Here is a 144,179-nt window from a genome sequence, read left to right as displayed (position 1 = left end):
CCAGCATCTTGCCACATGAGAAGATTGTACTAAAGGAAACATCAGGGTTCCTGGTAAAGGTGGCCTCGTGTGTCTCCACGTTTGCAGTATGCACTTCAGGACTCCCATCATTGTGAACCAGTGTACTGTGGCACACATTTCAAAATTAGAAGCCAAAGTGGCAGAGGGTTCTAGCCCATTATGAACACACCTCCATGCAGAATTGCTAATGATTTGGGGTGCTCAACTTAAGACAGACAATCCGAGTCTGATTTTCAGTTCAGCCAAGCACCCACAGGTCCCATTGACCAGCTGAAGCTGTCCATGCTCAGCCCTTCTGAACATCAGTGTTTCAAGTTGAGCACCGAAAGACTGAGGCATGAGTGGTCACTTTTGTCTGCATGTTATTCAAGTGCATAAGAAAAACATAAGAATGGCCATACTGGGTCAGACCAAAGGTCCATCCAGCCCAGTATCCTGTCTACCGACAGTGGCTAATGCCAGGTGTCCCAGAGGGAGTGAACCTAACAGGTAATCATCAAGTGATCTCTCTCCTGCCATCCATCTCCACCCTCTGACAAACAGAAGCTAGGGACGAAGATCTCATGAAGAAGATCTCTCTTTAAGAGAGATATAGAGAAGGTGGGGAGGACTGCATTGTATCTGGGTTATTGTTGGTAGGCAGATACGCAATTAATCACTCCACATCAGGAAATGTCTAGAATTGGATGTAGTGGGTTTGGGCATGCTCAATAGGGCAAGTAGTCAGGGCAGTTGCTTTACAAAAGGCCATGCCACCTGTGTGGGTTGGGGAAGCTGAGTTGCAGGAGTAGAAATCAGTCTGTTTCCCCCTAATTCTGAAGCATTTTTCAGCAGGTTAGTGATATTGTTAGCCTTCCAATAGGGGAGCCCTGACAGTATTAATTATAGAAAGGAGAAAGTGGGAGGGAGAGCGAATTTATTTCATTTTAGTTGTATAGTTTGGGTGTTATTTAATTTAGCCAAACTGTGTTAGTTCACTAGCTTTTCTCTTATTGAAATGTGATGATGGGGGAAAGAGGCATTAATATTTTGCTATTCTCAGTTTTGTATTTTTCCTCATAACAGGGTGGGGGGTTTTTTGGTATACTTAATCTGAGTGGTTGGTTAATTAGTTAGCTGACCAGCTAACTGAGTGACTTCAGCAGAGAAAGAGCCTGCATGAATTCTAGTTGGAGATTTCTGCAAGCAGGAAGAGGGAAGATGTTGTTGCAGTGCTTTTGACTCAAAACTGTATAGATCTGGTGATCAAAGACACTGAGACTCAGGTTAACTCAGCTGAAATTTTTGGGAACTCTGAATTACTTCTCATTTTGTTTCTATGGGGACTGACCTGTTTAGATTTAATTAGTTTTCTTTCATTTGTGTTTAACTGTAAAGATAATGTGTGTGGATTATAAAGTAGCCTTGTTATGTTGTAGAAATTAAGTTATTTTTCTTTATCATTATAAGATTTTATCAAGTTTGTGCTTAAGAATTAAGTTCATTCTCTCTGTTCTTTTTGGACTTGATTGTAGAGAGGTTATCCCTGTGCAATCCTTGCTGAAAACACTCAATGACTAGATTCTGAGTCTCCATGTGATTTCTATGGGAGTTGTTTTTAGGCACTAGGAGAAGGGCAGCAAAGTAAACTCTGGCCCACCCAAAGGTTACATGTACATTACCCAGGCTGTGCTGAAGCAGAAGGCTATGAATCAGAGAAAAAGATATATACTGTCACATCCCTGGAATGTGAAAGTTGCTTGTTGTCAGACATGCAAAATTAGAACAAAATCCCAGTTATTTATTTGATCACTGTCTTGAAGATCATAGTATCTACTGCTAGGAATATATTGTAGAGGTAAGCTTACATAAGTAGTAATGTCATAGCAGTGAAACAGTTTTATCTCAGGTATGTATTCTCAAAATTCCCTTTAATTTCCATGTATTTCCCTATGCACCTTTCTAATGCATATTTCAGATGCAAACAGTCAAGGTGATACAGAAGAAATATAGGTAGGTCAACAACATTTCCTGACAAAAATGAGAATTAAAAGGGCACATGCACAAGCTTGTCTGTATCACTCTGAAATACAGAAATGAGAAATCATAGAATTATAGAGTAAGAGATTATCACGTCTAGCCCCCTGCATTGAGGCAGGACCATGTACACTAGACCATTCTTGACAGATGTTTGTCCAACCTGTTCTTAAAAAAACAAAAACGTGAGTGATGGGGATTCCACAGCCTTCCTTTGAAGCCTATTTCATTAACTATCCTTATAGTTAGAAAGTTTTTCCTACTAGTTAACCTAAATCTCCCTTGCTGCAGATTAAGCCCATTACCTCTTGTCCTACCTTCAGTGGACATGGAGAACAACTGATCACCTCTTTATAACAACCCTTAACTCATCTGAAGACTTATCAGCCCCCCCGCTCCAGTCTTTCTCCTCCCAAGACTAAACATCCCCCCCCCCCGGCTTTTTTTCCTCCAGCATTTCTTCACAAGTAAGATTTTTTTAAACCTTTTATCGTTTTTGTTATTCTCTGGACTCTCTCCAATTTTGTCCACGTTTCCTAAGTGTGGCACACACAACTGGATACTGTACTCCTATGTCTTACATATGATACACCTGTTAATACACCCCAGAATGATATAAGCCTCTTTAACAAATGAATCACATCGTTGGCTCATATTCATTTTGTAATCCACTATAACCCCCAAATTCTTTTCAGCAGCACTACCACCCTAGCCAATTGTCACGGTTCCTTCCCCACTCTGAACTCTAGGGTACAGATGTGGGGACCTGCATGAAAACCTCCTAAGCTTACTTTCACCAGCTTAGGTTAAAACTTACCCAAGGTACAAATTAATTTTATCCTTTGCCCCTGGATTTCCACTGCCACCACCAAACTTTAACTGGGTTTACTGGGAAACGTAGTTTGGACACGTCTTTCCCCTCAAAATCCTCCCAACCCTTGCACCCCACTTCCTGGACAAGGTTTGGTAAAAATCCTCACCAATTTGCATAGGTGACCACAGACCCAAACCCTTGGATCTTAGAACAATGAAAAAGCATTCAGTTTTCTTACAAGAAGACTTTTAATAGAAGTAAAGGAATCACCTCTGTAAAATCAGGATGGTAGATACCTTACAGGGTAATTAGATTCAAAACATAGAGAATCCCTCTAGGCAAAACCTTAAGTTACAAAAGAGACACACAGACAGGAATAGTCATTCTATTCAGCACAGTTCTTTTCTCAGCCATTTAAAGAAATCATAATCTAAACCATACTTAGCTAGATTAGATTACTTACTAAAAGTTCTAAGACTCCATTCCTGTTCTGTCCCCGGCAAAAACAGCATACAGACAGACACAGACCCTTTGTTTTTCTCCCTCCTCTCAGCTTTTGAAAGTATCTTGTCTCCTCATTGGTCATTTTGGTCAGGTGCCAGTGAGGTTACCTTTAGCTTCTTAACCCTTTGCAGGTGAGAGGATTTTTCCTCTGGCCAGGAGGGATTTTAAAGGGGTTTACCCTTCCCTTTATATTTATGACACCAGTTATTCCCCATTTTGTAGTGGTGCATTTGATTTTTCCTTCCTAATCGTAGTACTTTCATAGAATATCAGGGTTGGAAGGGACCTCAGGAGGTCATCTAGTCCAACCCCCTGCTCAAAGCAGGACCAATCCCCAACGAAATCTTGTCTTCATTGAATTTCATCTTGTTGATTTCAGACCAATTCTCCAATTTGTCAAGGCCATTTTTAATTCTATTTCTGTCCTCCAAAGTACTTGCAACCCCTCCCACTTTGGTGTCATCCACAAATTCTATAAGCATACTCTCCACTCCATTATCCAAGTCATTATCCAAATATTGACTAGTACTGGATCCAGGCCAGACCCCTGTGGGACCCCACCAGATATCTCCTCCCAGTTTGACAGTGAACAATGGTTGAGTATAATCTTTCAAACTGTTTTGCACCCATCTTATACTAATTGCATCTAGACCACATCTAGATCACCTGTGAGACTCTCTGGTTCCACTCCCCAACCTCCAAAATGGGGATAACACAGAGGATGAGGAAGGCATTGCACCAATCACCTAGAGGAGAAGGGCATCTTCCCAAAAATCACCTCTCTTTCAAGGACCAGTGAGATAGGGACTTAAGCTCTTTGAACTGCAGCTGTCAGAAGCACCTCATTAGGCAGAATTGTCAACCGGAAACCTTTACCCAAGCACATGATTCACATGGCAGAGTGCTCTGTACTAAGTCACCCACACTGCTCCCTGCAGCACAATGATCTTTAGCACAGTGATCTTCAGCACATTCCCAGATGACACTAAGCTGGGGGGAGAGGTAGATCCACTGGAGGGTAGGGTAGGGTCCAGAGTGACCTAGACAAATTGGAGAATTGGGCCAAAAGAAATCTGATGAGGTTAAACAAGGACAAGTCCAGAGTCCTGCACTTAGGACAGAAAAATCCCATGCACTGCTACAGGCTGGGGACCGACTGGCTAAGCAGCAGTTCTGCAGAAAAGGACCTGGGGATTACAGTGGACGAGAAGCTGGATCTGAGTCAGCAGTGTGCCTTTGTTGCCAAGAAGGCCAATGGCATATTGGGGTGCATTAATAGGAGCATTGCCAGCAGATCAAGGGAAGTGGTTATTCCCCTCTATTCGGCACTAGTGAGGCCACATCTGGAGTATTGCGTCCAGTTTTGGGCCCCCCCACTACAGAAAGGATGTGGACAAATTGGAGGGAGTCCAGCGAAGGGCAACGAAAATGATCAGGGGCTTGGGCACATGACTTATGAAGAGAAGCTGAGGGAACTGGGCTTGTTTAGTCTGCAGAAGAGAAGAGTGAGGGGGGATCTGATAACTGCTTTCAACTACCTGAAAGGAGGTTCCAAAGAGGATGGGTCTAGACTGTTCTCAGTGGTAGCAGATGACAGAAAGAGGAGTAATGGTCTCAAGTTGCAGTGGGGGAGGTTTAGGTTGGATATTAGGAAAAACTTTTTCACTAGGAGGGTGGTGAAGCACTGGAATGTGTTACCTAGGGAGGGGGTGGAATCTCCTTCCTTTGAAATTTTTAAGATCAGGCTTGACAAAGCCCTGGCTGGGATGATTTAGTTGGTGTTGGTCCTGCTTTGAGCAGGGGGTTGGATTAGATGACCTCCTGAGGTCTCTTCTAACCCTAATCTTCTATGATTGGGGTCAGCGCTGGCTGAGAGGGACAGCACTCCTGCTGAATCATTTAGGCTGTTGCTGCAACACAGGCTGATTGCTCTGTGCGCTCACCTCTTTGTGGGCCATTTTCAATGGGGATAGCATTCTTCATATGATGCTTCTTGATGTCGCTCCACTTGATCTGGTATTGGTCATGGGGTTGACAAGCTGGGTGTAGTTGTCATGTACCATGTTGCCATGGTAACTCAGGATGCTTCACCTGGCCAGGTCACTGTTCCACCCACCTGGCCCTGTGCCCACTATCTTGCAGTCTGTCCTTTGCTTTTATGTCAGATAAATAGCAAATAAGTTGTTGAAAAATGTAAAGAGGTTCTCAGAATAGCGTAGAAATGGTTACATTTTAGTTAGTTTTCCTCAAAGTGCCATCAGGATATGAGACAGAATATTTGTATAATCAAACTTTCTAATAATCTTCCATCTACAAAAGTATGAGAGAAAATTGCTTGTGCCTTACTTTTTGGGAAAGCCTAGTATATTCAGGTGTTTGTGTTTTTTATTACTGCTTGAGTAGGAGCTAGTTATGTAGCTGATCTGGTTATTGATAAGGAGACCCCAAACTGATCGTTACTGGTAAGGACAGCATTCAAAGACTGATCCAAAGTCCAAGCAAATAATGATGTTATTGTTGCAAAGACTCAGTGTACATTTTTACTTTGTCGGCAATGGGCTGATGCAGGCTGAACCTTAAAATTGAGACAGATTTTTTTGTTTTTTAATTCTGCTGAATAATGGTCTCAAGCTGGCAACTCTTTGAGCTATTACAGACACATTTATTGTGGGGAAGAGGAAACAAATCTGGGAATTTCTAGCAGGGTTACTGCTTTAAAGGCCAATGTTTCCAATTCAGCTTTTCTCCTTCTAGTGTAAAGTAAACAACATTAGAGAAACAGGAGGCGTAGCTCAGAATTCCCTTGAGCAGTAGCTTGAAGTCAAACTTTTGCAATAGCAATTATGGCTCATTATGACTTACAACCTCCCTTTTCTGTAGCAATCATGCTGTGATTGGCTGTAGGTTTGTAATATCCCGCCAACAATCAATATTCTGCATACTCCTAGTTATGTGCTGTTACCAGGAAAATCCATTTATTCTTAGTGGAAGGGGGTGGGGAAGAGGAGGAGAAACACTGCCTGCACTCTGTCTAGTAAATTTTAAAAGAAAAGCTGCCAGCATTCACAGTTGTTAATCCCCTCTACTCAAGAAGTATGAGGGGAAAAGTAATACAGACTGTAAATTGTGCATCCAGCCTGGGAAGCTCAGTTCAGCCACACTACGTCACTTGTGAGGATGTGGTGTGATTTGTTAACGGTCTTTATGGGTTTCTTGGAAAAAGAGTTCTCCGGGCAATTCACATGTCACAGATGTATCTGGCAGCTTCTCGTTCCCTGTATTAGATATTTTTATAAGCATGCAGCCTGCATCAGACGATTTCTTCTCTCAAGTTGCCAAGTGTTTGATAAGGGTTGTTCCTTGTTCAGGCTCTCACTCCCCCCACCGCCCCACCCCCCCGCCTGGCTGCCACAGTCTCAATCACTTACATAGACATTACACAGAAATAAAACATACAGTCAGGGCCATTCACAGCAGGCAAGAAACTCCATCCTGGAATTTACCCAGAACTGTCATGGTCAACGAGTGCTCACCACAGAACAGAATCCATATCAGCAGTGCTCCAGTACTCTACAGCTACCTACTAGTAGAGAGGGCTCCCTGGGGCTGCTCCTTTCTTTGGGATAATTTACTAGTGAATACACATTACAATCCCAAGAAGTCTCAGCCAGACCTCTCCTTGCCTTGTTGAAATGGACTCTGCGCTATTATTCTGCTCTGACAAACTGAACTTCACTAATCCATATTTCAGGAAGACACAAATCTGTGCTAATAAAGGATTTTCAGGTTTGCAGTTTGTTCAAGCACAGACCCGAGAAGTTCGGCTGCGGTGATGGGATGGGGCTAGTATAGGCCTTAGTCTTAAGGGTCCGATCCAAAGCTCTATTATGGCTCTATTACCCAAGAAGCCCCAATCAAGCGTTGAACTTGTATTTTTACTGTCCAGGCACATAGGAGTTAAAGAAGCAGGGCTAGGTAGTCCACTTTAATCCTTTGTGCTGTGAAATAAACAATAGTAGATGTGCAATATTGCTCTCCCCATTGTATTTTTAGGGAGTGTAAATAGATCAGGAAAATCCACTCTGCGTGGCTGGGGAAGCCTATAAAAAATTCAGAACTATTTAATAATTTACATAGTTGGATCACTGCCCTTAAAAATCTTGTGTTAAAAAATTAAGAACTTCATAGCAAGGTTATTCCATATGTTCAGAATCTGTCCTTAAAAATAGATTATAATATCCCCCAAAATATTAAATATTCCTTTCTTAATTAGGAAGGGATGGCATATTTGTGTGTGCCTCTCTTGGGCAGTGAAGTCACCACATCTCAAAATTATGCAGTATCAAGCCGGGTTGCTGTTTAGACGTGGGCTTTCCTGGAAGGTGTCCCCTGTGGCAGGAGGGACTGTGTAATCTGTACTTTGCTGATGCCCCAGCATAGTACCAGGGACATTTGCTCTGCTGGAGGTGCTGCCTGCTTCCTTTGCAAAATATTTTTTTGCGAAACTATTTGATTTTAGGTTTTGCTGTAAAATAGAAATGTATCACTTGTTTTATCGGGTTGTGTCTTTGAAATGGTCTACTGCTCTAAACCATCACCTTCTTTCCTTCAGCATCATATTATCTACAATCTATTACCCACTCTGGCCAAACTGAAAGGCGAGTTAAATGTTGGAGTAAGTTATAGGGGTGTTATCTAGCCAGACCACATCTCTAAGTGGTAAAGTAAGGTAACTTTCACCAATTTAGCATTCAGTAGGCAGTGGAGTAAGAGTGTTAACCCTGCTGTCCCAACCAAATTCCAGATTACATTGTTCCAGCCTAAAATTTGATATGTAGTTAAAAATGGAGAAGGTTTTCTGCACATCTTGTCCTAAAAAACTATTACACAGTGTTAGTAGTATAGAATGGCGACCACACATTCCACTCTGAAAATAGGTGTGCTTGATTGGTGGGTAAGTAATCCCTAGCTATACAACATGTAAGGAACTTTGTGATCCTCCAGGATGAAAGATGCTCTATAAAATTATTTTACTGTACACACTGCAAAGATAACAAGCCCTCCAACTGAGACAGACACCTTTACAAGATTTCAGCAAACAGGAAAAGGGAAGTTAACCTGCATGTCTGAGAAGTGCATGTTTAATAGTCAAGTGCTGAAATATCTTACTCAAATTGGCTTGACCCAGGAATTGATCTCAAAAGTGTTGAAACTCTAAGAAACGGTCATTGTCTTATGAGCCTGAACAAAAGAGACAGCTCTTTAAAATAATTAGCAGGGAAGATTCTTATGCACTGCCCTGATAAAGATTCCATCAATGCCCAGGGTAGCTCTTTACTTTTATTTTGATTTAAACAGGGAAACATTGTAGCATCAATTAACAAAGCCACTTATTTACTAAGCATACAGTCTCTACAGCAAAGAGGATTAACTGTCTTTATATATATAAAATTTCAGCATAACCGATTAAACTGACCTACCTTCTCGTCCCCATTTTTTTTTTTTTTTGTTAATAAAACCAGGCAGTGGTCCCGATTTGGAGCCTGATTCTGCAATGAATTCCACGTGGTTGGATGCCTGTGCAGAGCCCATTGGGATTAGAAATCCTGTGGAGGGAGTTTTCTTTTAAACCAAGCTGAACTGTTTCTGGAATAAACTATAAGGCAGCCACTCAGCAGGTTTACTATACCAGGCCGAGATCCTCATAGCCACCTTGGGGAATTTTAATGGCAATGGCAATACAAAGCCGTCTTGAAAATCCCAGTCGTAATCTGGAATTTGTCTGCATTAGATGCGTAGGTTGTTTCTTCAATGTGCTAAGAAATAACCCTAATTCTATATGATGTATCTTGACTCTGTGAAGTAGGTACGCTATGTAATTTGCTGAAGTGATTTACAGAGCTTGCACTTAAACCAAAGCTATTAATTTTCTAATTGTTAATCTTTCATAATTAAATTAATGACATCTAGAGCCTCGTTCTTCAATGAGCTCCACAGGGCCAGACTGCTGAATATGTGAAGAGCTCCACTGAAGTCAAGGATTCTCACAGATGCAGGGCTCTGACTGCAAAAAGCCTACTGCAGGAGCAGGGTCTATTTGTTACACACTTGTTAAGATCCGTTTTGGGATTTAAACCCAGGTTTAAAGCTTTTTAGCTAGGCCTTGTCTACCATAGAATTTTTCTTCAAGTTTCCCTCTGTTGCTCTATCAGCAGAAGCAGCAACAGGGGATGTACTAGCATAGACAGACTGCTGCAAGCCTCCAGGTTTTTAACTATCACATCAGCTTACTCAGTCTGAGCAGGGTTAGACAACACAATGGTTAAAATGTTGGCAAGCATTCTGTGTTACAATTCCCATCATCCCTAGCCCCCATAAAGCAGCACCAATCACAATGCAGAAGTGGGAGGCTGAAGAAAAACTCTAGTGTAAACAAGACATTACAGTGCCCATTCCACTGAACTAAAGAGCAGTTTTACTAACTGATTCTTGGAAAGAGATTACTGTATAACTTCATATCTTCCACCCTTTGAGGTAGAATTTGCCTTCAAACAACCCCACAAAGTGTCACAATCCAAGTCCCACATTCAGCAGATGTGATGATTTTTCAAAAGTGCGTGCTATTGATAGCGGTTATGTGCCTTCCCAATGAACAGCAGGCCAATAACATGGCAATTAGGTAACAAAAGAGAGTCAGAAACTAAGACTAACCCTAATATTTCTAGCTTTCCTGCCAAACAGTCTCCTAGAAATGTTTTTGAAAAATTTCAGCCATAACCTGTGTAGCTTCACTCTGAAAAGTGCATGTATAAAAAAATTACCTTCTTACTCAACTGACCTTTGACTATTAGCGGTAAGTATGCCCAATGGCCTGTGATGGGATGTTAGATGGGGTGGGATCTGAGTTACTACAGATAATTCTTTCCTGGGTGTCTGGCTGGTGAGTCTTGCCCACATGCTCAGGGTTTAGCTGATTGCCATATTTGGGGTCAGGAAGGAATTTTCGCCTTCCTCCGCAGAGTGGTGCACGGGTCATTTGCTGGAGGATTCTCTGCACCTTGAAGGCTTTAAACCACTGACTTCAATAGCTCAGACATAGATTAGGGGTTTGTTACAGGAGTGGGTGGGTGAGATTCTGTGGCCTGCGTTGTGCAGGAGGTCAGACTAGATTATCATAATGGTCCCTTCTGACCTTAAAGTCTATGATTCTATGATCTGCTCCGTGTGTGTATTCTGAGTAATTTCTGCTAACATTAGGGACAAAAAAGTTTTTACTGCTTTTTACTTCTGTTAGCTCTGCAGAGACAATTAACCGAGCAAAGCGACCATGAGCTGCAGATTCTCATCCTTCCTCTGAATCATCAGTAAAATTGTTTACAAAGTTTAGTAATTTTTACTCAGTTACACCTATATAAACCTGTTGGGGTAAGCCATTGGCTAGGTGTAAGTGATAGTAGAATATGGCCTGGTGAGTCTTGCCTACCAGTAAGGCACAAGAAAAGAAAAAGTAGAGTTTGCATAGCTGCCAATCTGAAAAAGAAGAAGTTGTTATTGTTACAGGGTAAGCTGCACATTTGACTCCTCAGTGGCCTCTTTGAAGTGCATCCCCTCAGGTAGCATGCCTCTGCCTTCTCCAGTCCTCGGGTGGAATCCCATGATTCTAACATTCAGACCAAGTTCCAGGTTACAGCGCCATATTTACCACCGATGGTTCCTCAGAAGGTCCAACTGGGTTAGACACCTGCAATAGACTTCTCTTCTGGAGCTGTGACCAGTAGGTAAATGCAATGACTCAGAAAAAACTTCTCCAAAGCGAAGTATTATTTGCTTCTCCAGAAGCACATAGTAATCTGAGAGAACAAGGGTTGAAACAACAAACAAGCGTACACCTTATTTACATTGACCTCATTAACACTACAGAAGTGACTTCCACTCCTTCTTGTCAACTGTTGAGAATTGCCTGCTTCCAACTTAAATTGAATTGGCTCATTAGCACTGACACCCCCCCCATTTGGTAAGGCAACTCCCATCTTTTCATATGCTGTGTATTTATACCTCCCTACTGTATGTTCCACTCCATGCATCTGATGAAGTGGATTTTAGCCCATGAAAGCTTATGCCCAAATAAATTTGTTAGTCTCTACAGTGCCACAAGGACTCTTCGTTGTTTTTGTCCAAAGCTGACTGCAAAGAGTTACAAACGGGTCTCACAAAACTGGATGACGATTGGGCAATAAAACGACAGATGAAATTCAGTGTTGATAAATGCAAAGTAATGCACATTAGAAATCATAATCCCAACTATACATATAAAATGATGGGGTCTAAACTAGCTGTTACCACTCAAAAAAGATCATGGAGTCACAGTGGACAGTTCTCCGAAAACATCTGTTTGGTGTGCAGTGGCAGTCAAAAAAGCTATCAATGATAAGACAGAAAATATCATAAATATGCCACTATATAAATCCATGGCACACCCATACCTTGAATATTGAATGCAGTTCTAGTCACCCCATCTCAAAATGTATTAGGATTAGAAAAAGTACAGAGAAGGGAAACAATAATGATTAGGGGCATGGAACTGTTCAGCCTGGCAAAGAGATGACTAAAGGGAGATATGATAGAAGTCTATAAAATCATAAATGGTGTGGAGAAAGTGTTATTTACCCCTTCACATAAGAACCAGGGTCACCCAATGAAATTAATAGGCAGCCGGTGTAAAACAAACCAAACCAAAGGAAGTACTTCTTCACACAATGCACATTCAACCTGTGGAACTCATTACCAGAGGATGCTGTGCAGGCCAAAAGTACAAGTTCAAAAATGAATTTGATAAAGTCATAGAGGGTAGGTCATCTATGGCTATTACTCAAGATGGTCAAGGGCATAACCCCATGCTCTGGGGATCCCTAAACCTCTGACTGCTAGAAGCTGGGATTAGACCACAGGGGATGGATCACTCAATAAATTGCCCTGTTCTGTTCACTCCCTCTGGCACTGGCCACTGTCAGAAGACAGGATACTGGGTTAGACAAACCATTGGTCTGACCAAGCATGGCCATTCTTATGTTCTTACCTAAAGCTTAACATTTCCCTCCAAGCTTAGGTAGGTCCAACTTATCCCAGGTATCCCCACTTCTGGGCACCTGCTTCCCTTCAGACACTGGCTCCCTCTTTTGAAGCTCAGGTCTTATGTACTCTAGAGTTCTTTGTTTCATGTTTCCCTCATGAAGGCACCTCCCCTGTCCCAAGCTAGGAGTGTGGGGCCATCTTGGTCAGAGCAAAACTTCAAAGGCTTCAAACTGTATTGTCAGTTAAGTACCAGTGACTGTTATGCAAAGTGAGAGCTCTCCCATGCAGCAAACAGCATAAAAGAGTCTAATAAACAGAGGTATACATAATATTTGTAAAAGTAATACAGGTATCTCCCACATTCTTCACACTTGTCAACTGAGCATATTTGGTATGGAAATCATTACCAGACAATAAATATGGAATGCCCATAATGCCTTTTTACTAGTCTTTTTTTCAGAGCAGAACTCCTTAATCTTTGTGGAGACTTTTTTTACACTCTACCCAAAATGTTTCACAAAGAGTGCATCAGCTCACCAAGAACTGAAAGAAAATGTAAGCACTTCCAAAGATACAGTTATACAGGCAAAACACATTCAAAAGTTCATTCATCAACTACTTCCCATAGGAGCATGTGAAGAAGAGCTCTATGTAAGTGTTGGTCCAATAAAAGATATTACCTCAGCCACCTTGTCTCTCTAATATCCTGGGAGCAGCTCAGCTACAAACAACAATGCATATCTCATAGGACTATGTATTTAAACTAAGGAGGTTGAAGGTGATCTTTATAAATGGGATACAGAAGGGTCAGGTATCAGGGAAAATGAGGACAGGCAAACTTGGAAGCTGAGGGAGTAGGATTTAATTGCTTTATTACAGAACCAGAGACCAAGGAGAAGAAATGAGGTTGAATTACAATCTGAAAAGATTCAGGAGGCCAAATCATACCTGGATAAGTGGGTGCAACTCCACTGAAGACAGTGGAGTTATACCAGTTTATCGCAGATCTGCATTTGTCTTAGGGAGTCCATTTGACACCTATTGATCTTAGATACTTATCTGACCCCCATCATCACAGTATCTGCATGCCTCACAATCTTACATGGATTTATCCTCACAACACCCCCCACAAGGTAGGGCAGTGCTATTATCCCCTTTTTGCAGATGGGGAACTGAGGCCCAGAGGTCCAAGGCCACATGGGAAGCTTGTGGCAGAGCAGACAATCGAGCCCGCCTCCCAAGTCCCAGTCTAGCGCCCTATTCACATTTTTCTCTGGAGTACCACAAGTGAGAAGTTATAGCTGTGGGTATGACTTCAGAATGACTCTATGCTAAAACCTATTGGACAGTCCCACCCTGCCTGTCAGCTGAAATACTGGAGGGCTCTAGACCCTGAAATCTAATGTGATTTCCCTGAGTTGATGGGAATCAGAACTCAGGAAGACCACACAACCCACTGCCTAACATGGAGCTCTGTAGCGTGGTGGGCAGAATTACCATCCAGGGAAAGGAAATAAGCATTTGGGCTTGTCTATGCAGGGAAATTGACCGGCATAGCTGCAGCAGAATAACTTCCCATGCGAATACACTATTTCAAAATAAAAATCCTCTTATTCTGGAATAATTCTGAAGTGGAATGATTATTCTAAAGGCACTTGTATTCTTCAACAGATCATCCGCACAAGGAGCTATTCCAGAATAGTTAATGCAAAACAGCTGATCAAAATACAATTTCCCTGTGGAGACAAGCCCTTAGTCTTTCAAGACCCTTTCCTCAGGACTTATTTTATTGTCCACCAGACAGACAAAAGAAAAATTCAAATCAACTGAACTAGGCTTCTTAGTTTCAGCTTCCCCTTCCTTTTATATTCTGTCCTGGGCAGCCATGTTTTGCTCAAGATTCTGTTAACCCTGTACAGACTGCAGCACTCTTGTGACAGTCTTCACATGCCCAGACACACAGGGGTGTGGGAAGATGGATTTGTAAGCCACTCTCATTCACAGAGGAGGAACACAGCAACTGCAGGGCCTACTGTAGCCTGAAGGCTATGGAGCAGCTCGAGCAGGTTGAATGCTTCTTTCTAGCCCCCTATATGTGCCCAGTAACAATCTGTGGTTTCATGACTGTTCACTGCCCAAACATCTTGCACTGTGTACAGTATTTGTCTCTATGTGAAGACTCTTGCAGGAGTAGTCAAAGTCCAGAGAAAGAGTGGAAGCTATTTATTATGGGCCAGATCCTGACATCCCCGTGCATGTTGAATGGTACCCTTATTCCACAGAAAGTCTCACTGAAACAAATGAGTCTACTCAAGGCGTAAGATGCTATTGAAAGCAAAGTGATTCGATCTATATGGTAGAAGTCCAGAAGTATTCAGAAATGGAAATCTGGTATGTTTGGAAACTTCTTATTCCACATGTGGAAGAGAAATGTACTGGATAAACCGAGCTTTAGTAACAACGGATGCACAAGAAACACAGAGGGCATCTCTAGAGAATATTGTTATCTAGAGAGGAAAGCCCATGCTGATAAATCAACAAGTGGCATCTAAATAAAGTGGGCTTTATTATTTTACATATAGCATTATACATTTGCTAGACAAAGGGAAGCATTTTAATCTCAAAGCCCTTGTACCTAATCTTACTTCATTTCTTGTTCATCCTTTGTTTCTATCTTACATCTTATGTGTAGACAGCTGGTTATATAAAGATTTGTACAGAAATAAGAATCATCAAGATATCCTTCTTGGAAAACAAGTCCCTGCATACAGGATTAGTCTGTTGAAAAATGATGTTTTTTAAGGCTATAGGAAACTTAGCAACTAGCCATGTGTACAATCAAGGTCAGTTACTGCATCCATGCAAAAAAGAAAATATGTTTTGTGTCAAAGAGACAATGACTAGTTTCTCAGTCTCAGAAAGTCACTTCATAAAATCTTTTATACTCTTATTAAATGATGTCTCAATGATCTCTCATTTTTTTAAATAAGTTCTAAATAACAGCCTGGTAAAAAAAAGAAATAAGAAAGCTACAATTTGGTAAAGAGAAAGAAACCTCTTTGAAAGAAAAAGAAGAAATGGTAGATTTAGGAGTACTTACAAAAATAAAAAGATGCTCTACACGTTTCATCTAGACCTAGGCAAATACCGTGCTCTTGCAATACTCCAAAGATCCCAAACATGTCAGTTTTTCTTTCTAATAATTTGCCAGTTTGAAATTATCATTATAACCTCAGATTCAACTGCATATGCATCACATAATATGACAAAATATGTAGAACACAGATATAGTATAGTATGGATATCCAAATATCAGTTATCCAAAACTTCCTTATTTTAGGTAGCAGGTTGTGTGTTGTGACATCTAATAATTAAGGGAACTTTTAATGTGATTAACTGAACAACTGATCATCTGAATTTATGTCCCGCATGATATTGTGATAATTAAGGCTGTACTATATTTAAGGTTACCATAATTAAGAGGGACAAGGGAACCATTTCTAAGATCTTACAATTATTTTAAGAAATGTCACCACCCATAAGTTGGCTTGGTGCTTTTCTGGACATAAAAAGATAGGATCCCTGCCTGGAAGAATTTACAACATAATTTTAGATACAACACAACAGAGGTAATAATAAGTGGGAAAGGCATGAGATGAGAAGAGACAAGGGTTACTGTAATATGATTACATGGTTACACAGTTAAGGAACATAAACACTGTGATGGTTCAATTGTAAGTCCGGTGGTCATTTTTGTGTGTGTAATTATTATTGATTTACTTCTTGAGGGAATTGCAGAAGAAGCACTTCTGGAAGAGGGATTTAAACAAGGAGATCTGGATCTAAATGTGGCTATTTTACTTGCAATAATCATTGTTCAATTGCATTTTTCATTCTCTATTTTGCTATGTATTTTTCTGTAAGCATCAGGTTAGCACATATACTGGTTTAGCAAAATAAAGCAATTGAATATGGTATGAACATTGAAGGCCAAAGGCTCAATAAAAGAGCAGCATGCTTTCCAATCTGGCCTTTTAGAACATCCACTATCAAAGGGCTTTGGGGGCTTAAGGGGATTAGATACCATGACACATCTGTCAGATCATTATGTAAGAATACTCTCCTGCTGTTTTCCACAGGTTCAGCCCCTACTGTAGAATATTTTAAAAAAAAATTTAAACAAGAATACTAAAATAAAACAATCTGCACTGCTGTAGGCAAGTTGTTATACAAAATATGGCTAGATTAAAATTTCTCTACCCCTGGCAACAAGTTATGTTCAGTGTCATGACTAGAAAGGACCAATGATATGAGTATGGATTATAGAACAGATATCCTCTTACTGTTCAACAAACAGATTGTATGCAAGGGTTGGAGCGATGCAGCTGTAATTTAGACCTGCAGATCACCAACAGAGTACAAAGAGCTAAGGTAAAATATGAAATGGTAATTCACATTGTATTTCAATAATATGCATAAAACATTTTGCCTTCTTGTTAATCCTGAGAAAGCTTTCAGTATAAAGCAAAAGACCAATTGATGTCAAGAACAGTATGTAACATGCTTGTCCATTCATGCTAAACATCTGTACGTTTACCATAAAGGGCAGCTGTTTTGTCAGGAGTATTTAGTATTCAAGTTCTGTTGCTGAGGGCATGCCAGAGTGAAGACATGTCATGGAACCCATCTCCAGCATGGCTGAAAAGCTGCAGCTTTTTTTAAAATGTTAATGAGGAGTCAAATTCTGTCCTAACCTATCACTTATAGCCAGTAGTTAGTGTGAATTATGCAGATTTAAATACCGAGCCATTGGCTCCAAGTTCTACAGTGTCATTCTGATCCTCAGGGTCCATTCATTTTCATGCCTATATTGTCTTCAGTTAGTCATCTAACCCTTATAGCAGGAGACTAGATGCTTGTGAGGCTGTTCTAGATGGTAGGGTACACTATTTTACGCAAGTGCACATATCTCTCTCCCCACCCTTAACTAGTATGATTCCACTTTCTAATCCAGAACTTGGGTCAGAAGCTTCCTCAGTCCAACTCCTTTCAGTGTCTTAACACCAGTAACTCCCCATTGCCAGAATTTCCTCCATCAGCTGCACATTGGAGCAAGGGTACTGGACCCTGCGTCCATCATCCCCCCAGGTGAATGCTCTACCCACCAACTTAGATAGTCATTCTCTGTCTCTGGCCAAATGACCAGGGCCACAGCGCTCGCCCCACCCCACATTACCTGGAGGTGGGGGGAGAGAAGGGAGGCTCTGTCCTTCTCTCCCTACGCCTTCTCCCTACACATCTGGCCGCTCTACCTGGCAGCTGGTTTGGGAGGGGGACGGAGCCACTTCTGAGAGAGCCTGGCTGGAACGCTCGCTCTCACGCACAAACCTCCCAGCAGAATTCCAATCATCAGATTCCAAGATGGGGTCCCTCTCCAATAGTCCCTTTCCTAGCTATTCCTTGGCTCCAGAGAGACTTTAAATCAAGGATTTTAATTTTTAAAAACGTACAGTAATTAGCATTGCCTCTAGACACATTTTTCACCTGTCCCAGTCATTACAATAGATGGCCCTCATTTTAGATTTATCCTGCACAAAACCTGCTCTTTTACTTCTATTGCAGTGAATAATTTACATCAGAAATGGTGAATCATAACCCTGAGGTCCACAAGGTAATTCATCCCATGCTCTTTAATAAACTCTGTTGTTGTTGTTCCTTCATTCTATCCCTCAATGTGGTATGGCCCACAAAGATTGAGAGCTGAGCATCTCATATGTATATTCTTCTACTCTGTCCTTTAAAACACTTGTAATTCATCTAATGCTTTAACATAGAATCCAGATTCCCCTGGGTGAAGTCCTTGTAAAATCATTTAGCCCATGGAAATTTTTTAGGAGTTGGGAGGGGATAGACTCCTCTCCCCCACAGGTACCTGTGCAGCTGGGTCAGAGCCACTAGCATAGCCACTAGAAGAGTTTCAGAGTAACAGCCGTGTTAGTCTGTATTCGCAAAAAGAAAAGGAGGACTTGTGGCACCTTAGAGACTAACCAATTTATTTGAGCATGAGCTTTCGTGAGCTTGCTCACGAAAGCTCATGCTCAAATAAATTGGTTAGTCTCTAAGGTGCCACAAGTCCTCCTTTTCTTTCCACTAGAAGAGGTGACCCACAGCACAGCATCGCCTCTTCAAACACAGATCCTACTGTGGTATAACCAGTGTACTGCTTGGGGTTATGCTCCCACTGCTGTATAGAAGAAATACATATTTAAAAGGGACACAATTTAGAAGTCACGGACTAGACATTCTCCTGCACCCAGTTTCCAGTGGGTTCAACAGAAGGGGTGGGAGGGGGAGCTGCAAAGGAGCGGTGACCACACCAGCCCTGGTCCTGGCATAGTTTAGAGCAGCCCAAGAGTTAAGGTAAGAAGAAGGTGGTGAAAACAGCTCCTCATCTTAAAAGGAGAGAAACACAGCTCTCCTCCTCGGGGCTGGGGAAGTGGTGTTCCCACAGGTCCCCCTTCTATTTGCCTGATTTGGTGAGAGCTCCCTGCTGTTTCAGTCTACTTTAACCACTAGATCAGCCTAAAGGGATGCTCTAAACTATGCCAAGTGGCTTGGGGGCCGTGTCAGCTGACAACTGTGGGATACAATAACAAGCTGGTCAAACCCCTTAATATGTCCCCTATGCTGGCCTGCAGGAGAGTAGTCATGGAGGAGCCCCATATGTGCTGGACAAAGATATTTCTTCACCGATGTCACTAACAACACCTTAGAATATATATTTTTTTTAATCCAAGTTAGTTGTACAGCAAAGACCAGTAAAGTCAGTTTCACTTCTTTATAATCAATTCCACTTTCAGGTTCTCATAAGTGAAATGTTAGGTCTCAGACACTGCAGAGGAATTTGTCTTGTTTAGAAACAACCCTTTGCACTGGAATTTACTTTTACATTTTGGAAATCTTTCTGGTGATCTTAGCTTTTATAAAAGCTGTGTTTACAAATTTAATTGTTAGGCCAAATTAAACACATTTTAAACTATTTTACTTCAGAAGAGAGCTGGAGAAAGCAGCCCATTCTTAACTAAATAAATGCCCTTGTACGATATGAGTGTATGTATTATCTTTGGATCTAACACAGCTGCTTAACAGGATAATGTCTAATGTCAAATGAAACATGGTCTCTAGATTTTCAGTTCTTACTGGGTTCTGGTCATTCTATTTAACACTAGCAAAACTCCCCAAACACATTCCTAGACTTACAGGACCATTTGTTTAATTCAAGTGAATGAAATGTAGCTGGTTTCATTCCAAAAAAGTTAAGAAACTTGAAATTCTTCAGTATTGGTTTAATTACATTAGATGAAGAAAATCCATCAATACAAAGTCTCCTGCTGAAAGAAGTTTTTGACAGGAAGAACAGCAGAGTGTTTCAGCAAACACAAACATTTTTCCAAAATGAAATCATTATGAACGAGGAAACATATTGTACATTAAAAAAAAACATCTGAAAGACAACAAAATGATCCATAACACATACATCATCAACAGCCATAACCCTAACTAATAATTGCATCACATCCATCAAATTCAGAGGCAGGTAAAATAATAGACGGACAATATGTTCCTGCCTACAATGTAAAATGGCTACTTGCTACTAAGTTTATATAATGTGCTTATGTTGCTCTCTCTTGGTGAAAATGCAGTACTGATCCAATTATTTTTTAATTCATGCAGTGTGAGAGGACAAAATATGGCAAATAATCAATTCCAAACCTAAAATTTGTTTCAAATAATTCTTATCTTTCTAAATGTAAATACTTTTAAAGACTGGCTATTTATTTAAGGACTTGCACAATATTTTACTCCAAAAATATCCAGTTATATCAAAAAGTTAGCTGCTTTGATCACTGGATCCTTGGTTAGCCAGTACCTGATGTATCGTACATGATTTTCTTAAAGTGATCAATATTTCATTAACTGTGTGTGATTACTTCCCCCCCCCCCATTATAAATGTCCTTTATAAGGGAGGGGGGATTAAAAAAAACAATGCAGTACATACTGTAAATAAAAGATTTTTTTAATGGCAGCATACACAGGATGCTCCAAGCATCACACAAACTGCTCCAAGCACCATGCATCACAGAGGACTCCTCAGCACTAACACACTCCATACTGACGTGATCCATTGTAACCCTTCTTCGCATAGCCAAATACATTTGATACAACCTCTCACTTCTTGACTAAGGTCTTTGTCCTCCAAAGCAAGTTTTTTCATAAATCCTTCCCTCACTGATATTCTCAGCAGCCATCTCTCTCCATCCTTGTTATCCTGAATTGCTGTCCTGTGTTTTGTCTGCTCTTTAGACTGCTTGCATGTACCTCTGCTGTGCTAGAATAATGTTTAATAATAATCCCTGTCCTTTCCTCCTAGGCTGTGCAGTATTTTCAGACCTGCGCTCCAGTCACGTTTATAACCAATTCCATGTGGTATTTAAATAGGGTGAAATCGCCTCCAGGCTATTTTTCACTCAGGGCAAACAACCTAAATGAATGATTAATTCTTAGTGAGCAAATGGGCTCTTTTGTATTTAAACAAGGTGGAGACGTTTCCCCTACATTTTCTGTACATGTTAAAAAGACTTATACTCTGAAGCCAAAATTTGGAGATGTAGGTGCCTAAAGTAAAGCATCCAAACCGATATTTAGGCAGCCAAATAAATGTGGCATTCTTTTTATCTGTGCTGAGCACCTGCAGCTCTCATGGACTTCAATGGGAATTACAGGTGCTCAACCCTTCTGAAAAATCAGGCCTCTTTTACTTAGGTGCTTAAATGTGGATTGGGTGCCTAATGTGGTCTGAATTTGAACATTGTATCCTGAAAGTTCTCTGGAACAACATAAACAATGACAGAGTTTCTTCATGCGAATTTGAAAAGGTTGCTACTGACTCAGCATTACAAGATCCACTGACATAGACATTTAAGCCACTAGGATAGGTGAAAATCTTGATTAACATCTTTCTCTAACCATTAAAGCCCCATTTACGGTTTACAATCTGGGAGTATTTGCCTGCTCATTAGCTCAGTCTGAATCATCCCAGGGAAACAGTAAAAGCCGCTAAGACTTTTTTGGAAACCTTTGGAACTTGTACTCGTGCACGTGTAATGTTAAGGGTGTAGTTGCTGCACCTTGTATTATACACAGCACATTGCATTAGGAGAATTATTGTACAACTGTGTGATTGATTAGTATTCCAGCTATGGCTGCTGCCACCAGGACTCACGTGGATTTGTTATACCTCAGTGTGACTACCCTAGTGAGTGAAATTTTTAAAATGAATGAACTAATTATAATGTATAAAAACGGAGAAAGATTAATTGAGCCATATTTCAGTCAAATGATTCTGCCAAAGTCATGAACAGAGACAGCATAAGCTGAGAAATTTATAAACAGTACCAGACCTCTGGGACAGAAATATAGATACTTTAATTAATTGTTCTATGTATTTCTTTATAGTCTACAATTAGAAGAAATAAAGCAATAGTGTATTTGAGCAAAAGAATATTAGATAAACTATAATAACAGAAACAGATGGAGCTGTTTGTTTATCATTACAGCACCAGAATAAAAATCTGGTCATGGAAGAAGATTAAGGTTAGAATGTTATTGACAGAAAAGGAGAAAGATGATCATATCAGTAACACACAAAGGGGAAATTATCACACAGCAAAGAACAATCAATGGGAATATAATCTTCTCTATATGCTAAATATAAGTAATCAGCGCAGAAGATGTATATGAGAAACATGTAAATACAGTGTAAAATCTGATTTAAAAATGCAAGATGGCAAAATAGTTTAAAAAATGCACCAGACAAAATCAGTAACTGCAGTCGCTACTGATAAAATCAAATACAAATCGGATGTCAGAAGTACCCACTAAGCTAAGAGTTAGCCCAAAAAGCAGAATTCTTACAAAGAGTATTGAGCTACTTTGAGAATATTTTTAATACTGCCCATTTTAGGCGCTCCCCACTTCTTCCAGCTGAATCCCTATAACTTTCAGGGGACCTCATACAGGTGCAAAGGTCTGTCCACAAAGAGGCAGTTGCGAGATCAGGTTCCTTAGTGGCAAAACTTGGGCCACCTCTTATGCATACACAAGAAGGTAGCCAAGTGAGGTTTTACTTTTGTACCCACTTCCTGCTACTTCCAAAACCCAGCAGTTCACATTCTATAAGCCCTCACGGGCAAAAGCCATGGAGGGACACTACAGGATACAGCTCAATGGAAACATTATGGAGCATAATCCATGCATTTGAATGTATACTCACAACCCTCTATGCTACTGCCCTGCACTTTGATTATTTGTGCTTCTGGCATGAATGTTCTCTGTAGACAGCTGGCTGTGGTTATGCAATCACTTTTGATCTAACCAGAACACAGGTGCCAAAATAGGGGGGAAAATATATAAATTCCTCACAAACTGATGGGAGAATAGACCTTCACCTACACTCAAGTCTGTGGGCATTATATCATTGTGTCACTTGTAAAATCAACCCCAATGCAGGCAAGTTGAGCTGCAGTACCTAAGGGCCTAATCTTGCAAACATTTACCATATTACTAAGAATAATACTTACTACCATGTGAGTAGTGCTAGTGGAGAAAGCTCTTTTCTCAAAGTCAGTAGCAAATGTTTGCTGGATCAGGCTTCAAGATTGAAAATGCAAAGCTGCTCTCCAGTGTGCAACCCCACCTTACTGATGTATGTGTGTATGTAGATGGAGTTGCAAATTACAAGACATGGATTGATAACACCTGACACATCAGAAACCATTAGGATTTTATTAAAGGTCAGGACTAGTTTAGTCTTCTAAGACATAGCACATTGCTTTAATGCAAGGTTAAATACAAATCCTACTAACCTATAGTAGGTAGAAAAAAATATTGAAATGTACAGCTTAAAATTGTAATTAAATAAATATGTAGCCTCTCTCTTTTTCATAACTATTTTAACTTTGATTTTTAAAAGCTCCAAGGTGACCTATACTACATTGCTGTGTAACTCCAATATTTCTGTGGTTGATAAATATTACAGTTTACCAGTTAATTAAAAAAAATTTGGATTTTTGGAGCTTTTATATTAGTAGAAAAAAGTGGGTGCATTTTATTATTATTTTACTTGATGTTTTTGATTGCAATCGCTAGTTTACAATAAGTAACCCTTGGGTGTGGGGGCCCTTGAGAAGTGTTTTTTCCCCTAACTGATTGCTAATTAGAAAAAAACATTCAACTTTTGTATAGATCTGATAATCTGTCTCTTTTCCTTCTAATAATTACAAATTTCACAAAGCTTTTTAAGATTACCTGTATGATGCATGCACATGTGCAGTAATCAGAACATTATCTCTTGTGCCATATGTAGTTCATACGATCTTCTTCCAGCATTACAGACACCTCAGACTTTTCTGTGACACTGGTAGGCCATGTTGTTTTACAAGATGTAAAGAGATGTAACTGCATGTGAGGCCACAAAACTCAGAAAATTTAAATCAGCGATCTTCTATTTACTTATGCTTTTCCTATAAATTTTCACTGAGTCTTTCTAAAGTTTATGGAAATGTGACAAAAGCTGTATGAAAACTTTCAACCTTTTTTTTTTTTTCCCAGCAGAAATGCAGATTCGGACAGACCAACACATTTTGTGAATTTGTTTTGAATTCGTCAAGTTGTTTCAATAAAACTATTCTGAAAAAAATCCAAACATTCCATTTTTAAATTTTCTACACAGAACATTTTTATTTGATTCACATCCATTTTGTGTTTCAAAATTTTCTTCACTCGGATTAAAAAATTAATAAAGCAAAATCTAAATGAAACATTTTGTTTTGGGTCAAATGAAACATTTTGGGGTTGATCCAAAACCATTTATTTTATTTTTTAGAACTGCCAGTGAACTGAAAAATTAGTTATTCACAGAGCTGTAAACAAGTCAATTCATGGGCCAGACCCTGCAAATACTTTCTACTAAATGTAGTGTCTTGTAGTCGAAGGGGCTACTCATGAAAGTAAGCACTACACCTAGTGAGTGTGTTGCAAGATCAAGCCCTATTTATGTAATAGAGTTCTTCATACAAATATGTCCTATTTTCAGAAATGCTGAAATCAATGAGATTTGTGGGTATGTACCCCTCTGAAAGTCAGGCTTCACAATGCCTCAGTGTGTGGAAAAAGCCATAATTTTATAAAAGTCTCAGTACAAAAGGGGATGGGAGAACAGAAAACTTGATGTTAGTGAGGTGTGAGCTAATGGTTACCAGCCAAAAGCAAGAAAGATGCTTTTTGCTTTTAGAGCTTGATTGTACGCTAACACGGGATACTAATCCCTTCTGCTGCTGTGTGGGGTACCGCAGTCCTTTTCCTGCTCCTGGTGCCCCCCACAGCGGGTCTTCAGTGACTCAGCCCTCCAGCTGGATCACACAATCAAAATGAACCCTTCTGAGGTAACAAAAGTCCAACAAAACTATCTCCCTCCCCCTCCCCCTCCCCCCCAGGGTCCTCAGCCCCATCTCTTGGCCCTTTAAAGTCAGTCCTTTGCTTGTCCCCTTCTCAGGGTTCACACCACTTTACCAGAGTGGTGACTAGGGTTGCCAACTTTCTAATAGCACAAAACCGAACACCCCTACCCCACCCCCTGCCTGAGGCCTCATCCTATCCTGTCCCTTCAAGGCCCCCGCCTCCCACTTGCTTCATCCCCCCTCCCTCCATCGCTCACTCTCCCCACCCTCATTCACTTTGACCGGACTGGGGCAGGGGGTTGGGGTGCGGGAGGGGAGTGAGGGCTCCGGCTAGGGCTGCAGGCTCTGGGATGTGGCTGGGGATGAGGGGTTTGGGGTGCGGGAGAGGGCTCCAGGCTGGGGCAGGAAGTTGGGTGCGGGAGGAGTATGGGCTCTGGGCTGGGTGTGTGGGCTCTAAGTGAGGCCAAAAATGAGGGCTTCAGGGTGTGGGAGAGGGCTTCAGGCTAGGGCAGGGGGTTGGGGTGCAGGGGGGGGAGGGCTCCGGCTCGGGGTGCAGGCCCTGGGGTGGGGCCAAGTATGAGAGGTTTGGGGTGCAGGAGGGGGCTCAGTGCTGGGGCAGGGGGTTGGGGTATGCCGGAAGGTGTGGGCTCCGGGAGGGAGTTTGGGCACAGGAGGCGCTGTGGGGTCCCCACAGTGCTTGCCGCAGCTCCCAGGAAGCAGCCACCAGATCCCTGTGGCCCCTAGGCGCACCCTGTGCTGTGCCCTCATGCCTGCAGGTGCCACCCCCACAGTTCTCATTGATTGTGGTTCCCAGCCAATGGGAGCTGCGGAGCCAGCACTCGAGACAGAGGCAGCACACGGAGCCTCCCTGGCCACCTAGGGGCCACAGTGACCTGGCAGCCGCTTCTGGGAGCTGCAGAGAGCCAGGGCAGGCAGGGAGCCTGCCTTAGCACCAGATCCCCCCTGTGCCGCCGACCAGACTTTTAGCGGTGATGACCAGACCCACCAGGGTCCCTTTATCACCAGGTATTCTGGTAAAAAACCAGACACCTGGCAACCCTAGGGGTAACCTGGGTCCGCCCACTGGTCTGGGTTCCAACCCAGGGATCCTATAAAAACAGCAGCCACATATCACTCACATTTGCTGCTGCTATTTCCCTGAGTCTCTTCCCACGTTGCCCCTTTATCTTCACCCCTTAACTCAGGGTTCAAATTCTCAGGTCCTCTCTCCCCCAGTTTAAGCAAATGCAACCAGAACAAATCTCTATTTATCCCTCAAGCTTCTTTGGCCAGAGAGGAGGACCTTTCCTTGCCCCTTTGGTCCCACCTAGGAACTGACCTGCTAAGGCCCTACAGCTCCTTTTTTCTGAGTCTGCTGGGCTATGATTGCCTGTGTCAGTAAGGCTTCTCTAGGCAGGCCTGGAGGATCCACCTTCACTGCTCCTTTCCTGGGGTAGGTGTAGTAGGATGGCAGGGCCTCCTCTAGAGAGCCGCAAAGGCCAGGTACACCCAATCACATACACTCATGGGAACTTTGCCATTGGCTTCAATATTAATGGTACAGAATCAGGGCCTTTGACAGGATTAGAAAAAGTCAAAACAGTCACTGAGAAACAGTTCAGGTGGAAGCTTGCTTGGTAGGGTGGGGGTAACATCAGCAAAGTGCCTGGACAGTGAGAGCTGAGAGTGGTCCAGAGCAAGATGACTGGAAAAGGAACACAGATGAGAAGAGGCAGGACAATCACAATTAAGGCAAGGTGAAGTGGTACAAGTACGTTGATGTGAAACTGTATTCACTTGTGAAATAAAGGTTGAGGTGACAGTCAAGCATACATATTTTGATGGGCTACTTAGCTGGGAGGCAGTTGGGAGAAAAGGCAAGGGGAAGTTGCTCTAATGCATATGAAAGATAATGGATGCATATGTGAGCCTGGCAGCAGATGGAGAGTAACGATAAGTGTAGATCTGGACAGTATTGCAAAAATGGAAACAGGAGGCCTGTTGAGAAGAGAAAATATAGCAGATTCATGGAAAACACAGAGGCTTCTTAGGCACGTGACCAGTGAAAGATGGAAGTTCAAGGATTCAGAGAGAAGATGTGTTGGAGAATAACCTACTCATCTAGGAAATAGGCCCTACACTTGGGAATACACTGAGCTGGAGATTTTGTGAATAAAGTAAGGCTCTGAGGAGAGAGATACAGAGGACAGTGGTGGTACTCTCATCAGTATCACAGCCCACAGTGCCCGCTGGAAGCTCCCAAAGCTTCTGCAACCTGTGCTACACATCCTTTGAAAGAATGCAGGATGTGCCATCCCTGTGCCAGGCCAGTGCAAATTGGGGGAAGGCAAATGTTTTGGTATCTTTTGGGGGGAAGTCCTAGTGCTGGCACTAGAAACAATCAGTCCTTGTGTTGCAATTGTACCCAGACAGGGAGCCTACATGTGCTCTTTCCCTTCCCTTGTGCGCTCTCATAGGACCAGACAGGAGCTGACTTGATAGCTTTCATGCTTCTGATCTCTCTCAAAGCTTGGCATACAACCAAAGCTAGAGAAGCAAGATTAGCATTTTCACGGCCACCAATCTATTGCACATGAAATGCATTTTGTTTCAGCCCTTGGCCCTTTTAAAGTCATCTTATCCTAATATTAGCAACTGCTCAGCCTCAGCAATATTACAACCCAGTGGAGCCTGACTAAACTTGATTCAAGACATATGGCTTTTTCCAGAATCCATCATGACAGCTTTCATCACAACCTGCCAGCTTAATATTGAAGCCTTAAACCCATTCGCACCTGCTGCTGAAACCAGCCTTTTCAGCAGCTTAACTACCTATAGCTTTCACAGACTCACAAAGCGTTTCAGAAAGTGATATCACAACAGGGGGTTGTTCATTTATTTTTTAGGATGAGGGCAAGAGCCCCCCAGCACTAAGGAGTGCTGAATCGTTCTTTGTTTGAGGACTCCTCTACACCAAACTGATCCGCGGAGGTTTGGCTGGTCAGACGGTGCTGGCTATTTTTTCTCCCCCCTTCCCACATACTAAACTGCATTAAAAGATTGCTACAAATAGATTAAATACTTTCCCAATATTAATTTTCTATTAAGTGACAGATGTAGTTGCCACAAGGACGTTACTCAGCTATCAGTTGGAAACTAGGTGGCCTGCACGATTGTGAACAAGAGGGGAAGTGTTCACGAGCAAATCTCTGTTAAGCGGCAAGCCACACTCTGAAAAGCTTTTCAAGACCCCATTTCTGGACTGTGCCCTCTGACTTGGCCTCCATGGTTTGAGATGGGCGCCCCCCCATACCCTATACCCTTTCATTTTGTTTTGCTGGAGGCACTGAGGCTGATAGTAAATTTAACATCCCGATGGGTGATGATTTTTCTGAGTTAGCTCTCAGTTTTATGGCCACCATGATCACCATAGAACCATCTAGCTCAATGTATGCAATTAAGTCTATCGGTTATGTACTGCAAGCACATTACACCCAGGCTTTTTGACCTGGACTAGTTGCTTTCGGGTTCTCAGGTAAAGTTTAGAAGGATGTGACCTGAAATCGCTAAGTGGCCTGGGACCTGTCTACCGTCGCTACCTTTATAGGTTACCGCATAGTTGTGATCAGCGTAATTGCCATGTTTTACAATATCTAGGTACAAGAGAGCAGATTAATGAACAACACTGTCAGATCTCAAATATCTGAATGTTCCACATTGTCCATTTAAGCCCAAACTTCAGCAATATTTTAAGAGATTTGTTTGTGCCTAATTTATCTTTAATCATTAAAAAGGATGGCAAAATGAAAAAACAAGTCTGAAGGAAGGGTTGACAAGACAGACAGAAACCATATTTCTATCCATAGTGGCCACCAAGGAGCTATTCCTGTTTGCCATATAAAAATGCATCACGAAGATTCCTTACAAAAAGCAGTTGTACAGTAGCCAGTTTTCAAAATTAAAATGTCCCTCATGTAAAATCCCACTCACACACAGGAATAAAACTGTGGATTGAAGTTAATGGGAGGATAGCTGCATGAAGACAGCAAGACTAGACCGGTCAATGCCTGGACTATGTTAAAAAACAAGTCCTTCGCCAATTAATATACAAAGAAATCAAAGTTGCTTTTGAATGACACTCACACAACATTTCAAACAGTTTTGTTTTGTTTCTTTAAAGAAGGAAAACCACAGTGGCATAACTTAAAAATTGCCAAATTTATTGTTGTTTAAATGACCATAGTAAAGGTATTGTACTTCCAGCTGAGATTTTGTGTGCTAAATTGCAATCCAAGTAAAGTATAAACTCGTATGTCACAGAAATGCTGACACAACCTTAGCTATTTTAGCACTACGGGGTGTTGCTATAATGCTTGATCCAAAAAAAAGAAGATATACAACTGCCCTTCTAGAATTTTAGAACAGGTTATATTACAGCCAACTAAAACAAAAATGTATACAGATTTTATTTACTTGACTTGACTTTAATAGCTGGTAAAGTCATCCCTGTAGTGCTGTTGAAGTCAGTGCAGAAGACGACAATTACTATGAAATATATCCCATCATTCCGAAAGCTTAATTGGGAGCTAAGCTTTTTCCACTGCTAAAACAATGTGAGTGTTTGTAAAGCAAAAGTAGCCATTTGATTACATACTACAGCCTTCTTATGTTAGACAGTTTTTTTATTATTATACATATTTGAGTAACTGAAATAAGCTTCATATATACAGGGCCATGACAAAACTATGTAAATTGCATATTATGTTGACATTTCAAGCATTTTCTTTGTAACAACATTTGCATTCAAAGACAGATAGGAAAGCACATGAGAATAGTTTGAATCATGTTAGCAAATTCATTATTATTAACCTTATCCTCAAATCCCAAATTTGTATCAATCCAGTTAATATTTGGAGGTTACAGCATATGCAATATTTACTGTTTGCATGCGTTGACTGGGCTGAAAAATGAGGTCTGAAAATATTTGCACTTCCAAAAGAAAGTTCAGTGGTATCTTTGCCTTCCTGTATCATGCCAGACAGCCACAGTACTCTGAAAGTTGTAACAACTTGAGCAAATAAGATGTCAGTAGCTTGTAAGCTAGTAAGTATAAAGAATATTAGTTCTTACATTGTTTTTTCAGAAATACATAGTTATAATTGGGGCTAGCTTCTATGGAACAAAGAAAAGACATCTGGTGCACGGCCGGACTCTAATGACCCTCAGAAGCATATCTGTGGAGCGAAGGAGGAATAGTTGCTTGTCATTAGCAGGCCTGGGGCATTGGTGTTAAAAGGGAGGAGGAGATAGGAAGTCAACAGCTGCCAACAGATTTGAGTCAGCGTGTTTGACTTTACGGGGTTCTGCTTTCAAGATGAAAGGAGGATATGGGGGTGACAACAGCAAGACACTAGAGTGTGCTGGAAGGGCTGCTGACCATGTGTGGGTTTCTATGCTACTCCACACTTGGCACATGCCAAATGCAGGCTTTGGTTCATGTTGAATGTTACCCAAATACATTGTTTTGATGATATCACCATGGCTGACCTTACCACTAATGAACCAAGTCAACAAAAAAAGACCAGGAGGATGTGCAAACAGGCTTAGAATACCATCACTGGTACAAAACAATTGTTACAAATATCAGATCATCTTAGTCTTCAGATCCGCTCCCAAACTGGCCTATGTTTTCTGGGGTGTCTTTGGTTGTGTACTGCGTTAAAAACAGCAGCAACTGGTAACAATCTGGCTGACTTTAAACCATGGGATGGTTGTCCCACTTCCCTATATTCTGTTGTTTCAGTCAGGCTGGAGGTACTCTGACACTCTGAGTGAGTAGAATAGAAAGCAAGAGGCCCACCCTACAGTAGTGTGGGGCAAGAATTTACTCCAGTGCCCAGGGAAAGCCCTGCATGAGGAAGTAGTCATCCTGCTCTGCAGCATGCCAGTCTGAAGCAAGAATCAGAGCTAAGAGAGCGGGCAGTTGGGGGTGGAAGAAAATCATACTCCCCTGACTATTACTAGGTGGTCTTAGTTTTATTGGTTGTATTCCCGCTCCTTGTTTGCATTATGTGGGGAAGCAGGGCTTTAAGAAATACAGTGTCTTCCATGCCCTACTGAGGGACTTTCACCTGGACAATACATGTGGCCAGAACAAGAATAGACCTAAGTGAAAATGCTATACGCAGATCCATGAAGATGCGCCTGGCACATCAGACAGCTCTTGTCCACTTAGGACCTGATCCTGGGAGGTGCTAAACGCCCTCAATTTTCATTGAAGTCAGTGCCTCATAGCAACATCACTGCACTTACTACTATTACATCAGTGCATATGCTGCTATAACACAAATCTGCAGCTGTGAGTTGTACAAAACCATGCTCGGCAACATGCTCCATGTCTAGCAGTCCCCATGATCCTGTGTTGTTTCTACTGCAACAACAATGCTCAGCTGTTTGACTAATGCACTGGAAAGGAGAAGGCAAGTGTGTGTCACTCAATTACAGGCCTCTACTTCTTCATAACAGTGGCTGTTAGTCTAGCTCTTGGCTGGGTAAGTTTTCTGGGTGACTAAGACTGCTATGCAGCCATTTGAGCCACTATAAAATATTAAATAATGGCTCTGGGAGCTGCCAGAGCCCATTTCACTCAACACTATGTTCTCTTTTTTGCTCCACACAGCTGTAAATACATTAGAAATAATCAGGGGTGTTTAAGGAGCTATACAAACTAGTTTCAACTGTTATTTATCATTTGTACTGTGAGAACCACTTACAGACCTCAAACAGGGTGAGGCCCTATTGTGTCACTTAACAAAAATAGAAAATCACAGTCCCTTCCAAAGAGCTTACGGTCTAAAAGGTGGAGTTGACTTTTGCTCAGTGCAAGAGAGCCTATGAGAGTATGAGCTGCATCCAGGAATCCATAGAATCATAGAAATGTACAGCTGGAAGGGATCTCAAGTGGTCATCCAGTGTAGCCTTCTACGCTGAGGCAGGACCAAGTAAACATAAACTATCCCTGACAGGTTTGCCCAGCCTGTTCTTAAAAACCTCCAATGATGGGGATTCCATAACCTCACTGGGAAGCCTATTCCAGAGCTTAACTACATTTACAGTTAGAAAGTTTTTCCTAATATCTAACCTAAATCTCCTTGCTTCTTTATCTATTACTTCTCATCCTTCTTTCACTGGACATGGAGAACAATTGATCACCATCCTCTTTATAGCATCCCTTAACACATCTGAAGACTTATCAGGTCCCCCCCTCAATCTTCTTTTCTCAAGACTAAACATACCACAGAATATTACCCTTTTCTGCACCTGCATCACATTGTTAACTCATATTCAATTTGTGATCCACTGTAAGCACCAGATCCTTTTCAGCTGTACTTCCACCTAGCCAGTTATTCCCTATTTTGGAGTTGTGCATTTGAATTTTCTTTCCCTAAGTGAAGGACTTTGCACTTGTCTTTACTGAATTTCATCTTGTTGATTTCAGAACAATTCTCTAATTTGGCGAGGTAGTTTTGAATTCTAATCCTGTCTTCCAGAATGCTAGCATCCCTTCCCAGCTTGGTGCCATCTGCAGATTTTATAAGCACACTCTATGTTCCATTATCCAAATCATTAATCAGAATATTGTCTAGTATCCACAGTGCTTATACCCATGTAACACGATACTAAGCAGGACCCTGACACCATTCTCAGTATGTCCTATCAGAAAATTTTAATAAATATAAATACAAACGTTAGCAGCATGGACTAAAATATTTCTACGTTGCTCTTCAACACAGAATGTTGTCTTTTTTTCTGAAAGTAGGAACAGTGGACGAAAAAAAAAAAGAGTTCCAGCCACGCAGCCTCAAAATTAAAGCCTACTCCTGCTCCCACTGACATAAGTGGCAAAATTACCACTGAATTCAATAAACTACCTCCGTGGAGGTGCTGAGTACTTGTAACTTCCACTGGCATCAATTAGCGTTTTAGGAACTCAGCACCCTTTAGGATATGCCTACAGGAGAAAAGGATCAGACTGTTTACCTTTGAGGGAACACTCTCCTTTAACAGCCCCTTTCACTTGAATTACATTGAAACTCACGCCTGAGCTGAGGATTAGCATAAGCTCATGGTCCATTAAGTCCCACTAAAGGCACTATTTGAGGGCTTATAAGGAATTTAGATGGTGCAGAGACTTTGTATTGGCCTTCTGCCTAGGGGTGACCTCCTACAGAGCAAAGAACTTAGATGAAGAACAACAATTAATGCAGGAAAACTTTCTTACAGAAAAAATGCAACAAAAATAGTAGCAAGTCAGAAAAGTGACAAATATTCAAGTTAACAGAGCTCTTAAAAATGAACTTTATCTGAAAACAGGAATAAATCAAAGAGCTCCAAGTTAGCTCTTTTTGAGTATTTCATATGATATACCTAAATTAGATGTTATGAAACTCCAATACAGTTCCGTCTTTACATTTAGAAGATATGGAAAGAGAGATAAAATGTAAACTCAATCTGTACCTTATTATTCAAAACAAAAACTTTCCTAGAAGTCCTTGTCATGACTAAGAAATCATAGACTATCAGGGTTGGAAGGGATCTCAGGAGATCATCTAGTCCAACCCCCTGCTCAAAACAGGACCAATCCCCAATTTTTGCCCCAGATCCCTAAATGACCCCTTCAAAGATTGAACTCACAACCCTGGGTTTAGCAAGCTAATGCTCAAACCACTGACCTATCCCTCCCCCTACTCAATCTGACTTACTCGTCAGATTTTAGCTGTACATTTTCCTACACAGTAAAATAACTGCCATAGTGTAGACTGACTTTTCTATAATGAAGACAAGAAATTCATTTTCAGACAGAACTTTACCCTGAAGGCATGACTTATGAGGAGAGGCTGAGGGAACTGGGATTGTTTAGTCTGCAGAAGACAAGAATGAGGGGGGATTTGATAGCTGCTTTCAACTACCTGAGAGGTGGCTCCAGAGAGGATGGTTCTAGACTATTCTCAGTGGTAGAAGATGACAGAACAAGGAGTAATGGTCTCAAGTTGCAGTGGGGGAGGTTTAGGTTGGATATTAGGAAAAACTTTTTCACTAGGAGGGTGGTCAAACACTGGAATGCGTTACCTAGGGAGGTGGTAGAATCTCCTTCCTTAGAAGTTTTTAAGGTCAGGCTTGACAAAGCCCTGGCTGGGATGATTTAATTGGGGATTGGTCCTGCTTTGAGCAGGGGGTTGGACTAGATGACCTCCTGAGGTCCCTTCCAACCCTGATATTCTATGATTCTATGATTCTAAGACCAAAGTCCACCAAGTGGGCTATTAGGTTCTTTTCTTACATTACCTTGGAAAAGTAATGCTTAACGTATAGTGCCTTCTATGCTGTTCTGCCTTTATATTTGGACTCCTGAGTTTGTTACCAAGAACTGCAAAAGCAGTTTTATATTGCACTTTTTTTAGGGTGGGAAATTACTGGGCCTAGTGCTTTATTTAAAACACTCAAACTATTAACATATTTGCACCACTAGCTTTTCCATTAAGGAAAATGGCACCCATTTTGCTCGCTCCTAGAAGCCAATTCTGCAGTCCATACAGACAAAACACCTACAGATTTCAATAGGAATTTTCTCCCAGTAAAGGCGGTAAGAGCAAGTATCATCATCATAAATGTTCATAAGGTAAGAATTGCTTGTCATCACAAATAAAGTGTGAAGTCTTCTTAAGTTTTTGTAATTGGTATTTCTCAGTGTGGTCCTAGAAGTGTCAATCCTGCCTTAAAGTATAGTCATTTTTACACTAGCACACAGTATAAGAGACAGCAAACCAGTTTCTAAATTAGTTTCAATATTTAGAAGCTATTTCTAGGAACAATTCTCCAAAGAAGCCGGAAGCACATGTAACTGTGATGGTCTAGAATGGGAGCTAAACACACGTGCAGAGTCAGCCCCCAGGTATATGACAGCTATAAACGTCCAGATACCTGAGGATTGTGTCTGCTTTCTGTTAAACTAAGGGTGAGTGGGAGGAGAAACAGGGGGGAGAGAGAGAGAGAGAGAGAGAATAAGCAGACAGTTTCAGACTTTTAAAAAATCTGCTCTCCTATCAATGCACAAAATCCACATAATGGGCTAGGTTTTGGCGGGGTGGGTGGGGGACTATGATTATAAGTTATGTTTTCAAATGGATGGCAGGACACTGGGTCACTGAGCATCTGCTATAACACTGAATGGGAAAATCCTACATTTGCTGCCCCACACACTGTAAAAATGTATAATTTGTCTAAATATCGACAATTTTTCAAGATTGTAAAGTTACTAAAGCAGAAGGCTTAGTCTGTCCCTCAAAAGGGATTTATTGTTTTAGCAAGGTGGCTGTCTCCAGGACTTTCAAAAAATGAAATCTGCAGTTTATTTGTAGTAATTAGCGTATCTTATCCTGTGAACTCTCTTACACAGTGGGCTGAGCAAAATGAGTACTTTTATTTAGAAGAAGGAGAATCTGGGCTTCTACTGTTCATTATCCTTTCAGAGTTGCAATGCTGATTAGAATAGATCCAGGCTAATGCAGTTTTCCCTGCCTCCCGTGGGTCTCTTCTCAAGCCTCCCTAAGGGCTATAGTGGAGGTCTATCCTACAGGTTTGGAAACATCATATTAATCTAAAATATATAGAATTCATATGCTAAAGCTATGCAAAAATCTTATTTCTATATCATTTGGCATTTTCTTTGTGATAATTTATTATAAGTTATATACAACTAGTTTTATTTTAGTCATTTGTTGTACATATAGTGCAATTACAACCACATCCCCCCTCTTTTGGTTAAAACATGTCTAAGACTCTAATACAATTTGGAAATATAGTTGTGGACCTGCTCACAGGTTGGGCTGGCCCTTTAAGGGGGATAGGCTTAGCTCCACCTATGATTAATTAGCTGCCTATCAGGTGACGGGTTTGAGGTCAGGAATCAGGTGACAGCCTGCAGATTACCTCCTCATCAGATAAAAGAACAGCAAGCAGCCCAGTTACAGAGAGATCTGCAGGAGGCCCTGGGTGAAGGGAAAGGACTTTGAAATGGGCTAACCAGCAGGATGTGGTTTACTTGTTTGATTTAAGTTAGACTGTCTTGGTTTTGACTCATAAACCTATCCTTGAAGAAAGGTCATCCTACAGGTATGGAACTTGGATAGGCAAAAGCATAGATGTCAAAATTCCCTATTTGGTAGGCTCTAGCCAAGGTTTCAAAAATCAATCCCAGAGAAATTTTCATGTCCCCAGTCAGTGAGTAGGAAAAAGCATGCAATGCTCTGGCAGAAAGTACATTGTCTCTGGAAAATAACTATAAAAATATTTTTGTAAGACCACTTTCACTAGTGAGTGAACAGGCATTTGACACCAAACAGGAACAAGGCAGTTAATTGGTTACAAACGGGATTCATTTTTAAAAATTACTTATTAGGATGTACATGTTTAGCAGTAGTCCCCAAACTTTTGAGGATTCTGCACCCCCCTGGAACCATGGCCAGGAGTGGGGTCATGGTTAGGGGAAGGGGACACTGACGGGGTAAGGGTCTGAGGCTGGAGCTGCAGCTGGGGGTGGGTCTGGGCCTGGGGATGGAGCCATGGCCAGGGTCCGAGGCTGGGGTGGAACTGGGAGCGGGGCCACAGCTGGGCCATGGTGCGGGCTGGAAGCCAAGCCCTCAGCCAAATGCAGAGCAGGGCCAAGGCTGTGACGGGATCAGGCACGGAGCTGGGGCCATGGCTGGAGCAAAGCTATGAATGGGGCTCAGTGACCCTTCCTCCCTGCCCCCTGTGGGAGCTGACCCAGCCCACCACACCCCCCTGCAAATGTTCCTTGGTGCCCCACCCTAGGGGAGCATGCCCCACAGTTTGTGGACCTCTGATGTATAGGGATTAATGGGACAAGTGTGGATATTGAGAGACTCTTAAAATTATGTTTTGTAGATCACATTTCAAATCGCCTCTGCTTTCAGGATCTGGCTCATGAACATATCAAGTTCTTATTGTGTCACTCAGCCAGGTCTGCAAAGCTGAATTTGAGTAACAAATCTAATTAATTGTACCTTCAACCATTTTGTTAGGATTTCAGCAAGTCTAGAAAATACTGTCCATTAGCGTATACATTCTACAATATATAATGCACCCTACAGTGAAAACCAAACCAAATCATACTATTTTAAGGTTTAGAGAGGATACTGTTGCACTGCAGTAATTCTGAAAAATGTCTGCTTCATCACTTGTGCAGCAGAATGGAAGAAAATATGCATGGCTCTTTTATGAGTTGTAGGTTACTACTTGATCCCAAATGAAACTGAAAGGCACAAGACACAAGAAGGTTGAAGGAAGATCTGACAATAACCATTGCCTTCTGTTTTATTACAAGGATCCAACTAGAAGCTATTTGCCAGAACTGGCATATTTGAATATTTACCCTCTGGATTGTCTTCATGTAGACTAAAAGATACTTTATGTCCTTACTAAAAAACAATATTACACATACCTTGTAATTTCATAGGAGAAATACAAATGTCTGTATATTAGATCTTGCTTTTACAATATTTTAAAATGTGCTATAGAAATGATCAGACGACTTATATTTAATTACCATTACTGTTCTACAACAGGCTTATCTAGGAGAGAATGAACAGTATGATTTACAATAAATATATTTCAAGTTAAAAGATATTGTACCTAATTTAACACTGTAATAGGATCTTCAAGATTAACTCAATTTTATATATTGCAGCAAAAATAACATTTCTAGTAGGAAGGAATTACTTATAAACCTAGCAAGATCTGGACATTCACATATTTGTGTAAACAACTTAACAATGTTTATTACATTTCCAGAAAGGTTATGCTTTTACAGTAGGATTTCAGCTAAATTTTATGTACTGTAGCAAATATATAACAGTGCTTATATTCAGCTCCCTCACAAATTTAAAGTGGAAAAATGGAATGCCATTATTTATCAAGCATGGCACTCTTCTCTTTGTTTCACAAGTGGCTATACCTGGGTGCAAACAATATGTTAGAGCGAGGCATTCCAGATGAAGTGCAGATAAAGTTGGAGGATGTTTTCATGATTAACTGTGAAGGTCCTGGCAGTAAATACCTAAAAATGATTTTAAAAAAGTGGAATTTAACTGCAAAGATAATATTCAAAGGCATTAGTCATGCATGTGCCTCACATTATAATCCTGGTACGTCAGACTTTATGTACATTCACACATGGAGTACCGTGTGGCAGGCCTTTGTCTCAGACAACAAAGGAAAAGGTTTAATAAATAAATATTATTATTATTTATTACAACCTATAGACAGCCATAGCAAAACTGCAGCCTACTTTGGGTCATACATTTTGCCACTGATTTCTTAATGGTAAAGATGTTAAATGCTTGCAATAGCCAGCCCTTTATAGGAAAAAAAACAAAAAACGAGAAAACAGTCACTTATGCAAAGCTATTTCTAATCTGTCTCCTAAGGATCTCAATTAGAATAGTATTATTTTTCCCAGATTAAAAATGGGTTAAAAACTGAGACACAGAGATTAACTGACCTGTAAAAAGTGAAACAGCAATTCAGTGGCAAAGCCAGGCAATAAAAAAACATGTAGTTTTGAATCCCAGTTTTCTTCTTTAATCATTGGACTATCCCTAGTTGTTTTAAATATCGGCATGCCACCACGACCATCCAAGTAATGCAAACACCCCAGATTTCTGCAATCTACTAATTCATCATTCATTAATCAGTGACTCAGTTATCTTTTTTTTAAATCAGACTAGCTATAGGATATGTTTTAGACAACATTACAAACATTCATCATCTGTTGCTTAATATTAATTTTTAAATCTGTTTATTACCAGTTCTTATAATTAATTGCAGGAGTCATTAGATGAGCACAAAAAACTATACAAAACATCCACATTAAATCAAAATTTCATGAGTGATGGGCAATGCTAGAACAGATTACATACACCACAGATTATATAATGTATTGTTTAAGAAGTGTAGCAGCATTCTAGGGAATCATATTGATTGATGCTGAGCGAGTGCATTGAAAGAGTTCTGAGGATTAATCCTACTAATCACAGGGAAAGGGGCAAAGTCATGACTGTTAATGGGAAACATCTGCTCTGTAAGAAAGTGTAAATGTTTGGTTTGTTTAAGCCCTAAGGAAGGCCATTATTGCCAAAGGCTAATCAATTTGCTACAAACAAAGGGCCTGATCTCATGGGAGGCAAGCACCTTTTGTGCAGAGGTGCTCAGTATCTCACAAGATTTGGGAGCAAGAACATCTGAGCAGTGCTGATGAGGTGTGAGATGTGACATCTATGCTTGTTTGAGGATCTAACCAGCAGGGGGAATTGGGGTTGGGGATGACCACTTTCCCTCAAGTTTCTTTTAGAAGTGAATTTTGTTAGGATTCAAAAGGTCAGAGGCTGTTTTTTAAAAAAGCATGTGTTATGAGATTTGAGTATCCTGACTGGAAAAGAAGTCTGGCTGTGTTTTCACAGCATTTACTCTTATTTTTATTTTGTGAAGAAAACATAATTGATCATTTACCTTGGTATTCCCACTAATGTCTGATAACAAGAGCTCTGGGACCACTGAACTGTACAGTGAAAATTATTTTTGAAATATGTTTAACAATTTGAGCTTGTCCTATGCAATAAAGTTAAAATAATGACTGGTTTTCCATCAGGAACAGTATCACTGGGAATTAGACATACAGTAAGGTGTAAAGTGCCAAAAATGTACAAATAGCCAGTTGAAACTGGAGATGCATCTGACAAAGCTGCCAAAAAAGTGCACATAAACGTAGCCTGAAAATCGTTTCCCTCTCAAGAAAGCCCAACAGAGCTATACAAATGAAACTTTATAGTTATGAAAAAAAATAGCTTTAAATCACTCTCTGCCCATATGCTGCAGTTTACAGGGTCTTACTTATAGTATATCACAATAATAGTGAACAAAATTATTATCAGTGAAAATCCTTTAATATAATTTCCTTGATAGCTTAAAAATATAAACCCAGGTGCAACGTGAAACTGTGTAGTGGTTACTCAAGGGAAATAACGTCACTGTTACCTTGTACATATTAGGGCTGGCTGGACAAATACAAGCAAACTCAGCTGATATAAAAGTTTCTTTCCCATAAAGAAAATAGGAAGCCCCTTTTTTAGCCAGAACATAATGGTTAGTTGTAGCCATAATATATTGTAATGTTTTTTGAGATAAATGCAGACTGGTTGTAGCTTTTAATCAAAGTTATCCTGACAACTATGGTACTACAGATATAGAAGTAAGTTACTGTTTTGTAACTGCTATGCACTTATCTAAAACAGAGGGCCTGATTCTGCTCACATTTGAAATCCATGATTACACTTCCATTAGACTTCAATAGAGTCACAGAAAATGGCCAAAGCAGGCCTGTTAGCTAGGCAATACACTACAGTGATTTGATCGGTCTGAACAGTTATGGCTGGTTTTTAATTGGAAAAAAATGACCATGTATTAATGGTGGAAGTAAGAATTACTTTGTTTCATCTTTTTTTATTTTACCACTCTACTATTATAAGCTCATTTGTATATGAATATTGCATATGGTTCATTTTGTGGCTAAATTACCTCTACTTTTGCTGTGAACAATCAGCTTCTGTTTCCAGCTGGTATTAAATTATGTTAGAGCCCCTGAAACATTCATATGACAATAGCAGAAAGTTTAATATATCAAATAACTAGTTAAAGACACATTGCTTAAGCAATTAAGTCATACAGTAGGTTTAACTGATAATATATATTGCGTTTATTTTCTATAGGACATTCTAAATGTATTTGCTATTTTAAGGAATAAACGCTGCCCTTGCACAGAACTGCATGACTTTTAAAATGAACAACCCATTTGTAGGTTTATGTACTGAATGATCCAAATTACTAGGATAAGAGAAGCATTCAGAACATAAATCTGAAACTTACCTTTAATTCTGCAATTCAGGACCATTGCGTCACAGATCACTGGCTCTCCACTCCTAGTGATGTTTCAGTAAGAGTCAGCATGCTGACAATATTATAACTCTGCTGAAGAACTGACCCTGCGCATGGAGAGTCAGGTAAGTGCCAATTTTTTTACTATATTGTGCTGTTTTGCAAGGTTTTAACAATGTTTATACACTTTGGGAAATACAATAAGAAAAACTTATGTCTGCAGTTTTTAGAAGTAAACTTTGCAAAACTGTACAACACAGTAAGTCAGATGGCACTTACCTGACCATGGCCTGGAACTATGCTCTTGTGGGATCCCACAGTGGTTGTGAAGCCAGCTGAGTAATACATGTTAGGGCACTCCTAGGAATGCAAACCAGGAATCAATTACTCTGAGGAATCTGAGGAAAAGGAAGAAAGGCAAGTTTCAATTCAGTTAAGTACAGAATGCCTTTCTTACTCTGGCTATTTGGGCATTAAGCAAACAACTTTTAATAAGTTAGTTTCAAATAAAAGGAGTATGGTAAGTCTCCTCTTAACCCAGCAAGGATAATTTCTGTTGCATTCACTACCACACTATAGAAATCATAATGACAGGAAATAGGGCTGGAAGGAAATGCTCATCCTTTATGTTGCAGACAGTGAACTAGTTCTTGTTGCTTTTTCCTAGGCCTAGAGCAGTGGTTCTCTACCTGTTTACCATTGTGGGCTGCATATACAGCTCTCTCTGTGTTATGTGGGCCACATCCACACAATATATATACACTTGTATGGCCCCGAAGATGTCACATGGGCCGTAGCTGTGTGCTGGTTGGGCCACAAGCAGCTCATGAGCCGCAGGGTGACACCACTAGCCTAGAGGAAAGTATACACATATAATTTAAAATCTGATCATACATTCCAATATGTTTCATAATTAGAAATATGAAAGTATATACCTTGTATCATCCCAGTCAGGGCTAATTCCAGTAACAGATCCTCTTGAATCTGCTGAATATTTGTAAGCCACTAGCAGGCAGTGTTTACAAAGTTGTACTAGTCGTTGACAACACTGGAGTTGTTCAGGAGTCACCACCTCTGTCCTTTTACTGAATATGGTCTCCCAAGAACTTCTGTTGGCATGGAAACAGACATGACCTCATGTTTTCTGTTACAAATGGCAATCTAAAAGCTTTACTACTGCACATCAGATTTAGCAGTGGAGGAGTAAGAGAAATAAAGTGTGACCTTGCCTGTTTACAGGAAAGGCCTATGCTATTTAACCCATATACTGACAGATGGTGGGAATATAAAATACAAATTAAGAAGTTAATCTTCATATTTCAAAATGATCACAACCCATTTTTCATTCAGTATGTCCCCTAAAGCATTTATAGGACCATTGTTTAGGTTTAGCACATAAAGATTTACTGCCATGCAATTTTAAATGGTGTTCTACATCATGAGATGCACAAAATACGGATTTATTTTTAACAAGCTACTATCTGAATAGTAATTATATAGCACGCTAATACTTTCATTAGTCAGTCATATTCAGGAGTCCATGATATTAAGCATGAAGAGAATAACAAATGATACATATGACAGTCGAATATAAATGTTTAAAATACTGTGCTCTGTTTCACATTTCCAAAAAATAGATAAATGGAAGCATTTCATTTCTCTATCAGAACTATTCAAAAAGTCATGGGAAGGGAGTTTCTCCATCTAGACAATTTGAACATTAGCACATTGCTCTAACTGGGCGGGGGGAGACTGCTCTTTATCAAGTCAGAGAAGTATAATTAAAATTTTCAGTTTGTGTGTGGTAAATTTTTCCCTCTGAAATAACCATACACAAGGTACTTTTGTTTCCATTAACCTTTTATTTCCAAAAAAGGTTTAGTCCCTTCAGCTTTTCAGTGCACAGAATTTTAAGGCTACCCACGCTAGTCTAACCTGGTGCGTTTCACCACAGCAAGGGGGAATTAGTCCTGTGCACAGGGCTCACTCAGCATTTGTGTTTATTCACAACTTACTATAGGTCCAATATTCAGATATGAATACAGAGAACTATGTGGGTGTCCAAAGGCAAAATTCATACCCCTTTCCCTCATTAAAAAAAAATGAAAGCCCTCTATGATAGCTTAGATGGGTGGCAAGCTTGGGTTTGTGTTTGTTTTATTAAAAAAACAAATCAGTATATGTGTGGGAGAGGTGTGGGGGGAGGGTTCCTTGTATCCCTCTTCCAGGTTCTAAGCATCCAGAATGAAGTCTTGGGCTCACTGATGTCAATAGTAGTTTTTTTCCCAAAAACTTCAATGGAGCCAGGATTTTATCCTCCACATAGGGGTTTTGAATAAGAGTCATAAAATAGGATGTCTGTTAGGGCTTAGTGAGAATTCAGGGCTGATGCTATAACAGTGCATGAACAGGAAATGTGACAAGTAAAATCTGAGGTAATTTTGGGTATATCTCATTTGCTTTTGGCATGGCACACCACCGTGAAAAGGGGATACAGGAATACAACAAGGGAAGGCCATGATGGAGTATGCTATATTCTAAATCATGTGTGAGCCTTTATTTGAACCTTGATTTTTAATCAAAGTGGTACGATCACTTTTCGAGTACTCCTTTTGATTTTGTGCAGGCGATTAAAGCAAATTTATCATTAATTAGCTACATCTAGATTATGCCATACAGATACCATATATTAATACACAAGTGTTTTTTATGCATCTGTTAGTCATTCTACACCTAATATAACACAACCTAAACAGCAAGGGAATAACGAGTTAAAACTACTAACAATAAATATCCTCTATTCCTCCCCCAGAGACACATACCTTACCACTAGCCCAACCACCCTACACCACAGAGAATGCACCACAACTTTAACTCTGCCTTAGGAGGGAAACCAGCATAATCCTCCCCGAATTCCACCTCTACCACAAACACACCAAACTTCACTCCCCCAGTGTCCCTACTATTTACTGCTGTAAAATTGCACACACCCTCCAGGGCAGAGTTAAGGCTCCAGCATGTTCTCTTGGGGGTATGGTGATTGGGCTAGTGGTAAAGTATGTCTCTGGCTGGAGAAACAGGATATGTACTGCTGACAGCCATAACTTTCTATGTCCTTGCTTTGTAGGTTTTGTATTAAGTATATTGCATGTAGGGCAAGCTCAACACCCCACAGTGTTTGTATATATTAGTTTCTTAGGTTTTTTTAAAAAAGATGTTTGACAAAGCAATAACTCCTTTAACAAGGAACAGGAATTTTGTCAGAGTTCATCTTGACTCCTGAGGCATAGGGTTACCAACTTTGGTTGGAAGAATTTCTGGAGATTTTATCACATGACAATCTTTAATTTCGGGAGACTCCTGGATGGTTTACAACCCTACTGAGCCAGCTGGGCTCCCTGACAAAGGCACTGTTCTGCGTGAAAGGAGCTTTTGCTATATCAAAGATCCTGCTCTTCACTGATTTATTCAGCAGGCTCAAGAGTGGCATTCCTGAATCAGTTGAACAGGAGAGCTGATCAACTTTTGAACAAAAAACATTTTTGTAGAAAAATGTTTGATTTCTGAAAATAAGAATAATTACAAATTGAGGCTTCCAAAACAATATTAAATATTAAAAAATTCAATATTAAAAGCAAGAGGTTCACATATGTTGTGTAAAGCGATGCTAACTGTAATACTAAAATTAAGGGATTATTGAAAATTCTGAAATAAAATATTTTAAAAACAATGAAGTGGAAAAAGGTACCACTAGGTACAATGCTAAGATTTTGATCATACCCATACAGTGTAATGGACATATGCAAGCACTTATAGAAGAAGCAATCATATTATGGGTCAGATCCTCAGCTGGTATAAATTGACATCAAACCATTAAAGTCAATTGAAATCAATGGAGCTATGCCAATTTATGCCAGCAGAGGATCTCTCACTCTCAGACTGTTGCTTTTAATATCCTATTTTTTTCCCACCTCCCTTTTCTTGTCATTGTGTTGAATACAGGTAAGGTTTATTACATTTGTAAATGTAGTGCAAGCATTCCCTACAAGTGACAAATGAGTTATTTCTTTTTGTACATATGAAACCCATCATCATCATGTGTATATTTGCTGAAGCTCATTTTCAATAAATCTTTTTTCAATCCTCTTTTGCAAGCTACTCAAAAACATCCCATTAGTCACCTCATGCTATATACTTATGAAGAAACTTACATGCTCTCCAGATATGGTACATATTCATACATATAGTCTTCCTTATGGGGAAAAAACTGTAAAAGATCTTTGACCTATTTTGCTCTGTTATATACATAGGATCTGATCCTGCAGACCTTTCCTCACATGAATAGTCCTTTGACTTCAACTGCATGAGCATCAGGGGCTGGGGAATGGGCTAATTTAATTTTAAAAACATGGCATCTTTTCCAGTAACCATCCTTAATTTTCAAGCAAAAAAACATTTCTTTACCTATCAGTGTCACAATTTCCTACTTTCACATGCTTACATTCTCATAATTGTTTCAGATATGTAATGAAGAGCAAATACAGTCCAACTCAGAAATTCTGCTGTATTTCTAAACCACACAACAGAAGCTGAATACTTGGGGTATAAAATGTCAGCAGGACTCTTTACTTGACTCTTCTTTTCTTTATTCTAGGAATCAGACAGATAGGGCCAGGATTTTTGTCAGAGGCCAACTAAAGTTAAGATTAAGTCACTGTGACTCTCTGTACCTCAAAGTGGCACCCTGGAACCTCATTCACCATGGTGATATAATTGATATGTTTTGTACAAAGTATACCTTGTGAGGAGGTATTTTAAAAGTCTTGATCTGTTGAACATGACTATCCTACTGGATTGTATGTGCTATCATTGTATGTGAAGTTATGAAGCATTGCTAGCTGTGTTCCTGAAATATGTTGTGAGGCTGGGAACACCCACAACCAGCCTTTCAGTTACAACAAAATAGTAGCTACCAATAGCCAGACAGCATTAACGGCTCATCAACAGAATCCACTATCCCAGAGATTCCTTAGAGAAGGTATGTTTGCAATGGAGTGCTTTTACCAATGGGGACTGCCTGATCCCCTCCTCACAGCAAGGATCTTTCCAGCAAACTGGAAGAAAGTATAAAAGGGGGGAAGTGACATCATGACTTGGCCTCTCCCCCCCACCTCTCAACACCTGGAAGCATGTCTGCAAGACACAGAATTTGAACTGGGGAGTTTGGTCACAGGCTAGAAAATGGTCCAGTCTATGTACTGAGGAACTGTAACCTCCTGTACCATCTGTCAGGGTGAGAAAAGCTATTTGATTCAATGCTTGTTTAGATTAAAAGTTTAGGATTTAGAATGTGTTTCTATTTTTATTTCTTAAGGTAACTATATCTGACCTTTATGCCTACCACTTATAATCACTTAAAATCCATCTTTCTGTAATTAATAAATCTGTTTTATATTTTACCTAAAACAGTATGTTTTAGTTGAAGAGCCCAGGCAATCTCAACTCAGGTTATCAAGCGCTGTTGCTCATCCACTACCCATTTGTCAGAGTGGCCAACTAGGTCAGGAGCTTACACTGGCCAGGCTTCTGACCAGTGCCACAGAGTACAGTCCTGGGGTGCAAGGCTGCAGCTTCATGAGTGGGTGGGAGAAGCATTCATGTAACTCAGTTGGGTGTGTCCCTGCCTGGGGATGTCTGTGTAAGTGCAGTAGCTTTGTAGAGTGAGGGAAACCCCAGGCTGGTGGGTTTTGGAGGCTCAGTGGTCCCACAATCCAGATAGCACCCCAGAGACCCCGTCAGAGTCACTTAAATAGTTGGCCTGATTTTCAAAAGTGCTGAGCCAGAAGGGTCTCTCAATGAGAGAAATCAATGGGAGCTGCAGGATGCTCAGCATTCCTGAAAAACCAATCATTTACTTTAGATACCTTCAGATGGATCTAAGATCCTAACTGTACTAGCCTATTATTGAAATGCTTGGTCTATGTTAATAGGTAATTACAAGGTACGTTTTTGATTAATGGTTTTTAAAACAGTTCTATTTATTATAATAATTTCTTGAATGAAAGTAAACATTAAACTAGGCCAGCTGTGAAATTATTAAAAGGATTGCAATAATAAATTTATTAGGCCTACCCTGAATTACAGAAACAGTTCCACAGGCCTTGGCCATGGCTCCAGAGTAAGCGATTAAACACACGGTTAAAAATACGGTACAAATGTAAACATTCAGCGTCAGAAACCCTCCAGACACGTTGCAGAACAGCACGAACACTTGTCCTCACTATGTCCAAAACCTAGAAAAGAATATTTCAAGCAAATCAAAGCATTAAAAAAATAGGCATATATAACAAAATCTCAAAATCAAACATCTGTCCTTTCATTACACAGAAAAAATGGTAACAGAGAATCATCATATAGCATCATCACTTCTAAATTTCAACAAGCTGTTTCATTTACTAACTTTGTTATGGCATCATTTTCCATCACACCCATTTTGCAAAAACAAAACAAGTTTTCATATTTATTGCATTAGTATCTCTCCCCCCACCTTTTCCAGTATAAGCAAGTAAAAAAGATTGTTAAAACAAGTAAAAACAAAAAAGGAGACACACACACACACACAGAGCTGATAAGGAGCCTTATTATTAATACCATCTTAAGCAATACTGAATACTTTTAAAATGGGTTACTGTGTTTAGAATACCATCTACTTTATAAAAGAATGATCCTGAGAGGAGCTGAGCTCCCACAGTCTACACTGACTTCAGTGTGTGTTGCAGGTGCTTAGCCCTACTCAGAATCAAACCATAAGACACTATTTTAGCAAGACTGGCTTTTATGCAGGAAATAGTATGTCATAGCATTGAAGAAAAATCAGCATTAAGAGACGTTTGAAAAGGAAATGCTTTTTAAAAATGTAATGGACATATATTGTTTGTGGGGAGAAAGAAGAAAACTGGACATTTTTGCACAGTGTATAAGTTGGTCCTCTGTCTAGTATACATCTTAGCTCAATGTCTCATGTGGTTTTTCTTCCATGCATACATACACCAGTAGACTATGGAGTAGGAAGTACCTCATTAGAACATGACCACTTCTGCTCTCCGATACACTTGAATTAAATGGGAGTTGTGTGTGGATATATTGGTGCAGAATTGCAGCACAGAATCTGGACTAAATCATGGCTATTTAAATACTGCCTGTAACATGTTTTCTGAGAACGTAATTTAAGTACCATATAGGCCAGTGGTGGGCAACCTGCTGCCTGCGGGCCTCATGTGGCCCATCAGGGTAATCTGATTGCGGACTGCAAGACATGTTGCTGACGTTGACCGTCCGCAGGCACGGCCCCCGCAGCTCCCAGTAGCCGTGGTTCACTGTTCCTGGCCAATGGGAGCTGCGGGAAATGGCAGTCAGCATGTCCCTGCGGCCCGCCACTTCCTGCAGCTCCCATTGGCTGGGAATGGCAAACCACGGCCACTGGGAGCTGCAGGAGGGGGCGTGCCTGTGGATGGTCAACGTCAGCAAAATGTCTCACAGCTCGCAATCAGATTACCCTGAAGGGCCACAGGTGGCCCACCACTTATATAGGCTTTGTGCTGAACAGAGGCAAATTTCACCCCAAAAAGCATATTGCAGTTCATCAGACCCCAAAATGCCTACAGCATCACACAGAATAAAGCCTGTTAAAGTGATTTTCTGAAAGGAGATGCCCCTACTGCTCAACAAGTAAGATGGTATCCAAACCCTAAGATACCTGACAAGGGAGTGACCAAGCAGAGAATTTAGCCATGGTAAGATGAGCATTGTCTTTTTACTACACCAATGAATATTGCTATTGAAGAGTCTTCTGGTTTCGGGCACATGGAGTGCATGTAGACCCACAGAGAATACTTCTACGGATCAGCACCCAAAAAAGAACTAAAGAACTTTCAGGCATTGCACAAGGGCACAGCCATTTAGCTCCAACCAAATTAATTTCCCTGTGCAGAATGAGAATGTCCTTTTCTTTCTTTTCTTTTGCACTAACACAACAAATCATCTAGATATACCAGAACAAGGTGGTGAATAAACTGAGCCGTCAAAGACAGAGTGTGCCAGCCATGGATACAGCAGAAATTGTGCAAGCTGAGGTAATACAGTTGCTAAACGGTCCTTGCAACGCATCACTGTTTGATGTTAGAGATTATGGCTATGTACAGGTGTTTGTATTTATCCAGAGCAAGGGTGGAAAAATCATTAAGAAGATATACCTGTTGGGGATAGACATTCTGAAAACCTAGCATATTTGACAGATATTTCCTTCCCGTATTCTGGAATTTCCTAGTAACCCCAGAGCATGTGCCAGAGAGTCCAAGTTTCTGTTTTAAAACGTCATACAATTGCAGAGCTGCTTTTGAACTACATACTTATACTTTCAGAAATATTCTCTAACACTCATTCTTTTTCTGCTTTTCCCTCCCATCCCCACCCTGCTAGAATATAAAACACTCTGCTCTCAGCTCCACTAAAGCTTTGTGCTCATGTGTCACATTTGGAAATCCTTAGCTGCAATGTCAATCTCCAAGGGAAGCCATTTGTATAACTACTTCCCTAAGAATAACTATCTGATTGCTCGAAGGGGTTGAGGTTAAAAAGGTACAAAAACGTAGAGCAAATCATTTCCCCTGCTGCCAAAATATCAAGAGCACATCAATGCTTCAGGTAGTATTATTCTCCTGAGTCATCAAAGGTGTCTTCACATGAAGAAAGAAATCCACATTTTCAGTACTGCATTTTATATTAATAATGACCTAGTGTCTTATCCTGACATACTGTACACGCCCTGGGTGCCACAGAAGCGTCAGTCAAAGAAAGCACAGGACCCACTAGCATGCTTTTTAAAACACCGGTTACAGGGGAAACACCAGCTGGAGTGATAAAGCCACAGCTAAAATTAAACAGGATGGCTGAAACTCTTGCAGTAGAAGAAGAAAAAAAAAACACCAGGGGCAATTGAAAACTGTGTGGTCAATGAAATAGTATTCCCAAGCTGAGATACCTGTTAACATATTGGAGTGGTGACACCATATCAGGTCTAAGTACCCCCTTCAGCCCACAAGAGGGGGTTGTGCCCTCTGCCAGTGTTTCTCTTCATGGAGATTCCTTCCCCCCCCCCGCCCTTTTTTTTTTTTTTTTTTTTAAAAGGGATAACCTTGTTGGAATAGATGAAAGACTCCCCAAGGTTCCATACAGGGGACCCACATCTCTGCTGCAGCTTTGACCCCCAGCAGATTTCCCCTCCCCCTACTCCTAGCAGCCTAGGTGCAAAAGATCTGTGCTATCAAGGACTCCTCCTAGCTACCGTTGCCCCGGGGACCCTGACCTTTTCCCCCCAAAGGGATCTCCACTTCAGAGAAGACTGCAAAGTTTGGGGTCTGCGTTCCATTATCTTTTTCTTGTACACTCCACTGAAGGGGGGATAATGTGCAATCTTGTTACGGCCAGGTCATACGCAGCCATACCTAGTAGTCAGAGCCAGAGTCTGCACTCATGAGACAGGAGTCAAGAGTCAGCTGGGTTGGGATAGAGGGAGATCAGAAGCAAGAGACAAACTGAAGATCAGAACCACGAGTCAGAAACCAGAGTCAGGGCAGGTGAGGATATCAGGGAGTCACGGGCAGGAAACAAATGAAGTCAGGAACCACAAGTCAAGCCAGGTTGGAATGCCAGAAAAATCAAGCAGGAGCAGGGTTAGGGTTGCCAACTTTCTGATTGCGGAAAACCAAACACCTTTGCCCCGCTTGCTGTCCCACCCCCACCCCTTCTCCAAGGCCCTACCCCCCACTCACTCGATCCCCCCCCTCCCTCTGTCACTCACTCTCCCCCACCCTTGCTCACTTTCACCGGGTTGGGGCAGGGGGTTGGAGTGCGGGAGGGGGTGAGGGCTCTGGGGTGGGGCCAGAAATGAAGAGTTCATAGTGCGGAAGGAGGCTCAGGGCTGGGGATTGGGATGCGAGGAGGAGTGAGGGCTCTGGCTGGAGGTGCGAGCTCCGGTACGGGGCTGGGAATGAGTGGGTTTGGGATACAGGAGGGGGCTCCGGGCTGGGGTCAAGGGGTTCAGAGTGTGGGAGAGGGTGCAGTCTCTGGGAGGAACTTTGAGTGCGGGATAGGGCTCAGGACTGGGACACAGGTTTGGGGTGTGGGAGGGGGTGCAGGCTTCGGGCAGCACTTACTTCAGGCGGTTCCCGGAAGTGGCTGACATGTCCGGCTCCTAGCGAGAGGGGCCAGGGACCTCCATGCACTGCCCCGTCTGCAGGCGCTGCCCCCGCAGCTCCCATTGTCCAGGAAACACAGCCAATGGGAGCTGCGGAGCTGTCACTTGGGGTGGGGGCAGCATGCAAGAGCCCCTTGGCCACCTTTGCACCTAGGAGCCAGAGGCAGGACATGCCAGCCACACCTGGGAGCCGCATAGAGCCGGACAGTGTCCTTAGACTTATCCCTGCTGTGCTGCTAAACGGACTCTTAATGGCCCAGTCAGCGGTGCTGATCGGAGCCACCAGTGTCCCTTTTTGACCAGGTGTTCCAGTCGAAAACCGGATGACTAGCAACCCTAAGCAGGTGCAGGAAGCACAAGCCCCACAGTTCAGAGCAGGGTAGAGCCCAGTTGTTTGGACAGCTTTGTGTTCCTGCTGCTGGCTTACAGACCAATCAGCCAGTCGGGGACTCCACAAACTGGACCTCATGGGTGGAGCCTCACGCAGGGGCTGGGCTTTGTAAGTCTCAGGTAAGCTATTACTAGCAGGCTGCAAGGTGGAGGGTTGGAGCGTGGCTGCTCCCATAAATCTGGCAGGCCCAGGTTTGAGACCTGTGGGTCAAGACAAATCTTCCTGCTCTTCCTATAACCCACCACTCCACCTGTGTAGATCTGCACACCAGCAGAGAGGCCTATGCGGGTTTGGTGAAAGATGGAGAAGAGAGTGTTGCTGAGGCAGCCGAGCTCCCCTGCTGCGAAGGATGGAACAGGTCTATGCACTGGATCTTGGGGTAACGACCCTTCCCAGTGCATTACAAACATGTAAGAGATCATCATTGGCAAAGGGCACTCACCAGAGGGACCAGTGGCTGTCAGATAATAAAATAATTCAGTCTCAATCAATGACTGCTACTACTACAATACATTCACTCTATGCTTTTTTAAAAAAATCTCTGCAGAAGTGTGGATTTATGCTGCCACTTTATATAATTCCAAAAGACCTGTAATTAAATTCACAGCTAACCTGCATCATCAAGTTCTCATCATGTCTTTGTCTCTATACAGCTACGCCAGTTTTATAAAACCGTATGCATAAATCTTCCATCTAACGTATGAACTTGAGGTCAAATGGTCAATTACATCACATCACAACGGACAAGTTTTCTTTATAGCAGCTCGTCTGTACCCAGTTCCAAACACAGAGCAGGTAGTTTAATGCAGTATTCAGAACTACAGAGATTAAAACAATTGAACATGAGACTGCAGATTTTGTAGGGGCAATTTGAAACGGGGTTACGACATATTTTTTCTGTTCCTTTATAATGATGTTTCACCCTTCCTAACAACAATACATATTATATATTAAGCATTTTACGCAAAGTGCTTTCCACTGTTTTCTTTTTAAAAAAAATAGATTGGGAAACTGAGGCACATAGCAGGTTAAGTGACTTGCCCAAAGTCAGACAGCAAGTTCTTTTCGAGGGCAGAAAGAGAATCCAAATCTCCTGACTCCCAGTCCAGTGATATATTGACACCATCTCACCTATTCCCAAATCAAATTTCAGCTATTTTAAAGGAAAAGGGACACTGGATTACAAAGCCGAGACTGACTAAAATACGTTCATTTTTTAAAAATGGAGATTAAGAATGAAGCCATTAGCACACTATAAACAATAGCAGCATGTATGTACTACTTCTGTGAACTGGAGAAAGCATGACAAGCAATACTAATCTTTCCTGGGAATAAACTATTTGGCAAAAGAAGAGGAATAACTACCATGCACCTTGTAAATTCAATTGAAGATTACAACATTGTTAACAATCTTTGTAGCTCTACCTCCAATTCACTGCCATGTCATTAACAAGCCATCTGCTAAGATACTACACTCAAAGGGACAAATTCAGACTCAGACAACTCAGACACCTGATAGCTATATTTACTTCTTTTCTTTTGGTGGGTGGGAGAAGGAGTTTGCTGCACACGCGTCTTTGTACTAGAAGTGATAATTCTCCACTGTTTACTGTTTAACAATCATTTTTTCCACAAGCTCACATTATTGACCCTCCAGTTGCAAGACCTCTCTCTCCCCCACATGTTGACTTGCAACCACACATGAGCTTCCAAGGTATACTCCAAACAACACCTGGCACTATGCATACAATTCTACACTAAGATACTCCAAAATGGGTACCCAAAATTAGGCACCGCAATCCATATGTAGGCTCCTAAATGCATGTTTACTACTTAATAGTATTTTCAAAGGTTGACATGTGCATCACTCACCTTTCGTTGCTTTACAGAGTCCAGTTTTATCAGCCAATATGAAGCCACATTTGTCTTATGGTATTTCCAATTATCCATAATCTGAATTAGTTGAAAAACAAAAGATAAAAACAAACATCTATAAAGAGTGGAATCTGACATTTCTAGCAAAAATATTACACTGGTAAAATACTTAATTGTTTAAAAACAATCCCAGCATTTTGTGCAAAAAATAATTAAATTCTCTGTTCTACCTGATCATGCCATTCTAGCACTGCAAGCAAAAGCACGGGGATGGGCACAGAGTTCAATATTATATAACCATTGTTTGAGTAAATATGAAGTTTTGTGCTTCATACAGGTCATTAGAGGTAACTTTAAAATACTCTTCCTAATAATCATACAAAATGTATTTTTATTTTTCCTTGGTTACATCTAAATATTAATGAACTATTAACATATCTTTTTAATTTCTTGCTATTCTGCTCCTTTGGCTGTATTCCAGATCAGTATCTATTAACAATTTTGCCTCAAAGTCATCTAACACACCATCACTTTGTGATCTGACTTCTTCCAACCCCGAGATTCTTATTTTCCTATAGAAGTTTGCCAAGTGGCTTTACAGGGGACTTTGTAATACGGAAGCATATTGTCATGCTTAATGTTATATCAGGACATGCCACTAGATGGAGTACATTTTGAAAAAAATATTGAAGAAGCATTTTACTTTAGTTCAAAGTCTAGAAAACGAACAGCCTAGGGGGAGAAACCTATGAGTTCATTCAAATGCCTCAGTTCCTATCCAGGCAAAACTCCCTTAGAAGGGCCAGATTCTGTGGTCAGCTAGAACAGACCCAAAGCTGGTGGATTTGGCTACCAGAGGATTCAGTGATGCAGAGCCACTGTTGCAGCCCTTATGTCACCCTCTTCTGAACCTGCATTATAAGGGTGCTCACAGGGGAAGGGAGGCAGTTACGTGGCACTCCTTTACCTTGGTAATCACTGACCGCTGGAAAAGGCCTTGGGAACAACTGAAAGCCAGTGTGGCTCAAAGCTGGTTTAGGCATTATAGGTAAAATTTTCAAAAACGTAGGAGCCTGAGACCCATTTTCAAAAGCATCTAAGTCACTTGGGAGCCTAAGTCCCATTGACTTTCAATAGGACTCAGGTTCCGAAATCACTGAAGTGCTTTTGAAAAATTTTCCCAGTATCATCACCCAAGTCAATCAATTTCCCAGGAACAAAGCCAGAGATTCTGCCCAGCCTATTTGACACCAGGCTCATGGCAACCATGTTATAGGGATTCACTTAAAGTGAAAGGCAGGTGCTTCGCTAGCTATGCTGTACAGTCAATGACGGTGTTTTAAAGGAACCGTGTGGCTCAAAAAGTCTCTCAGGCTCACAGCCCTATTCCACAGCTTATCCAGGGAGGAAAAAAAGAGGAGCCTATTAAGCTGAATATTTGCATTCTTACTCACACACACCACGAACAGCAATTAGGAGCAAAGGGAGCTCCCAAATTAGACTATAAAGGGAGCAATTGGCATAACAGACCTTGCACTCCTCTTCAGTGATCAAGAATTAGGCCAGGTCCCACACATACCAGGGAATTTGGTTTTTCAGATGGCCCGTAGATAGGGCACTACCAAATTCATGGTCCATTTTGGTCAATTTTATGGTCATAGCATTTTTTAAATAGTAAATTTCATGATTTCACCTATTTAAATCTGAAATTTCACAGTGTTGTAATTGTAGGGGTCCTGGCCCAAAAAGAAGTCGTGGAGGGGTCGCAAGGTTATTGTAGGAGGGTTGCGGTGCTGCTACCCTTACTTCTGGGCTGCTGCTGGTGGCAGTGCTGCCTTCAGAGCTAGGCAGCTGGAGAGCGGCGGCGACTGTTGACCAGGAGCCCAGCTCTGAAAGCAGAGCCACTGCCAGCAGCAGCGCAGAAGTCAGGATGGCATGGTATGGTATTGCCACCCTGACTTCTGCTCTGCTGCCTGCAGAGCTGGGCCCTCAGTCAGCAGCCACCACTCTCTGGCTGCCCAGCTCTGAAGGCAGCAGCACAGAAGTAAGGGTGGCATGGTGTGGTATTGCCACCCTGACTTCTGCGTTGCTGCTGGTGGGGCGCTGCCTTCAGAGTTGGGCACCCAGCCATTAGCTGCTGCTCTCTAGCAGCCCAGCTCTGAAGGCAGTGCAGAAGTACGGGTGGCAATAACACAACCCTCCCACCCACCCCAAATAACCTTGCAACTCCCTTTTGGGTCAGGATCCCCAGTTTGAGAAACATTGGTCTCCCCATGAAATCTGTATAATACAGGGTAAAAGCACACAAAAGACTAGATTTCACGGGGAGAGGCCAGATTTCACGGTCCATGACACGTTTTTCATGGCCGCGAATTTGGTAGGACCCTACCCATAGACTGACCAAGGATTGTCTCATGCCTGTGCTTCTGGGTCACACACAGGAATTAAGTCCTAGAGCTATAGTCAGTAGAGCTGGTTCAAACTCAGAATTTCCATTCTGTTTGAAATTCAGAAATTTTGAAAAAGTTTTTGTTTTCAGCAGGAAAACTGGAAATTTTGAAATTTCCCACCAAAAAAAAGTTTTAAAAAAATTGTTTCAGAAATATCTCTCTGGTATGCACATTTGTGGGGTATCTTTGCCCTCTCAGAGAGGCTGGATTACTATGGCCTGGTCTACACTGGGGGGTGGGGATCCATCTAAGATACGCAACTTCAGCTACGAGACTAGTTTAGATCGACTTAGAATCACTTAGTTCGCATCCTCGCGGCACGGGATCGATGGCCACTGCTCCCCTGGCGACTCCGCTTCCGCCTCTTGCAGTGGAGGAGTTCCGGAGTCGACGGCAGAGCGATCAGGGATCGATTTATCGCGTCTACACTAGACAAGATAAATCGATCCCCAATAGATCGATCACTACACGCTGATCCGGCGGGTAGTGTAGACGTGGACTATATGAAGCCAGTATCAATGGCCATTCAGGATTTGCATGGCCCAGAAGGCAGTGGACATTTCCACATGGATAGCATCTGGAGTCAGGAAGAGCTTTGCATACATCTTCATCATAACAAAGAAAACAGCCTCGGCAGCCCCTACCAATAACAATGAAAGCTGCTCAGTTCCCCTGCAAGTGGACCCCTGACTGAGCCAGGATACACTTGGTTTAACCTGCGACACGTTAACATGCGTATGTTACACCTCTGCCAGACAAAGAGCATAACACAACGTCGCTATTTACTTTTTTCTTTCTTAAACTGATGTTTATTTCTTTGCTCTTCGGCATTTTCAATGTTTTTCCCATCTGCACTTTGTCTCTCCCAGCATCTCTTCATATTCGGTATTATTTTCTTTTAAGATTCCCCTTTACTGTTTAGCATCAAGCACAATATTCATCTCTTATTCTTTCACCTCCTTTCATATCCTTCTTTGTTTCACGCCAACCACTAAGGCTCAGAAGAATGTTAGATAAAAGGAAAAGCCAAGCTGGCAAACTGAAGGAGCCAGCAAGAATGCAAATGGTATTCCTGGAACTGGTACTCAGGCTTCTACTTCACCTTATTGCATACCTTTCTGAGTTCGTTAGCATGCCTATTCAGGGGTAGTGATAAACATGTCATAATCCATAGTCACATTCTGTGAAACATAACTATTAATTAATTGTAACATTCTTTTTTGCTTACTTAAAAGTTTGAACTTTAACAGGACAAACCTCCACAATTATAAACTTAAGTTACTTAATCTTCCTAATTATAAATGTTTGTCACATTTTAGAAAGTCCTAAGAATGATTTCAGTGTTGTTCTTTTAAGGTCAGGTAGAATGTAGAAATCTGAGCTTTTGGAATCCTTTGATTTATGAATTCCAGGAGCTGAAGGCCATAGGAGCTCATGAATCATTAGATGTACTTTTTATTTTCCCAAGTTCATAGGGACTGAATATAAAACAATAAGTGTCCTGTGATGCATCTTTCTCATTGATAGATACTTACATTTTCTATGATTAATTCTGCCTCTTCATCTGTTTTTCCTGGGAACTTGATCCTCATATCATTGAAAATGAACAGTGTCTCTCTTGTCAATGCCTCTTCTTGCTCTTTTGTTCTCTATTGAAGCAAAGACTCATTCAAAAATGGATATGGATTTGATTTAGTAAAGAATTAGTGATTTCATGTGTATCTTTTATGTGAAAGATATTTCCATGGTAAAAAAATATTTATTCCCAAACAGAGGAAAATAAATAGATTTTTAAAAAATAATTTAAAAACAGCATATGTACATAATACATACACTGTATGTGTACATTAACATATAAGTACTGACTAGAACTTGTAAAACACTGCAAGAGAAGTGAAGTCTGAAGGTACATTTGTTTCAGACAGATGAGAAAAATCTGCTATAGATTTATGATATACCCCATTTAAAATATGCAGTTGAAACACAACAAACTTAAATTTAATGACTATTTTATGAGCAAAGAGGATTCTCTATGCAGCCACTAACAAACAACTCACAGAACTCTACCACTGCACCTCCAACGTAAACTGAGACATCCATTGCTATCCAGTCCTGCATCTCAATTTAGCACAAGTTGCCAATCATATGAAATCATACCAAACTTCCATGCACAGGTTCAGTAAATGAAAGGGTGAAATCCTGCTAAAGTCATAGAATCATAGAATATCAGGGTTGGAAGGGACCTCAGGAGGTCATCTAGTCCAACCCCCTGCTCAAAGCAGGGCCAATCCCCAACTAAATCAACCCAGCCAGGGCTTTGTCAAGCCTGACCTTAAAAACTTCTAAGGAAGGAGATTCTACCACCTCCCTAGGTAACGCATTCCAGTGTTTCACCACCCTCCTAGTGAAAAAGTTTTTCCTAATATCCAACCTAAACCTCCCCCACTGCAACTTGAGACCATTACTCCTTGTCCTGTCATCTTCTACCACTGAGAATAGTTTAGAACCATCCTCTTTGGAACCACCTCTCAGGTAGTTGAAAGCAGCTATCAAATCCCCCCTCATTCTTCTCTTCTGCAGACTAAACAATCCCAGTTCCCTCAGCCTCTCCTCATAAGTCATGTATTCCAGACCCCTAATCATTTTTGTTGCCCTTCGCTGGACTCTCTCCAATTTATCCACGTCCTTCTTGTAGTGTGGGGCCCAAAACTGGACACAGTACTCCAGATGAGGCCTCACCAATGTCGAATAGAGGGGAACGATCACGTCCCTCAATCTGCTGGCTATGCCCCTACTTATACATCCCAAAATGCCATTGGCCTTCTTGGCAACAAGGGCACACTGTTGACCCATATCCAGCTTCTCGTCCACTGTCACCCCTAGGTCCTTTTCCGCAGAACTGCTGCCTAGTCATTCGGTCCCTAGTCTGTAGCGGTGCATTGGATTCTTCCGTCCTATGTGCAGGACCCTGCACTTATCCTTGTCAATAAAAGTGTTGCCATTGACTTCATGGGGCCAGGATTTCAATCTCAAGTTATGAATGTTTTTGATCAATATTGAGATGAGCTTGTGTGACAGATGGTTAAGATTGTCTATGATGTTCTAGTTCCCTCAGGATGGTGCTATGGGGGCAGAATTAAGGTTGTTTGTGATGACAGATTAGATTAGATTATAACTCCACTTTTGCATACTTCAGAATGTCTGGAGGCTTGGGATGGGGCTTGATTTTATATTTGTTAAAAGTTGAACATTAACTTAGCATTTACAGCCTTTCTAACATCTGTGGATTTTGGGAGAAGTACAGCCCTTAGTCTCTTGAGGGCTTGTTTTGGCCGAATTAAGTCATAGCTACTTTAAATCTTAACAAAATAATGTTGCCACATAATATATAATAATTTGGCTCTTAAATAAAGAGGCATCTAATGCCTCTTGTTTATTTCTATTTATAATTCTGAGTTTGTAGCTCAAGTATAGGTTGTTTTTTCCATATTTAGGTTCCATATCTTTATGTATTTGGTTTTTAAATCAATCTAATTAATGGTAATACAAGACACTAAAAACATACTTTCTTCTCACTACTCAGAGGGCTGATAAACATACACTTTCCAAATAATTTATTTTGAGCATGCTAAAAAGTTATGGATTATCCATTTTAATTTTTACTCTATCAGCAATATACAGTATATTATGCTTGGTTGCAAAAACAATCATACAGTACTGTGCATGGAACTCAGTCCATAAACTTATCATTAAATCTTTCCCACTGCTATTCTATAAGTAACTTTATTTGCATTATTTTAAGGAATACGACCCCAGTTTTGTCACAGAAACAAGGATATTCTGTAATACAAGATCTCTGCCAGTAGTTGAAGCTTTCTCAATGAAAAAGTAAATCTGGTTTCTTACTTATGTTTATTTAAGTGAGTAGCTCATTTTCAGTGGCACACTGTGACAGACTCATTTTAATGTCTCAGTAATTTGTATTTGATATAGATCAGAATTAATGTGAAGAGAGAAGTCCATACTAGCCCTGTATCAATAAATTCTCAGGGTATGTCTTCATGATAAAAAGGAGCTTTTTTAACCTTGAGTTAGCTAACGTGAAGGGAAACATCCTTAACACTGTCTGTAGACACAGGTTAATATCTTCATAATCCTGTTGGCGGAATTTAAAGTTGTTAAACTGTATGTACAAAAGATGGTCAGGGATGTTTTACATCACATCAACTAACTCAGTTTAAAAAAGAACCTTTTTTCATCTTCAAGACAGAGCCTCAGAGGCAGCAGATAATGAGCTTTTTGCCACATTAAAAATTTTGGTTAGGGTGAGTAAAAGTTAGAAAGGTTAATAAGCATCCCAAAATAATTTCTCACAACAGATATTCCTCTGATGGGGAGAGGGATTGCATATGTGGACTGAAAGTGCCCATTTTAATTGACCTATCTCCAAAGGATTATTTGAGGGTGATAAGATATAAAGGGGACTGGCAAACAGGAATTGAAATGGTTTAGCTACAGCATTTAACATATTCCTGAATTAATTTTGGGACAGATCCCAGGGAACACCACTTTGGCATAAGTGGGGCATGAGGAACATCACAGAAACCTGTAAAGGATAATGGAACTATGAAAGGGGAAACCAAAGAGGATGATCTCAGATAGGCTGGACAGAGAGGGGAGAAATCCAACTCTAGAACTGTAAGGCAGTTACTACACTGCAGCTAACCACAAAAAAACCAATGAACCTACCTATCTTAATTCTTGTCACGTGTAAAACTAGATATGTGGTGAAAACTCTTTTAATCTGATCTTCCGTTTATTCTTAAATACATCTTGTTTTTAATTAGGCCACTTGGGCTTTAAGGCTTGTCTACCTTAGGGATGCATTTCAAATGGGAGAAAAGCTTTGTCTTCATTTGGGGGAAAATGTGTGTTTTTACTCTGAGACAGCTAATTGAAATTAGTTATCTCAATGTAAAATCCTAACAGAGACAAGGTCCTGTAGTTTTTAACTTTATATAGCTGGCTGAGCTAAATCCCAGGAGTGGATGGTATAGATTTTACCTCAGCTAGCTACATCGAGTTCAAAACTAGCTTTACCTTGTCAACTAGGTTTCTACACGAAAATAGGTTTCTCAATGTATACACATACCTCTTGTTGCAGGGAAGATATAGCCTAAGTCTTACTAATGCAAGCCCTGCTTTACTCTAATGCAACATATCTATACAGGGGATTTATATTGATGTTGAAACACCAGCATAGTTCTGCCAGTGTAAAAATCCTTAGGCAGATAAGCCTTTATATTGTTTGGGAAATCAATAATTCCCAAATCATTCACACAGACTGTCCTGGAGAAGAGAAAAACCTTCCATCTTTTAGACATGGTGCAGGAAGGGTGTTTGAAACTCAAGATTCTCAGTCACAAGGGCACAGACTAAGAAGTCCTTTCCCATAAGTTGTGGTGTTTGCAGGGCTGCAATCTAATGGATGCACTGGAAACATGAAAGAATCACTGCAAGAGCTAATTTTAAGGAGGATAAAGGTGTAGCAGTCCAATACTCCTGAGATTCTATTAAAACATAAGCTATTTCAGTACCTCAGGATCTCTGACATTATATCAAGAAAACAAGTAATGTAGAAGGAAAACTACTATTAGACACCAAGATGACAGCGGTACTGTGTTGAAAGAAATTCAAAATCTTATTGAAGCAGTAGTACACAAAGCAATACTGCAATACATGTTTTAGATAAATAAAACACATGGTGATGTTTTTAACAACTTACCCCTGAAGAATGTACTGTGCCCAGACTAGCAGCATTACACATTCTGACTGAAGATGAATTACGAGTTAAAGAATGGGACCTATTCATTGACGACGGACGTGGCATTTGCACTGCAGGTTTGGCTGAAAAGGGACGCTGCTCAGCTGCTTGTGACTGTATAGCGAAGATTGATATTGAACGGGGACAGCTTACAGAACGCCTTATAGGACCTGTGGATGATGTGGAGGGTGAATATGATGGAGTTTTTATATTTTTAATTAAAGGTTTCCAGTGTAATCTGCCTGAAGACAAAGACAATGCAGGATATAATTACTTTCCATCCATTTACTCTACGTTCCTCTGTCATTACTGACTAGAGAATAGGTCTATTGGAAATCATACGGCTCTCCAGTAATAAATGCTTTATGCAACCCATAAAAGTACCCATTCCTGTCCCCAAATCAGCCTTCCTCAGTTAGGCTCAAATCCTCTCCCATGTACAAATAAATTTGTCGAAGGGTGCATGCATCTTGTGGTTCAGTAAGATGGAATGTGGACTTCCTCTATGTGGGCAGAGAATTAGGGGGGAAGGGAGTAGGGACTTTGGCTTTTCTGGACAGCAGAACTACACTGATCCTCTACATTTTAGGCCTTCTGCAGCCTATAATAAAAATGAGATTCTGTTACAAAACAATTTTTGGCAGCAGTACCATATGCAAACATAACTACATAGCTCTATGATGACAACTTCAATGCAATACTTCTAAACTGCAAACTACAAAAACACAAATAATATATTGTACAAACCATGTCAGCACTTTAATATTCAATCTTACACTGTTTAGTTATTGTTCTACTTATTTACCTGGAGAGTGACCCAGTGATCTGTAAATCTTACCTTCTGCACTTCCCTAGATCGTTTTTTTTATTTCCCAACAAAATCATGTTCAACAGAAATTAAAAACAACAACAACAAAGAATAAATTTGATTGGCAACTTTGCCAGAAGTAATGAAAACAAAGAGAAGCATACACAACACATCCAATGGTAGCTAATGTTCATCCTTTTCTTTAATAAGTAGTAACCTGGCAGCAAGTCCTGCGTAGGTTATTTTGATACAGCTCTTCTATCAAGCGGGAACTGAGTTTTAAAGAAGAAGAATCAAACAAGCTAATTTGTGACTCCAGGTGGTCTAGTGTCAAGGTACAGTCGGTCAATTTTCAGGAATAAAACTTTGTCACTGTTAAGTTCTGCAGCACAGAAGTATCCTATATGATTTTTTGTGCACATTAGATTTAAACAAAATTATGATCATTCACTTACTGGATCGCTCTAATAATTTATACTTGTTTTCTTCAAGCTCATATGACTCTTTCATCTCTTTTTTCTCATTGTGGTCTTCCATTTCAGTTTCCTCCTCCCATTCTGATGTGTTGCTGCTGCTGTCACAGCTACTCTCACTACTGTAGTTCCTCTGTTTTTTTAAGGTCTGTGAACTTTCTGGCATAGAAGACAGGGGCTAATATAAAAAAATAAAATGTATAGTAAATTCCTCCGTTGCCCAAAAGGAGCATACTTAGGCCTTTATTTAGGAAAGCACATAAGCAAATGCTTTAGGTTTTACTGAAGTAAACTTGAAGTATGTGCTTTCCGGAACTGGGGACTTAATGCTCTTTCTCTCTCTCACTCACTGATGGCAGGGATGTGTGTTATGGTAATTGCTTTATTATTTCCCACAATACCACAGTATGTTATGAAAGGATTTTTAATTGTACAGTTCACACATCTAATTTCTATAAGGTGATATAAGTCAATGATGTAATACCATTTTTTATAGATTTTAGTCACTACATATGTTTATAATAGCTGGAGCTAAACCTTACCAAGGACAGTAACATGCAGACAATAAGCACAGCAGACAACTCTGGTCAATACAGTTTTGAAAGAGAAAATAAAAATAAATGGTGCAGAAGACAGAAGCAGAGAGAAGAGAGCATGCTCTGCTAGGTATCACTCTGGTGCTCCATATGCACATGGGATCATATACCATTAGATAATTAATCTTGCACCATCATAAAAAAAACTGGGAGATAAGAAAAAAACAGCAGGAGACTGAGAAACAGCTGTAGAAACAGTAAGCACAGGCTGAGAATTCGCCTTCTTCCACCAACCATGAAGCAGACAGAAAGCAGGAAAATCAGTGCTAATAATCCCCTCTGTTATATTTGTCGCCACAAGAAGTCTCGTATTGTTATTTTTTTTCTGGTAATTAACCATTTTCCCAGTTGAACAGCCATATGATGTCTATACGTCTGCTTTCCAATGACTACTAACTGTAAGGCAGATGCTTATACCATATTGTCACCATCTCATCTTCCTATTTGAATATTTGATAGCAAATTAAGTTTATAAAGCAAAAGTTAACATGGTAACAATTTGTTTTGGGGAAGGTCAGAGTCATGCTGGAAAATATTTCAGCATGAATTTAAAATGTTATATGCCTCACTGTGCTCAGATATTATGGTGATGGGCAGCAGTACAAACCTCCTTAGATAGTACTTAGGCAGCATGAACTTTAAAAATAGACACCTCTTTTCAAAGACTTTTCTCCGTAAAGGTAAGGCGAAAAAATTTTAATAGCAACCTGTCAGGCACAGTATGCTTATCTTAATCCAAACCAGCTAAGAGACTGTGGAAGAAGTGTATTGCCATTGTATGGTCTTGGTAATTATTCAAGTTAAATGAAGTATGTTTTGAGGGTAACACTCCCTTGCCACAAGGACCAATTTAGGTGCATTATTGGGTTGGTACTTTTTCAAAAACAGAAAGTACCTTCCCTGGATCAATTAACTAAGAAGAATTTTCAGCAATACAAATAAAAGTTGAAGACAAAAATGTAAAAACAAAAAGGATTTCAAATAAATTGAGAAAAAACACAGATGACAGAAACGCATTTGCACGGAAAGTGATCTCTTATGGATCATTTGGACCTTTTCTGTGCATTGTGGCAAGATTGATTCCAACACCTCTAAATCATCTATGATAAGTGAACAACAGATCTAGTTTTAAAGGCTGCAGTAAATGGGATTTACCGACCTTCCTTGACAACTTATTCCATTGCTTAGTAATTCTATTTATTAGAAAATGTTTCCTAATTGTTAAATCTAAATTGTCCCAATGTAAATCCATTCTGTTTTGTTCCACAGGAAAATGACAATTACTATTCTCCTCTAAAAACCTGTTATTTTGCAGGTTAAAATTTTTTTATTCTTGTGAACACACTGTACAAAGAACAGTACAACATAATGAACATGAGGAAGTAAACCTTCCAGTGTTTGTGAGGCACCTTCTGGAGGCTTTAAAATTATCCACCCCCAGTTAGAAAAAGGAATTGAAATCTTGGGGCTAGAGAGTGTTCTTTGGTGCATGGAACAGAGAGTTAAACCATTGGCTTACAGACTCCCTTTAAGTTTAATGATTTCTTGCAGAAATCCCTTTAATATCAATTGGGTATACACAAATCCTTTTTTAGGTCCCAATCCTGCATACAGATACACCCATATGGACTCTTACTCTTGTATAAGGTTCCACTACAAGATCAGGTCTATAGTTAGCATTGGTTTTGGTCAGGAAGTGCAGTCCCAGATTTGTACATGTTTTGAGCAACAGAAAATGCTGTGAAACTTTTCTATTCCTTTACACGCACACAAATTCAGGTGAATTCAAACACCTAAAATGTGAGCTTTTCTAAACTGAGTTAGAAGGATTGAAGAATCTAGGCAAATAAATAATTTAGGCTTGATAATACAGTAATTAATCTTTGCTGATGGGTGAGAAGATGAATTTAATGCAATGGGCTTCATATGAACTATGTGCACTATCCACAGGAACTACTCTAAAACTAATACACATTTCACTTAAAATCTGATTCTGGATATGAAACATCCTCTGTAGCAGGATGACACTTTTAGCAGTACATCAAGTCACACACACATATCATAATCATAATTAATACTTTGAACTTCCAGAGTGCCTTTCATCCCATGACCTCAAAGTTCTTTAAAGACATTAATAAATTAAGGCTCACAACACCCCTTTGAGATAGGCGAAGGATATAAAGCAGTGATGGGCAACCTGTGGCCTGAACACGGCCCATCACGGTAATCCACTGGTGGGCCGCCAGACGGTTTGTTTACACTTGCACGGCCACCCGCAGCTCCCAGTGGCCACGGTTCGCCGTTCCCGGCGGCCACGGTTTGCCGTTCCCGGCCAATGGGAGCTGCAGGAAGTGGTGGCCAGCACGTCCCTGGGAATTTAGTTGGGCAGATGGCAATTTTCTGGGCCCAGATCTTCGCCCCTGCTGCAACCCAAAAAAACCTATACAAGGGAGCTCTGAGGAAGAAAATTCCTGCAAGAACCCCCACGCATAGCTCCTCCTTTATAATTCTATTTAAAGTCATGGTTTGCCCCCTCACAGATGGGCCAAGGAACTCACCTCCAAATCTCCAAATCAGCTTAAGCTCCACAAGGCTGTAGGGGAAGAATATGCATGTACCTTGTAACCAACCCATCCATTGTTGCCTGCAGCTTGACTAGCCTAATCATCTTTGGCACAAATTAATTAAAAATCAGTCACACACCTTGGGTCCTGGTTGCCTAGTGGATTTTCCCATCAGTTTTTCATCATCTAGTTCACATTGCTCCAGAAGATCCAAAATGTCTTCCTCCTGAAAATGTGAATTAATTAATGCAAAGCGATGTAAATAAAAACGACAACTCAAAACACATCCCACCTTTCCTCCAAGAGTAAAGTGGCAGTTTGGGTTGAGATTTAAAAGTGGTTTTCTGATCAAATAATCACTAAACACTTGTGTGTGCACATACGTGTATTCACATGCTTCCAAAGACTATTTTGATAAAATAATAAAATCTTGATATTAAATTCTTTCCTCTGATGTATGCCACTCCAGTGGAAATCAATGATTTGAACAATGACTTCTAAATCATGATAATTTGGCCATTTCAAATATATCCATTCTTCAAGTGGCTATCTCTAGGAATTTCCCCTGAGGGCCATAAAGATAGTGGAGCTGGCATTATGACAGCTGTTGTCCCATCCAGCTATAGTGGGCATCCCGGAGTAGCCTGGGACCATTACTGGGGGAGAAAGAAGGCAATTATCAGTAGACAGAGTTGTCTTTATGGGGGTTTATGCTAGGGTTTTGTTTGGCCACAGGCCAGGCTGAGGATCAAGAAAATGGAAAAGTGGCTTAAAGCCACTTGTCCTATCTCCACCCTGGGTCTTATGTCCAGTGCAGTTCATCCAGACTCAGGAATTTGGCCAATAAGCTACACGAAGAACAAGAATAAAACTACAGAAAAATTATAAGGTGTTGTTATTAATGACACATGAGCAAAGATGATTCAAACCTGATTCAAAACTTCATGCTGGGTCATGGAATTCCAAGATACATAACTTTAAAGCCAATACTTCTGCACACTAGTACCTTCATTCTTTTCAAAGGGTTATTCAACTCCCGCTGAAGTGAAGCTGCTCTCCCAGCAAGGAACGTCTGGAAAGCAATGGCTAACAAACTCTCATATTTTTCAAGTAACAGCTTATCATCAGGAGGGTAAATTCGCCTACAATTAGAAAAAATGAAATGCAGACAAGTAGAACATAGAGTTGAGCTACTGACCACACAAGGAATACAACTAAAGTAACTAATTCACAAAACTCATGTAGGAGATTTAGTCAGTCTGTAATTACTATTAAATGCATACTGTGAATAAGACTCTCTCACCTAACTTTAGCTCAGTGGACACACACATGCTTTAGCCAGCAATTGGCTGATTTAAAAAAAGAAAGAAAGAAAGAGAGAGAGAGAGAGAGAGAGACAGTGCAGGTTCTTCTACAGAAATATCATGACTGAGTCTTGGAATACTCACTGAAATTTCAACTTCAGATGTGAATGAGGCATGAAACATTAACAAAATGCTGTATTCAGAGGCATGAAATATTTTGTTTTGGAACAAAGCAATACAAAAGGATTGAAAATCTTACTGATTAACTACTACGCTTTTATGGGCATGCTATATATTAAAGCTTAAAGACATACTGCACTAACCCAGTAACCCTTTTAACATAATGGACAGGAACATTCACTATTAGAAAAACATTATCTAACAAAGATGGAGAGTGGCTCCAATCTTCCATTACAGCAGCTATGACCATTATTCTTTACAACTGTGGGTAGGGAGATTATGACAATGCAAAAATAGGACTGAGTGATTTATGTACATTTACAAAGAAACAATTGGCTCTGAAGAGAATCATCCCTAATCTACTTTTCAGGAAAAACTGAAGCATAGCCAGAGACTGTAAAACCTGGTGACTGATTTCTAATCTACATTAAGTGGGCAAATAGATTATAATCAGTCAGCATCATTAACTGGTATATTTCAGTGGGTTTCTAAGGGTATGTCTACACTTCATTGTAAACCCAGGCTCAGATTCAGGTTTGAGCCCAACCCCCTATACTGTCCACACACAAGCCTTTCTGACTTGGGTAAGCAAGTCTAACCATGTGCCTAATAGAGAGATAACTCTTTGAGAGACCCATTTTGGGGGAGGTAGGACTGAGCTGTGTCTGGGTCATTGTTGCTAGGAAGATTAAGCACTCCACATCCAGAAGCTTCTGGAATTGGGTGTGATAGTTTTGGGTCTGCTCCAATAGGTTCCCTGTTGCTGGGGTCAGACTCCAGGAGGGCGAGCAGTCAGGGCAGCTGCTTTGCAGAAGGCCATATGTCCTGTGTGAGTTGGGAAAAGCTGAGCCCAGGAGCAGGAAGCAGGCTGTTGTCCCTAACTCTGAAGCATGTTGCAGCAGGTTAGTGATATTGTTAACCCTCTAACAGGGAAGCCTGGGCAATGCTAATTATAGCAAGGGGAAATTGGGAGGGACAAATAATTTCTTCTATTTTAATTGTATGCTTTGAATGTGGTTTTGATTTAGCCAAACTGTTCTAGTTAAATTGTCTCAACTAGTCTGAGTCACCAACTTTTCTTTAAGTGTAGTAACAGGGAAAGAGACATTTCTATTTTGCTATTCTCAGTTTTGTATTTTCTGGTAATGTGTTTTTTTTTCTTCAAATCTATACACTTAACTGAGTGGTTGGTTAATCAGTTAGCTGACTGGCTAGCAGTGATTTCAGCAGAGGAAGAGTCTGCATGGATTCCAACTGAAGATTCCCACAAGCAAGTGGAGTAAGATGTTTCAGACTCAGCAGATTGTATACATTTGGTGATCAAAGACACTAACTGAGACTTAGGTGAACAAAACCTAAGCTTTTGGGAACTTTCAGGTTCTTCTCACTGTATTTCTGTGGGGACTGAACTGCTCAGATTTTAATTTGTTTTCTTTATTCACATTTAATGTATAAATGTGAAGGTAATGTCTGTGGATTATAAAATAGCCATGTCATGCTGTAAAAATTAGATTATTATTTGTTTTTTTATCATAAGATTTTATAAAGTTTTTTATTTAAATTCATTTCTTATTTCCTTTTGAGACTTAAATGGGGGGAGGAGGCTGACCCTGTGCAATCCTTGCTGAAAATCCTTAGAGACTGAACTCTGGGTCTCCAGCTACTCTTCTAAGGGAGCTGGAAGGTTTTTTTTAGGCACTGGAGAAAGATAACGAAGTGAACTCTAGCCCACCCAAAGGTTACACAAGCACACAGGAGCAGGGTGTAGGTCCAAGGCCCAGTCCCACTGTGGCTCTGGTCCAAACCCTGTCATTTTGAAGTGTGGACGCAGCTCAAGCCATAGACCCAGGTCAGAAGATTTGCATAGTGCAGTGTAGATGCGTTAGCATAGCTGAGAGATTCAGTTCCAGCAACTGTAAACATGGGTTTACAATGCAGTGTGCATGCTCAACCGTAGACTTGGAAACCCCAAGTCCACAAGTGCAGGTTCCACAGTGCAGTGTAGACATACACTAAGTCTTGTGAATTTTGAAAAAGAATCGCTCCCCTTTTGCCTGCTCACAATGTTTGGCTCTTTGAAAAGCTACCTCTTGCAGTGACCTTCACTCAGATGGAGAAGAGTGGTCATGTTCTCGCTAGACTTAATATAATCCAGGTATCTGCCAGAGAAGATTGCTGGAGAGCGACATGTAGCACTCCCTTATCCAGTGGTTGGACAAACGGTCTTTTTTCCCAACTGTATGTGAAAAAAACTTTTGGTTTTCAGTTTTCATAGAATTGCATTAGTCTAGATTCACACACATTGGTTTAAAATAAACATAGTAGCTTTGGTTCAGATATACTTTTGTACATGTAAGCAGGGTCCGAATGAGTTCTCCCCTGATATCTAGTGGTGAACTGTGGAAAAAGACTTCAGAAGGTGATCTCGTTTGCATGGACACACCCACACTGCCTAGGTGCTCAGCATGATCGGATTGCTTGCCCAAATGATCACTTGTGGCTGGTGTCAGAGCCCCAGTCTCCTTGTTATTGGGGCAGGAGTACTAAAGGGTTGTTATCCTTGTTGTGTGAACCGAGGGCAGCAGAACTGTACCTGGCATACCCCAATGGAGGGACTCACACTCAACTGAACAGCACTCGCTAGGCAGGGGACTTGGGTTCCAAAATCCAATGAGTTGATACAGGGTGTGGGCCCTATTTAAGGGTCCTAGACACCATTCGATCCTTCCTCTCTCCATGGTATAATAAAAGAAGTAATTTAGATTCAAGTGAGAGTCTTGTTACACGCTGCAGAGCTGAAATCACCGATACCTAAGTCTACATATTATACCTACTTTCGGACTGTCTCTATTGCAAGACACTGCCCAGTGTGCACCAGCAGTGAGGCTCCACCACTAACAGCTGAAATCACTGAGAGCTGTGTTATAAGGGGGGGGGCAAAAGATGTCTTGGTGAGTGGCCAGTAGCGTGGCTGGCGGAGAGCCAGGGCCAGAGCAGAGCCACGCAGAGGAGCAGCAGTCGGCCGTTGGGGTGATGAGCGAGTGCCCAAGCAGTGGAGCATGTAAGGTGCCTCCTTACCCCCGCCTCCACACTGGGTGGAAAGTGAACTCTGCAGATGAACCTCTGAACTTTGGGGCTGCACTGGCCAAGGACAGCAGCTGTGAGTGGGGTACAGAGAAGGGGTGGACACATTAAAGGGACTTTTGGGTTGCTGGACTTAAGAACCTGAGGGGAAAAGGACACTGCCGAACTTTCTTGGGGGTGGGTCCTTTGCTCATGGTTTGTGTTTATGAACCCTAGTTGCGGTGTTTTCCCAAATTAATGCTGAGTTACTTCCCTCCTTTTATTAAAAGCTTTTGCTACACTCAGACTCTGTGCTTGCGAGAGGGGAAGTATTGCCTCTTAGAGGCACGCAGGGGGTGGTGTGTAATTGTCCCAGGTCACTGGGTGGGGGCTTGAGCCAGTTTTGTGTTGTATTGTTGAAAAGGAACCCCTAGATACTGAACCTGGCCCTTGTTGCTGCTGGCTCCACCTGGCAGAAGGGTTACATACAGTTTTCTATTGCATGCTATGGTGAATATTCAGTGATCTCAAGCCAATGGAAAATTCTCCACTGGTCTAAAACAAATTAAAACCTAGCATAATTCATAACCATTCAGCAGCTATGCTTTGTGCGCGTTACAGACAAGGCTGTGCCAATGGAGAAATTAGGAGCAACCATAGAAGTTCCACAGAGAGCAAGGGAGAATTAGAGAGGGCCAGGGTGCCCTTAGTAGGAACCAGAAGTGCATCAGAGAAGGCAAGGGAAATAGCTAGTAGAAGCGTCCCCACTCTGTCACAAACATTAATTTCACTTTTCTTGAGGGATCTCCAAAGTTTTAAGAGGACTGTAAGGGAGAGTGAGTGAATATAAGGTGTGGAGTCTCATTTTATGAAAAAGGCATCCTGAGCCAGTATGAATCTGTTGGCAAATTTTCTCTCATAAAAAAAAAGAAAGCATTGAGACTATATTCTACTGCCCAGATACTGTCATGCACAAAACCTCAGAAAATTGATTTCTGGAAAATCACTTCTATAATAAATTTGAATTTCACATCAATATCCTCTTCAGTAAAAATTATGGAGTTGGTCCTAAAATCAATGGGAATTATAGTTGCCTAATAGATCCTCTGTACTTCTCAGGATACTGCCATATATTTATACACTGAGAAGATAATAGGCCACATTCTGCTCTCAATTATACAGGTATTATATGACGCCAATAGTGTTACTGTGCATTTGGATCAGTGAAAATGAGGGAAGACTCTGATCCAAAGTGTTTTCTATTTCAGTGCAAGACAAAGGCAGAAGAAAATATGCCTTTCTGACTAATATAAGAGACCATTTGTTCACAAAACAATTACACTCAAAGGTCTAAAACAGGTCTGTCAACTTGCAGACATACAAGTTTCTTGCGGTTCTCATTTAAAACACTCATGTCATCCCATGCAACAATAGTAATGGATTGTTCATCTTTCCATATTGTAAGGCAGCTTTTTTTTTTTAATCTAGATTTTTTCATTAACATTTTAAAACAATAATTTACTTGTATCTTAAAAGTACAGAGTCAGATCCTGGTATCCGACCGAATTATACAGAGTGCACGGTAGCATAATGCTCACCTATGTACTCCCTCAGTCCTGGAGTTGATGTTAAAAACACCCTTTATTTCTTAGGGTGTTACTTACTCATTGTTGTGTACTTAAATTTGTCTTTTCAAATATTAAATCAATACAGTGTGCTTTGTCTAGAACATAACAAAATCAACATACTATTAAGTAATGTGATCTTTGTTTCATTAAAATTGTTGTTTGTTATTTTCAAGGGAAAGATACCTAAAGACATACCGTAGATACGCATCATCATTATCACCCCCTTTCTGCCTACAACTTGCTAGCAATAGGATTATTGCCTGGCTGCAGGAACAGGCCTTTTATCTGCAGCCATGCTTCTACGTGCACTCAACATTTATGTCCAAGTCTTTCAGGTAATTATGTTAGTGCCTATAGACCACATAACTGATGCCTTATAAATGCCAGATGCAAAACACACACCTTGGATTACAAGTTCTATTACCTGGGAAAAAAGACAGCATCTGGTGCACATCAATACTTAAAATACATTCCTGTAAATAATTTTTCTGCAGAGAATCTATCAATGCTTCACATTTCCATTATCCTTAAATAAATCATTCAATTCTGGACTGATTCATCCCACTCAAGCAGTACAGGGCACAGTTACCTGTAGTTCCCCATGTGTCTGTTTTCATGCTCTTCTTTGGAAATCTGTTTACGAACTTGCGCAAGTCTTTCTTTCTAGAAATCAAGTAAGAAAGAATTAAAACTGATTGAGTACGAGCCTTGGGAGGGAAGGAGGAGTAGCTTTGTAAAATTCCTTTATACCAGTTCTTCTCTTCTCCTCTCTAGCGTGTGGCGCTGTTTTTCCCAGTCAGAGGATCCTGGTGACAGTCTTTTCATTGAGCCTTGACCATAAAGTCTCTTTTGAGCCTCAGCTTTTTGTTGGGCTAAGTTTCTCCTTTTATCACTTGTCCTAAAATACAGATTACATTCAGATATGACTCAGTTAATCTGGAAAGTAATATCTTTTCATCAGGATTAGGAGAAGACTGCATTGCATTGTTATAAACATAGCTGAATTCTTAGGTTTTTTTATAATGAAATCTTTTGTTCATATTTATCTGGCACGGTCACAGGATATTGTCCCAACATGCAATCAGGCCTGCACAGGTGTGGAACCCCCCAGTAATTTTAATGGGACTCCATGTAGGCAGACCTCTATAGCTATACAGAATCCCACTAAAATCAATGGGGTACTGCACAGGCATAGGGGTCTGTCCTCCCAGATACAATTCCAGGACAAGGGTCTAATGTATTAACCATTGTGTACAGGTTGTCATTTCATAGCACATTTGAGCTGAGAGATGCTTTGACTGTAAAAGAAAACCTCTGTTTTTTCCTGTCAAACACTTTATGCAATAAATCTTATAGACAAATAGATAAGATGAAAAAATAAATACTGCTTAAGAATGAATTCTTGTAGTATCAGTTTTTATGACTATGATAACTCTGTGCTTTTAAGTGTACTGTACTGACTTTGTGCTACCACCCAATGTGCAACATTGACCTTAACTTAATTATTTTCTATTAGGTTTACAACTGAAAACTGCACCATTTCCTCCACTTTACCCCCACCTCTGTGTTCTGGTGTTAGTAGAAATGGATTGCAATTGTGGAGGCTGCTGCCGTCAGAACAAACTACCGAAGTGACAGTGAACCCATGCCAGCACTTACCATCCACACACTGAGACCCGAGTGAAAATTATTAAAACAAGAATCAGGAATGATAATCAATACTTTTTTTTTTTTTATAACGCACACTAATGAGGAGTAAAGTTAACGTTGACTCACGTACACATAGTAAAACTGGTAAATAAGAAAACTTTGCCATTCACACAATTTAAGACTGGTAACAAATTTTCCATACTGCGCATATCCCATGATTTTCCCACATTCAATAGAAAAAAAAGGGAAGTAAACGTCACACTCCTATAAAGAAAAGTTAGGGTGAGGATTAAAATGCAAGTTTACCTTATATTGAGAAGCTTTAGTGCATTTAGTAGAACACCTTTTTTTACATCATAGTCTATTTTTTGGTCAGTTCCAAAGCTTGGGGCTCGATTAATCTGAAAAATTGAAACAGAAAATATTTCAGTATATGAAATATACACACATTTGTCGTAAAGACTTTATTAAAAATTTACTGACATAAAAATAATTCGATTAATAAAATAAATGTTAGGAAGCTAATGTCATGAAAACTGAAAGAGCGAACATTCAAAATGAAAGTTATCATTATACAGGAGAGATACCATTCAATCAGAATTAAAAGAAAAACCATGAAAAGTCATTAAAAACATGGTGGGAGAAGTCTGGCTACTTTCTTCTTGGGAGGTCTCCCATCCAAGGATTTACCAGGCTGAATCTTTCTTAGATAATCTGATAGACTTGTTTCCTCTGGCAGCACGCAGGCCCAAGAGTTTTTGTTGTTCAGCTCCCTGATAGTACAAACACTTACACACATGGTTAACTTTAAGCATGTTGGTAGTCCATGCTTAAAATCAATCATGTAGATAAATGTTGAAAGAAGAAGTGGAGCATTTAATCTCTGGGCCTCTGGGGGCAAGAACTCAAACCCAACTCTCATACATCATATTACAGAAAACTGTCACTCGACAGGACAGATGCATTTTAAATAAGATTTTATGTATGTAAAATATTTAAAGTAAAACTACATTGATTAGATGTGTTTGGATAAGTTAAAGGTAAACACCAGGTAGTTTTATTAATTTTTCCAATAAGTTATCTATGTACTGCATGCCTAAATACCAGTGAAATTGTAGTTAGATATAGTGTAATTTTTGGGACTTCTGAAATGCTATTTTGGCCCAAATTTTTAAGTCACAACTGCATGCACCCATAGTACATAGAAATAGCCAGAGCCCGTGAGCCCACACACACACGGGATTGCACATGTGCAAATAGGGAACATGGCATGCAGAAGTTCATACTGATTTTTGAAATTGTGGGCCTTCAAAATATCCCTGTATTGTTAACATTTTAGATTACAGCTGCAGCATTAACAGCAGCATTCCTGCAGTGAACGTGAGAAGTAATTACAGCACATTGTACTATTTAGTATCTTATATCCTGTCATTTTACGAGAATAATGTAATACAAGTGAATAATATAGTTACACATGGATATATTAAATATGTTAATATATATTAACAGACATTATTATAAAAAGGATCTATGCTATGCATCTAAGATAGAAAGGAAAATTCAATTACACCGAAAACTAACTCTTGATTTAAATGACCTTTTATTTCTTACAAAGTGGTGATATGGAAGAAAAAGGTTTGCAGCAAGCCTGAACAAACATAACCATGTTAGTTGTGTTTTATGAAGAAGGTGGTTTTGTTATTATAAAAACACAGTGTAAAAAACGCTACAGTAAGATTTCTGTGGGTATGTTTTCACAGCATTTTGGACTGAGACTCCCAGCCCAGGACAAGAGATGTGGGCTAGTGGGGCTCGCACTAGCACTCGAAAAATATCTGTATAGACAGCGCTTAGGGAGGGGGTGGAAAATTGCTTCTTTGACTTTTTCTGACCACTGGATAGATATTCAGAAGCAGTCAACAACCCAAGAAGCCTCCAAAATTAAGAGACACAAGGTCAAAAGTCGAGAGACCAACTACTTGAGAAGTGCACTAGTCAGTTTGAAATGCACTGCTTAAAGTACAGTATCTTAATGCTACTATGAAATGTTGTATGGCGGCGAAACATGGGCGCTGACAAAGATAAAGGAGCAACAACTACTTGTCACAGAGAGGGCGATGGAAAGAAGAATTCTGGGGATTTCTGTCTACCACTGAGTCCCCAATGAAGCAATCAGACAGCAGACTGGAGTATAGGATGTCGTTGTTGAAAGCAGGTACAGTAAAATGCGATGGGCTGGGCATCTAGGCTCACTGACAATCAATGGATTGCTGCTGTCGCAAGTGGTACCCACGAGAACTGAAATGACCACTCGGCCGACTTCCAAAGAGATGGGAAGTTTTTACTGTGAAAAGGCATGGCCGCACATGGAGAAGGAGGGCCAGGATAAGAGACGAATGGAAGAAGTTTTGAGATTGATGAAATCTATATGAGGGCTGAAGGACCGATCACTCTAGGTGATCAAGGTGACTATTAAATTCATTTTAACAAAAAGGAAACTTGTGAGACCTATTTACTGTAGTAAGGTTTTTTTAGTTATAGATACACACACGATGGCTGTGACACAAATAACAGCTAACCAAAAGCAACCGTATGCAGCATTCGAATAATGTTTTAGAAAGAAGCAGTAAAGATGATCTGCAAAACCTTTTATTTAAAGATGCACACTAAGTGACAGAAGATTAGTACAGACTTCATAATTATAAACAGCTACATTAAAAAAATTAAAGATTGGAAAATCATTTCCTCCTTCATTTATGCACCAAGTCCTGAAATCAGGCGGAGGGTTCTGGGTTTCCAATACAAAGCTGATGCCATCTCAGATGCCTGCTGAACTGCCTGCTTTAGGGGTTTGAGATGTCAAGGAAACACTTAATTCTAATCCCCTGACTTAGTAGGAAAATGAAGAAGGAAATGATTTTTTTTTTGTATTATTCATTTTATCAGTTTATAGTTGAATACCTGATCTCTTACTAGTCTAGGATATTGCACCTATTTCTTTTCATAAGTTTTGTTACTTTATGTATTTGAGGGCTAGTCTACACTGGCAGCGTTTAACATGGCCTGTATGGTCGTGGCAGAGAGCTCTCCCAGTGCTCTAAAAATACACCCAGGAGGGGTGTAGCTACCTGTGCTGGGAGCACAGCTCCCAGCACTTGTGCACTGTCTACACTGGGGCTTTACAGCGCTGAAACTTGCTGCACTCGGGGGTGTTTTCCACACCCCCGAGCGAGAAAGTTGCAGTGCTGTAAAGTGCCAGTGTAGACAACCCCTAAGATGCAAGAGGCCTGCTATAGTGATTTGTAAACAGACAGTTCAGATCTGCGGCTGACTGAAGTTTGGTGGCAGCAAAGGCAGGATGCCACGTTCTTCCTCCAGCCTGGCCACTACACTCAGCACCACTTTGCTGATGGCTGGGCTTCTTTTCAAGTTTTACTCCAGAAACTAATTTGGAAGCCGCTCTCAATTTAGCTTCTACACGTGAATGTAACATTTCAGAGGCCCTGCTGTTTGCCTCATGCTGTTGAGCACACAGAGGGGGAAAGGGGTGGAAACAGGAGTCTGAGGCTTGTTTTACACTAGTAACTTATGTCAATACAAGTACATCGATTATCCACACCCCTGAGCAACATAGTTATACCAAACTAACCCCCAGTGTAAACAGTATTGTCGAAGGAAGGACTTCTCCCATTGCCATAGCTACTGCCTCTCAGGGTGGTGGAGCACCTACACTAATGGGATAAGCTCTCCCATTGGCATAGATAGTGTCTTTACTAAGTACTAAAGCTGTACTGTAAGTATAGGCAAGCCCTGAGGAAGAAAACCTCCCTGCTTAAGTAGTACTTAAGCCTCTACCAATGAATTAACAGGCCTTTAGAACCCATGACTATATCTTTTCCAGGCTCCATCCAATAGCTGGCAAGAACAAACTAATACCAAGGTAGAGATTGCCAGGGAACCTAACCAGGCAGGGAAGTGGCTGAGCTCAGTTGGAATGAATTCTTCGCCAAGAGGGAACAGAGAAAGAGTTTGACAGACTCTGCATTTGGATGGATTGATGAGCCATTTGGCCACAAAAGCCCTTTTGGTCTACTTGAACAAACCCTCTAACTAAAACTTTTATCCTGTTTTTCCTTCACCTTTCTTCCACCTGCCTAATCTGTGCTGGTATCTGCTTCTATTAGCACTTTTCTTGGTGGGTCATTTATACAATAAATGTATTAGTGCTAATTTATAAATGGGTTCAACCCACAAAGATACTAGCCTTGTCATACTCCAGATTTCCTGGGGCAGACCATCACCAAAACAGATTTGAACAATCAACATCCAAGCTAGTTTATAGTCAGTTAGCACATGGGATAACACACAGAAGAGGAAAACTACTGGGTAAATAACAGATGTGTACACACACATTATTGCTTACAACAGTCCAGTATGTTGAGACATTGTGTAGATCAGGGGTCTCAAACACGTGGCCCATGGGCCACATGCAGCCTGCAGAGCCCCCCCCCTCCAAAGAACACCGTGCTCCCGCTCCTCCGCCTACCTCCCAGCACTTCCCACCACCGAACAGCTGTTTGGCAGCACTTAGGACTTTCCAGGAGGGAGGGGAGACGAGTGGGGACACAGCGTGCTCAGGGGAGGAGGTGGAGAAGAGCCGGGGCCGGGATTTGGGGAAGGGGTTGGAAGGGGCGGGGCCTCATGGACTAGATGAGCAGTCTGAAGTATGAAGTTCAGCATGGATGATTCTTTGTTGTGAGTAGTTGGGAAGAATGTTTGTTAAAAGTGGCAATGTATTTTGTATGAATAGTTACTTTAAAAAGTTCCTGCCATTACAGCTATGTTGATAGACTGTTAATGTAGATCATCAGTGTTACTGACCACATAATAAATATAAAACACCTGTAACTATTCCTTAAAACCCCTCTTTGCATTACTGTTCTTAAAAAGTTAATATAGTATGCTATTAAAAGTCAATGTATTACTCTTCATTTTTGACTATCCTTTTGTATCGTTCTATGAAAAGATTTCAGTGATGCGGCCCTACGGCCAATGTACTAGTACTCATGAGGCTCTCCTGGTGATTTGCGTTTGAGATCCCTGGTGTAGATTATATTTTTTTTATAATCTCACCATCCTTTCCCCTGAAGAACTTGTTTAATATTCATGATTTTTTAGTTGCTCTGAATTTTAAACAATTATTGAATTAATTATTTTATTCCAGTATGAGTTTGTAAATCCTCCAGCTGAAGTCCTCAAACTTTGTTCCTACAATTAAAAGTTGCACAAATGTTGCGCATACATTTGCGCAAGTCAGGCATACACAGTTAGATTGCAGTTTTATTGCCATGCTTTTTATGTAATTTTATACTTAGTGTTAAATTTGAAAGAATGGCACAATTGCCAAATCTGTAATTCTTAGCATAAATAGCTATAAACTTGTATAGCCTGCACATCTTGAAGCGACTATTCAAGTGAAATGGCTCATCAAGGAAAACTTAACTCACAATGGACCATAGAAGACGTCCATCCACAACTGATGGACTTTCATGTGAACGTTCTGTTTAGAACACGGGTAATGGCCTCTGCTATGACTAAGCAAAGCATGTATGGACATGTGACTTGCCCACGTGACTCCGAACCCCATCTTGCTACCTGTAATTTTACACAGACTAGAACAATGGATTTCCCTTCACTTGGCAGAAGATACAAGAGGCCCTGAAAGCATCTGCATTTTGCCTCTTTCTTGCTCAAACCTCTGGATTATGAATGTGTACTAACGGAGGAGTCTCAAACTCAATTTACCTTAGTAAATTGGCCAGTGCCAGTCCTCAAATCCTCCCAGTGGGGCAATAATGTCACTGAAGATGGGTTCAGAAAAGAAAAAACGTTTATAGTGTAGTTTTTATTTTGAATTTCTTAGAAATAATAAAACTGTCATACAACTTTATACAATTCTTTGCCTGCCAGAGAGTTTAGTGTTTTCCAGACACCTGGCAACACTTCAGTTGTGTCAGTTTGTTGATGTTTCGCCTCAGTGACTGAAAAGTTGAAACCTTCAGGATTGCAGCAAGGTGGCCATCAGATAGTTGTGTTCGGTATTTATATTCATTGTGGAAAAAAGTGACACTGCGTCCATGGCTGACTCTGCCCGGCAACTAATGATGCTGCCTCCATGGCTGAATCTCCGTCTCTCTCCCCCAGCCAATGGTAGCTGCGGGGGACAGCACCTGTTGCAGACATTGCTGGCAGTGTGTTTGCCTAGGTCTCTCCTCTGTGGGCCACAGTGGGGAGGTTCTTGGGCCCCTGCTGGCCTCCGGGCTGGGACTTTGAGACCTCTGTACTAAGGGGAGCATTCTAGCAAAGTGACTGAGGATCTTCCAATGATTTAGAAGCAACCAGAGACTTAACAAGACAGCAGTTTATTCATTCCATCACTGCTACAAGCCTGATCCAACAAATTTGCAATTGTTGTATGTATTTAATTCCTTTAACCAATTTTAACGCTCACCTTTTTCTTTCTGTATAAATAAACCTTTAGGTGTTAGATACTAAAGAACTAGCAACAGTGTTATTATTGACCTGGGTACATGGCTGGTCCTTTGGAATCAGAAGAACCTTTGTTTAATGAAATTGGTTTTAAATAACGAAATTATTAAGTCTAGAGTCTGGTTATTGAATCCAAGACTGGAATACCTAAGGAGGCTGCAGTTTGGACTTCCCATTAGCCAGTGTGGTGAGACAGAAGTTAACTTTTGTTGCTGGTTTGGTATGTCGCATGGAAGAATAACCACTAATTTTGTGGGGTGGGGGTGTCTACCCTTTTCCCCAGCAGCTTGTCCTGAATTTGGTATTCTCACTTATGACCTACGGGGCTTGGTGACAGCATCCTTGTCAAAAGATGCAACAGCAGACTCCTGCTCTCCTCTTCCTGGAGCCCATTACTGTGGAGCTGGCAGACGGTCAAAACATACAGCTCTCACAATGCTGAAGTCAGTGATGTCCCTTAGGGGAAAGCCCCATAGGCCAATATATCTACATACCATTTTGGATGAGTGGGAGCAGGCCTCCCAGCCCAGGTTGCCAGACTTGTGGTAGCAGGCCTGAGTTAGAGCTCTAAAAGTAGCTGTGTAGACAGCACTTTGAAGTTGAGGCTCAGGCTCTGTAGCCTAGGGAAGCGGGTGGGCTTCAGAGCCTGAACTCCAGTTCAAGTCTCAACTTCACTGCCCTGTCTTATGCAGCTATTTGTAGAGTGCTTGTGCGAGCCCTGCTATCCCAGGTCTGTCAATCCAGGCTGGGAGGCTCCTCCTGCACTCTCCAAAATGCTTTGTAGACTCACCCATCAAACTTAGAGCTTAAAACCTATGTAAAGTGCTTTGCAAATCTATAGAATTGATTAGAGAATGATATCCTTTTTATAGCAGGGATTTCAGGCTCCATTAAGTCCATAAGTTGGTATAAATATTTTAGACAGGACTTCGTTCTGTAATGTGTGCTGAACTTTCCCCAAATAATGGGTTGAGTTTAAAAGTCGTAAGAAAAAGACCAACCACCAAAAATATACTGTTATACTGTACTGGAAGGTGTTTGCAGCCACTGATGTACAGACAATCACAGACCTCATTAAAGCGGATGGGCATGTTAACCCCTCTTCTTTCAGTGGAAAGAGAGGGAGCAATTAAGCCACTTTCTGGTGTGACATAGCTGGAGATAATAGCAACTACCACCCAAGACCACTGGTCACATTGCAAAGCCTGAGCAGGGAAAGACACCATGTAGTTTGTGACTTTGTGGAGTTTCCCTGGGATTGGTTTAAATGTGGGGTTGGAGGGTGTGGGGTGGGGGAGAGTGTGAGTGAAAGCAAAGCTTTTGACATGGTCTCCCACAGTATTCTTGCCAGCAAGTTAAAGTAGCATGGGCTGGATGAATGGACTATAAGGTGGATAGAAAGCTGGCTAGATTGTTGGTCTCAACGGTATCATGTCTAGTTGGCAGCCGGTATCAAGTGGAGCGTCCCAAAGGTTGGTTTTGTTCAATATCTTCATTAATGATCTGGAGGATGGCGTGGATTGCACCCTCAGCAAGCTTTCAGATGACACTAAACTGGGAGGAGAGGTAGTTACACTGGAGAGTAGGGATAGGATACAGAGGGACTAGACAAATTAGAGGATTGGGCCAAAAGAAATCTGACGAGGTTCAACAAGGACAAGTGCAGAGTCCTGCACTTAGGACAGAAGAATCCCATGCACCTCTACAGACTAGGGACCGAATGGCTAGGCAGCAGTTCTGCAGAAAAGGACCTAGGGGTTACAGTGGATGAGAAGCTGGATATGTATCAGTGTGCCCTTTTTGCCAAGGCAGCCAATGGCATTTTGGGCTGTATAAGTAGGGCATTGCCAGCAGATTGAGGGACATGATCATTCCCCTCTATTAGACACTGGTGAGGCCTCATCGGGGTACTGTGTCCAGTTTTGGGCCCCACACTACAAGAAGGATGTGGAAAAAAATTGGAAAGCATCCTGTGGAGGGCAACAAAAATGATTAGGGGACTGGAACACATGACTTAGGAGGAGAGGCTGAGGGAACTGGGATTGTTTAGTCTGCAGAAAAGAAGAATGAGGGGGGGTATTTGATAGCTGCTTTCAACTACCTGAAAGGGAATTCCAAAGAGGATGGATCTAGACTGTTCTCAGTGGTAGCAGATGACAGAACGAGGAGTAATGGTCTCAAGTTGCAGTGGGGGAGGTTTAGGTTGGATGTTAGGAAAAACTCACTAGGACAGTGGTGAAGCATTGGAATGGGTTCCCTAGGGCAGTGGTGGAATCTCCTTCCTTAGAAGTTTTTAAGATCAGGCTTGACAAAGCCCTGGCTAGGATGATTTAGTTGGGGATTGGTCCTGGTTTGAGCAGGGGGTTGGACTAGATGACCTCCTGAGGTCTCTTCCAACTCTGATATTCTCGGATTCTATGAGTGGTTTTTTTTTTGTTTTTTTTTTGTTTTTGTTTTTGTTTTTTTTTTTTAAAGAGGAGAAAGCTAGCAAAACCAAAGAAATATTTGTGAGAAGTGTCCCTCAGAGGGAGCAAATAGAACAAACGGCCTGATTTTGGTACCAAAGAACAAACAACATCATATTCTCTTCCTATTAGACACAATCAGGCCAGTCCCCAAATATTGGTGGTGAACTGCTCAGGCCAAAGGAGCAACAATAATTCTAAATTAATTTTTAAAAAAAACCCCAAACATTCATCATATAATTGAAATGCTGACATTTCTCAGGCTGTTTCCAGAGGATTAAACTGAGTAATGGATTAGTGGCCTGCTGCATTCACCTAGCTCATCATTCATGCTCATGGTTTGTGCCTCTATTGCCATTGCTTCATTAACTATTATGGAGGTACTGAGCACAACATCACAGGTAAGTCTGCATTGAAAAGGACAGTTATGTTGACTGTCCTCCATGAATTTTAGAAGTGGAACAAAAATACTTCTTTCTCAAACTCACAACTCTTACTAAAGGACTCCTGATGAGATTGAAAAAACATTAAATGGATCAGTGAATATTTTAAGTTAGAGGCATTTAAAAATTGCCCATTTTTCAGATTTCATACTGGTTTTACAATAATTTTCTGGGGTGGGGGAAAAGGGTTTAAAATCCCTCTAGCTGAACATTGACAAGTTTACAAACCTCAAAATGCCCATATTTAGAGAGTTATTGATAACAGGCTGGTGATAAAATATATTTTATGCTCTTTGGTAATCATGCCTCATTATTCAGCATAACTGTTCTTATTTTGATCACAAGAAGCCCTTTATGGTTGGAAAATACATTTACTCCCATGAGCTAGTGGAATATGCATTTTATAGAAAAAGAACAAGATGCTGCAGCAGGGCCCTATGCTATCAGGCTCCTGGCTGGAGCCCAGCCATTTTCTCATATAAATGTGAGGTTTTTACCTTAATAGCAATGAGTTACAGCTGTAAAAAAGTTCAGATTTGACAGTACCTTAAGGGTTTTTTTTTTGTGGGTGTCCATATGTTCAATGTCTCAACTCTGCCTTTATGCTCCAAAAAAGCCATGTAAATTCCAGCATAAATAATGCATTACCCTGGGACTAAGTTTGTTTAAATCCATTCCTCAATAATAGAACACATTAAAATACAGGAAATCCCAAGTTAAGAGTTTTCCATAAACTCTGGAAACCATTTATGTTCCTTACACAATATATCAATTAATTATCTGTATTTTTAAAAAGCATAAATAAGAAATGAAAACCTGCAACAATGGATTCTAAAGTTTAGGATTTTGTGTTTCATTAGTACTTGTTTTTCACAAATTGGATGGAATTTACGCCAAGTTAATGCATTTTTATGTTGGAATATAAAGCAGAGGTTCTTTTGATATCACAAACTACAGAAGCCATGGGGAAATACAGCTTTCTGTTAATATTTTTGCTAAGCATGCATGAGTATGTTATACCTGCCCACTGCACAATTCTGCTGGGATTGTACTAGTTTTTCTGGGCTAACACAGAATACTTTGCATCACAGACCGCTCCCATACAGTGACAAAGTCTCAGCATCCATGTTTATTCACTTCCAATGGCTGGCTTCAGTATCACAGAAGCCCACTGGCAATGGCTGCAGTGCCCCTTTTAAGAGCTGAAGAGGAGAGAAGCAAAGCAACAGCCTAATTACCTCTTCCCTCCAATGGGACCAATTTCTAAGGCACCTTCCCATGAGTTTTCTTTCTGTCCAACAGCACCCCAGAAGAGCTGTACAGGAGCAATGAGAGCCTGGTCCTGCCCATCTTCTCAGATTAGCAGCACAAGGGAGGAAGAACCAACAGGTAACAGTAAACATCATAATCCTGTTCGGGGTGTTGCTGTGTGCAAAGGGCTAGGTGAGGGGCCAACATACTGCTCTTCCACTTGCCCACTCACCTGGACATGGCAGGAAAGCTTGCTGGCCTGTGCTTCAGTGAAGAGCAAACCCAACCATCCGTTTCACAGTGTAATAGCAACATGCTGAAGTATGGATTGGCATGGTTCTCTGCATGTGTATTTTAAAACATGCTTTCTTGATTGAAAGAAATCAAATATTTGAGGTTTTTATATTTTCAGGGGGAGAAAGCCTTATGGTCCCCCTTTGAAGTATTTCCTTAATGTAACCATCTCCCCCCAGAAATGCTTGCTCCCTAGTGTTACTTGCTAAGAAGTTCCAAACTCAACCTACAAACTGCTTTGTACCTTTAAATCTCCCTTAACTTCTGTGGAAGTTGAGAGCAATCTGCATATTGCAGGGAGCAGTCAAGTACCCTACAAGATCACTCTTCAAATGCTCTCTCAAACGTTGGAGTGTAATATATGGCAACAGACAAAGCTGATGTACAGTTCATGCCCAAAAGAGAATTTTCTTTCTCAATTATACCGGTATATCAATATATCATGAAGTATATTGTAATATTTATCCTTTTCTGCAAAAGGGATTGGTTCAAATACATCAGAGAGAGAATCTGAAAAAGATGTTCCTAATTGTCATCCTCTAGGTGGCGCAATGTGGTTTGCTTTAAAGCAGTCTGAAGGAGTCAGCACTCTTCCACATGCAATTTTTGTGAATTTTGCAAAGGTCACATTAGTCAAGTTTAGACAGGAGGCTGTGATTTCTGTTTATTTTTAGAATAATGAATGCTGGGAAGATATTCCTGATTAGACATTGGTGCTCACGAATATTTCTAATAACTAATGGGGGATGAAATGGAGACGATCTTAGTGTATCGCTTAATTTGAGTTTTGTAGGTTTAAAGATCCTTTTAAAGTTACATTTAAAACAGTGTTCATGACTGAATCTATGTTTATCTTCATGCAGACCTAACCAGAAATGAAGGTATATTTGTCTATTTTCACAGAAGTGAACCAACGGAGAAATAGCATGTTTTCATGAAACAGAACTAGACAAGCCATGAATAAGGGGACTCAGAAAATCTGCATTCTATTCCTGGCTCTGCCACTGACCAGCTGTGGGACCCTAGACAAATCACCTCTTTCCCCTTATACCTTTTATCTGTCTTGTCTACCAGGGGTTCTCAAACTTCATTGCACCGTGACTCCCTTCTGACAATAAAAATTACTTCACGACCCCTGGAGGGGGGACCAAAGCCTGCCTGATCCTTACTGCCCTGGGTGTGGGGGGCCCCCAAACCTGAAGCTCAAGGGCTTCCGCCCCAGCAGGGGGCCTGTAACATGAGCCACGCTGCCCAGGGCTGAAGCCCTCGGGCTCCGGCTTCGGCCCTGGGCAGTGGGGCTTGGGCTTCAGCCCTGGGCCCGAGCAAGTCTAAGCCAGCCCTGGCGACCACATTCAAAGTGGGTCACAACCCAGTTTGACACACTGTTTGAGAACTGCTGCTTAGACTGTAAAGATCCTCAAAGGCCTTTAGGCACTAACACCCATTGACTTCAATAGGAGTTCGGTGTCTAATACCTTTGAAGATCTGGCCTAAGTTCTCAGGGGCCAGGAATGTCTCCTACTGTATTTACGAACAGTGCCTAGCACAATGGGCCCCCAATATCGCTTGGGATCTCCAAATGCAACTGTAATACAACTAAATAATCACTACCATACATGGCATATGGCTAGAATATATTTCTGATTGTACATCAGCTGTATCCTTTCTGCCTTGTGTATCTCTCTACTGTTGAGAATACTGCTTTTTTATTTTAAGAGCCAAGTGTATTTTGTTACTTAAAAGAATTAAGTTAAGCAAAGCAGTTCTTAATAAGTATTTTGCTGGACCATACAGAGTATCTTCATCTATCAGTGCCCAAGATTTTCTACAATACTTGCATACCTTTTGTCATTTGTTTCTGTTTAACCATTTGAAGTATAATTCTACTTTGAAAAGTCACTATACAAAAGTGGCACCTTGTTACTTACAGGTCTGCGCTCAGACTCCAATTCAGCAAGTTACTTAAGCATGTGCCTAGCTTTAAGAACATGAGTAATCCCCCAGATTTAGATGCTTAAAGTTAAGCACATTTTAAGCACCTTGCTGAACTACGGTCCCTGTGTATTAAGGATCTGACTTGGTAACTTTTTAGTCATTAAAGTTTATTACTTTTCACTCCCATTAGCTCTGCAGAGCCATTACAGCTGAGAAAAGATTAGAAGGAATAGAATCCATCTACTACATCTTCAACAGAATTGTTCAATGAATTCTTATCAGTTACCCATCCAAATCTCCTGACAGCAATAGAGTTGCAAAATCTTTATTAAGAGCATAATTTGAAGGTAATGAAGGAAAGGCATCCCTATGCCAGCATTAGCAAGAGTGCAGGGTACTTAGGGGCTCACCTTTGGCACAGATTAAGCTTAGGTCAGGGCTGCCTTAAGATGTGCTCTAACTATAGACCATTGTGGAGGTGCAGAATCCCAGAGACTACACCACTCCTTCATGCCAATCAGAAGGCCCTCTGTGATAGGAGAACCAGAAATCCTAGGAACCTATGCAGCTGCTTTGTAGCCCCTTTTTTCTGTTGCAGCTGGCTGCAGGGCAAACATGAATTGGACCCACTAGGGCAGCATAAGTGTAACTAAGGGCAAGATTTAAAGATGAGCTGGAAGATGACCCAGCTTATTCCTCCAACCCCAAAGATCAGTTGGCAGGGCTCACAAAAACCAAAAACCTCTAGCCTTATAAATTCAGCACACTGCATATGGAAATCACTGAGGCACAAAACACTTGGATCCCCATTATGCCACTTCAGCCACTTTTCGGAAGAGAACTGCTTGCTCTGTTCCTTATTTGAAATGAAGGTAATGAATAGCATGAGGTGAATTGAGCTCCCATAATTCAACTATTTGCCTTTCCAGGGCACCAAAGAGGAAACTAAGTGCATAAAAAGTTACTAACCTGTTCTGTAAACTTGTTCAAGGTGTGTTGCACATATCCAGTCCACTTCAGGTGTGAGCATGTTTCCAGTGGGTCATAGTCTGAGATTTTTCTCTTAGCGGTACCCATCAGGGCAGCACATCCTCCCTCAGCTACTTTCTCCTCCTGCATGGTGATGTGAAGAGCATGGCCACTCCAGACCCACCTCAATTCCTTCTTACCTGACAGACTAACTGTAATGCATCCTATAGACCATTGCGGTGGGTGCAGAATCCCAGAGGCTAGGAGGAGAAGGAAGTTGGGTCATGGCATGGATGTGCACAACACAACTTGAACAACAGGTACAGAACAGGCTAGTAAACATTTTTTCCTTCTTTGAAGGACTGCACAGTGTCACAGGGCTGTCCCTTTAAGGGAGTCAGTACCCAGCCTGCCTGTGACAGACTGTACTGAAGGGAATGAGCCAACCCAGATCCACCAGGGGATAATTAACTGCTTAAGTAGATGGAAGGCTGTTAATTAAAGTAACACACCTCAGTCTAATAGGTCTAAAGGGCTGGAGAGCTCAGTTAAAGGAAAGCTCCAGAGGAGGGGAGTTCCTATGGAGCCTGAACTAGGCAAAAAGTTCTCCACGGCAGGAGTCCTGGGAGAGACCCTAAACAATCAAGGAAAAAACTGCAGAAGCTCCCTGGGCTGTGGAGAAACCAGAGGCCTTATAGCAGAAGCAGCTGCTGCTGGAACCTAGAAACGTTTGCTTTGGGACTTACGAGTTTTATCTGGCCTCTGAGGTAGGAGCCTTTAAATGCCTGTAGAAGAGGCTGTATTAAAGGGAGATATACTCCTGCAGTGTGTGGCTTCTCCTTGACCAGGTTGTTTAAGTGACCTCATTACCACCTCATTAAGGAGGGGCAACTGAGGCAGGCCACTGCAGAGCCACACTCAGCTACAAGGAGTGCTCAGGAGGAGACAGTGTACGTTCCATACATATGTCCATGCTACTTCAGGTGACTCACAAGCAGTTCAAGCCAGGGGCTCAGGAAAGGGTGAGGATATGGAAGGAAGAGCATGCCCCATTGGTTATGGCATTGGACCACAACTGCTCCAAGCACCCATGTCTCTGGAAATCTGCTGAGTACCAGTAATAGAATTCCCTCAATGGGAAGGACGGTACTGACATCTATTCTGGGAGAAAGGGGCATAAAAACCAACCTTAGACTCTGGGAGGACCCTGAGTTGCCTGACCACAGTGGTGCTGTGCCAGGCAGTGCTGAAGTCCAGGGACATCTCTCTGGAGATGTTAGGGTGACCAGACAGCAAGTGTAAAAATTGGGATGGGGGGGCGGTAACAGGCACCTATGTAAGACAAATGAATGCTGGGAAGATATGTAGGGATGGTCCCCAAATACTGGGACCCTCCCTACAAAATGGGGACATCTGGTCACCCTAGGAGATGTTGGCACCAGGATCAGCACGCTGGGTTTACCCCTGCACTTCACCAGAGAGAAAGCACTGGACACACCAAAGATCTAGCTCCTCCCCCAGTACCAAGGGCTGATCTTGTCTTTGAGGTAAGTTCAAGTATCGGTCTGAGGATCCAGGCTTGTCTCCCTGATCATCAGAGTCTGGCACTGAGAGGCAGAGTAGGTGCTGTGCTGCTCCATAGGCCTCCAGCATTGTTGGTATGGGGTGATTTTTTTTGGTGCTGCTGTTGCCTTAAAGGAGTTGGCACCATAGCAGACATCAGTCTCACCAGGCCAGGCACCAGTGCCATAATAGATGACCCTTGATGAGAAGTCAGTACCAAGGAGTGTCTCTTCCCGGAGGATGCTCTACCCGGTCCTTCTTATTTTTGTTTACTGGTGGACAGTACCAGGGATCTTGATCTTTGAGCAGACATGTAAGCAGAGTCAGGATGGGCTCCACCCTGACATCTGGTGGTGAGGTGTGGCAAGTAGTGGAAAAGAACTTCAGGGGCTGATCTCAATTTGCATAGGCACACCCACCCCGCCTAGAATGAGGCCATAACTGCCCAAATGGTCACTTTGGCTGTTGTGGGATCCCCAGTGTCTTTGTTATTGGGGCGGGAAGAGTAAATTGTTATTACCCTGATTATGGGAACTGTGCTTGGAACTGTACTTGGCCTTTTGTTATGATGGAGGGACTCACCATCAACTGAGTAGCACTCGCTAGGCAAGGGACATGGGTTCCAAAACTCTGTGAAGGGAGAGAGACTTGAGACAGGTATTAGTACCTGGTGGTGTGGGCCCCTTTGTGAGGGCCTGAAGCACCAATTGCACCTCTGTCTCTCTCCACTGTGGAATGTCAGAGCTAATTTTGGGTCTATTAAGAGTCTTGCTACAGGTACTGTGCTGCATTCACTTTGGCCTTATGGTGCACCAGCACTAAGGCCCCCACTACTATGAGCTGAAATCACTAAGAGCTGTGTCAAGTAGTGGGGAGCCGGAAGATCTAGAGTGCAGTGGTGCTGTTTGTGAGACGGCGAGCTGTGCAGAGCGGAGCCGTTCGCGAGACGGCTAGCTGAGCAGAGCTGTTCGTGGGACGGCTAACTGTGCAGAGTGGAGCCGTTCGTGAGACAGCGGTGTGTTCGCGAGACGGCGAGCTAAGCAGAGCTGTTCGTGGGACGGCGAGCTGTGCAGAGTGGAGCCGTTCGTGAGACAGCGGTGTGATCGTGAGACGGCGAGCTGAGCCGAGCTGTTCGTGAGACGGCGAGCTGTGCCGAGCTGAGCCGGTCGTGGTGGAGCGGAGCCGTTCGTGAGACAGCGAGCTGAGCCGAGCTGTTCGTGAGACAGCGAGCTGTGCCGAGCGGAGCCGGTCGTGGTGGAGCGGAGCCGGTCGTGAGACGGCAAGCTGTGCAGAGTGGAGCCGGTCGTGGTGGAGCGGAGCCGTTCGTGAGACAGCGTAGCAGAGCAGAGCCCTGTGGGCAGTCAGCTTCAGGACACGTAAGGTACCCCTTACCTCTTTCCCCCACACACAGGCACATTTTAGCCAGACTGGGGAGTAACACTCTGCAGATGAACTTTTGAACTCTGGGGCTGGACTTTTTGGATTTTGGGTGATTTGAGGATTGCTGGACTCAAGAGACATTTGGGTTCTGGGACTCAAGAACCCGAGGGAAAGGGTGTGGCCCAATTTTCTGGGGTGGGTCTTTGCTCATGGTTTGGTTAATGAACACTAGTTGTGGTGTTTTCCCAATTTAATGCTGATGTCGTTTACCTCATGGTATTAAAGATTCTCTACTACACCGAGACTCCGTGCTTGCGAGAGGGGAAGTATTGCCTCTTTGAGGTGCCCAGGGGGTGTGTAAGATTTTCCCAGGTCACTGGGTGGGGGCTCGAGCCAGTTTTGTATTTGCTTTGATGAGAGGGAACCCCTGTGTACTGAACCCGGCCCTTGCTGCTATCAACTTGGCCTGGCAGAAGGGTTACAGACACAAAGATTCAGCTCCTTCCATAAATGATCTGATCTTCTGTGCTTCTTTCTTGGCCCCAGAGAAGGGGATCAGTGCTGACATTCAGAAGCAATGTTCCAAAAGGCACTCCTCACCAATGCCAAAGTACACAGTGCCTGCCCCGAGAGGGAAGGCTTAGATAACTGATCGTAGGTGGTAAAAAGGAACCAAGGTGGGGGTTGGGGAGGCTACGTGATTTCTACCATCATGAAGCAGCGGTGGCTGAAGTACAGCCCTAATGGGTAAAGGGGAAAGTCTCAGATTCTTATGCACTAGGCATGGAAGGGACATGTGCAGTCTCTTGAAGAGGAACTCATTTTTCCATTTCAAAACAATCACAGAAATGCCGGACCATCCAGAATTTCCACAGGTATTTACGGTCCTCTTCTTCAGACAGTCTTCCAACAGTTTGCTTTTAAAAGCATACCTAAATTTTCTAGGTCTTTTAGAGATTGTATTTTCTACCTTTTGGTACATGTAAAGAATGTTGATGCTTCATTTCATAGTAGATTGAGTTCTCTTTTTTTTAAGAGAGCACTAGTGAACCTAAAACCCACTCTGTTTTGGTTCATAGGCCCTCAGGATTAGAACAAAGCCAGAAACAATCCTCTGCTCAGTATGCATTGTTAAGACAGCAGGATATTCACATTTACAACACACTTGCCCTCTGAAGTGGAGTGCCTCAGAGAGAGTGGGATTTATATGAATGTCAGTATCTTGCCTACTCTCAAAACAGAAAGACACCAGAAAGCCCAGCATGATATGCATGGATAACAATTACCATTGAGACGACATCTAAACTTGGCTCCTGGAGTGCAATTCCCTAACTTGCATAGACAAACTTGTGCTAACTCTCATTGAGCTAGCATACTAAAAATAGTAGTGTAGCCATGGTAGCACAGGCAGCTGTAAGCAGTAGCATGGGCTAGCTGCCCCAAATACAGCCCACCTGGATCCGATGTGTACATACTCAGGGCAACTAGCCCATGCTGCTGCTCTCCATGCTAATGAGGCTACACTATTTTTAGCATGCTAGCTCAATGAGAGCTAGCTCAAGCATGCCTAGGCAAGCCGGAAATCACACCCCTAGCTCCAAGTGTAGATGTAGCCTCAGAAACCACGGATTTGAGTTTGTTTTTGTAAGCTTGCACAGCATTAACTTCGCTATTTAAATCTATGTTTTAGGGCACCTATTTGAATAATCAAAGATAATTTTGCAGGGCTGACTATTGAAAAATCCAGAGTCAATGGTTCAGAGATGAGGTTGTAAGAAGAATCTCAGTCCCAAACACCTTAATTCCTCCTGCTCACTGGATCCCTCTGGCAGGCTTGGGAGCCATGTGGAAAGCAGAAGTACATCAGCACCACGGGACCTATGTCATCCCCAAAAGGGAGATCCAGAGAGCGTCCTGGGGACTGGCAACATAGGAGCCCTGTCAGAGCCAAGACTGTAGATCTGCCCCCATATTCCCTGAATTTGGGTTAATGTTTCCTCTTTCCTAGTAACACCCCTGGGACTGCCATCACAAAGGCCCTGTCCTACTCTCTGCTTCCTCAAAACCTTATGCTTGATGCCAGAGGAGAAGCAAGCTGAGGTGTCCCCAAATGTTTGGCCCAATCAAGACCAGCAGTGAAAGGGGCATACAGAGACAGGTCTCCCCAAGACAGAAACGATCACAATAGTTTTCTTGTAATAATGTGTGCAGCTGCCTTTGTAAAATAAACCGCATGAGCCAAGGAAACATGTAGAGGCCGCATCCCTCATCACAATGCCATCTTGGCAGCACTCCCAATACACTGGGAAATCTCATGGACTTGCAATGTTTGTGCTTGTCCCCAGTGCTACAGTGTGATTCGCTCCTTTTAAGGAGTTCTTGGCAGGAGGGAAATGGGTGGAAAGGGACAAGAGTGGGAATCTGGAGAAGGAACCAAAATTATTATAGAAGGATAAAGGCAGCAGTAGATGTTGACCTGAGAGTACCGCAAGCAAACAGCTGAACAAGCAGAGTGAGTGTTCACAAAGGAGGTGTGGATGTGAAGTATGATGTTTGTATCTACTGCAAAGAGTGAACCTACATTAAATTAGTTCAAGGTGTCTGGCAAACAAGATTTAAGGTTAGTCATGTCTCTTTCCTCTAGCAAAATGGGAAAGAACTGAAACTAAATATGAAAATATAATAAAATAAAGAGTATACGACTCCCCATGCCCATATGTAATACTGCTCCAATAATCCCAGCACCATGGCAGTGTTTCCTAATACCACCTGTAATAGAGCCAGACTCACCCGGCGGTGCCTCCTGCTGGTTTGTCCTCAGGAATTAGCTTTTCAGCCTCTGGAGCACCCTCTGCCATCTGCTGATCCGCCTTACCTCCAGCCCCAGTGCCTCCTCCCACTGGGGTGCTGCCCCCTAGCAGTAAACCCCCAACAATCCCTGATGGTCTTCCCTCCCCAGGGAACCCCCACCCACTACCCCCACCTCACCTCAGTCTTGGCTACTGCCAGTCATCGCTTAGCCCCGTTCCCCAAGGCAGACTGCAGTGTATCAGCCACTCATCACAGACAAGAGGGTTTGGACCTGTTGCCTCTGTCTACCTGTGGGCTGCCCCCTTGCAACTCCAGTACCTAATAGGCCCTAATCTAGGCCTCACAGCCTGGGGGTTTCCAGGCCAGAGCTCCCCTGCTCCCAAGGCCTTTCCCCCTCAGCCCGCTCCAATCTCGGTATTCACTCATGTCCCTGCAACCAGCCCCTTCCCTCTCTGAATGCAGAGAAACTCTAAGCTTCAGCTTAGCAGCTCCTTTATAGGCCCAGCTGCGGCCTGATTGGGGAAATGGCCGCAGCTGGGCCATGCCCCAATCAGCCTAACTTTTCTTGCCCTCAGCTCTGGCTCTCTCCCAGGGCTGGCTTTGAAGCCCCACCAGGCAGGAGCAGGTAACCACCTCGCCAGACACCCCATATGCACACACCCCACACACAGAACCCAGGAGCAGTGTGATTCTAGCCTTACAACTATTATCATGGGTGGCAGCCTCCAGAACCCTCATCTTCACATTCTCCTGCATTTGATAGCAGGCTAGGATGATGGAAATTGCATATATGTTACTAGTGCTTAGGAGCTGGTGACTTGTATGAACATAGACATTTCCATTTCTAAAATGCAGATACAGCATTGTATGTCATGTGCTGTTTCTGGTCAAGGCATCAATGCCAGCAAATTAGTCTCTCTACAGGGAAGAGGGGGAAGGAACATGTGTTTTCCTAATTAAAGTTATGCCAAACCCTTGTGAGAAATATGCCTGCTAAACTACTCAATGATAGTCAATGGTTGGAGAATAAGGCTATAATTTGGCATATTAATTATGGGTGTTTTGCTCATCAATACCATCATCATCGTGTTTTACTGTCAGTAGACAAACTTTTAAAAAATGCTTTGGTTTTTCCTCAAGCTATACAAGCACTGCAAGCAGTTGCCATAATGACATCACCCAGTTTGTTTGAAAAAGACAAAGCCCCAAACATGCATTAACAGTGAATTTAAAAAGAGTCCACTAAAAGGAAAACAAAAACACACACACACACACATACCTGCTTCTGAGACTTGTTACCTACTATTTTTACAAGTAACACTTATTGCAGAAGAGAGATTAGAGGAAGAAACTAAGTTTGTTCACTTGACAGCACTGTGCATATAGTCAGTTTCACTGTTTCCCCACTTTAGTCAGTCAAACAGCTTCATCTGTTGTTTCTGTGGGTCTTTCATGAAGGGAAGGGGAAAATGTGTGTTTCAGAAATAGGTAATTGTGGTTGTAAATTCATAAAATATTGGCAAGGCCACAGACAGTACCGTACCAGCAACAAATTTTGACTGGGTGTAAACAGATTAGGGTTCAAGATTAGAAATAATCCATTTGTAAACCTAAACGGTGTCTATACTACACGTGCTACAGCAGCATAGCTGCTGCTACACCGCTGCAGTACAGACACTTGCTACAGCACCGGAAGGGGTTTTTCCACCACTGTAATGAATCCTCCCCTGACAGGCGGTAGCTTGGCCAGTGAAAAACTTCTTCCATCGACCTAGCAGTGTCCAGACAGGGGCTTAGATAGGCTTAATTACATTTTGCATAGATGTAAATTTTTCATATTCTTGAGCAACATAGCTAGGTTGACCTAAATTTTAGGTATAGACCAAGCGCCACTAATAAAGTGTCTTACTAATCCACACTGTGGAGTGAAAAATTGTTTTCATGCTGGTGCCTACATTCTGTCTCTATGCTTCCCAGTTACGCTCATTACAGTTACTTTGTTCAAGCAGCAATTGATTTGTGTATGCCCAAATAGTGAATCAAGTAGTTAGTAACAATGTGTGTGCAAGGGATTCTTGCTTTGGTGTTTGCCTTGTGGGTTACCAAAGACATCTAAAGTTCTGTTCAGTATGACTCCTTTTTTCCATCCGCAGAACTGGAAGTGCTAATAGCCTAAAGCTGCATTATGTACTTCAAAGAAGTTTGTCAAACAAAAGTTGCAAAGAGTGATAGAAAAGCTGTGTAGAGTTAAAGTATCTTTTAAAGTCAAACAAAATGTTAAGTGAACTGGCGTTGGTCTGGAAAATGCATCACTTCTGTGTCAAATAGTTTGTTAAAAACTGATACAGAATAAAAGATTACAAGTCAAAAATTAAAAAAAATTCCTGCTGCATCTGGTGGGCAGGGTGGGCATCTTCTTTTCTGAACTGACAAGCTGAAGCCATATCTTGGGGAAAAGGTTCATTCACTAAAGGGCTTGATCCTGCAAGGCGCCAAGCATTATGGCATGATCTAGCAAAACACTTAAACAAGGGTTTAGTTTTAAGTACTTGAATAGTTCTACTGAAATCAATGGGATTACTCACATGCTTGAAGTTAGCATATGCTTACACACTTTGCTGGATCATGTCAGAGTGCTCAGCACCTGGTAGGATCAAGTCCAAAAGCTGTAAATGCCATCTCCAAAATAATGGATTCATGGCGTTATATTGTATGTTAAAAGTGACAAGCTTGTTCTCTATCTTAACTGAGAAAAGATGACAATATTTTGTCAAAATAAAAAGCTAGTTTCTAAACTAGAAATGGAAAATAAATCTTTCCAAAGCAATTTATAGGTCTCCTCCTCCACAGACTAACTCTAATGTTTAAAATGCTGAGATATGTCAATTGGTTTTTGAGGAGAAGGTGCAAAAGCCTTGAGGATGTTCTTCACATCACCCTATGGAAGGCAGTATCTTCATCTCCGCCTGAATTCATTCACAGCCACCATCCTTCCAGCTAGGGAGGACTGCACTGGACGCCATTCAGACTTATCAAATACTTGTACTTAACTGGCCAGAATGTAATTAATTAATGGAGGGCTGATTCTGCCACCTTTACTCACATTGAGCAGTTGCCCTGAAGCCAATGGAACTGCTCAAAGAGGAAAACAGTACTCCATTTGAGTGAGGGTGGTTCTCAGACTGGCATGTGTTCAGGAAGCCAGGGTTACACCTTTCTTCTCACAAAAAGTTGTATGTGAACTTTAAAGTGGTCAGGACCTCAGTTTTACAACGCTTGTGAAATACAACATCTGCAGCAAAACAATATCCTTCCCTTACCCCAAACTTCCCAACCTCAGGATCATTCAAGGGCACCGATTCAGTAATAGCCCAGACTACATGCCACAGTAAAAAGCAAGCTGCATCCATGCTGCAGTGTGTAGCTACATGTGTCAGGTAAAGGCTCTGGCAGCGGGAAGTAAGTGGAGAAAGGCTGAGTCTGAGCATTCTTTCCCTGCTGCTCCCCTCTCCACTGTCAGAGTCTTTTCCTGTGACAGGGAAAGGCTCCAACAGCAGGAGACAGTGGGACACTATACTGCTAAAAATAGCAGAGTAGATGAGGAGGCACAGTTTGGGCGAGTAGAGAGCTGTTTAGGGTTTGTACTCCCTCTACTCATAACTTACCTTGTGCTAGGGGGGCTACCCATGTATATTTGCTGCTTGCTGCTGAAAGAAGCATGCAGTGTACACATACTCTCAGAAGGATGAGTGCCAGCTATTTAAATCACCAGTACCCCTCCCTACAACGCTTGGATTTTCCTTGGGAGTTTTCCCAGGAAGGTATGGGCTAGGCATGACTGTACTTAGTTTTATATAAGCACACCTTACAGTCTAACAAAAGTGCTTTACCTCCAGGAGCCAGGGTTTTAGTTTTCTGTCCAGCAGAATATCAAATCCCAGTACTTCGAAACAGACACTGTCACTTCCGGGAGCTTGGCCTGGTCTGCACATACGATAAGCATGAAGGACATGTGGCTCTGCTACTATGAGAGTCTTCACCACTAGTTCCTGTGGGGATTTTTCACAAAGTTGCATTAGAACCGCAGGGAATGATATCAGCATATTTTGAGAAAAATCATAACCAAGGTTTTCATATGCAAGTCTTCTAACTCATTCATGACAAGAGGAATTGTCTAGATCTGTCATATGTGGTTACAAAAAGATTGAACAAATTATTGCTCTATTTTTAAAGCAGTCTGAGGGAATTATATAAACAAATCCATTTTAAGGTATTTATGCATAAATTTAGCCCTTTGTTTAAGCAGCTATTGAAAATAGCATTACATCTAATTTTGCCCTGCCTTATATCTTGGGAAACTCTAGTCTTATTAAAGGTTACATGACATATAGGTCAGGGCAGAGTTTTCTCCAGATTTATTAATATCTCCCCTGCTATTCTTATTGCAAATAATTCACTCTGTCCTACATTGTCTAGCAAAATGACTTCAATGCTAACCTCGCAGAAAAATGCCTCTCCATGAGGAAGGCTAATTCAGTCTGAAAGCTGTCCTACTTCTAAACCTTAAAAAAAAAATTAAAACAACAGTTTGCCCTTAGCACCAATTTACAGTATGTCCTGTGTGATGTGCATTATTGAGAGCTCGGATTAATAACGCTGCAATACACGTGGTGGTTTCCAAGCAAAGTCTAGAGATGACAGGTGACATTAATTTTCTAAATTGATATGCTGTATATACATAAATCATTAATTGCACATTCGTTTTATCTTACTGAAATATCACTCCAGAATTTGGAAACATCAAGGTGATTTGTTTGTAGAAACTCAGTAAACCATTTTATGGAGCGTTTACTGCCTTTATCTTCTGTTTCATCCCGTTCAAAATGTTCATTATGTTTATTCACAGAGTAGTTGGTTAGATGCATATACAACTGGCTCTGCAAGCAGGGAAAGGTAACAGATATCTCATAAATATGGATCCAGAATATGTGGTTCAAAATAATTTAAAAAGAAAATGAAAGAAATTGAAATAAAAGCCTTTTAATGTTATATAACCCTTGACATACTGTAATATTTATTTTATTTCTATTAAATATATGAATTCATATTTTGAGTTTCATATGACATTTATTGAAATAAACCCACAGCACATCTATCATTACATGAAGCTCAAGTATAATTAGCTCTTGGGAAGACATTATATACTGAATGTTACAGCCCTGATAAAGCAAAGAATTTAAATATATGCTTAAATTTAAGCCAATTGAAGTCAACGGGACTACTTGGTATATGCTTATGTACTTTGCTGGGGCCTATGTGTGTTGCCAATCTTTGTATGTCCATACATAAACAATAACTAGAGAAAAGTATCTACAGAGCAGTTAACATACAGAACGGTTACATCCCCACTATCAGAGGTGTCTGTAGACCAGGAAAATGCTATTAAGTTCTTGGCTACCTGTCTCATTCTAAGACAATCCCCCTTTCAGTTTTCACTGTACTCTGTTTATGAGAAATGTTCTCATTATGAAGATCCGGTTTATCTCCTTAAATATATCTACTACTTGTGAGCTCAATTCCCTCACCCTTGCAGTTGTCAGTAAGGCTCAGGATTGGCTGCCGGCAACCAGACATTAGAGGCACGGAAGTTCCAAGGCAGAACATCAATGACATGTAGCCTAATAATGTTTGTTTTTATTTTAAATGGAAAAATGCAAACAGGAGTTGATTTATGTTTTCCATTGTGTTTTGCCATTGAAAATGGAATTGAACTGATCAGACAGAGCTTGAAGGGGATACTAGGCACACAGAAGATTAACAAGGAGTTAAAATATTGAATGAAAGCAAAACCTGCTTTCAGAAGAAGGACACAAAATCAAGGGTATTTTCAAAGTGACATTTTTGATGGTTTACAGAACTTGTTTCCTGAGTATTCGCTGATGCAGGATAAGGAAAAAGATTCCCCTTTCTCACCACCAAAGACAAAGTATTGAATAAATATAAATTCAATATAACAGTCATTGATGGGATCCACTTTAGTTCTCCCTGGTCTAGGTTTGAAGGTTAATAATTGCTGCCTTTTTCTCTCTTTTTGGAAATAAGTCTTTTGGAGACAACAGAAGAAGCAGAGTAGTTTGAAGATTATTATATAAGCAATGATATGTCATCATGTTCTAGCACTGCAGAGCCAATAATGAGTTAAATGTCTTGAAGACGGTTTTTTATTTTAACTTCTCATTTACATTCTGAACTTCAAGCTGACAACAGAAAGGTCCTGCTTGACAAATATAAAACTAATTCTGGATTTGAAAACCTAACGTAAATTATAGGTTAATGTGGACATTTGTTTTCCCTTCTCCAAATGCTAATCTTGCTATGTATCTGACATTTATTCAGTCATCCCCTTATAAAATATACATTGGGACTAGTATCCACTTACCAAATTAGAGTCATTGGGAGGATGGTACTTCTCTGTGCCCATTCTCACAAGTCCATCATGATATAAAAATATTTTTAATGGATCACAGGATGTCACCAGGATGTACACTCGTAAATCAAACTTGTAACCTTCCATAAGAAATGGTTTGTCAAGGTATTCCTGGACAATCAAGTGATCCTGAGCTTGTAGTTTTTCTCCATTTCTTATCAGAGAGATTCTGTTTAAAACAAAGGTTAATTTAAAACACTGAAATTTGACACAACTCTTTGAAGTACATTTTCATAGCTGACCAGCCAAAGAACCATAGAACCATTATCTATGTAGATATTTGTGTATCTTATTTGCATGGTACAGAAATATGCCATTCACTTACATGCTTTTATTGCTTCCTGTACTTGACAGTGCTACAATGGGATGAAGAAAATCAATGCACCATTTAAAAATAACTTTCTACTCCTATTCAAGCAACAAGTTGGCATAATAGGTTTCCCTCTGCTGTTCAGAGATGCTAGGCAGAGTGACCAGTTACTGGCTTTTAAGATTATTTCTTGCCATGCAGCTCTAAAGACTGGCTCCTATACTTTCTTCAGCTCGTCTTCTGCCCAAGACCCAGGATTCAGTGCCACTTCTCTGCCAAACTGATTTCAATGGGGAGTAACATGAGTACAGGTGGCAGAATAAACCCCTGTTTTTCCATATTCCAGTTTTCTTTTTCTTTTTTTACCCCCCTCGCTCACTCTCACTCTCACACACACACACCCACACCCAACAGACTGGAAAACATTAGGCCCTAAATATACGGATTTTTCATGTTTCATTTCATATGTTTCACATAACTAAGTGGCTGAGCTAACTGATATAATGAACTCCAGGACATTAAAAGCTATGTTTAAAATACTGAAGTTTGGAGTTAAGGTAACAAAGCTGTGAAAATTCTGAGTTGAGACTGAACCTGGTATACTTATCTCACCTGGTTGTTCCTGTAACATCCCATCCCGTAGATGAAAGAGTATATGGCCTATATATATTTTCACAAAAGGAATCCTGATCTCAAGTCCTATTTGAGCCCCTTATCAGCAAAAGCTTTCTGTAACACAGAGAACAAAGCTCCCCTTTTACCATTTCCATTTCGCCTTATATCTCAGCTGTTATTGGTCTATAGGCCATTGTCAAAATGTGAGCCTTCTTATACTGACACTACTATTCACATATTAAACCTTTTGCTAACACAGTTTCCAGGTAATGACAGTCGCTTGGGATAAGACACACAAAAGTTAAGATTTAATCTCAAAAGCCACCCATTATTTGGAAAAAAAAAAATTTAACATTTCACTTTTGTTTAGATAACATGAATAATCTATTCAAATTGACCTACCCATGCCCCATTGCACCATTAGCTGGTTTGACTATAAAAGTTTTCTGTCTTCGCTTCTTCTTCAGTTCCTTTACATAGTTCTGAAATTGCATATATTCTGCAGGGAAGATCCATGTTCGAGGAATAAAACTATAATCCTGAGGCTGAGACTTGATCATTCTGCAAAAAGGAAAACTGAGTTTAGAAATCTTTTTCAACCTTCAAGTTTAGACCTGTTACACTTCAGTCTACAGGACTAAATTGTATTTTGAATGGGGACTCTGAAAAGCAAGTTTATTGACATAATAGAGTAACAGAAAAACAAGTCCAAAACAGTTAACAATAGTAGTCTATGATGCATTAATATGCAAATAATCAGAACTCTGAAAAGGGCTACATTGCATTTTTGCATATCCTCATGCATGGATTCATTTCTCCAAAAGATGTGGCTCAATTAATAAGAGTCCTTGGTGATATGCTATCCTTCCTATATTAAAGTGTACAATGTGATTAAGATATATAGCAGTTCGCCAGAGACATCCTCCTAATTATCACATTTTGGCGGCAAAATTTTGGCCATATTTTATCCCCAGTTCATTGGTTTAATTTCATTTTTGTGCCAGTCTGGGATGCTATCATGGCATGTTTATACTGAAGATACTCATAAGAATACATATTGACAATTGTGTGTGTTTGGGTGGCAAAGAGGGGAAGGAGGGAGAGTTCATATAGAGAGAGAGAGAGAGAGAGTGTGTGAAATAAAGGTCAGGAGGAACCAAAAGACCTAAATTCAAGTCTCCAGGATGGAGAAAGAAGAAATGTGGGTGGTGACAGGGAAGAAAGAGGACCCAGACCACAAGAAGTTTATGGCAGCATTTCCCAAACTGGAAATTATGACACCCAAAAGAGGATACAAAATGGTGTCAGGAAGTCATGCGACACTGGGGGAAAATGAAGGGAAAAGAAGAAAATACAAGAAAGCTACCACTAGAAGGTTCCACCAGTTCACACTGCAAGTTGACACATCTGAAAAGTATGAATGTGCAGAGGCCACTCAAAGAAGATTTGGGTGTTTCAAAAGTAAATTGGCAGCAGTATATGACCCAAATGGGTTGTTTTTTTTAAAATAAATATAACATTGTGCAGTGAATTCTCTAACAGATTGCAGATTTAGTTATACTCTTACTCTGCCAATGAAAACAATAAGGTCAGGATGACTTGGATGTGGACTCAAAGTATCATTTCAGTCCAACTATATGAGAACATGAGAGACTTCTAATTGCCTCTTGGTAACAGAAATGACAGAATTACCAAGCACATCTGCAAGACAAGGACGGGAGCCAAAAGACTAAAAAGATTGGTACAATAGATACACTGTCACTGAATCCATTGGCTAAGTATGCAACAAACATTACAGAAACCACAATAGCCACTATAGTTTTTACATGCTCAACATTTTTGCAGCCTTAATTGTAACTAACATTTAGAAATTTGAGTTGGGGAACACCATGCACAGAGTGCCGTATCATCCACAATCACCAATTAAGCACTAATATTTAAGCTATGCTGCTTTACTCTATACATCTAAACATATTCCTGCCTTACTGGGTGAATACCTTATCTAACCACTATTGGGTTTTGATTTATTTTAACCCACAAAAGGATTTCTTGTGCTACATTTTCCTTCACCATCAAAAGGGCACAAGGTATATACATCACAAGGTGTGGTACATGACAGACTGAAGAAAACACAGTATTGCATCTTGACATTTAACTAACCTACAGATTTAAACATTCAGCTTTCTCACTGGCTGGATACAGTTTCAGGACATTATAATGAAGGTGCTACTTTAGAACTACACATTTCTCAGAGCAGGGACTGTACCTTTTTTGTGCCTTTTATACCATTGAGCAGACTGTCAGCACGTAATAAATATATCTACTTAAATATCTGAGAACTTCAGGGTTGTTTTTTTTTAGGTTTTGGTACCCACTGATGTTTAACAAAAATGTAAAATTTTCTTTGATCTTTTCCCCTTGTTATGGCCCCTATTCAGGGAAGCATGCAAGCAGGAGCTTAGCTTTAAGCACATGCTCAAGTGCTTTCCTGAATCAGGCCTATTTCACAGTAGGCCTGTTTTTCCTACATATCCCAGTTCTGGTACCTACTTTTGTGCCATTCTTCTTGCTCTGTTCTCCCCTTCAGCTTCTCTACAGTCCTTACTAAGAGGACTGAAGAATACAGCACAGTGGAAAAACAAGCTATTGTTCTTTGAGTGCTATTCTAACTAACGCATGTGGTTATCCAGTCAGACTGTATGCATTTTTATTATTCTCAGAGTGTGCTCTCTGCCAAAGAAATCATAGGTGCTTAGAACAGAACATTTAGCATGAAAAATTAGGAAAGTTTTGCTCTTAATTCTATCTCCTCTTCCCATCTGTTCAATTCCTCTCTCCCCTGATCCTCTTCTCAATATTACGATATGTTTATTCATTTTGACTGTCATAGGCACAAACATCTTCCATTGTTTGCAATGTTGTTGTAGCCATATTGGTCCTTGTTGATTAGAGAAACCAGGGGAAAAAGAACTCTGTGTAGCTCAAAAAGCTTGTCTCTTTCACTAACAGAAGTTGGTCCACCAAGGGTATGTCTACACAGCAAAGAAAAACCTGCAGTTGGCCCGTACCAACTGACTCAGGGTCATGGGGCTCATGCTGTGGGACTGGTTCATTGCTGTGTAGACTTCCGGGCTCGAGCTGTAGCCTAAGCTCTGGGAACCTCCCACCTTGCAGGGTCCTAGAGCCGAGCTCCGGCCTGAGCCCAGATGTCTACACAGCAATGAAACAGCCCTGCAGCCCGAGCCCCATGAGCCCAACTCGGCTGCACGGGCCAGCAGCAAGTTTTTCTTTGCTGTGTAGACATACCCTAAAAGATATTACCTCACCCACCTTGTCTCTCTAGGGGGCACATAAACAAATCCCTAAGTCTTTTTATAAACAAAGGTCCCCCCCCCCATTTTGAACTGTGACTATATGCACAAAGATATATTTTGGATCACATTTTTCTTTGATCACACATCTACTAAAATAAATACAATTGTTAGAAGTGAACCAATTTCAAATATATGATGCTACGCACAACAGTTTAGAACTTTAATATCTTCATCTTTTTTTCTTTAATTGTGCATTGCCAATAAGTACAGAACCCCTACAGAATTTAATAAAAGAATATTAGTCATAAAAAGTTTGCGTTCCTATAGGGAATTTCATCTGAACATGTTAAAGCACTAGTGCATATACTATGCAAGTTTGGCCCATTATGAGGCCTAACTATCAGTACTTTCCTCATGGGAGGTATTATACTGATTTTACAGATGGGCAAACTGAAGCAAGAGGTTAAGTGATTTGCTCAAAGTTAGTAACTGAGCTTAGAATAGAAACCTTCAGGAGACTAAACACAGGAACCTTTTCAGAGAATTGCCTGGGATACACTCAACTGCATATAACTCACAATGGTGTTTGAGAGAATAACGTGATTAAATCCCTAAACAATGCACTATGCTCTTCTGAACCTGAATGTATAATTACCGTCTTTTTTCTCTGGTGTTTATGAGCAACATATTTAGCAAAACATGCTACCAGATTAATATGTTGCTTTTACTATTTGTGGCTAAGCTCCAGGCCTTTATGTTATTGTGAGGATAAAGTTTTATTCTAAAGCTTTTCTCCTCTGCTTTATTTACTTGCTTGCTTGTTTCCTTTAGAGAAAGGATTTAGAGATAACATCGTGTTCTAGACATTTGCTGCTTCTATTTGCAAAATACAGGCCTCTATTTCTGCCTGCCCTGGTGCCCCATTGTCTCAACAGAATACAAGAGCTGTATGTGTATTGTATTGCAAGCGTGAGTATCACTGAAAGACCTGCATAACAGAGCAAAAAGAAAACCCTGTGCAACATTCCAGCGCACTCTTGAAAAAAGGTAAGCAGAGCTGAGAGGTAAGATCATGAACAAAAGCAGCTGTGCATCATTCCAGGCTACAAATAAGGAAACAAGGGACTAGAAGAGACTGTATGCAGCAGAAAAGCAAGAGGCCAGAAATAAGAATTCTGTACTATTATATACATAGTCACAAATATTAACACAGAAGAATAGTAATCATGAACCAAAGACTGCACTCTACATACTGTAGTGTTCCCAGCCATATCTCCCAACTCTCTTTAACTTTAGATCCAAATTTGCCTCTTTCACAAAGCGGTCTTGAGGCATGGCACTTTGATTACTGTAAATTATTAAGGTTAAATGTTAACTCACAATACTGAGGTTATGGAAAATAGACTAGATTAATCCCTGCTGTAATTCCATTTATTTCAGTAAAGTTACACCAGAGATATATTTGACCCAAAAATATTTCTGCTTAAGAAACTGAACCCACATTATTTACAGTTCCTTGTAGCATTGTCACAGACATAATTTTGAGATTGCATCCCACACTTGGGCTTCAGCAGATTGAGAGGCAAGTTCTCAGGCTGAACCTGGTAATATACATGATAACCTGAGTACTTTATTGTTCTGCACATTTTTAAAAAATCTCAGACATGAAGTAGTATGACTAACATAACATTGCCCATCATGCTGGCCAATGCTGCTTCATTGTATTCTGTCTGCTTTTTGTTTTATACTTAGATTGTAAACCCTTCAAAGCAGAGACCATCTTTTTGTTCTGTGATGGTCTAGCCTCTAGTCCAGTGGGTCCTGGTCCATGACTAGGGCTCCTAGGTGCTTTGGTAATACAAATAAATAAATAAATGGTATGCTGTGTGTACACGCATGTGAAAACAGGGATACACATGTAAATTTCCATGAAGAAAAGAGACATAGTGTAGGTCAAATTTTAGGTCTAAAGATTAACTGTATGCTGTATTTTAAAATTACTTTGAATTAATTTACTGTACATATATCAATATATTCACAAACCTTTCTGTACACATTTGGAAAGCTCTTCTTTATCTTAGTAACTGGCTGATTAATCACCATTTAATATTCTTTTCTCATAGGTTATACTCATTGGCCCAGATCCTCAGACAGCATAAATCATTGTAGCTTCACTGATTTCAATGGAGCAGTGTCAATTTACACTGAATCTCTGCTGAGTACCTTGTATGTTTTTCAATAATGAAAAAAAACCACAACTGACATTTTAGAAGATAGCCCACAAAAGGGAAGGACTAGTTTCTTAACAATAAGATACTTTACATTTATGTATTTGATATATATAACATGATACAGACAACTGCTAGTTATTCTAAATAGATAATATATTACTAAGGTATTATACGTCAATATATTTGAATACTTTGTCCCCACTACTCCTGTTTCTGTTGCTAAATCATGTATGTGCAAGTGTGCTTAAAGCACATGTTATAATACATGTAAGGCCCCAATCTTGCCTTGTGTGGTGTGTGGACAGACTGCTGTGCATTTGTGGAGCCCCAATGAAGTCAACAGGACAGGCACAGAAGTCCAGCTATATGCTACACCATGCAGGATTGGGGCCAACACTACTGAGAACCTCAGAAATGATTTCATGGTTCTGTTATTGTACCCTGTAGAAATAAATTAGTTCTCATAAAAGAAAATTCAGTATTGTACCTCATCAAAAACACATGTTTGAAAAGTGACTGAACTTAAATCTGCATTCCAAATGTCATTCCTAGATTAGTAAGAAGTAAATTACTTGGTCATGTTTCTTGCTAAGAAATCCTTCCTACAGATCTCTCCCATTCCTGGAAAATGGTTGATTCTCTGGAGAAAAAAAAAAGAATGTTGGTATTTTTATGCATTTCTAGCACAAATATTATAGACAAACATTTCAAACAGTCAAATTAGTTTGATTATACATTAATTGGTAAAGACTATTCTAAATTATGCTCGATATCCTAGAGAGTACTCTAGACGTTATTGACCGCATTCTCCTTTCCCACCAGATTTACTCCTATGTATCTCCACTGACTTCAGGGCAAGTGAGAGGAGAATCAGATCCTTTTACTCAGAGAGTTATATGTAAACAAATACTGTTGTCACAAACTAATGTTAAAAAGGAAGGAGATGACTTACAGACAAATACTAGGGAGAGGGGCTCTGATTATCTAACAATACGCAAGCTCATAGCCAATTTATCCTATAAATGTTTCTGTAACTTGAATAAAACACTCAGTCTCTGATCATTCACTCACAACAGACCACTGGCAAGCAGAAGCACTCATAGAACACCAAAGATGTTGACACTGAAGGCCAAGTGATACAGAAACTGCAGGGAAAACAAGATAGAAATTAAGACTCCTTAGTATCAAAATATTTGGTGCAGCTGATGTTTCTGCCTTCTAGTCTTGTGATGGGTGCAACTGACCCAAGAGTACCACAGTGATTAATTCATGACTTCAGAATGGAATAGTTTTTTTAAAAAAACTGATTCAGAAACAAAGTATGCTGCATGTTACCTGGTAGTTTCGGAGCTCAGCAATCTTGTCTTGTTGCACAGCAGAATCACTCCATATGAGATTAGCAGTCTCATCTTCGTCTCTTGTCTTCACAAACCCCATTTCATCTATTACTAGACGAACTACACAAAAGTGATACATTTAAATGATATTTTGAAATGAACCTTCAAATGTAAAATTAATATTCTATTTTCAGTATAAATTCACCTCTGGCCACAGAACAATATTAGCATACAAGCTAATGGAGTTCAATTTATGATATTTAATTGGACAGTCTACATCTGTCTATTGCATAACTAATTATAGAGTCGTTACTGCTTGTACTGTGGCTGGGAGCAAAGTACAATCTGCAGTGGGAACTGCAAAGAGCTTCTAAATTGTCCAAAAAATTGTTTTAGTAACAATCCACTTAGTGTAAAATCCATCTGAGTCTATCTTTGTTATTACATATGTTAATTTTACAGCAACAATGACTATAGGTGCCACTGAAGCCAACAGACAAGGATGCCCCTTAAGTCAACGGTCTAATACTTACAAATGCAAATTGATGCATTGTTCTAATGTAAAAAAAATAAGTCTGATGATGTGCCAGTCATAAGTAATGTTGGAGGAGAAGAGATTTTCTGGAAGAATTTGCAAGATTTGTTTTCCCTGAGTATAAGTACGATTTCTTTAAAAACTGTTCATTCAGCAATCTGCATAATAGACTTGCTCTGATATCATCTCTCCAGAAGGGGACTGTCCAGTTTCTGGATTTGAAGCTTTCCCCATATGACAAAACTTGGCCTAGTGGACAAAGCTCCAGCTGAGTACTTCCATGACCATCAAAAGTCTACATAACTTACTTGAGATTAGAAACATTCGATCATTTCAACAGTCAAAGACCTTAACTAATTAAAACAATACAAAGTAATCTATAGAAAATTCTATAGAAGGTTGTGTATTACTATATGAACAATTTACAGAGACTAGATTTACAGGCAAGGAGCTTTAAAGAGCTTCCTGCTCATATTCATTCAGCAATTGGCATAACCGTGTCTTAGCAATAGCTCTGAGAGGTATACAATATCCCTACTGACCTCACTGGGTGTTAACACTGGTGAAGAACATTTAAAATACTGAAATTTAAATGATCTTATTGTTGATCAAAAACATGCAAGAAAGAAGAGTGGCAGTCATAGTATGAAGAGATGCACAGTACACACAAGCCCCACTGAGGGGAGTCAAGATCAGGAAGCCTACCAGAGCTCAGAAGCAGCTATTTTGAACATCAACATAAACTACTGTGAGTGGCAACTCATTCTGGTATGAGATGTAAGCAGAGCTTGGTCAGTAGGCCAAGTTTGGAAGAGTACTGCTATTTTTCCCCTTCCCATTGACTCATAGTAAATGTCTCCAAGAATCACGACTAGAGATAGAGGGTGCATCCATGACTGTTAGTCCTCCTCTTTCTTTGGATTAGCTGTTTAACATGAGAACCCTCCTGTTGGCTCATGGTGAACAAGTCCATCACTAGAGTTTTCCCAACTGTTGCAAATAGTCTTGACTGAAGAATGGGACAGCTCCCATCCATCCGGCTGGATTAGGGTCTGCTTACACAATGAAGACCACAATTAAAAGAAGGACTAGGTCCTAGGCTGGTTTTAGAGTATTCTAGATTTATGATAAACCCCAAGGATAAAAGAAGAGAAACACGCTTATTGAACTGCAATCTGGGCCTTTGGCTTCTAACAACCAATCATCTAAATGTGGCGGCACTTCAACTCCTTCCCACTGAAGAGCAGTCACTATGAATGGAAGAGGATTTGCTGTTATGTGCTAGTAGGGCTACTTGCTGTTGAAATTCTTGTATCTGGTGGGGAGGACTGTTCCGTCCAAAGACTTTATCAGTCTGCCTGCCCAGACTGAAGAAGGAGAGCTGAAGGCAGTGTGCCAGAACTCAGGGAACCGTGGGACCCAGGTCTGTCTCTGCTTGTGCTAGAAGGTGAAGGAGTGAGAAGGGAGCTGGGGAAACTGGCTCCATCATGCCAGGTGAGAGTAAGGAGGAATTAGCAGGGGAGTGAAGAAACAGGACTGACCTATTACCATTCCTTGAGGAGCTGAGAGCCTCCTTTCCCAGGGCAAAGGCAAGAATCAAACTGATGGAATGTGGAGACATTGCCTATGCAAGCTGCCATGTTGTACTCTAGACTCAGAGTTGCATTTTTTTAAATGAAGAGCTAGATTCACAAGAGGGACAGAAGGGCTGCAATACTCAGTCTGGCAGCACCTAACTTTTATGCACCCAGCCACCTACCCTGAGTTAGGCTCCCAGACTCCCTATACAATGCATGGGGAGAGTTAGGCACCTAAAAAGGGGATTCACAGATAAAAGGGGCTCCACCACTGGCATCTTTTTTACAGGTTAACGCGTACTCAGATCAGGCCTCAAAGGCAAGTTAAGTAGGGAAACACCTAGTTTGTGAATCCCGCTAGGGCTTAAGCATAAGTAAGGTGCTGAGCTGCTGGGAGGTAGATACTTAGGTACTCAGGACTTAGGTAGCTGCACACATGGTCACTGCTGAAATTTAGGCACCTAGAAAATTTTACCAGTGAAAATGTGGGTATCTAGAGACTTTAAGCACCTACAGGGATAGGCAGAAGCTGAGTGGTGGTTTTGTGAATGCCAATTGTGCCTAAATGTTGGACTTAGGCACCTACATTCCAACTGTGAACCGAGCCCTCAGTCTTTAGCCCTCATAACTGTGCAGCTACAGTGGGGTGTTAAGTATGAATGCTGAGCATCTAAATTAAATTTGTCAACTGTTTCAATGCTAACCAAAGCATCCTAGAAAGGAGAGGGAGAATCATGCTATGAAGATTTTACAGTCTGAGTCACAGTTCATTTTCCCATCCTGGCTGGATACCTCCTCTTACTTTTCCTAAACAAGGAGATACATTTAGCAGAACACCAAAGCCCTACCAAGGGGGAAAATCAAGCCCAAGGAATGCAGAGGAACTCGGATGTATCTGAACCCCAAATGAAGGGAAAATAAACCCACAGAGCCCAGCAGAGCATATATATTTTGATCATATGCACCATCATCTTTGGATGGACCTTATTTTGCAGACAGATTTCAGAAGAATTCCACTAATACCTTTTGTCTTCCCATTCAAACGCTGGGCCTGTAGAAGATCCTGAACCAACAGTCCACCTCGGTAACAAGCATAGCAGGCCTCACAGATATCACTCTAAGGTTCAGAAACAATTTTCTATTCCCCGAGAACACTCCCTGAAACGCTGATATAGCTTGATGGAGGCATAAGGAGACAGGGGTTTCCTTCCTCAGCCATTCACTAAGGAGACCTCCACTGGCAAGGAAATGCTTTGTAGGAGACTGGCCCATTTATCTTTGGAGAGATGTCAGAGAAAGCATACTATGTAGATTGCTACATGAATAGGAGAATATATTTTTAACATGGTCATTGTTCAGTTTTCATCAAGTAACAGCAGTGGCCACCCCCATCTCCAAAAAGCTAAAATGTCATTCCCAATAACTTTATTTTTAAATCTGAAGCCAAGAAATATTAATCTAGTTTTGTATTTCCCCTCCCCCGCCAGCCCCTCACATCATGAAGGCCATGTATAAAATTAACGGAATAGTAGATTCAAGTGTAAGAAATGCATGAACATAATCAGTTTCTTAAAGAGACTTGTATGTAATGATTACAGAATTTGACATTAAATCTTAAGTAAAAAAAGGTCTAAATTCTAATTATTTAGCTAAATTCATGATTGAGATTTTTTTCCTAAAGCTTTATTAATTGGTTGTTGCTATTTTAATAACAGGCTTAATCCTGAGTAACAGAAAAGGATTTATGGGTGCACAGAGCATGCAAGACCAGCAGATATATATTATAACACAACATAGAAAGTTTCCTATGTTCAAAAAGAAAACCAATGGCATTAATTCACTATGGGCCTGGCCCAAACTCCATTAAAGTCACTGGGGTCTTTCCATTAACTTCAATAGGTTTTGGATCAGGCCCTACAACAGTGAAAGTTTGCTTCCTTCCTGATACCACTCTTTATTTTACCCCAGCAGTCTGATTTCAACCCTTTTCACACACCCCAGTAGCTATTAAAAATAAGCAGAATCTGTAGCCTCCTACCAATTTCGTATTTTGTGCCGGCAACGTTCGCAGTGATGATTCCATTCTTTTTCTTCTTTCTGACTTTTCTTTTAATTGTGCTTTGGTAAGGCAGTTCTGAACTCAAAGTCAGACAAGAGGTTCCTTGGTTATCTTTGAAAAATAATGTTTGTAACAATCAACAATACATAAAATAATGCACATAACTAAAAGATCCACAGTACAAAAGCAATGTGAGTTGCTAGTCAGTTAGGCATTAGTAAACTTTGATTCAGATTTATTAACAGTTACAAGCATGTTGAAAGATCATCATTAATGAGCCATATTAAAAATACAAGAGTTCTATAATCAATTTACATACCTCCCTCATTAGGCAAGGATGGCATTATAACATGGGGCTGCGCAGAACGAGGTGTCCAAATTCTGTTCCAAGTTCTCAGAAAACCATGAAGGCCTTCAAAGTCAAACGATTCAAAGCTTGTGTCATACCATTTCAATCTCTGATTATATTGACTCTCAATTATGTAAGAGACAGGTATCTGCATTAGAAAAGGATTTCATTATAAAATAATAACTTATAAAGCGTAACTTGTATAGTAGCACATATAAAACTGTTTCTTCCTTTTGTTTTTGGCAATATGTGTACCCAAAACTGATGCTTACTTTCAGAGACGTAATCAAGTTAGCAAAAATATGCCAATTTATTCATCAAAATGCAGAATCTCAAAAAGGTAGTTTTCGGTTTAATTTATGGTGAATAAAAACTTTTTAGCTGTCTCTGTTCTTGAAAAAGGGTTTATAAGGTTTTGCTTATTACACAGTTTGTCTACCTGAGATGTTTATATGATTCATTATTAGATTCAATAACTCTGGGAACTTTTATCCTCAGCAAAGTGCACTGAATTCCTGGTAAGTTCCAACTATACTGAAAATTTCAAGGTTTTCAGTAATGTAGTACAATATTATGCATGCTCCCATCACCATGAGGAGAAAAAAGTGAGACCATTTGTTGAAAATTTATTAAATCAGTTTCATAGAACCTGGGACCACAGACACTAACATGCTGTCACAGGGAGAATGTCCCCTGTGACTGAAGTAGGTCCAGAACACCTGTGCCAGAACAGGTGCATCCCATTGCATCAATTAAGGGGGCAGGACTTTTTCTGGGCTATAAAGGGTCAGAGGGCATTTCAGTGAGAACAGATCTGGAAGGAACAGGGATACTGTGAGAAAGAACTTGCACAGATAGAGTGAGCCACAGAGAAGCAGGACTGCCAGAGTACTCTGCGACAGGTGACAGGGAGACCCCAAGATGTGACGCGTGAGCTGGGGACCTGTTCTGTTTGTTTGTTAAGATGGACAATAAACCTGCATCAAAGAGACCTTACCTCCATCTGAGTTTATTTTTGGCCTGAAATACTGTATTTATATAACATTTGAAATCTCACATACTAAAGTGTTTTTAAAAATCTCCCTCAGCACATCAAAATGCCTGGAAAAAACTTTAAAAAATCAACTCTGAATCAGGATCAAACATTGTCCTAAATATTTTACTACGCTGGTAGCATGCATTCAGTCATGCTTCCATATCACAGAAAAAATTATAAGAAAACCACCACAACAAAAACTTTGGCAAAATGCCCCCCAAAAAGTGATTCAGACCCAAAATTCATGAATGCTGCACAGAAGGACAAATAGTTTAAATTGCTTCTATAACTTTAAAGAACTTGAATTTCTTTCATGCAATTATGAATGTGGTTAAAAGTGCTTCGGGCTGGCTTTATATGTAGTTTAAGTATGTTGTATTTGCACAAATGCTTTAAAATAGCTGTAAAGACAATGTGAAGCACTCTTGCTTTATTTGATTTCAGTCTAGGATAAATGTGATGACAAACCACAGATTTCTAAAGCTGAAGCAATCTGCAGATGTTAAGTCACATGCATTATACCTCAGGCATACAAATGCAGCAATGCAAAAATACAACAAAGCATATTAAAACATGAAGGCTTTGACACAAAATGACAACATCAGAAACTTGAAATCAAGTCTGATACTGCCCTTTCCTCAAGCCACAAGTAAACTAAAAGGCAAACCAGTGGCAGTCAAGTGTTGCATTAATTTATAACTGAAATCAATGAGCTCAGGGGAGTTGCATGGGATGCAAATCAGAGCAGAATTTGGCCCAGAATATTAAGTCTGAGTCTTCTTCCTTTTGTTTGAGATACAATCATAATGTACTTAATCATTTTCTGGACAGGTCAGCATGGGATACTTTTAGTAGGAAGCAAAAAAAATGTTGAGTTGTAAGGTGACTTCTCAATTCAATGTGGGGATTTATCCTTAAAACTCCTACTAATGCAATGGGATAATAGGACAGATTGATGTAACCAGCCCCAATTAGAGATTCCATTGGGGGCCAAATTCTGCTCTGATGTAAGCTGAGCCAACCCCACTGATATCAATGGAGCTGCACCAGCCAACACCAAGGCTGAGATTTGCCTCTATATTTATCCAAGAGCCTAGATAGATTTTGATATACAAATGTAATTTTGGCAAAAGTGGTTGGGATGTATGTTACAGTAGCTCTCACATGCACCCCCACAAAAGAGTTTTACTGTATCTGATCTCTGCAAGAAAATCCCCAGTTGGATTGAAAGTGCCTCTTTGGCAGTTGATTGTTCTGGGTGAAGTCAACCAAGAAGGTGGCCCAATGATTCTACTGCCAAATGTATACCATACAAAAATTAAAAAGCCCCCACTCCTTTTTCCATTTTAGTTCATTATACATTGGGCAGCAGAAAAGCCTCTTTGAAACCACTACTAAGGGAAAATAGCACTGAGTGCATGCACAGTGACTCGCTGACTTTCATCTGTTTCTCAGGCTTAGCATATTGCCAGAGTGAGAGAGAAGTTTCATTTCTGGGAAGAAAAACCTGAAGCACTTCTGTTGGCCAATTAATAAGTTGCATATGCATACACAAATTCTTAGCAGCTGCTTGTCAGCTATGCTGGCAAAAAACTTTGAAAATTTGGGGAAGTGATAAGGTGCCTGATACTGCTTCTTGAGAAACACCAGCCTTACTAATACAATACTGTTTTAATCCCAACTAATTACAAGTTGGTAGCCCTTTATTAAATACTTTTTATAAAAACCATCAGAAGGCAAACTACACCTACCCAATCAGTTCACACATTTAGTTTACACATACAGAAAATATCTTCCCAGAGTTTACCATCAATACATCAGTGTTTTCCACCTGGACCACAATGATTAAATCTGCACTAAATTCTGCCACACTATTACTCCTAATATGTGGATTATCAGGTCCTCTTTTCTGACATGAATCCACATTTAAACAGGAGAACATACATTCAAAGTGCATGATTTTTGACACGCCACTGGTCCTTGGGACTGGCAAGCCAGCAGCTGTGTGGAGGCTGTGCCACCAAGATCTGTCATGTAGCCTGGGGGTCTGTGGGAATGCACAGAAACCACCCCTTGCAGATCTCAATGTATGTGGGATCCTTGCTGCTTCTTTGCTCTGTTGGAGCTGTATGTCCCAAGCTGCTGGTGAGAATTGCTGAGGGCTCTGGAGCCAGCTCAGAAACCTTCAGCAGACCCATCCTCCATATTCACATAGATCTCAGGCTACCTATGAGATTCGGAGGTTGAACATACTGCTTCTTCCATGGGAAGAAAACCCCTTGACAGAAGAATTTGGAAGAAACTTTGCCACAGAACCTCATGGAGTTTTATTCTGGGCACTCTTCCATGCGTGAGGCACACGCACTGTAAGTACTACCTGACCCAAATTCTGACTAAGGATTATTCTCTTTCCCATGATAAGTGCTCTCTGAACATAAAATGATATTCTCTGGGTCATTTGTTTCAGCATTAATAACTACTTTTTTTTGTGGAGAGCAAGCCCAGTTCTCTATTGTGTTCTGCTCACAGGAGAAGCCCCAGCAGTTGACAATGTGGTGTCAAGGAGATACATAAGAACGGCCATACTGGGTCAGACCAAAAGTCCATCTAGCCCAGTATCCTGTCTTCTGACAGTGGCCAATGCCAGGTGCCCCAGAGGGAATGAACAGTACAGGTAATCATCAAGTGATCCATCCCCTGTCGCCTATTCCCACTTTCTGGCAAACAGAGGCTAGGGACACCATCCCTGCCCATCCTGGTTAATAGCCATTGATGGACTTATCCTCCATGAATTTATAATGTCACACCACTAGGCTTGGAAGGATTCAATTTTTATCAGTGTCAGTAAACATCAATTTCACTGTACACACACAAACTGGCAAAAATATTTCCATAGATAACTTTGTTTACGGACAGGCAAAATAAGAAAAATGCTATATGAGAACTCCAGAGTTTGATTTATGGATATTATTTATGCTGTATATTTTGATATGTGATGTTGATAGAGCTGCCAACTTTCCAATTTCTGGAAGCTGGTCACCCCGGCTCTGCCCCCTCCCCCGAGGCCCTGCCCCCGGCTCCACCCCCTCCACCAAGGTCCTGCCCTCTGCTCACTCCTCTCCCCTCCACCCTGCACCCAGCCTGGGAACCACCACTCTCTCCCCACCCCACCAGTTATCTACGGCCTGCCACCGCTGCCTCCCACAGCCAGGCTCTTTCTCAGGCAGCCCAGCTGCTGCACTGGGCGGCTGGGCTCCCATGCCAACCCAGAGTCGAGAGGCCAATGAGAGAAGTGGGTGGTCCTGCCCCTTCTGCTCCCTAGTACACTTCCAGCTCACACAGCCTCCAGCCCTGGCAGCCGTGCCCAGGCAAGGAGCGGAAGGGGTGGGTCTACTCACTTCCCTTGCTGGCTGCTCCACTCTGAGTCAGCATGAGAGCCCAACCACAGCGGCAGCAGTGGGAGAAGGACAGAGCCCCTCTCCCTGCCCTGGCAGGCAAATCTAGGGGGGCACTTGCCCCCGCATGTCCCCTCTGTGCATCACTCTTGCTCCTGCAGGCAGCAACCGGACTTTTGGTGTCTGGTCAGTGTTTCTGACCGGACATTGTCAGGTGCCATTTTTGACCAGACTTTCCGGGGAAAACCAGACAGCTGGCAACCCTAGTGTTCACAATTTGTGTTTTAACAATTAGAAAGCTTTAACTTTTTGAATTTCAATGTCTGTCATTGTCTGACACATACACCCATAATTTCATGCAACTAAGTTTAAATTGATAAAAATTGGGAAAAAATGCTTGAACAAACATCAATATTATCCATCGAAATTATAAAAAATAACTAACAAATTCTGCCAAGCCTACACATCACCAGGAGAATCTGCCAAATGGGAGTGTCAGATAAGTGTCTCTCTGCAAGTTTTGTAAATATTAAAACTATAATTTCCATATAATATTGTTGCCCCACAGCGTAGCCAGAACCAATTTCATGCAATCTGATGTAACTTGTTTATGCTATGTATTCTTAAACCAAAATGGACCCAGCTGCACACAGGCAACCTAGAATTCCCAGACAGTCACCAGGAACAACTGCCTTAGTTACGGTCTCTCCAGATTTCGAACTGTCCTCCCAGTTGCCATGGAACTCCCCCTCTTAGCTGCCCTATCAACCTCTAGCCAGAGCCAGAAGAATAGCAGCAGATTCACCACACTGCACCCTGCTGACATATTACTGATCATCGGGTTACTAGATTAATAGATCACTGTTCCTCCAAAGCTGATGTGGCATCACAGCACTGGGCGGCCAGACCATCACCTAGGAAACAGAGTCACCATCTCCAGACAAGATGGTTGCTGCTAACCAAAGAGAGAAAAAATAAGTTTATTAGTTAAAGGGCCAGATTCTGCCCTCAGTTACCCTAGTGTAAATGAGCTAAATTTGTGCTGAATGCCACACTTAGCCTGGCTACTAAGGATATTCAGCACATCTCTTGCAGTTGATGGAAAAGATCTGCAGGTCACCATCAATATGTTTAATGCATGATTTGCTATTGAGGCCATATAGCTAAAAAAAGCCCAAGACAAATGTATTCTCCAGTTCTCCTCAAAAAAAGTAACTAAATTGCTTTTTGGAATAAGTTGTTTGCTAACAAGATTATGGATTACATAATTTTTACCATTACAGCTAAAACATGGTCCTTCTGTAAGAGATTTCAAATCTTTTTACAAAGACCCCAAATAGTCTATTTTTCAAACTTTGATGTAAACTATTTTCTTCAAGGACCAAAAGGAATTGCTACTGTACTATATGTACCAACTCATTTCCTGTAGGATTTTGCCTTCTAAGGGTTATTGTCCTAAAGTGAATCTCTAGAGACATTTTAGCTGCATTCATGTTTTAATTTATATACCTATCAAATTTGTCTTGCAACTCCTTCATGGTCTAAATCTGCACAGACATAATAAAAGCTAATTAAACAATTGTTTAGTTGAATACTGTGCACTGCTCCTTTCAGGTTACACCTGTTATGAGGTGCAGAAACAGTTATAAATATGCATGTATTAATTCTCACGTTTTAAATGTTATACATGTCTAATTATGTGTGTCACTCTCTGCATATGTTCCTAAACATTTTCCTGTCTTACATACAAATATGGAGTGGCAAATTTTGAAGATGCAGCCCATAGTGTTTACTTTGTGCTAATGACTCTGACATAATTGATAGCCCTTTAACAGAACAGAATATCTTCAGAACCCTTGCTCATATCTCTTTCCAAGTGACAGGCTAATTACATCTTCAGTTCAAAAGTCAAAGGGAAGTGTTGTACAGTGTATACACAATGGTATAATTTTGGTAGAATTTTTCTGGTTGGGAACTAGATGGCTCAGACTGGCATCTCGCACCTCTAAGCAAACTCTGACTCAAGTCAACAGTGACCAAAAATCTATTCAAATTGGTGATTGGTTTCTCCTTTTGTTTTATTTTTTTTACAGAAGAGTGTAGGGGTATTTGAGAAGATATGGAAGAAGACAAACTGCCTTACCTAATTAATAGGAGTTGTTTCTCATGTCAATCTTTAAATGCCAATTTTCATGATGGTGATCCATTTAATAACTGTTTTGCTCTTGCTTTTGTTCTTGTATATAAACTACATGGCTTTTTAAAGATCTTTTACAGATATATGCTCAGACCCTGTACAATAAATACATGTGCCAAAATGGGTATTTCAGATATACTCTGTGTTGGGAAAAACAGAGGCCAAAGAGTCATGACACTGCAGCAAAATAATTTAAAATGGATATTTTGCTATTATAAAAACAACGCATCCCACGAATTATGAAATTCTATGCAAAAAATCTCCGAGCCTAGATTATAAACAGAAATCTTAAATCACTCAAACCAAAAATATAGAGAACAGGCACAGTAAAGCTTAAAATACAAGTCTGGTATCTGATTCAAAGCCCACTTTGCCTTGAAGGTTAATAATAGGTGCACCCCTTTGAAGTGTTCCTGTTGATATCCAGCCCACCACTGGCTACTCACCTGTTCTGCTGTCCCCAAAGGAACCATATACACACCAGCATCCAAGATTCAACTGAGGACCAGCACTTCAGCACTTAAACATATTTACAGTGAAAACAAGAAAGGTTCAAAAGGTACTGAGTAAGGATATTGGAAATAAAAGTTTTTATATAAAACCAAATCATAGCATGCTTTCTAACTAACAGGTACCCCTAGGGGAATTCGGCATCACTGCACGTGTGATGTAATTCATGTTCCCCGCAGATATCTTTGCTTCCCCACAGAAAAATGAGTTTGGAAGAGGAAGCAAAGGAAAGACACAAGAGCAGTTATATGCCCCTCCCCGGCAGTGCAGGCAGGTTGGTTTGGGGGCCTGGACCAGCTAGTAGAGATGTAAATCACTGCAAGGGGGTGGCAGTCATGCATGTGAGAGAGAGACACTGTCTCTCTCACTGGCTATTGCAGCACACTCAGCATGGAGGGACAGGGCTTCAGGGTGTTTCTGAGGAGGCGTGGGGAAGGCTCTGTCCCCTCACACAGAGTAGAATGTAGCAGCCTGCCTGCTTAGTGAATTGTTCCCATTGTCTTTGTGAATTTTCCCAGCAGTATAAAACAAGTGTAAAAGTTTTAAGGCTCCTTTACATTGCCAGAGTGGTGTAAAGGACAGTATGGCCTTACAAATGCTTATGGTGTTTCAGTTATTAGAACTGGTCTAAATTTTTGGACTGAATTTCCCATCAAAATGTGCTCTATGAACTGTTTGCTAGTGACCTTTCTGGAGATGGCCAGTAGTCAATATAAATTGTGAGTTTGATTCCGCAGCCCTCACTTGCTCTTCAGTTTCCTACGATGTAACACTGAGCATATGGCTGCATATATTTGTTGATTAATAAAGGGTCAAACCTAGCTACATGACTATTAGGCAAGGGGGCTTGGGGATTTCCTCCAATGCTCCTCACTCCCATTCTTCATCCATTGTATTGTAGTTTAGATAAATTACCAAAATAATTGAAACCAGAGTGATTCTATTGCATTATTTTGACAAATAAAATATGCAGAATTTTAAAATATTGTGCACAGAATTTTAATTTTTTGGTGCAGAATTCCCACAGGAGTACAACAGGTTAACGTCCTGTTTTAAAAAGTTTATCTCATCCAAAGTCTTTTGCTTTTCAACCCAGGCTGGCTGAGATCCCCTTGACATTCCACTGACTTCAACAGTCTTTGTATCAAGCCAAAAATGAAAAGAGGGCTGTTGACTAGTTATCTGCTCTTTTGACTACAGTTAAAGAATAGAATCCTGACCTGTTTAATGTAGCAGAATGGATAGAAAAAAAGTAATACGAGAATAAAAACTGACATATCAGCACAGCTCAAACATTTTGAGTCATGTGCAGTCCTACAACTAAGCTCATGTAACACATTGACACTGAGATAGTAAACAGTTTCAGAATATTTGATATATATTAAATTATTCTCAAGTTTGCTAAATACTGTAGCTACAGTGAGACAGTACAATATAACACATGAATCCAGGTATGTGAGGAGCCAATGTTATGTTAAACTAAGTCTTATTGCTGCTGTGTAACCTTTCCGCCCACATGAGTCAAGGACTCTAAAGTCGTACACATCTACGGCCTGTTTAACTCCTAATAAACAAAACACTCTGATGGCTATTAAGCAATAATTGAAGCAGAGGCTTAAACGAAAATATTGCTTAATGTTCATGTATATATATAATTTAGCACAAACTAGTATCTGATCCAGATTCAGACTATTTTTACCATTCTGGTCTGGTTTCAAAAAGTGATAGAACATGGCGCCTGTCACCTTGGTTGTGAAAGGAATGCTTGTTTGGGGGGAAATAAAGATGTGTTACCTAAATAAGGAAGAATGAGCTCTGGTTGGAGGTGAGACTTCCTTGGGAATTCACACACATTATACATATAACATATTAAATATGTACACAAATATTAACCAGAAATAAAAAGTATGTACAATATCTGCAATTTTGGAGCGCTCACATTTTCATGAAAGCCTTATCTTTTGTACGTCCTGTCTTTGTGTTTACACTGTTTTGGTTGGTTAGTTTTTGCATGTAAAATATTTGATGGCAATGAGCAGGTGTCCTCAAGGGGGCACAAAGGGGAAAGTTAGGAGCTCTGCTTTGACAAATGTTGTGACGTATACTTTTTACAAGTAAACACTGCTCTTATAAACTACACTGCAATACTCTCAGTGTACCAGAGATCAGAAACAGGCACAAAAGTCATATTAGACCTCTCAAGATTGCCCTGAAGGATGGTTGCCCCTCCATGCATCCCTTTTCCAAAAGGACTCTCCCCACCCCTTAACTAGATCTGAAGTACATTTTTTTTGTTGAAAGTTGTGTTAAGCCTTTTTAAAAAAATATTGCTTCCAAGATATCTTTCACTTTCGGCGCACAACCAGACTATTTATTGTCTTGCTCCAACCCTACCCCTGAGGCTAGCATTAGAGTGAAAGCATGCTTCAGACTGCCAGCCAAATGCATACTTCGGAGAAGCGTATTGATATTCTGCTTGCAGTCTAATGATTAGTACACTAAAAGCCGACTAGAAGACTGTAGTATAAAGCAATATGCTACAGCAGCACATGCTTATGCCCATTTCTATTTGTAGAAGCTCATGTAATTAAACACTAGAAAATGTGCTAATTGACAAGACTTACGAACAGAATCTAGCCTGTCTGTCAAAAACAAGGGAAATGCTGAGGAACACCAGCTTTAGTCAGTAATCACAACAATGAGAAGAAATATTGGCAAGGTACATTTTTCACTTATCCCCTAAAAGTAAACCAGCAACCACCCTGCTTGTGTCTGGTAAATCTAATAAATTTACAGAACACATTCCTACCATCATGAGTGAATATAAAATACCACTTTAGGCTGTCTCATGTTTTCTTTATTGTGCGCTCTTTCAGCACATAGCATGGACATGATAGTCCATTACTTCAGAAGGTATTGATAATTCTATGAAACTATTATCCAGGGCAGCCTTTCATTGCCTCTAAAATAGAAATGGCTTCCGAGTCCCTTACCACCAATTAGAGTTCTGTTCAGCAAAACAGAAACTCTATTTATTGCAGGTAATTACCTAGAAATGCAAATAATCATTTTATCTGTATACTTTATCTCTCTCCATTTGAAGTGGTGTTATAATGGTCTAGACTCTGTTTTGGTTTATAGTTCATAAATGCCTCATACAGAAAGTATATACTCTTAGTTATGTAAGTATATATTGACGTGTCTTGCATGTTTAAAAAAAGACAATTTTGCATCTTATATACTAGCTATTGAGGAAATGATACTTACCTCCTTTGTAATCAGTTTGATTACAGTTTGACTTTGTAATCGTCTCTCAGGTGAATGTCACTTTCCTGCAGATTTACAGAATTCAGATCTTCATTATGGAATGATCCCAGTTGCTCCAATTCAAGGTTGTAATGAAGTCTCCATTATACACTTAGTTTTGTATCCTGCTCAAACTCTGCTTCCCTCTAAAATTTAAGAACCTAAATTCTCTAAGGGCTTGTCTACATTACCCGCTAGATTGACAGGCAGCAATCGATCCAGCGGGGGTCAATTTATTGCGTCTAGTCTAGACATGATAAATTGACTGCCGAGCACTCTCCCGTTGACTCTGGTACTCTACCAGGGTGAGAGGTGCAGTCGGAGTCGATGGGATAGCATCAGCCATCGACTTACTGCAGTGAAGACACCGCGGTAAGTAGATCTAAGTATGTCGATCCCCCCACCCCCGGTGTAGACCAGGCCTCAGTTTTGCTGGATGGAGAAAGAAGGGAAGCACTCCTACTCCCAAGTGCCTCCTCCCAACCCAGACCCCCTGTGTTTCTGGCAGCAGACCTGTGTCTTTCAGCAAGACACCTGGCCCCCATAGTCAATGTCCACCCTATATGCCTCTGCATCTGTTACATGCTTCCTTATGCCCAGCTGATCCCTGGTTGTCAAAATAACCTCTTAGAGTCACTGGCAGAAGGCTTCTCAAATGCATGTCAGGTACTAGCCAACTGCCAGGATGGCCTCAGGATCAGGGATATAAACAAAAAGATGAGTTAAAGCAAGTACTCCATATCCACAGCACAGAATCTGGCCCATTAGCTCTAATATATTCCAGGCCTGCACTGCCTAGCTCCATCAGTGTTTCTGGACATTAATTGTAATTTCTAAATGGGGCTTGCAGAGTCTATGGTTGTGAATTACACCATCTAAATTCAGATCCTGGCACATCAGAATGTTTGCTAGTCTAGCACCCAGGATGGCACACCGACAGCACGATGAAATGCAAATTGAAAGACACTGGCCTGCAGCCTAGAATCCAGAATCTGATTCAAAATGTCAAGTAACACTTTCAAAGTCCAGGGTCTGGTCACAAACTAACCGCCACACTGAGGGTAAATGTCTGTCTATGGTTTTCTAACATATGAAACTGAAACTAGGAGGCTCCTATGTACATAGTGAACACTTGCCCACCCCACAGTAATTGCTCTGAAGTTTCCCCACTGTTGCTACCATTAGTATAGCTTCACAGGGAACAGCAATGGTGGGAGTACTTGTGTAGATTGGTAGTTGGTGACATTTTAACCACTGCAACATTCAAATCTGCTTTAAGCAGGATTAAAGTGATTGGAAGAGTATTGTTGGTTGGTCTACCCCAGGGGTGGGCAAACTTTTTGGCCTGAGGGCCACATCGGGGTTGCGAAACGGTATGGAGGACCCGGTAGGGAAGACTGTGCCTCCCCAAACAGCCTGGCCCCCTCCCACTTCCTGCCCCCTGACTGCCCCCCTCAGAACTCCTGACCCATCCAACCCTGCTCCTTGTCCCCTGACAGGCCCCTCCCAGGACCGCTGCCCCTAACTGCCCCCCCGGGACCCCACCCTCTATCCAACCCCCCCTGCTCCCTGTCTCCTGACCACCCCCCAACCCCGCAGAACCTCCTGCCCCTTATCCAACCCTCCCTCCCCCCGCTCCCCATCCCCTTACCATGCTACTCAGAGTGGCAGGACAGACTTATTGGAAAGCCTGGGAGATGGGTGGGCGCAAGCCACACTGCCCGGCAGGAGTGGTGGGCCAGAGTGCTGCCCATGCAGTGGCGTGGCTGCAGGGGTGGGGGGAAAGCAAGGGAGGGGCCAAGGGCTGGCCTCCCCAGCCGGGAGCTCAAGGGTCCGTGGGCCATAGTTTGCCTACCTCTGGTCTACACTATCTATTGCCACCACTAGTGCAGCTGTGCTAGCGGTAGCAATGGTGGGAAATTTTAGGACAAAAATGTACTGTATACAAAGCTGTTTATATACAGGAGAACAAAGGGAAGAAATTAAATATTCCACAACAGGAAAAAATTAAAAAACAAACAAACAGTTTCTAATAACAACAGAACACCTTGGCTGGGGTTTTAAAGGGATCGGAAAGAGTTAGATGTCCACTTCCCATTGAATTTCTGTCGGAGTCAGATGCCTAACTAACCCTCCTTGGAGAATCCCAGCTTCTACCTATTTCTGCTTTGGGATCCTGAGAATCCAGTGGGCATTTTTTTAAACCCTCTAGTGTACACCTCATTCCATAGCATGTCAAACAATATGAAAAAATGCTATTCAACATCGCTCCCATTCTTTCAAACAAAAAGACAAACAAATCCACACAATTTTAAACCCAGCAGGCAGACACGTCAGAAGTACATAGAATTTAGTAGTACTGCCCAACTAATACACATATTGTACAAAAGCTATCCAAAAACCCTGCTAAGTGCTGAAAAATTAACTTTAGGGTACTAGCAAGAAGAGTCCGCCCATGTTCACTGCCATATTACTGCATAAAATCAATACAAAGTTGACTTCTTTATTGGTGGTTCGGACGAGTATTGATGTAAAATTAAAAAGACGCTTCAGCAGAACCGAAGAATCTTTTTTCATTTTCTTTAAATATATAATCAAAGAGAGAAGAACGAATATTTTAATTAACACCTTTCATCCCAAGGACCCAAAGTGCCTCGCAACCCAATTGTTTGAATTCAGTCTCACAACACCCTGCAAAATATTGCAGGACACTTCTGCCCATTCTATAGAACTGCAAACAGAGACAGAGAAACTGACTGACTTGTCCAAGGTTACAGAGCAAGTCAGTGGCAATACAAGGAATAGAACAAAAAAAATAATAATAATCCTAGCTCCCATTCCCTTGCTCTAACCCAGTAATACTCTGACTTCAGTGATTCAGGAGCCAACATTACCCACAAGAGCCACAGTAGTGTGAATTCATGGTTTCATTTACTATATATATTTTTTTTTTCACAGCAAAATGACTGACCAAGTATTCTACAATTGGTTAATAATATAGTAAAAGCATCCTAATAGGTTAATAACTTAGACTGGTTAATAATTAAATCAGTGTTTTAATATCATGTGCTGCAAAGAGCTGTAGGAGACACATTAAAGAGCCACTTGCGGCTCCTGAGCCCCAGTCTGAGTATCCCTGCTCTAACCACATCATCAGGAGCAGGAGCATCCATACGGAGGTCAAGGATACCCACAGCTCTCCTGGCTCTGTCCCTCCCACAAGGCTGCAATGCTTCCTCTGGATCCCACCAGCAGAGCAATGTGTGAATGTACTCCCAGGGTGGAGTTATTCTGATTCAGCAAGCAGAACTTCCAGATTAAGGCCTTGTCTACACTACACAGTTTTGTCAACAAAAGTCAGGTTTCATCGACAAAACAGTGGAGGTATACACACCTCCTGCCAATTTAAATCTCCAGCTATGCTGACAAAATAAACCCACCTCAGCAAGCAGCATAGAGCTTTTTGCAACAAAGTCAGAGCGACACACTTTCACAGTACTTGCTTATGTCACCCTAAGTGGCCTCCAGGAAGTATCCCACAATGCTCATCATGACCGCTCTGGTAAGTAGTTTCTACTTCATTGCCCTGCAGCCAGGTACACAGGCACGCACCCCTCCCATTTTAAAGCCCCATGAATTTTTGAAATTCCACTTCCTGTTTGCTCAGTGTGGACATCTCACATCACACCTTCCCAGCTGACCATGCCAGATTTCTGCAGCAAACAGGCTCCTGCGTGGAGTACACTGGAGTTGCTGCATCTGTTGGGTCTGTGGGGAGAGAAGTTTGTGAAGTTGCGGCTCCAATCCAGCCGTAGGAACTTTGACACCTATGAACAGATTGCTGGTGGCATGGAGGAGAAGGGGCACAAAAGAGACATGCAGCAGTGGCGTGCTAAGATCAAGGAGCGGAGACAGGCATACTAGAAGGCAAGAGATGCCAACTGTTTCTCCGGTGCAGCACTGAAAACATGCCACTTCTACAAGAAGTTGCATGGCATCCTCGGCGGCAACCCCACCTCCACCACCAAGTGCCCCGTGGATACTTCAGTGGGACTGGAGGCAGCAGCCAGCGGAGTCAACCCCGAGGACGAAGTGGTGGACAAGAAGGTCAAGTTGGAGGAGGATGTGGGACAGGCGATTGTCTGGTGGCATGGCGAGCCAAGACCTCTTTTTGTCTCTGGAAGGATCTTCCCAGACCCAGCAGACTGGCTAAAGTAGGAGCGGGGAGCTCTGGTAAGTATTCATTTTTCTTGAATAGTGCATCGTTACATGAGGTAGAGGTGTCCTTAATTTTGTTACATGGTGCACGTGAGAGAAGGAATCGAAATTAACAAGACTAGGTGCTGTTTGCATCGGCTTCATAGTCCTCTGTGCAGCTATGCAATAGGGGCTCTGCAGAAAAGTTTGTTAATGCACACTGAGATCTCCTGGGGATCCTGCCTAGAGGTCTCTAGGAAACTTTCCTGCAGATACTCTGTAACCCTCTCCTGAAGGTTCCTTGGCAGAGCTGCTTTGTTTCTTCCCCCATTGTTGGAAACTTTGCCGCGCCAATCAGCAATTACTTCTGGAGGAAACAAAGCAGCACACAGACATACCAACCTGCTCTGAAGCCACACACAGGCAGGAAATACACCCTTACATCTTTGTAAGGATGTAAGAAATGTTAATCTGTGTACTGCTGTTTAATAAACATTTAGTCTTACAAAGTTTTTATTTGTGACCTAGAGTGGTTGCAACAGAAATTCATACACAATGGCAATCAACACATTTGCAGACTACAGTTAACGCTCAGGCAGGAACCATTACAGGGCTTATTCAAGATGGCAAGTAAATAATGTCTAGCTCAATTCATTACAGAAAGACACACTACTGGGGCTCATTGTCAAAACGCTGCTTCAAAACCTCCCTGATTTGAATAGCCCCTCGTTGAGCTACTCTAATAGCCCTGGTGTCTGACTGCTCAAAATCAGCCACCAGGTAATCAACCTCAACACTCCACCCCTGGGGAAACTTTTCCCCCTTGGTTTCATAAATGTTATGCAGATCACAGCAGGCCGCTTTGACTATGGGAATATTTTCTTCATTGAGGTCTAACCTGCCAAAAAGGCAGTGCCAGCAACTGCTTAATCTGCCAAACGCACATTCTTCAGTCATTCTGCACCTGCTGAGCCTATTGTTGAAGTGTTCCTTGCTGCTGTCAACGTTTCTGGTGTACAGTTTCATCAGCCACAGGAGTAAGCGGTAGGGTGTCTTCTAGGATCACTATGGGCGTTTCCACATCCACTACTGGAGTCTTCTGGGCTGGAAAGAAAGTCCCTGCTTGCTGCTTTCTGCACAGGCCAATGTTCCTGATGATACGCGTGTCAAGCACCCTCCCTGACCATCCCATGTTGATGTTGGTGAAACGACCCCAGTGATCCACCAGCACCAGCAATACCATAGAGAAGTAGCCCTTTCTGTTGACATACTCCATCGCAAGATGGGCTGGGTCCAAGATTGGGATACGTCTGTATGTATTGCCCCACCACAGTTAGGGAATCCCATTTCCGCAAAACAATCCAATTGCCCACACATTGCCCAGAGTCACAGTCCTTCAGAGCAGGGGGCGATTAATGGCCCTGCACACTTGCATCAGCACAACCTCCACGGTGAACCTTCCAAATCCAAACTGATTCAGACTGACTGGTAGCAGTCTAGAGTTGCCAGCTTCCACACAGCGATCGCCACTTGCTTTTCCACCATTAGGGCAGCTCTCATTTTAGTGCCTTGCTCCTCAGGGTGGGGGCAAGCTCTACACATAATTCAAGGAAGATGGCTTTGTGCATACAAAAGGTCTGCTACCACTGCTCATCACCCCATGCCTGCATCAGAATCGGATCCAACCACTCGATACTTGTTTCCCAAGCCCAAAAGTGATGGTTCACCGTGTGCAGCTGCTCCATGAATGCCAACATAAATCTTGAATTGTTTATTTCCATGGCACACAGCACGGCAGGCAGCATGGATTCCTGTTCAGATTCGCAGCTCATGAAATACTGCGGGATCAGCTACGTTGTGTTCATAATGCTGATCACAAGACAGGATCCATGCTTTCAGGCAGAGATTGCAGGCGCAAAGTTTGTAGGAGCAGTTGAAAAATGACACAAAATGCAGTTGGAGGCCCTTGGAATTATGAGACGGAGAAAACTGTATCATGGAGGTGGTGATCCCGCCCCCATGATGCACTGCGATCAATTCCCAGAACTCCTAGTGGGAGAAAGTAGTGAGTTGCACAGTGGGATAGCCACCCACAGTGCCCAGCTCACAACACTGGATGTGCTCTGCTGACACAAGTAGCGTTGTGTGAACAGGCACAAGCGATAGAATTACAGAGGTTTATGATCCTCAACATAACTTAAGGTTTCAGAGTAGCAGCCGTGTTAGTCTGTATCCGCAAAAAGAACAGGAGTACTTGTGGCACTTTAGAGACTAACAAATTTAAGTTGACTTAACTCTGTAGCGTAGACATGGCCTAATTTCCATTCAGAAATTCAACCAGACCTGAGGGGAACATGCCATAAAGACCAGCTGCTTTTCTCTGGCCACAGACTTGGTTCCCCACAGCACTTGCTATGGAAAGGGATTTTTATGGTGCATTATCTGCAGGGGGAGAATAAAGCAAAATGCCTCCTTTCACCAACGCTTCACTACTTGGGCCCAAATGTGCAGGTAGAGCAGGCCAGAAGCTCCAACAACAAAGTATCCCATGACCAAGCTTTTCTCTTCTCAGCTTTGTTCTTCTTGGGGTTCAAGATGTACAGTTGATTTAAAAACTAAAACTTGAATATATAAAACAAAAGGAATCTAGCTCTTTCACAATGGCATGTGGAGCTCTGCCTCCTCCAAAGTCTCTTCCTTCTCACTAAAAGGGAGCTGGTTTACAGAATCTCCTTTGAATGCCTGATTGGCTTCCAATCACTCAGCACTGCTTCATTTCTCCACTCTATCCACTGTCGGAGATCTAAGCAGGAATTAGCATCTATCTGTTGGTAATGAGTGCAGACCCCTGTCACAGCTACATTTTGCTACACTCCACACTATACAGTAGAAGGCAGCATGTGATCAAAAGCCTCTGAAAAATTCCTTTATTTACTGAAAAAAATGCAATACCTGAAGCATAAAAAATAAAGTATATCAAACTTTCCACACACAAATTGTTTTACCTTTGTGCTGAGAAAAATGAAGCAGCATGAGAATTTTCTGCCCAAAATGGGTAATTTTTTTAGGAAGCGCCTGAAAACACAGCACAGAATAAATGTGCTTTCTCAGCCACAACTGTAGCATTACTAGTGCCACTCTATAATATTGAACAGCTCTATTTATAGACTAACCTCATGCTGTCTCTAAGCTACAAACAATGAACGTGCTGACAGTGACACTGTAGGTTTTTCTGAATTCGTAGTTTAAAATAACTACAAAATTTGAGATGACTGACCTAAGCATGCCCATTTCTCCTCATGTCTTTAATCACAGCAGTGATGCAGTTCCAATTAGGGAGCAATGATGAAAAAACACTACCTTTAGTCTTCTTCTCTCTTGGTCTGGAAAGATTTTCTTTTTAATAGCAAAATTCACTGTGTGTTTGAAGCAACGTTTAGGAAAGGTGTCCAGGACAGATTTCCACCCACCCAAAGCCAATCATCCTTACGAGAAGAAAAAGTCATTATGATATGAGTCCAAGGAAATATTGGCAAAAGCAAAGAAACAGAAAAGAAGGAGGGGAAATGCTGGAGCAAGCCCTTACCCAATATCAGTATTAAGACTCCATTTGCTGATGCTATACTCCAATTCTTTCACTATAGCCTATAGGGATATTACTGTGCTGGTTTTCAGATGCTAAAAATAACAAACAAATGTCAATCCAAGGACAAAGCTGGAAGGAAACATGCATTAATGTAACCAAAGAAGAATATACTTAGCTTTTTGCTCCTAAGCAAAGATGAAAATAACTTTGTCAACACATAGCCAGGTCTAAACTACAGGGAAAGCCCCCTCATGAATAAATATCAATTGTGCTTTACATTTTTAAAAGGCTTGCTCTGTCCTTCATGAAAAACTACCAATGTTTCCCTTTAGACCACTCTTTCCAGTACCCACACTAAGGAGTTTTCTTTCTAGATAAGGTGTTAATGTAGCCCTTCAACAGAACAACCTCAGGCCCTACTCAGTTATCTGAGACCCCACCCATTACAATTCTCACACGCCATGCTGAACCCCCCACTTTAGACCTCAATCCCTGTTTCCCAACACAACCTAGTGGAGTTAAGAGTGCAGCATGACATCTCTTCTCCGGAGGTGAAATCCTGGCTCCAATGGAAAAACTTCCATTTACTTCAGTAGGGCCAGGATTTCACTCCTAATGATTCAGGTGGTAACGGACTCAAACTCAGACCACAGCATGGTACTGGGTGCGGTCTACAAGACTACCACATTGGCCCACAAATGTGAAATACAAATATAAAAGTTTCTACTTGCTATACATAGCTGTATTCTTCCATCAATTATCAAGTAAGCAAGTCACCAATTTAAATTTTCAGTGCATTGATAGATGTTAGACCTCTTATTGAGTTCCCTGAAAAATAAATAAAGCCAGAAATCTTATTTTCCCTGACATTTACTCTGAAGGCAAACAGAAGCAAATGATTCTCCAATTAAAATGATTTTTCTTTGTTAACTCTTGGGCTTATGGGGCATCTTGACCAATGTTAAAATGAAAGGATGTACGGACCAAGTCCTGGGAGAAAGAGATTAAAAAAGAGAAAGACGGAACCTCAGTGGCACTGTCCCAAAATATAAAATACTCAAACATTCATTAAAAAGGTAACGTCTTTAATTAGCCTCAATTCAGATTTAAAGTACTGTCCATAAAGCAGATACGGTTTTGCCCCACATAAGTGAGTGTTTATCTAGGCCACACCTGCAGCTCATATTTATAAATCCTGCCTTTCAAACAGAGATATTCTTAAAGAAATACCCATACTGCTTTGTATTTTAAGCTATAATAGCTTTGCATATGGAAAGGGAAATAGTACTATCATCAAATTCAGTGACTTCACTCTGGAGACACTGAGCAGCTCAAATTAAAGCTGCTGACACTGAAGGTTTTAGAACGGTAGCAGGCATGATGCCCACTTTAATTATTCCTTTAAAACATAAATTAAGTAAGGGGAAATAATGTTCCTATGCATATAATCTGCATGAAGGCATGGAGCTAACCAATTCTGACTCTGACTGCAAATATCAGGCAGAATGGAGAACAGACTGCTGTCAAATTCAAGAGGCCTGATTCTCCATTGTCTTGCAGGTTGTCTCATCAGAGACATGAAGGCAAAGGGAACGTGATGTGTGTCTAAATATTAGTACTGGTGTAAATGAGTGGAGAATTCTGAATTGGTAGAGTTTTAAATCTGCTTTGTACAGGTGTAAATGACCACCTATTCCATGGAGTTTCTGCTGCATGTTCTCTTTTAGAAGGAAGGGTTTGAGGCCCTGCATGACAAGCAAAAGGCAAAGCCTCTAATCCCCATGAAACCTGAAGATTCATGAACACATCCTATGGATCCCAGAGTCTCCACAGATAGAACTTGACTAACTCAGCCATGCTCCCACAGACTTTCCTGAGAGTGCAAAGCATCCATCTCTCAACATGGTGCAATTGTGGAGTAGCTAGATGACTTTTTGCTCAGATGTCCACCAGATTTAAATGGGAGCCTCCTTCCACATTCCATGATCCTCCCTTCCCTGCCTCATTCCCAGTTACCTGCACTTCTCTTCTCATTCACCAGCAGAATGCATTAGGCCCAAAATCACCAGAACTGGAATGTGTATTTTTAACTAGTCACACTACTCCCTCTGTCCAGCTCATTTTATAAATTATTTGAAAAGTTATTATTACTTTCAGAAAGTGTTAATTGCACTTTCATGCTTATTTTGCAGCATAATATTTAGCTCATAGACCGTACAGGTGAGCATTCAACAAGATACTGAGATTAAAAGTGGCAAAGTATTATAATTAGTGAAAGATGAGAGTAATAAATACAAGAGGTATCAATCTGTGCAATCAAAAGTATGCCTTTTCCCAAATGGTTTTGTCTTGACCACAGAATTGCCACACAATCACAGCTCTTCATATTGTGGATTAGTGTACAATTACTGAGACATTAAATTTGGAGCAATGGACAAAAATCAGTCCAGTATTGCGCACACAGTAATGTATGATGAATGTGAGTCTGTGCTCATTTAAAGTCATCTTTATACCACTATGTAGTTGCATAATGATACAATATTTATGTAACAAGATACATAATATATGCTGTGAGGCACATGATAATAAGGGAATTGGTGAATTTGTTGTTGTAATAAATCACATTTTAAATCTAATAAAAGTCTTCTTTTTTAAAAATGCACATTTCCTAAAATGCCTTCATTACCATTTTACACTAACTTCTGCTGCAATAAATTCCAAAGTAGTGTTTGTTTAGAATTACATGATTACAATAGTTTAGTTCATTATGGCCAACGAACGAATGGTTAGTAACACTAAAGAGTAAATCAATTCAACAACAAACCATTATTTTAAATAACTACTGGAACCTGAAGGTATGCCTCTATCTATCTGTTTCCTGACTAGGGACTAAAATGCATTAAGAAGTTATTTCACTTAGCAACTTAATAACCTGCACTTACAGAAAAAAATTGTTTGCAACAGAAATAGGTAATGGAATGTAGCACTGCAGTTTACTGCTATTACTTATATTTTAGAGCTCTCTTTAACTATCCAGGTTCTATAGCTTCTATTATTTGAGGGGAAGAAGATAGATGATTATGCACCTGTTTCCTTAAACTTTTTACAGTGATTACTAAACACTGGACCAAAGCCATTCCTTGTGTAACTCCATTTACTAACTTTACTTTCTATAAAAAGTGATCATGTACTCATGTTGATGACAGTGATATTTAACAAAGCACGTTACAGCATTACATTCTCACTTCAATTTTTGGTGGGTTTTTGTTAACCTTTATTATGTAGCTTCACAATAATCATTATGGTGCTGTAAGTTCTTTGGGGAAGAGAAAGTCTTTTTGCTCTGTGTTTGTACTGTGCCTACTACTACGGGCTCCTGATCCATGACTGCAGTTCCTAGGTGTTATCACAGTACAAGTAATTAATAATAATGTTCCATTTTATCTGTTTGCTATGGACAAATCTACAAGTCATAACCTAACTGAAGATGGCTGAAACTAAATCAGCCTTTTCTGGCTTGCCATTTATTCCATAAGTCATTGAACAAGTAACATAGCTGTGTGTCCTACATTTAGGACCACAACAATTATCCCAACCTCCGTCAGTGAAATAAAGGGTGAACATTCAGAAACATGGCAACAGAAGAAAGCAAAGAAAAAGAATTTTATTTAAAAAAGAATGATGAGAGTAAAATGACCGTTTAGGAAATCTGTTATTCGATATGGAGTGTTTCTTCTCTAGGCTACTGGTTCACATCTGGACCAGGTTAACAGTAAGTAAAAAATCATGGCACCTACCAGCTGGTTGTTGATCTCAGTCCATTTCCCAGTCCACACAACTCAGTCCACATCACTTAAACCACCACAAAAATGGATACTGATAAGTGCTGTTTTGGGCATTGTCAGAAGATAGTACAGTACAAAGGATAACGTGCTTGAGAATGACTTAATCTTTTACTCTTTAGAAGTGTCCTCGGTAAGGGACATAAGCAAGGCAACATGGGTAGGTGTGTACTGTGGATAAACAGAACTTCAGTATCTCAGACTGTTAATGTTGTACCTTTTAAGGGGACTATATTTTCTTTAATAGTTTTCTATTTTCCACACAAGAGAAAGACAGTCTTCTACTATAGTTTATTTAATATGCTACTTCTTCTTTTCTCCTTTAGTTTATTGTTGTCTTAACAGGTATCCAATTATTTAGTGTCCAACAATAGTAGCAGAGCACAGAAATACAATTGTTTGCGAAAGCTATGTGAAATATTCATATGTAATATGATAGTGCTTTCTTAAAGGAGAAATGTATTCTACCTAAAATTATGGTTTCTCATACTAAGTCACCAATCTAGAGGATACTTCTGGGTCTGGTCTGCCCGCACTGCAGACAGAAGTAGCAGCCTGAAGAATTTTGACCCCATGGTCAGTTTGTAGGCAGGAAGTGGTTCAATCCCAGCATCTTCCAAAACCAATATTGTTTGAAACACACATTAAGCTGAGGACAGGTCTGATGCATAACTGAGAGATGAATGGGTCACAAACAGTAAGGTGTAATAATATGTTTCTGAAATAAGATGCACAGAACAGTGTTGCCAACTCATAATTTTATCATGGGTCTCAATATTTGATGCTTAGAGTCCGAACTGCTGGACCCATGTTATTACGTAAGAATCTCTGTTTCATTTTTTCTTCTCCCCCACCCCTCCTTTTCCCCACCCCTCATTTTATTAAGTTAAGAGAAAAGAAAAGTTTCTCACCCTCATGGTTAGAGAGAAAAGCTGGAAAATGTGAACCCATAAGGCTCAAAAAAACAAAGCAAAATATAAAGGACCCAAAATTTATTTTTTTAAATCTTCATTTTTAAGGGGGCTGACTCATGATTTTTCAATGATTTGTAATTGGAGTAGTAATTGATAATAATACTGATGTAAGATCACATTATGCTACTGCAGAATGTCTACATTAGGGAGTGCACAGAATTGTAATCAATGTCCTTAATGTAAATAAGGCCATAGCTAACGTTCCAATTGAGTCCCTATTTTAAGCACATTTTGCCACATACTGTCCCCTGCCCTCCAAGACCCATTTTTAAAAAAGAAAAAAAAATCAGATTCAAAATGAATAAGTTACATTTGGGATCAAGGTGGAATTTTTTTACCTAACTGAAAGTGAATTAAACAAAGGGGTCTCTGTTTTATGATTTTATCAGAGTACAAAAAAACCCCGCACTAATTAACATAAGAACATAAGAACGGCCACACTGGGTCAAATGAATGGTCTGTCTAGCCCAGTATCCTGTCTTCCAACATTAACCAATTCCAGATGTTTCAAAGGGAGTGAACAGAACAGGGCAATTACCAAGTGATCCATCCCCTGCTGTCCAGTTCCAGCATCTGGCAGTCAGCGGCTTAGGGCCTCCCATAAAATGGGGCTGCAACACTGTACATCTTGGCTAATACCACTGATGATTTATTTATTTATTTTGCCAATTTTATAGCAAAAAATGGAAAGGAGAAAGATAAACCTACTTTACTGGACTCTTCTGGTTGAGATCCTGCGCACAAGTCTAAAGATTAGTTAATTACATTCCAATTATAAAACTGATTAATATTGTAACACTAATGTAAAAATAGCTCATTGGTTCCAACAAGCTTGAAGGGGGCCACCTAGTGTTTGCAGAGAAAAAGCTGGAGAGCATCCCCATAACAAGCCTCTTAAACTTTGAAGAGAGGGAGGATTAGGGGACCCCCAAAGAGCCTCATAATACTTATGGGGATCCCATTAGCCTCCGAATGCCTGCAGCTTGGATTTTGAAAGGTCCCTTCTACCCTGCCCCCAAGCCAGCTTGCTAAGAGTCAAGATTAACATGGAGCTCACAAGCCTCCAAACCTTGTGGTTGGGAAGACCCTGATCAGCCTCTTAAATTTTGACAGATTGGATGCACTTGTACAGGTGTAGTGAACTTCCCTAACATTTTCAGAAATGGGCTCCCTGCATGTGGGCCTCAGGAGGTACACAGGAATGGAAGGAGCCATGCCCTACCACATTTGCTTTCCTTTCTCAAGTCTCTTCCCCATCCGGGAGACCTAATAAGGTGCCCAAAAAGGGATCCCTTCTCTTGCATAGTTCCCAAGATTATCAGGAGTGGGAGATCCACTCCTACAGATTTCAGGAAGTTAGCAAGAAGGAGGAAAATGAGCCCTCTCTACCTCAATACCTGCTTTCCCTACTCCCATTTTAGGACATTTAAAAAACTAAGGGACTTGCAGACAAAAACAACTTTACGGTGAAGTTAAGGCAGAGCATACATATCTAAGGGTAAATCTCCCTATAATAATGTGGCCATTTGTAAAACCACTCCATTAAAAAGCAAGGAAATTCAAAGTTAAAGTTGGACTTACAAGAAACCCAGACATCTGAAAGCATGGACTTACATGGGTATGATACCCAAACTACCTTATCTCTGCCTTTGAGGCAATGCACTTAAAAAAAAAACACCTAAAAATGTATACTACCTTATCCATCAATAATAGAGACCTTCATCTTAACAGTGATCATAAGAACAAGAATGCCTTATTATTAATCAATGATTGTACCACGTCTGGTCTTTTTTAAGACAACCCACAAGAAAAAGAATACTCTGCTGTTTTTTCAATCAGAAATGTATTCGTTCATTCCTTTTTAAGAGCCTGATCCAAAGCCCTTTGTGTATCCTATTTTATAATATAGATTAAATCAAAGATTCACATTTAACAAGAAATTGTGGCTCAATCCTGGCGACAATAATGACTGGTAGTAAGCACTGCATTCAGTAGTATGCATTAAGCATCCACATCTCATCCTCAATATTTACTATGTCTTTCACTGCTAGCAAATATAAAGATCTTAGAAAAAAACTTAAATATATAACCGATTACAAGATGATTTATTATCCCACCATTTGTGACTTGTTCTTCTTTCTCGGCTTCAGACATGGCCATAGCTTATTCTGTGTTTCCAATTCTAACATTACTGGCTTTGGAAGATGCTGGGAGTCAACCACTTCCTGCCTACTAGTTGAGCATGGGCTCCAAAATTCTTCAGCCTGCTGCCTCTGTCCGCATTTCTAGCAGATCAGACCCAGTAGCATTTTCTAGACTGGTGATGTCCTTATTATTTATTATTTGTGTTACTTTCACGCTCAGGAGCCCTAATCCTGAACCAGGACCCCATTGCACTAGCAATGTGAGAACCCCATAGTTATAGGTAAGAATACACTTCTTTAAGAAGCATCTAGAATATCATATATTATTTTCTGAAAACAATTTTATTTCTCTGCTCTAGTATATTTTTAATAGTGCATCATTGTCCTATCTCTGCAAATAATACTTTCAGATGCTGCTTTCATGAACATGAAGTTGCTGACAATACCCTTGTTTGCAATGTGGCAGAGACCCTGGTAGAAAACAGCCTTCTGTGTTTGTCCTATGAAGTGCTATTTTGAGCCTATTCTATTCCTGTAGGAAACCTTTACCCTGGAAATTAGACAAGGCACAAAGCATCTTGTACAGTCATTCTGCACATTTTGATATATTCACTAGAATCCATGCTTTCCCCCCCTTCCCTTGAGAAGGAATTTCTGATCTCCTGACTGTGAAGATAGCCCTTCCAATGAAGTGCTGCTAAGAAATACAGTATCAAGCACTGGTTTTATTATAAGGAGCAACAGTGCCCAAATTAGGTTTTTACTTTGCAAATACATATCAAAGATACACACACAAAAGTCTCACATTTGTTTGGTGGAATGTAATAATATATATTTGAACTCTGGCATCAAATATTTGTATTTAGGTTATCAGGTATATTGCTTAAACTGATGTGCAGTTTAAGACCATATGAATTACAAAAAGAAGCTTTACAGACGACAGATGTTGGTCTACCAGCAGGAAGCTGATAAAGAAGTTCTCTTTCATGTCCGTGGATTTCATTTGTTCTAAATTTGAGCATTCACTAAATACTACTGCTAAGAAATGACCCCACCGTAACCTCGCCCTTCTCTGCAGAGACCTAGTTGGGCACTCTAATATAACTTACATACGCTATTTTTAAATGGACTTCCGTCCACACACACATACACACATCAGTAACGAGTAAATTTTATTCTGAAAACCAGCTGATTTGTTAAAAATACAGTATGCTCAAAGACAAAAAGATGTGCTTGCTCATCATTCTTCAGGTGAAATGACAATCCTTAGATGTTCTAACATAAATTATTAAATCAGCTGCATTTATGAAGCTCTTCATAACAGTCTAAACTGACCAGAAGCATTTGCTGCATCCCATTTGGGGCTCAATCCTGAAACCACTACCTGTGCCAATGAGATCAATCATATTATCATGTAAGTCATTATTTGTGAGAAAAAGGATTACTGGACGGGGGCCTTCTTTGGAGCATTTTTTACATAAGTTGTACTCCAACTCTTAACACAGCCAAATAGCAGGAGAGAGAGAGAAAAAAAAACTGATATAGGCAGAGTCTCCCACTCCCTTCTCCTCCGCCCCCCAGCAGCCGCAAAGGCTAATATTACACCTCTGTGGGGAGAAGACCCTACCTGCGCATCACATATAAGCATGAAAGGAGAGAGGGTGAATAAGCACCTTTGACTTTGTGTCCTTTCTGTTCTGGGTAACTGAAAGGGCCCCTTCTGATGTCCGTCCTCCCCTAGAACGACCTCCACCTCCTCCTCCTCCTCCCCGTGGCTGGCAGGGAATGATGCTGAATCACGATCAGCAGCTGTTCCGCATCTGGCGTCTCCCTTGGACGCCCATCTCCCCGCAGCAGAGGCTTCGCACCCCTGCACCTTTGCTACCACAGGGGAGCTGGGAGGAGGAGACGGTTCGGGATCTCTGGGTAGAACCACCCCACCCGGCTGCTACAGCCGCCCCGCGCTGCGCCCGGGAGGGGGTGAAGGGCAGTGGGGAGGGCCCGGGATTCACTGGTTTCTTACCTGTACCTTGAGGCTGAGGGCCCCCCCCCCCCCACTCCGGGGCTCTGCGCTCTGCAGGGTCGCTGCGCTGCGCCAGCCCGCCTGCGCTCGTGCCGGCGTCTGGGGTCCCCCCCCCGGCCAGCAGCACCTGCCCCGGAGCCCGCCCAGGCTGGACGCTGGAGGCAGCAGCAGCAGGCGGGGACAACTGGGCTGCCGGAGCAAACCATTCGCGGGCGAGGGGGTGGCGGAGACGGGCTGGCGGGGCCGGTGGGTGCGCGAGGCAGCCGGCGGTGGCCCCCGAAGGGCGGGCGAGGGCCGCGGAGCGGGCCCCGCGGCCGGGATGTGTCTCAACTCCCCCGCCGCACGGGCTAGCGGGACCCCTCGGATGCTAGCGCTGCTGCTGCCCCCTCCCCCCGCGCCGGGCTGCTCCATGCGGAGTAGCTCTCCCCATCACTGCTCTTCCCCCGGACCCGTGCGCCAAGCAAAGCAAAACTGATCGGGGGTGGGAACCTTCCCATTAGGATGTGATCTGCCTGTAGGTCAGTGGCTCTCACCAAGGGCACAGGGACCTCTGGGGGTACGCAGGTGATGGCAAGGGTTCAGGTAAGATAGACATGACGTGCCTGGAGACTTTGTTGTTTTAAAATCCTTTCCCCTCAATACTTTGTTCCTACTGTTAAAGTAAGCAATACTCTGGTTCTAAGAAGGCTGTCTGGTCACTACAAGACACCGCTGGTTGCAGACTGCCGACGGGAAGAATTGCAGGTGCCAAGCCCAGTTGGATAGGCTGGGTAAACACAGTGAATACACCAGGTACCATAGCCCAGGGCATGGTCTAAAAGTGGGAGACTTGTGGAATTCCACCCCAGGAGAGCTAAAGGCACGAGACCTGAGAGAACGCTCCGAGGCAGACCAAGAAAGGGGGAAAGTTGCAGCTAGCCCTGCAGCAGTGACAACTTCATCTCTCAGTTGCCCATCTGTAAAACGTATGAGTGTTGTGACAAATTCATTCATATTTATGAGATGCTGAGCTACCATAAGAATGCAGCCATACAAGAATATGCAAGATAGGTAGACTGGAAATTTAGTGCAAAGAGTTGCCCCTTGACTGCAGGGTGGAAATCAATACAAGAGTCAGGGGATAAGAAGGGGGGTGCTATGCTGGAGTGAGGCTGGGTGCCAGACAGGGTATAGGCTAAAGCAAGACTGGGACAGGACTGGAATGGGCTCAGGCAAGGCTGAGATCGCCTAACTTAGGCCATAGTAGTATATGGGAGACTAGACTTCAAACAAGAAGAACCCTCACAATAAAATTTCTAATTTCTAATGATTTAAGAAAATTATTGTTGCCCCCTTTTGACTTGAGTAGCTAGTCAGTGTTCAGGGCTATGAATGGGAGTAGAAATTGATGGTGGAGACTGGTATTTTGTTTGATGCATTTTTGTTTATTTACTAGGCATGTACAAATCCTACTTCTGTGAACATGGGAGGAACCAAAGGCCAACACAGTAGTTTCTTAGCTTACCACCCCCCAACCCCCCTCATGCCTCTTTAGTCAGCCCGGACCCAAAAGCTCTCTCTGCCTTCTTCCAGGACCACACCCTAGTTACAGCCTTTTGTTTTGATTTCTTCAGATTTTCTGTCACTTTCTAGTTCTGTCTTTTACATTCTCTCTCCCCCTCCTCCCAACAATACTCAGTTCAAGCCCCTCTACCCACACAGTTTAAAACTCCTGGTGGGGTCACAGCACTTTTATCTTAGGTGGAGGTTTGTGATTAATTTATCCTTACAGTTATGTTACTTGGCAGGTGTTCTCATATCCATCAGTTTCAATCGGGTTTCAACTCAATCCATAACAAGGTTTCACCTAGATCATAACATTATTCTTGTATCACAATCTACCTTTGTTTTTGGTGTCATAGATTTGCATTACATTACCTAATAAGGCAACAAATATTACAAACTAGAGTATAACACCCATATTCTGAATAATTTTCTGCTTCTGAACAACTATTTTCCTTTTTACAAAACACCATTATGTAACCTAGACATAGCTCAAAATTACCCTTGTGAGCTGGAGCTCTCAGAGATGTAAGTTCTGTATTGCAGATTCTTATATTCTCTAGCATTGTCTGATCCCCCCAAAATGAAAGATTTCAAAAGCATCAACTTTGCTCAAATTTTACCCCGAAATGTTGATTCTGAGCTAAGAACCTATAACTGAAGTTCAGCCTATAAGAATTCTGTTTTCAAAGATATAAAACCCTGGAAATAGTGTAGTTAGGAAAGTCACTACACAATCCTAAATATCCACCACAAATGAAGTACTGTAACAGGCAGAGTTAATAAACCTATCTCTTATAACCAAGTAGATTTCATTATCACCTTGATTGTTTATACAACAAAAGCAACAACATTTTTTAGGCTTGACAAGGTACATAAGAACGGCCCTACTGGGTCAGACCAAAGGTCCATCTAGCCCAGTATCCTGTCTTCTGACAGTGGCCAATGCCAGGTGCCCCAGAGGGAATGAACAGAACCGGTAATCACCAAGTGATCCACCCCCTGTCAAGGTATGTCAGACTTGGATGGGAAACTTCCATATTCTATATGGAAAGGTAATCATTTCTTGATTTCATAAGCACATGTTCTACTTAGTTCTTTCCTGGTTATCATCAAATACATTTAATATAAATATGCTGAGTTAGCTTTATACTTGCAGAATGGATTTGACTTACATCTGTAATTGAAAATCAAAAACTTTATCTGAAAAAGTTGGATACAACGCAGCATTTTTTAAAATTCCTGTTCAGTTGTTCTTGTACTGATGTGCACTAACATTAGCTGCTCACCGGGAAGGGAAATGCTAGTTGCACCTTATTTATCGGGCACAGCGGATGAGAGTATCACTAGTGTTAGTGCACTGGAAGATGTGAAACTGTTTTGGTGTGTATTTGAGATTTCAGTTTTATCTGTGCTCTGTACCAGAATCAAAAATGCAATAAAAAGAATGAGTGTATAAGTAATTGGTTAAAGGGCTTTTGATGCATTAATTAAGTTGTGAATTCTAACCCACATTATTGGTTTTATTTAGGCATTTAAAAATACAACTCAAATTTACAAACCTTAGTTAAAAATTGTTGTGTGTTAAACAGAATTATAAGTAAGAGTTACATTTTATAGTGATGAAGATATTGTGAATATCCTGGAACAAAGGGACAGATCCTCAGCTAGTATAATAGAGCTATGTTGATTTATGCTAGCCGGAGATCTGGCCCACAGATGCATAGGAAGGCAAGTTTTATGGAACATGGACCAAACATTTTACATTCCAATGTCTTATTCATGTCTGTGAACAGTGACATAAAAAGGAACCCTGTCTCTGTAAAAGCATACTACACAACAACTTACTCCAAAATCCCATAAAGAAACAATATTTAAGATCAAATACCTTATTTTGCATAACAGGCACGTTTTCTTGATAGCAGAATCTTCTTCACCTTAAAGAGTGAGAAAGCAATGTAGAAAATCTTACAAACTTGTCATATAAAAATCTGAAGGAATCAAGCTAATTTTTCTGGCATCGCTCCTGGTGTTCTGCATCTGCTTTGAAAAACAAACAAACAAACAAAAAAACCCACATGATTAAAAGCATGAGAAAAATGTAATGTTTTTCTCTGTGTATCACATACTGGCTTTCTATAAAATGGCAAAAATTAATTCTACACAAACCTTTTCCTTTACCAAAAATTTCTAAAGAAAGCCTCAATCTGAATCTGCTGCTAACCTTCCATATCCATTGAAGGTACAAGTGAGCAATTTTTTATAGTAATTGAATGTTTTCTTTCAATATTTTCACATAATTTTGCATTTTCAATATTTTTAAAGAATTGCAGAACGGAAAAGATGTATTTGGTCATCCAGTGCATCTTCCTACCTGTTTAGGATTGGTTCTTACAGTATATTTACTGATGCATTATCCAACATAGTTTTCAATTTCTCGAGCAGTGGAACTTCTGCTTCTTCCCTAACCTAATCAATCTTGCGGTAGTATTCGTCCTACATAAATCAAAACAATGTAAATTTTTAAAAAGTAGAAATTAACTGTTTAGATTTTTCTTTAAAGAGAAATATGTTGAATGTGGAGGGGTGAGAAATTTTCATTGCCAAATATCTCTTCAGCTGCTGGAAGAGGGAGGTAAGGCATATTCACAATTAATAAAATATAGAATTGTAGGACTGAAAGGGACATTGAGAGGTCTTCTTGTCCAGTCCCTGTACTCAAGGCAGGACTAAGTATTATCTAGATCATCCCTCACACGTGTTTGTCTAAATTGCTCTTAAAAACTGCCAATGACTGAGATTCCTCAACCTCCCTGGGCAATTTATTCCTAATGCCCAGCCTAAACTGCCCTTGCTGCAATTTAAGCCCATTGCTTCTTGTTCTGTCCTTTCTAGGCAGTCATTTTCCATTTTGTATGTGTGCAACTGATTGTTCCTG

At 41.1% G+C, this 144,179-nt stretch overlaps 1 protein-coding gene across 4 annotated transcripts; it reads right to left on the bottom strand.

Moving 5' to 3' along the window:
• Positions 1-36,403: 36,403 nt before the first annotated feature.
• TTLL7 (tubulin tyrosine ligase like 7) lies at positions 36,404-143,269 on the bottom strand. 4 transcript variants are annotated; one of them, XM_074961428.1, is made up of 21 exons: positions 143,130-143,269; positions 112,460-112,637; positions 112,120-112,251; positions 107,968-108,089; positions 107,205-107,272; positions 101,490-101,648; positions 100,115-100,331; positions 98,448-98,612; positions 97,566-97,724; positions 74,322-74,416; positions 73,116-73,263; positions 72,955-73,028; positions 67,197-67,332; positions 66,330-66,416; positions 63,013-63,208; positions 61,711-61,991; positions 57,461-57,574; positions 53,473-53,553; positions 47,087-47,247; positions 41,890-42,063; positions 36,408-38,081 (listed from the first exon to the last, which is right to left on the bottom strand). In XM_074961428.1, the coding sequence occupies exons 1-21, from the start codon at positions 143,139-143,141 to the stop codon at positions 37,964-37,966; spliced, it is 2,877 nt and encodes a 958-aa protein (XP_074817529.1). In that variant the 5' UTR covers positions 143,142-143,269; the 3' UTR covers positions 36,408-37,963. The 4 variants fall into 4 exon arrangements, with proteins under 4 accessions (XP_074817531.1, XP_074817532.1, XP_074817529.1 ...); XM_074961429.1 differs by having other exon boundaries at positions 36,413-38,081; positions 61,711-61,919; positions 143,130-143,268; XM_074961430.1 differs by lacking the exons at positions 112,120-112,251; positions 112,460-112,637; positions 143,130-143,269 and adding an exon at positions 106,445-106,624 and having other exon boundaries at positions 36,404-38,081; positions 107,968-108,026.
• Between the last annotated feature and the right edge of the window lie 910 nt (positions 143,270-144,179).

This window comes from Natator depressus, chromosome 8, assembly GCF_965152275.1.
Source record: "Natator depressus isolate rNatDep1 chromosome 8, rNatDep2.hap1, whole genome shotgun sequence".
Classification (NCBI taxonomy): domain Eukaryota; kingdom Metazoa; phylum Chordata; order Testudines; family Cheloniidae; genus Natator; species Natator depressus.
Note: the sequence above shows the minus strand (reverse complement) of the source record. Positions and strands in the feature narration are given on the sequence as shown.

Excerpts from the sequence above, each read along its gene's own strand:
- TTLL7 (XM_074961428.1), bottom strand. Across the intron at positions 101,649-107,204 it reads TTAGCAAGAAACATGACCAA|AATGATCAAGTCTCAGCCTC; the intron begins GTAATTTACTTC and ends TCCTTTTTGCAG. Across the intron at positions 73,029-73,115 it reads AGAGGAGAAGAGAAGAACTG|AAAGAAAGACTTGCGCAAGT; the intron begins GTATAAAGGAAT and ends CTTGATTTCTAG.